General features: G+C 40.6%; 6 protein-coding genes across 14 annotated transcripts in view; 4 read left to right on the top strand and 2 right to left on the bottom strand.

The window, feature by feature from the left end:
- Positions 1-14,070: 14,070 nt before the first annotated feature.
- PPTC7 (protein phosphatase targeting COQ7) lies at positions 14,071-52,910 on the top strand. 2 transcript variants are annotated; one of them, XM_019950373.2, is made up of 6 exons: positions 14,071-14,570; positions 37,442-37,621; positions 42,681-42,879; positions 46,180-46,303; positions 47,836-47,965; positions 49,060-52,910. In XM_019950373.2, the coding sequence occupies exons 1-6, from the start codon at positions 14,348-14,350 to the stop codon at positions 49,116-49,118; spliced, it is 915 nt and encodes a 304-aa protein (XP_019805932.1). In that variant the 5' UTR covers positions 14,071-14,347; the 3' UTR covers positions 49,119-52,910. The 2 variants fall into 2 exon arrangements, with proteins under 2 accessions (XP_019805932.1, XP_019805933.1); XM_019950374.2 differs by lacking the exon at positions 47,836-47,965.
- Positions 51,579-86,432, bottom strand: RAD9B (RAD9 checkpoint clamp component B). Of its 6 annotated transcripts, none has more exons than XM_019950372.3 (11): positions 86,266-86,432; positions 83,719-83,789; positions 82,690-82,839; positions 82,361-82,475; positions 71,763-71,862; positions 68,078-68,184; positions 64,440-64,546; positions 64,290-64,354; positions 63,621-63,743; positions 62,217-62,454; positions 51,579-55,114 (listed from the first exon to the last, which is right to left on the bottom strand). In XM_019950372.3, exons 1-11 carry the CDS (start codon positions 86,300-86,302, stop codon positions 54,986-54,988), a joined length of 1,242 nt encoding a protein of 413 aa, XP_019805931.1. In that variant the 5' UTR covers positions 86,303-86,432; the 3' UTR covers positions 51,579-54,985. The 6 variants fall into 6 exon arrangements, with proteins under 6 accessions (XP_019805931.1, XP_073646175.1, XP_033692773.1 ...); XM_073790074.1 differs by having other exon boundaries at positions 82,690-82,859; positions 86,266-86,312; XM_033836882.2 differs by lacking the exon at positions 83,719-83,789 and having other exon boundaries at positions 86,266-86,383.
- A 61-nt stretch (positions 86,433-86,493) lies between these two features.
- Positions 86,494-93,853, top strand: VPS29 (VPS29 retromer complex component). 2 transcript variants are annotated; one of them, XM_004310837.4, is made up of 5 exons: positions 86,581-86,598; positions 88,605-88,616; positions 90,903-91,094; positions 92,859-93,094; positions 93,347-93,853. In XM_004310837.4, the coding sequence occupies exons 1-5, from the start codon at positions 86,596-86,598 to the stop codon at positions 93,462-93,464; spliced, it is 561 nt and encodes a 186-aa protein (XP_004310885.1). In that variant the 5' UTR covers positions 86,581-86,595; the 3' UTR covers positions 93,465-93,853. The 2 variants fall into 2 exon arrangements, with proteins under 2 accessions (XP_004310886.1, XP_004310885.1); XM_004310838.4 differs by lacking the exon at positions 88,605-88,616 and having other exon boundaries at positions 86,494-86,598.
- FAM216A (family with sequence similarity 216 member A) lies at positions 93,400-103,162 on the bottom strand. 2 transcript variants are annotated; one of them, XM_019950508.3, is made up of 7 exons: positions 102,616-103,162; positions 101,214-101,248; positions 99,081-99,202; positions 97,720-97,849; positions 97,455-97,638; positions 96,815-96,897; positions 93,400-95,465 (listed from the first exon to the last, which is right to left on the bottom strand). In XM_019950508.3, exons 1-7 carry the CDS (start codon positions 102,705-102,707, stop codon positions 95,347-95,349), a joined length of 765 nt encoding a protein of 254 aa, XP_019806067.1. In that variant the 5' UTR covers positions 102,708-103,162; the 3' UTR covers positions 93,400-95,346. The 2 variants fall into 2 exon arrangements, with proteins under 2 accessions (XP_019806067.1, XP_019806066.1); XM_019950507.3 differs by having other exon boundaries at positions 101,208-101,248; positions 102,616-103,160.
- Positions 103,163-103,348: 186 nt separating this feature from the next.
- Positions 103,349-116,116, top strand: GPN3 (GPN-loop GTPase 3). Its single transcript, XM_004310839.4, has 8 exons — positions 103,349-103,503; positions 106,353-106,461; positions 111,438-111,605; positions 113,304-113,428; positions 114,018-114,133; positions 114,283-114,379; positions 114,911-115,039; positions 115,488-116,116. The coding sequence occupies exons 1-8, from the start codon at positions 103,456-103,458 to the stop codon at positions 115,548-115,550; spliced, it is 855 nt and encodes a 284-aa protein (XP_004310887.4). The 5' UTR covers positions 103,349-103,455; the 3' UTR covers positions 115,551-116,116.
- Positions 116,117-118,246: 2,130 nt separating this feature from the next.
- Positions 118,247-124,883, top strand: part of ARPC3 (actin related protein 2/3 complex subunit 3) — a 9,878-nt gene continuing 3,241 nt past the window's right edge. The window contains exons 1-3 of the mRNA XM_033836881.2: positions 118,247-118,396; positions 120,592-120,691; positions 124,005-124,081. Of these exons, the coding sequence (XP_033692772.1) occupies positions 118,391-118,396; positions 120,592-120,691; positions 124,005-124,081 (183 nt within the window). The 5' untranslated portion in view covers positions 118,247-118,390. The remainder of the gene's footprint in view (positions 118,397-120,591; positions 120,692-124,004; positions 124,082-124,883) is intronic.

Below are 124,883 nucleotides of genomic sequence, written 5' to 3'. Positions count from 1 at the left end.
GTCCTGGCCTCCTCAAATAGACATTTTTTTTTTTTCTTAGCCATGAGGCTTGTGGGATCTTAGTTCCCCAACCAGGGATCAAACCTGTGCCCGCTGCAATGGAAGCACGCAGTCCTAACCACTGGACCACCAGGGAATTCCCTCAAATTGACTTTTTAAAGCAAGCCCCACACTGAGGTATTATGGACTGAATGCTGTGTCCCTCAAAATTCATATGTTGAAGCCCTAACCCCCAGTGGGACTGAAATTAGTGATAAGGCTTTGGGGAAGTAACTGAAATTAAAGTCATAAGGGTGGGACTCTAATCCAATAGGACTGTGGCCTTATAAGAAGAGGAAGCCACGTGAAGGCACTATGAGAAGGTGGCCATCTGCAAGCCAGGAAGAGAACTCTCATCAGAACCCAAGTATGCTGGCACCCTGTTCTCAGACTTCCAGCTTCCAGAACTGTGAGAAAATAATTTCTATTCTTTAAGCCATCAAGTCTGTGGTATTTTGTTATGGCAACCTGGGCTGACTGAGACATCGCCAAACTTATTCCAGCCCAGGACATTTGCATTTGCTCTTCCCTCTGCCTGGAATGCCCTTCCTCCAGAACTTTATTTATTTATTTATTTATTTGGCTGCACCAGGTCTTAGTTGCGGCACACGGCATCTTCGTTGCCATGTGCAGGATCTTCCTTGCAGCATGTGGGATTCTTTAGTTGCGGCATGCAGGCTCTTAGTTGTGGCATGTGGGATCTAGTTCCCCAACCAGGGATCAAACCCGGGCCCCCTGCATTGTGAGTTCAGAGTCTTCACCGCTGGACAGCCAGGGAAGTCCCCCTCCAAAACTCTGTACGGATGGCTGTTTTGCTCAAATTTTCACTTAGATCTCAGTTCAAATAACACCTATTCAGAGAGGCTTTCTCTGCCCACTGTAATTTAGCCTCCCCATTCCAGTCATCTCCCTGATTACTAATGAAATTGGGTCTCTCTTCATATGTCTACTGGGTTTTCTCTTCTGAAATGCCTCTTGTTAAAAGATAAACTGAGGCAAATCAAAAATTTTAATAAAACTAACACAATATTGTAAATTAACTATACTTCAATTTTTAAAAAGAAAAAAAATTTAAGAGTTTACTTGAGCAAAAATTAATTTGAATAGGGCAATGCCAAACCAGAAGTGGTTGGGTGTGCTTCACTGACAGGAGCTAGGGGCAAGACTTTTATTGAGAAGATGCAGAAGCAAAGCAAGGAAATTATTTGATTGGCTGTACTTAAGCCGTTGCCTTATTTGGGAAAGACTATTTGGCTGTTTGTGATTGGTTGTCTTTAGGTTTCGATTTCTTAACCTTGAGGCACTTTTCGGCTGGCTTATGCAGGCTGCTAAGGCCTTAGAACCACCTCAATCTAATGGCCTCCTTGTTTAATTAATTTAACATACTGTTGAGCATTTTTTATATTTTTCTACTTTTCTATTGAGTTATTTCTTTTTCTTTACTAATGTGAAGGAGTTCTTGATGTACTCTGGATACTAATCCTTTTTTGGTTTTATGCATCACAAATACTTTCTCTCAGGCTGTGGCTTATCGTTTTTCTTTAAGTATTTTTTTAATGGTGACTTTTGTTATGCAGAAGCTCTAACCTTTTAAAAAATGTTAACTATGGTAAAACATGCATGACATGAAATTTAAGACAGCATTTCTTTCTTAACATCTTTATTGGAGTATAATTGCTTTATAATGGTGTGTTAGTTTCTGCTTTATAACAAAGTGAATCAGCTATACATATACATATATCCCCATATCTCCTCCCTCTTGCGTCTCCCTATCCCACCCTCCCTATCCCTCCCCTCTAGGTGGTCACAAAGCAACGCTGAGCTGATCTCCCTGTGCTATGAGGCTGCTTCCCACTAGCTATCTATTTTACATTTGGTAGTGTATATATGTCCATGCCATTCTCTCACTTTGTCCCAGCTTACCCTTCCCCCACTCCCCATGTCCTCAAGTCCATTCTCTACGTCTGTATCTTTATTCCTGTCCAGCCCCTAGGTTCTTCAAAAACTTTTTTTTTTTTTAGATTCCATATTATGTGTTAGCATACGGTATTTGTTTTTCTCTTTCTGACTTACTTCACTGTGTATGACAAGACTCTAGGTCCATCCACCTCACCACAAATAACTCAATTTCGTTTCTTTTTATGGCTGAGTAATATTCCATTGTATATATGTGCCACATCTTCTTTATCCATTCATCTGTCGATGGACACTTAGGTTGCTTCCATGTCCTGGCTATTGTAAATAGAGCTGCAATGAACATTGGGGTACATGACTCTTTTTGAATTATGGTTTTCTCAGGGTATATGCCCAGTAGTGGGATTGCTGGGTCACATGGCGGTTCTATTTTTAGTTTTTTAAGGAACTTCCATACTGTTCTTCACAGTGGCTGTATCAATTTACATTCCCACCAACAGTGCAGGAGGATTCCCTTTTCTCCACACCCTCTCCAGCAGTTATTGTTTGTAGATTTTTTGATGATGGCCATTCTGACTGGTGTGAGGTGATACCTCATTGTAGTTTTGATTTGCATTTCTCTAATGATTAGTGACGTTGAGCATTCTTTCATGTGTTTGTTGGCAATCTGTATATCTTCTTTGGAGAAATAAGACAGCATTTTAAAATGTATGGTTCAGTGGCATTAAGTACATTCACATTGTTCTGCAATCATCACAACCATCCATCTCCAGAACTGTTTTCATCTTGCAAAACTGAAACTCTGTACACATTAAACAATAACTCCCTGTTCTCTCTGCCCTCCAGCTCCTGGCAATCACCATTCTACTTTCTGTCTCTATGAATTTGATTCCTCTAGCTACCTCATAAAAGCAGAAACATATAGTGTTTGTCTTTTTTGTGTCTGGCTTATTTCACTTACCATAATGCCCTCAAAATTCATCCATGTTGTAACATGTATCAGGATTTCCTTCCTTCTTAAGAAAGAATAATATTCCATCATATGTATATATCACATTTTGTTTATCAGGTCACCCATCAATGGACACTTGGGTTGCTTCCACCTTTTGACTATTGTGAATTATGCTGTTAGGAACATGGGTATACAAATATCTGCTTGAGGAACTTCCCTGGTGGTGCAGTGGTTAAGAATCTGCCTGCCAAAAAAAAAAAAGAATCTGCCTGCCAACACAGGGGACACAGGTTCAAGCCCTGGCCCGGGAAGATCCCACATGCTGCGGAGCAGCTAAACCCGTGCGCCACAACTACTGAGCCTGCGCTCTAGAGCCCACGAGCCACAACTATTGAAGCCCACGCACCTAGAGCCTGTGCTCCGCAGCAAGAGAAGCCACCGCAATGAGAAGCCCGCCCACTGCAACGAAGAGTAGCCCCCGCTCACCGCAACTAGGGAAAGCCAGGGTGCAGCAACGAAGACCCAATGCAGCCAAAAAAAAAATCTGCTTGAGTCCCAGCTTTCAATTCTTTCAGGTATATACCCAAAAGTGGAATTGCTCTATCATATGGTAATTCTGTTTCATTTTTGAGGAACAGAGTCTGCACCATTTTACACAAAAGAGCTCCACCAACAGTGCACAAGAGCTCCATTTTTCCTACAGCCTTGATAACATTTCTTTATTATCTGGGTTTTGTGTTTTTTAAATAGTAACCATCTTAATGTGTGTGAGGGGGTATCTCTTTGTGATTTTGATTTGCATTTCCCTGGCAATTAGTGATTGCATCTTTTCCTATGCTTATTGGCCATTTGTTTACCTTCTTTGGAGAAATGTCTATTCAAGTCCTTTCTCTTTTTTTTTGGCTGTGTTGGGTCTTCGTTGCTGCGAGCCGGTTTTCTCTACTTGCAGCGAGCGCTGGCTACTCTTCGTTGTGGTGGTGTGCGGGCCTCTCATTGCGGTGGATTCTCTTGTTGCGGAGCACAGGCTCTAGGCACGCGGGCTTCAGTAGTTGTGGCTCACAGGCTCTAGAGCGCAGGTTCAGTAGTTGTGGCACACAGGCTTAGTTGCCCCGCGGCATGTGGGATCTTCCCGGACCAGGGCTTGAACCCATGTCCCCTGCATTGGCAGGCAGGTTCTTAACCACTGCGCCACCAGGGAAGCCCCTGCTTTTACTTTTGACCTCTGGAATTTACTCTTGTATATGTTGTGAGTTAGGGATCCAGTTTAATTTCTTTTTCCCCCAGAGGGATTATCAATGTCCTCCCACCACTTTTAAAATAATATCTTCCCACAAATCTGTAATTTTACCTCTATTTCCTCTCGTTTCCACAGAGGTATGAATCTATTCACCCTCTTAATATCTACCTAGCTGAGCCTTCAAAAACTCATTTCCCGGGAATTCCCTGGCAGTCCAGTGGTTAGGACTCCACGCTTCCATTCTGGGGCCGGGTTCGATACCTGGTCGGGGAACTAAGATCCCGCAAGCCTCGGGGCGTGGCCAAAGGGAAAGAAAAAAATTTTTTAAGTATAATTTAAAAAAACCAAACTCATTTCCCTTTCATATCTGTCTGGTCTGTCTACTAAGATCACAGTTTTAGCTTTAAAAAATCTCTGCCCTGCTGAGGAGAGTAATCATTGTGAAGATGGGAGCAAGCTGGAAGCAAAGACTTTTGAGACCACAGAGGAAAAGCATCCCACAGGGCACAGAAAACCTGGGTGAAGTCAATTATACCCACATTGAAAGAAAATTCCAAGCAAAAAAGAGCAGTTTAAGGAGTGCAAACATCCCCCCATTCTCCTCCCTGAACCAAGGATTCATGCCCCACAGGGGGCAACAGATGGGAGAAGACAGAAATCTGCTGTTACCTCTGCCAGTCTCACTTCCAGATCTATGTGTCTGTTTCTCTTTAGCATGATTAAAAATATTGTAAATTAAAAAAAAAATCCCTGCCTTCCTCCAGTTTAGTCAGTCATTTTTCTTTTATTTGCCTTTCACTCTTCCACTGGTTCTGTTCTGGTGGCATGACAGAAGCTGTTTTTAAAAACTTATATTTGGGGTGTATTTGACATATAACATTATACTAGTTTAAAAATAATTTGATATTTGTATATATTGCAAAATGATCACTACAGTAATTCTAGTTAACATCCATCACCATACATGGTTACAAAAAAAAATGTTTTTTCTTGTGATGAAGACTTTTTAGATCCACTCTCAGCAACTTTCAAATATGCATGACAGAATCTTTTTTTTTTTTTTTTTTTTTTTTTTTTTTTTGTGGTACGTGGGCTTCTCACTGTTGTGGCCTCTTCCGTTGCGGAGCACAGGCTCCGGACGTGCAGGCTCAGAGGCCATGGCTCATGGGCCCAGCCGCTCCGCGGCATGTGGGATCTTCCCGTACCGGGGCACGAACCCGCGTCCCCTGCATCGGCAGGCAGACTCTCAACCACTGCGCCACCAGGGAAGCCCCAGAATCATATTTTTTAAAACAACCTAGTTCTTCCTTGATTGCCTGAACAAACCTGTTTCCCAGAGACAAAGTCTTTTAGGCATAAGCTTCATTAACTGCCTTCTTAGCTTTTGGATTTTCATTAGCTTTCTCTACCTCAACCCCAGAAGAAGCATATCTCCTATATAAGGGTCCTGTTCTATTCATTTGTTTTCACTAACAAAATATGCCCCCATTCTGCAGGTGAACTCAGGGTCTTGGCTCCCCAGATCCAAAGTCATGATCAAGGCTTATGCAATTAACAAATCAGAGCAAACCTCGATCCCAGTAGTGGGGTGAACCTTACCAGCATGTGACAAGCCAAATGGAATCAAGAGATCAGCCCCTTCACAGGTTCTGCTCATGACCCTGAATGAAGCTCAGAACGACCTACAGAAGAACAGATTTGCAGCATCCACCTACTATTCCCTGTGTTCATGCTGTAAAAAGGCTACGATCTCACAGACAAGATCTCTGTTGGCTCCAGAATTTAGTTGTCTTTGCTGCTTAAAATCCATCCTGAAGCTTTGCTGAAATACCTAATACAAGAAGCAAAAATCTTCTACCCATCAGAGCCTAAATGTTTGTAAGCTAAAGCTTTGCCCTCTTTAAGGTAAGCCTTCCCTGGGACAGAAAGGCTTTTTTCCCAATAACGTAATCCCTGTCCCAGCTGCCTGCTGAGGTCAAAGCTGTACTCTCATGGGTTAGGTCAAGGCCTGCCCCAGAGGCCCTCGTACTCAGGCCCTTGCCAGTTAAAATCTTACCGAACAACTGTAGCTGTCACAAACTGCTCAGGTCAAGAATCCACTTAACCCACAATTACCTTTCAGCCTAGAGCCCTGACTACACCAGAAACCTGATCCCATGTGTTATTTTAGCCCCCAAATGTCAGCCTTCGTGCCCATCTCTGAGGTTTTCTGAAGAGAAAATTAACATGTTTGAGGTTCATGGAGTGATAATTAATTACCCCTTCTTGACCCTTCCAAATTCTAAACCCACTGAGATGTAGATGCATGAATCAGGCAGCTGGGGCTCCAAGTATCAGCTTTATTGATGAGCCTGATTGGAGAATATGGCTTTGTTGTGCACACAATCTACATCTGGATTACACTGAGTTATCTGGTCACAGACTGCAGGCCTCCTCCAGAGGGACAGGCTCCCCATGGCAGAGGAGGAAACAAGTATCCAAAGGACAGACCACAGCAAGAAAGAATAAAGAGAAAGGACTGGGCAACATGCTCATTGAAACCCAGTCCCCCTAAAACTGAGTTCCCCTGCCACCTTTATGATTAACCTCTCTATCCTACACTTTATACCCTTTCTTGTCCCACCCCTGTTCCGCTCAGGATTGAGCAGTATCAAAGAAAAGGTGGGACTGAAACTGAGCAGGACCCTGCAGGGCCTTCCCAGGTACAAGCCCCTCCGTGTACCCCACTTCCTATTTGGCCTTCCCCAAGTTTCAAAAAGCAGACTAAAGCAGTTAATGACTAGAACAGTAGAGTCACAGAATTCCTAGTTCCTCCCAAAGGGATATAGACAACAATCTGACACATATCTTTGAAGTGTTCTGCAGAAATTAAGACCCTCCCCCCAAGGTGGAGGATGGTGACAACATGCTGACCACAAACACGAAGACCCCAGACTGGTTGGAACCAGAAGGCTGATGAAGATTCCCGAAACATCACCCTGTTACCTCACAACCAACAAATCAGAAAAATGTTCACGAGCTGATCATGCACCCTGCAACCCTCACTCCCAATGTTGCCTTTAAAAACCCTTGCCTGGGGGCTTCCCTGGTGGTGCAGTGGTTAAGAATCCGCCTGCCAATGCAGGGGACATGGGTTCCAGCCCTGGTCCAGGAAGATCCCACATGCTGCAGAGCAACTAAGCCTGTGTGCCACAACTACTGAGCCTGCACTCTAGAGCCTGCAAGCCACAACTACTGAGCCTGCGTGCTATTACTTAAGCCCGCGTGCCTACAGCCCATGCTCCTCAACAAGAGAAGCCACTGCAATGAGAAGCCTGTGCACCACAATAAAGAGTAGCCCCCGCTCGCCACAAATAGAGAAAGCCTGCATGCAGCAACGAAGACCCGATGCAGCCAAAAAAAAAAAAAAAAAAAAAAATTCTTTGGTTCATCAAAGGACACAATGTTAAGAGGTGAAAAAAATAAGCCACAAATAGAGAGAAAAAACAAAAAACAGAAAACCCTTGCCTGAAAGCCATTGGGGAGTTTTGGTCTTTTGAGCACTAGCTGTCTGTTCTCCTTGCTTGGTGCCCTGCAAATAAATGCTGTACTTTTCTTTACCACAACCTGGCTTCAGTAGATTGGCTTTGCTGAGCATCAGGCAAGTGGACCCGAGTTCAGTTCAGTAACGTCAGCATCTTTTTCTGAATCCACCAATCAGACCCTATCCTCATCTCATGGAGGTAGTAAAGAAAGAGAGCAGAAGTTTTGCTTCAGCAGTTTTTCTACTGAGAAGTGGCAGTTCCCTCTCCTCTATGTAAACTGGCGGAGGATAAGTTTCCTTCTAAAAGCTGCCTTTGGTTTGGTGACTTATTCTTTTTTTTTTTAATTAATTTATTTGTTATTTATTTTTGGTTGCATTGGGTCTTTGTTGCTGTGCATGGGCTTTCTCTAGTTGAGGCAAGCGGGGGCTGCTCTTCGTTGTGGTGCACAATCTTCTCATTGTGGTGGCTTCTCTTGTTGCAGAGTATGGGCTCTAGGTACGTGCACGGGCTCTAGGTACGTGGACTTCAGTAGTTGTAGCACGTGGGCTCAGTAGCTGTGGCTCATGGGCTCTAGAGCGCAGGCTCAGTAGTTGTGGCACACAGGCTTAGTTGCTCCACGGTACCTGGGATCTTCCTGGACCAGGGCTCGAACCCATGTCCCTTGCACTGGCAGGCGGGTTCTTAACCACTGTGCCACCAGGGAAGCCCCTGGTGACTTATTCTTGATTCAGTAATTATAGTCATGCTATGAGGATCATATGATGTGTTTGTCAGGATTCACTTCCTTGCAAGCCAAACTCAAAGTGGCTTAAGCAAATCAGGGAATTAATATGAGTAGAGGGATTGATCTTTCTTCAGGCAAAGCTGAATTCAGGGGTTTAATCGTTGTCACGAAGCCTGTTTCCTACCATCTCTAGACTCTGCTTCTCTCTGAATTCCCTTCATTCTCAGGCTAGCTCTTCCCAAGCAGTGGCAAAAATGGCCATCAGCAGCTCCAAGCTTTCACTCTACCAGCTTAGAAACCGTGTGAGAATGTCTCCTTAATGCTTTCAGCAAAATCCCATGATGGAGTTTCACTCATCTAGCTTGAGTCATGTGCCCTCCTACTGGACCAATCGTGACCAAGAGAATGCAGTGCACTGATTGGTCAGACCTGGGTCATGTGTCTCTCTGCCATCTATTTCCACACAAACCACATGAACCAACATGGATTATTCCTCCAAGGAATCAAAATACTATTTTCAGAGAATGGGGGGAATGGATATTAGGTGGGAGAAACATGACCATCACACACAATGCAAAGAAAGGTAAGTTCAATGGAGAGAACAGCTTGTGGCTAGTGCCTTCAAAGGGGCTTTGCAGGGCAGGCACCAAGAGTCTCCTGGATACCTCTCCAGTTGGCCCAGCTCCACCCATTAAATTCCTATGGAAGGAACATGTTATTTGCCCCCCTTTCCTCAGCTGTAAAACAAGTTGCTTGTTCTATGTGACCTCTAAGGTTCTCTTAATCAACAACATTCACTTCTTACGTATTTATTCAGTACCTATTGTATGCTAGTCAGTGTTCTGGACCCTTGAGATAAAGTAGTGAATAAAATACACAAAATCCCCTGCTCCTTTGGAACGTACATTTTAGTCAGGAAGGAAACAAACAATAAACAAAATAAGTCCTGTGTGAAATGCAGACGGGACTGTTGGGTGTTTTCATGTGTAAATAGGTGGTCAGTGCAGACCATGCAGGTAAGGCACATAGGAATTGCTCAAGCCATGGTATCTATTGCTCTCACTTTCATTACTATTCTTGTTTTATTATTTTATTATAATATTATTTATTATTTTATTATTATTACTAGCATATTAAAAGCATTTGGTGACTCCTTGGTGTCTCCAGCATTAAGTACCTTCAGCTTAACATATAAGGCCCTCTGCAGTAGGTCCTATTTTTTTTAATTGAGGTATTCACATATCATAACATTCACTCTTTTAAAGTGTACAGTTCATTGTTTTTTAGTATATATATAAGATTATGCAACCGTTACTACTAATTCCAGAACATTTTCATTACCCCAAAGAGGAACCCCAAACCCATTAGCAATCATTTCCCATTCTCCCTCCTCCCAGCCTCTGGCAATTATTAATCTGCTTTCTGTCTCTATGGGTTTGCCTATTCTGGACATTTCATATAAATAGCATCATACAATGTGTGGTCTAGATCCTGCATGCCACAACTAAGAGTTCACATGCTGCAACTAAAAGATCCCGTGTGCCACAACTAAGACCCGACGCAGCCAAATAAATAAGTAAATAAATATTAAAAATAAAAAAGTATAATGTTTTCAAGGTTCCTCTATGTTGAGGCATGTATCAGCACTTCATTCCTTTTTATGGCTAAATAGTTCCTAAACTATTTTCCTAGCTCCATTTCTTATTATTCCTCATTCAAACCCTAAGGTTGAGCTGCACTAGACTACTTGTTGTTCTCCAATCATTCTGCATTCGCTGAGTTTCCATTTCTTTCACTTGGATTGGTTATACCCCCTCCTCAGACTTCTGTCCATGTAGGCCTCTCACAAATGTCACCCTCTGTGAGGTGCCCTGAGTGTTCTCCCACCCCAATGGGTCCTCTTTCTCCTCCTCACACTCCTTTATTTCAACAAGTGGTGTTTATTTTCTCTCTAAATTTACTTAATTTTAACCCTCTGTGTCAATACTGTGACTGCCATGAAGGCACCAACGTTTTTTATCCTTAGCCCAGAGCCTCAGACTTAACAAGTGCTCCCCAAATATTTGTTCACTTGCAAGGCATCAGTATAACCCAGTGGTTCTAAATTGGGGGTGATTTTGCTTGCCCCCAGCCCGAGGGGCATTTGGCAATATCTGGAGACTCTGGAAACATTTTTGGTTGTCCCAACTAGGGGGTGAGGTGTTCTATTGGCATCTAGTAGGTACAAGTCAGGGATGCTGCCAAACCCCCTTCAATGTGTAGGACAGCCCCCTACAATAAAGAATTATCTGGCCCCAAATGTCAATAGTACCAAGGATGAGAAACTAATTAATTCTCATTTTGAATAGGTTAGCAGAAAGAAATCAGACAAGATCAGTGTACCAGTGTGGCAGAAAATCTCATTAGGGAATTCATGCCTTTTTTTTTTCTTTTTTTAGGTGCTGGGGGTGAGTCCAGTGCAAAGCTCTTTCCTAATGCCATTAGAGGTGCTCTGGGAACACAGATAGTATTTTCACCACTTGCTCGCTTCTGAGAGTGACAAGTGACCTCCCAGGAATCCTTGAAGTGCTAGGAATGTAACTCTGTTAAGGAAGAAAACTCTTAGGGCTTTTTAAGTCTAGCAAAATGTCACAAGTGAATTGTGCTCCTGCGGGAGGGCAGGGGAAGACGGTTTTCTTTTTCTTTTCAAAGTACCCTCTCCTGGCTTCCCCACATAGTGAAACTTTTTAGAACTGGCTCTGGAATAAATGATTCAAGGGAACATGAGGCCCTGTCTCCTCTCCTTTCCGAAAAGGTGCAAAGGATCTTCGAGAAAGGATTCTGTTCACATTGTGCTCTGAAGAGCAACTCATTTGCAGAAAACTCATTTGCAGGAAACTCAAGGCACTCGTATCATTTAACTGTGAAAACAGTCACCCCAACAGAGCAGAGGTTACCAGCGTCAGAGTCACATCTTATGTTGCTGCTCATCTCATCCAACCGGTTCTTGTGAGTGACATGGAAATCAGGTAATATATGCCCTGAAAATGAAAGGTAGGAGCAGTCTAATTGAGGCAAGGAACAGGGGTTGACGTGCTATTTTAAAAAGTTTGTCCTTGGGGTAGAATTACCTGACATCCTGGCTGGGATTTGGTAGTGGTGTGTGCTTAAAAGAACAACCTTTAGCACAGCTGGCACAGACATAAATGCCAAGCAGAGGATCCACAAAGCTCCACCCCCTCATTCTGGGCGCTCTCCAATTCTTGTGGGCCATAAAAAATAGCAAGGTGTAACTGCATTCCTAGGATCGCTATATCTTTTAACCAGTAAATGAACTTTTTTTTGTCTACACCTTTGACAAAATGCCACTCATTATGTGAAGTGGTTTGTTCAGTCCAATTTTGATGAAAACCCTTAAGGACAGAAACATATAGAGTACTTAGCACACTGTGAATCACAAAAGTGTTTAATGATGACAGTAATTGGGATAACGGAATGTGCTTTGAGTGGATGGTTTACAGGTCTTTAGATGAATTTAAAAAGGTATAAAAGAGATTCATTTATAGAATGAGATGGGAATCCCCAGAGGAACTACAGTTCTATCAAAAGTGAACTAGAAAAGGACAAGTGCTTCTCGGTGATATACATTTATGTTTCAATAAAACCAAAAAGTATTCCAAATTAGATCACTTGCCTCAAATCTCAGTTTTCTTTTATTCCTGAATCCATTCATACAGTCATTCCTTTATTCAACAAATACTATTTTTATATTATTTATGCTTCCTATTCAATTATCCCCTCTTTTATTCAACATTTACACATTGCCCGTTAGTTGTAATAATACAATGGCAAATGATCCTTGCCTTTGGGGTGCTTAGGATATAGTGAAATATTCATTCATTCTTTCATTCATTCATTTATTTATTTATTTATTTATTTATTTATTTATTTTTGCGGTACGCGGGCCTCTCACTGCTGTGCCCTCTCCCGTTGCGGAGCACAGGCTCCGGACGCGCAGGCTCAGCGGCCATGGCTCACGGGCCCAGCCGCTCCGCGGCATGTGGGATTTTCCCGGACCGGGGCACGAACCCACGTTCCCTGCATCAGCAGGCGGACTCTCAACCACTGCGCCACCAGGGAAGCCCCATTCTTTCATTTATTTACTGAAGTATTTACTGTGTGCCCATATGTTCTGGGGATACAGTAAGAAAGAGGACAGGACCCTCATGTAATGGAATTACATTCTAGTGGGTGGAAGGAAGAGCAAAAGCAAAGGCCCTGAGGCAGCTGTGAGCATGACTAGAGCCCAGTTAGTGAAGGGGGCACAGGACCAAATGCGGTGGAGAGGTATGCAGGGGCTAGATCATGTACAGTCCCACCAGCATGGTATGTAATTTGAATGTACATTCATACACATATACAAACATATTACACACATTTGGTGAGCTAATCTTCACATTACATTACAAACTCCCCATTAAATTTAGTTATTTTTCAACCTAAATATTTTCAGAAGAAGGTTGCTTAGTCAAAATCTGGAGAAGGCTACTGTGATGTCTTTGTTAAGGGTGGGCTGAGAGCTTAAAAAAAAAAAGTAGGGGAGCTGCCTTTCTTTTTTTTTTTTTTTTTTTTTGCCTTTCTTGCTAAGAGTTGTCCTTCTTTTTTTTTTTTTGTGGTACGCGGGCCTCTCCCGTTGCGGAGCACAGGCTCCGGACACGCTGGCTCAGCGGCCATGGCTCACCGGCCCAGCCGCTCTGTGGCATGTGGGGTCTTCCCAGACCGGGGCACGAACCCGTGTCCCCGGCATCGGCAGGCGGACTCTCAACCACTGCGCCACCAGGGAAGCCCCAAGAGTTGTCCTTCTGATGAAAAGAAGTGGCAGCTGTGGGAGTAGAGAGGCAGGGCCCTCATCTTTGCAAGTCTTTGCAAGTCTTTGACCTCTCTGAGCACCCAAGTCAGAGGTGGGAAGAAGACCTGTTTAGCTAGGTGGACCTTCAAGAAAATTAAGATTTGAGGCAAAGAAATTTGGGGCCTAGAAGTTTTTATTCCCCACTTGGCAGAACCGTCTGAAAGTCTGAAACACTTCTGTATGACATGGCTGCAGTGGCCGTGCCTGAATCTCCATCACTAACCCTCCATCCTCACCCAACCGTCTAATAAGAACATATAGTATTTTCTCGAATTTTCCTAAACATTATGCAAAACGGCTCTTCTTTCCAAACAGATTGCCTCCCCTAAACCCTTCCGATATATAAGTTCTGGAGGTGTCACTAGATTAGTGTACTTCAGTTTCTTAATATATATACTACAGAATAATGATATGTGACCCGATACTTTCTTCCAGGTTTTTCTTTAAAGGAATAGTGGCGTTATTTAAAACAATAGCTTTTAAAAGATATGGTTAAAGCAGGGGAGAAAACAGCCCACCTGTAATTCTCGGTATTTTAACTTAGGTCCCGCGTCTGGGGAATCCTCCTATGTCCTTGAAGCTAGGCAGTGAAGTAAAAAAGCGACTACAACTCTTGGACTACAACTCCCAAGAGACATTGTGTCCACATCCTCTGCGCACGCTCGACCTCTGTGGCTGCGTAGGGCACCGAGCCGAGGAGGCGGGGCTTGGGCCTAAGCAGCGGGCCGTGGGCGGGGCTAGAGGTGTGGCCACAAAGGGGGCGGTGCTGCCGGCGAGGCCCGGAACACGCTAGCGGAGTGGAAGATGGCGGCGGCAGCGGTGGCTGCAGCCGGGACCCCAGTCGGGCTGAGGCGGAGGAGCCGCCGGTTCTGACCTCGCTCTGGCTCCAGTGCGCGCGGCGGGACGTGTGCGAGGCCCCGCGCGTCGGGAAGGGGCGGCGGCGACTGCGCGCCGCCTTGAGGAGCGTCCCGGCGGCGGCGCGGCTGCGGCTGAGGAGAGAGCCGGCTCCGGGCCTCCGCGTCCTTCTGCTCCCCGGGCCCCCCGCCTCCTCGGGGGGGCGGCGGCGGCGATGTTCTCGGTCCTCTCGTACGGGCGACTGGTGGCCCGCGCCGTGCTCGGCGGCCTCTCGCAGACCGACCCCAGGGCCGGCGGCAGCGGCGGCGGCGACTACGGGCTCGTGACGGCCGGCTGCGGCTTCGGCAAGGACTTCCGTAAGGGCCTCCTTAAGAAGGGCGCGTGCTACGGAGACGATGCGTGCTTCGTAGCCCGGCACCGCTCGGCAGACGTGCTCGGTGAGTGCCCGGCCAGGTCCCCCCTTCCCAGCCCGGGATCCGCCTCCTGGGGACTCCCCTGCTCGGGGCTTTCCTCGCTCCTCCGGGCGGTAAGAGGAGCCCGAGAGCCAGTAGTAGCTCATTTGTACGGAGCGCTTACTATGTGCCAGGCGCCTTGCCAAGCGATCCAAGGTGCGTTTTCCGCTTGAACAACCCCCATTTTAGAGATGAGGAAATTGAGGCGCAAAGCGGGCGAGCCACACGCTCAAGGTCACACAGCCTGAGAATGTGACCAGTTTGCCCGAGTCCGGAACCGCACTGTTAGTCACTTGGTAGTGCCAGCCCCGGACGATCTCGTCCCCTCCCCCGGCGACACCTGCAGTCTCCGAACCTCGCTCTGGCTCCCGCCCTCTCTCCTCTCTCCTCCCTCTGCGTGCCCCGGGGATCCCTGCTTCTTCACGCTCCTGACGCCACAGTCCGGCCGCGGGCAGCGGGATCCCGAGCCGACTGGCTGTCGTGAGCCCCACACAGCCCAGCCGCATTCTTTCGTCGTCTCGATCGAGACCAGATCTACATCCTTTTGGAAGTCTCGCAGCGGAGGCCGCTGGCCTGGTGAAAAATCACTCGCAGTGCATTCTTCCAAACTGATCTTGCCCACTTGAGGTCACTTGGGGTGTAAGAGAGTCTCCTTGACCCAAAATAGAATGGTCAAACCCTCTTCTAGACTGCGGCCAAGAAAGCCTTGAGAATTGGTTAAAGCCTTTAAAGGCCACAGGTGCTTCCAATGGCCCATTCCAGTTACACCTTAGGGTTTGGGAGTCTAGAGTTAGAGCTTGCAGAAATGGCTAAATATAATTCACAAGCGATCAGAAACTTTACCATATTGTATGTCTTTGGAGGCAGTGCGTATGCCATAGAATCCTATGCCGTTAAATCTCTTTTAATAAATAAAGCACTTCCTTTGTAATTGAAGGACATGTTGTCATTGAACTTAGGTTCAAATGTCGCTTTGGTTTCACTTCTCAGGTGAGATTATTTTGATTACTTTAAATTTCATATTCTGAGGCAAAGTTAGGCATTGGAACAAATGGACCTGTAACTTTATGACCATAATTATTTTTTAATTTGGTCTTAGAATAACTGCTTATTATCTTTGCTTCTACTCATGTACTCTTTGTGAACATAGAACTAGAAAAGTGGTTATCAGTTTAATTCATGAAAATCTCCATTACCTGGGTTGAAAAAAATCAGTTGGTATTTAGGCAACACTTAAGACTCCTCAGAAGGGAACTTGCAAATTTGTTTTCTAATTTTTATTGGAGTATAGTTGATTGACAGTGTTGCGTTAGTGTCTGCTCTACAGCAAAGTGAATCAGTTATACATATACCGATTCTTTTTTAGATTCTTTTCCCATATAGGTCATTACAGAGTATTGAGTAAAGTTCCCTGTGGGAACTTGCAAACTGAAGTCCTACAAATCCACTCTAAAGTCAGCTTGACCCTGACTCGGTATCTTTTTTAAAGGTCTGTCAGTGGCTGTCGCTTTTCATTACAGTTGAGGCACTTCACAATTAGAAGCTTGTGACCTGTGCTGCTTTTTCAAGTCGCACTTATAGTGCAACAGGATAGGGGATATTGAGCCACTAAGGTTCTGCCTTATAAGTCTGTTATGTGCTGGCTTATTTGAAAGATTTGTGATTTGATTTATGATTTGGATATTTTAATGTGTCAAATTTCTAGGCTGAAGCTTGATTTAAAATTTTTTGAAGGCTACCTTCTTAATGGAGTGGGGTATTCATAAGGAAAATTTTGGTCAAAACCATTCTGAAAAAAGTATAAACATACCATCCTGGCAGAAACCTGGCCTGGTTTGGTGCTCAGCTTTGCCACTCTGTGATCTGTGGTTTTGGATAAGAGCCTCTCAGCTCATTTTCCTCATCTAGACTAGAGGATGAAGGGAGTGGAATACCTGACCCTCAAGAACTTCCGACCATCATATCATATTTTCTTTTTGTTTTGAAAAGACAGCACCCTTTGTTATTTTGCATCTCAAATAATGGGCATTACTTCCTGTCTTATTTACATGGGCACCGTCAGGAGATTTGTTCTGTTTTACATCTGTCTCTAAACCACCAGTAGTTCTTAACTTTCCTTGGTTCACAGCCTCTTGGTTTACTGCCCAAGGGCTCTTTTGCCCCCAAAATGTGCAGAGAGACAAAAGTTTGCATAGGTCCTTGGGGACTTCACTGACCCCGTGAAGTCCATCCATGTGCCACCTAGAGGTCCATGAAGGGGTACTAGATTAAGAACTACAGCTCTGTACCCCTCTTGAAAGGAATGTTGCTAGGCATAACCAGACAGATGATTGCTTATGTGGTCTGTGGCCATATTTGACAAAGAGCCATTTTAAGAGAGAGAGTTGCATGCAAATTAGGGAACACAGGTTCTCTAGCTAGGACTGTTTTGGAGGAGTTCTTCCAGAAAGCCTTCTTGGGAGCCACCTGATACAACTTCTGAGTTGGCCTCATTTGATCTTTGGTTTCCACAATCCAGTCCGTATGATGGTGACTTCTGTTTTATTGACACCATCCCATCCCAGGCAGGTCTGATTATCTCTTGCCGTGAAAGAGGTGATGAGTCTCAGTGAGTTTTTTTTTTTTTTTTTTGCGGTATGCGGGCCTCTCACTGTTGTGGCCTCTCCGGTTGCGGAGCACAGGCTCTGGATGCGCAGGCTCAGCGGCCATGGCTCACGGGTCCAGCCGCTCCGCGGCATGTGGGATCTTCCCGGACCGGGACACGAACCCGTGTCCCCTGCATCGGCAGGCGGACCTCTCAACCACTGTGCCACCAGGGAAGCCCTCAGTGAGTTTTTAATACTACTTTTTACTCTGGAAGTTAGAGTGGTAAACTGAATTTCATTAAAGGGCTATGTGGAGGGAGTTCCCTGGTGGCCTAGTGGTTAGGATTTGGTGCTGTCACTGCCGTGACCTGTGTTCCATCACTGGTCGGGGAACTGCGATCACACAAGCTGTGCGGAGGAGCCAAAAAAAAAAAAAAGGCTATGTCGAATAATAATGTTATGTTGAACCTCAGTGCTTTGAACCTTCTAGTTCTGTAGATAATTCATTTTCTTTGGGTTGACACTGTGTTTATTGCTAAGTTATCTGTGCAACTCACTGTGGTCATCTAGGACTCTTTGTTTGGAATGAAAGCTGTTTATTTCTTTTGTATTAGAAAGAGAAAGCTGATTTATTTCTTTAATTTAGAATTGGTCTGTTGTATTAGTCATGCAGTGACTAAAAGTACTTGGTGCTTTACAACATTTTTGTAGAGTCCCACTGGATTTCTTTTAGGAAAAACCAACTATGGTGGGTGTGGTGAGACATAAGAACTACTCCTATCCCCTGGAAAATTGGCAAAGGTGCTTTCTCTTTATTAGGTCCAACAGGAGTAAACCAGTACCAGCAGGAGCTATGCGCACTTTTTCCTTCTTCCCTGTGACTAATACTGAGTTCTCTTATTACTCTATATGGCATGGTTGCCTAAGTACGTAAAAATATGAGAACTGCCTAGCGTGTAACTGCTGGGCCTCCCACAGCCCTATGCCAATTAACAATAGAATCAAAGACTGTTGAGAGTTGTAAGACTTAGGAACCTTGCAATCCAATTCTTTCATTTTACTGAAGACACAACAGAGGGTCAAATCACTCTGCTAAGGTTACTCCACTAGTTAAGGGCAGAATTAGGACTAGCACCAAGATTCCCCATTCCAGTCCTCTTTCCGCTACACCACCGGTTACGTTTTCTTGACAAGATAGGTGAATTCAAAACCCATCTGTCTTCTGGTACTGTTAAAGCGTTCTGGTAATGCTTTTCTTGCTCAAGGGTATGGGGATGTGTGTGTGTGCACAACTTCTTTATTCACTCTATGACTCACTACAGTGCAAAAAAACTCCTCTGCATACTAAACAACAGTTTATTGGAAAAAAGACAGCATGGTGTATGCCATGTAAGTTCTGACTTCTCAATACTGACTTGTAAAGTAATTCTTTTAAAACTGCACAGTGTTTATTTAAGCTTGATTAAATTGAAACCTTAAAAAGAAATGAAAAATTCTAGCCTTTAGATATAATTTTGATTGTGGCCAGGAATTTGAAGTGTATTTGTGAGTAATACAGTCTTAAAAGTAGTTGTCTTGGGAATTCCCTGGCGGTCTAGTGTTTAAGACTCCGTGCTTCCACTGCTAGGGGTACAGGTTCAATCCCTGCTCAGGGAACTAAGATCCTGCAAGCCACGAGGCATGGCCAAAAGAAAAGAAAAAAGTAGTTGTCTTAAGGTATGAGGATTACACAAACAATATAAAGATAAAAATTTTATTTAGGAAGTGAATTGATTAGGCAGAATTTGATGTTTTCCAACAGTCATGGTAATTTTAATGTATTTGGTGGAACCTCTATATCTGAAAGTGAGTTGTCCTTTTAACAAAGTACTAGTCACCTTGGGAGAGTGTGTGTGCGTGCCAATTTCAACCTTTCAAGAAGCCCTCTTTCGAATTTTCCTCATCTAGATTTCAAGCTGTGTCAGGAAACTAGTCTCATTATATAGTCATAATTTTCTGAAGGTCAAAATTCAGTCTGATCCACCTGTTGACAGCAGACATAACCCTGACTGAATTTTTTTCACCTGCCATAACATTTACCTTTTAAAGTGAAAAATTCAGTAGCACAACATTCACAAGGTTGTGCAGCCACCACCACTAACTAGAACGTATTCATCACCCCAAAAGAAAACTCCTACCTGTTAGCAGTCACTTCCCAACTCCCCTCCCTCAATCCCTGGCAACAGAAAGTAGATTCTGACTCTACAGATTGCCTATTCTGGACATTTCATATAAATGGAATCATATAATATGCTGTCTTTTGTGTCTGGCTTTTTTCACTTAGCATAAGATTTTCAAGATTTACCCACATTGTAGCATGTATCAGTACTTCATTCCTTTTTATGGCTGAATAATATTCCATTGTATGGGTATACCACGTTAAAAAAAATTGATCTATTAATGGACATTGGGTTGTTTCCACTTTTTTGGCTGTTGTGAATAGTGCTGCTGTGACACATTTATGTGTAGGCTTTTTTGTGAACATATGTATTCTCTTGGGTATATACCTAGAAATGGAATCATTGGGTCATATTGTAACTTTGCAACTTTATGAGCAATATAGTTGTTTTTTATATATTTTATATCATTAATATATAATATTTATATATCATTAATATAATTAATAGAGGGGGAAATCTTTTTTAAATGTCAGCAATCAGATATGTAAGTTCTGAGATCAATCAGTACTTTAAATATGCTGGATTTCATAATTGTGTGCTTTCAAGAGAAAATTGTGGAATGTTAAGGAAGTGTGAGAGTTGTGGGTTCAGTAAAAGAGCCTTCTAGGACTCAGAAACATCAGGGTTTAAGAAGCTACTGACAAAAAAATAGCCACTGACTAGTCCTCTGACTCTTCTGAGTATTCTGTCATTCTGTAATAAATAGATTATAGGGTTGATGGATAGAGGAATTTTGCTGTTTGTTTCTTAAACTCCTGCTCCCCAATATTTTTCTCATTTTGCTATATATTGTACTTTTCATAAGGTTCTTATAAGGCACATTATTTTTAAAGTCATTTCCTCATTTGTTATACTGTCAGAACTACTTTTCCTTTGTTCAGTCTTTAATCTAGAAATTCTTGAGCTTAGTTTTAAATTTTCCTAACTTCCAGCTTCTCTCTCAATTTGTTAATAATCTCCTAAAGGAATCTGGATAAATCTTTTTTTTATAGAGCAAGTAATTGCATTTTAAAAGCATGACTGTTTATACTTTTTTAGAAAATATACTTTTGTTAAAAGATTTTAAATTGTAGCAGAAGATAAGATGTCGATGTTAACTGGTTGTGCTGTGGGGTTTTTTTGGGGGGGGGGCAGGGTGTTGAGGGAGTTGGGGGAACCTGGATTGGAGGAGGCTGTTCCTGAACTTTAGCACTGCTTTCTGGAACTGGGCAATACATAACCTGAATGGTTGCAACAGTATCCAAATGGAGTTTGTACTTGTGTGTGACTCAAGAAGTACTACACCAGGTCAGAGTATTTGACCTACAACCATGTCCTTTGAATAAATGCCTATGTCAGGTTTGAATAAACGTTTATGTCAACTTCAAACTAAATGGCAAATTCATTTTATATAGGTCCCCGTGCCTTTTAGAGAGGCCTTACCTGGGGCTTTAGGTTCAGAATTTTTAGGGAAATGCTTTGGAAAGGTAAGTTGACAGTTTCTTTCTAAAGAAATTTTACTTTTCTAGTCAGTTGAAAAATGGTGTGCCTTGTGGGTTTGCCTTTCAAAATTAGTGATAACTTTTGGTCTCATTTTAAGAACTGGTTACCTAGATCCTAATTTTTATCATTAGTAATAAAATTCAGTGATCTATCTTGTTTGAGAGTTGTCAAATATTTTAAAAATCTGATAGTTTTCTATCTCTCTGAGGTCTAAAATCATTTGTTTCCTGTTATTAAACAATTCACAGTTTACAGAATTGCATCATAAATCAAAACTTTTTTGCAAAAGCTGACCAACTGCAGGAGGCATTGGGCTGATAACACACTTACTCATTTAAACTTAAGTTGACAAGTGGCACGGATCTTTCAGTTTAAAATTTTAAAGAAGATGCTAAATACTTTTGAATGGGATCCCAAACAGGATTTCGGTGGATGGGGTGGGGGTGAGGGAGCAGAACCTTTTCTTTAAAGAGTGGGAAATACTTCACTCTGTTTTCTCCTAAACATTTATTCAATATCTGACACAAAATATGGTTCAACTTACCAGTGTTTTATACATATACAGTGCTTTAGATTTTACTTATTTTTTTTGGCTGCGTTGGGTCTTCGTTGCTGCGCGAGGGCTTTTCTCTAGTTGCAGACAGCGGGGGCTACTCTTCGTTGCTGTGGGCGGGCTTCTCATTGCGGTGGCTTCTCTTGTTGCGGAGCATGGGCTCTAGGCTTGCGGGCTTTAGTAGTTGTGGCTCTTGGGCTTAGTTGCTCCGTGGCATGTGGAATCTTCCGGGATCAGGGCTCGAACCTGTGTCCCCTGCGTTGGCAGGTGGATTCTTAACCACTGCACCACCAGGGAAGTCCCTAGATTTTACAGTATATTTTTATATTTTACCTCATTTAATCTTTTAACTATGAAATAGTTGCTCTTATTTCTGCTTAATCTGCATCTATTTCCTCATCTGTGAGGCTGACTCATCAGTAAGGTTAGTATCAAAGCTGGGACTTGAACCTAAGTTTTCTCTTGCGCATCTAGTGCTTTTAAATAAATGGTTTTGTTTTGCGCTTATAAAAGTAATACATGGGGCTTCCCTGGTGGCGCAGTGGTTAAGAATCCGCCTGCCAATGCAGGGGACATGGGTTCGAGCCCTGGTCCGGGAAGATCCCACATGCCACGGAGTAACTAAGCCCGTGCGCCACTACTAATGAGCCTGTGCTCTAGAGCCCACGAGCCACAACTACTGAGCCCGTGTGCCGCAACTACTGAAGCCTGCGCGCCTAGAGCCCGTGCTCTGCAACAAGAGAAGCCACTGCAATGAGAAGCCCATGCACCAGAACAAAGAGCAACCCCCGCTCAACACAACTAGAGAAAGCCCACGCGCAGCAACGAAGCCCCAACGGAGCCAAAAATAAATAAATAAATAATAATAAAAAAAAAAGTAATACATGTTCACAAAAGCACAGTGTAAAATACCTGTAACTCATAACTCAATTATAGTCAGTATGGTTTCTTCTAGCCTTTGTGTATATACAATTGTATGTATACATATTAGTAAATAAGATTGGGTTAGTGTGTATTCTGCTCTGTAATGTTATTGTTATGTAATGTAGCTTGAGCATACTTCCGTAATAAGCATAGCTATCATATTTTACTGTGTATATAGTACATGAAGCCCTCTATTTTTATTTATTTAGATTATTTCCAATTTTCTGTTACAAGTAACACTAGAGTGAATACCTCTACATGTAAGTATTTCCTTAGGATAAATTCCTTGAAGAGGAGATCCTGAGTCAAAGGCTGTGAACTTTTGAAAGGTTTCTGATTTAAATATTAGTGTAGCTCCCTCCAGAAAGGTTATACTAATTTATACGTTTCCATTTGCTATGAAATTACTCTCATCAGTAAGCTTATTGTTGATCTTGAGTCTGTCACATTTAACAATTTATAAGTTTACTAGGTTCTTAAACAGTTGTTTTTGAGGTGAGTAAGTTTGTAGCTGGTGAATAGTTCTAGGACGGATTGAATTGTTGGTATGAATCCCAAGGGTTACAAAATGACTGCAAAAACTTTGCCAGAGACTGCAAAAGTCACTTACTACAAAGAGTGCTTTCTGTTGAGGGACCGAGTACTATTTTGACTCAAGCTAGTTCCAACACATTTTTGCACTGATTTTTCTTTTACTCATTTCTTTTTACTCATTCCCTCATGAAGAGGAAACTTCTTTCTTTTTGTACTACTGTGACTGTACATTTCGATCTTTCAAGGATGCCATCTCCAGTAGGTTTTTTGACTTATCAAAATTTGTCTGTGCTGTCATTTGAGGTAGATGCAAAAGGTTAGCTGTGCTGAATGAAGCCAACAAAAAATGCTTCTGTTTTCACATCAATGTTTGGATAGCAGTTTTGAATAAGAAAATAGATTTGAGCTATTTACATTAGAGCTGGAAAACTGTTCCTGGCCTCTAGTTTGAATACTAATTGGTAATATGGTCATCAGTGTTTCTATGAAATGAGAAAGTCTAAACAGAGGTGTCATTTATGCATGTATTGTTTTTAAAAATTCACTTCTCTTGGTTCTTGAGCTGCAACGTTGATCTTATTTTCTTGTTCATGTACCCTGAATTCACTGAACAATCAATGGTCTTTGGTGTGTTTTGTGAATACATTCTATACATACATATTAAATAATTTACAGATCGTCTGAATTCAGTGAAGCCAATTAATCTATAACTATCTTTTATTCTTTCATCAGAATTTCAAATTGAGAAATGGTTGGCCTGCCTTTTTGTCAGTGGCCTGAAGGAGAAAAAAACTTTTCCAACATTCTAGTCTGGTGGTTAAAACTGAAGTAAAAGGGCATGGGGCAGTGTTTTTACCCTCTGGATCATTATCAAAACTTCTCTGAAAACATACATAAGGTGGTGTACTAAGGGGAAAGGATAAATTGAGAAGCCTGAAATGGAGCCTTTGTTTCAAAACTAGTTCATGCAGTAAATGCACTATTGTATATGAAAAGTAAAATATAGCTGTATCTGTTAGCTTTTATTTTATAAAGAGTTTCTAAAACAGGCTCCCTTTTCTTGCAATGTGACTTAGAATCACAGAATCTTATATCTTAGAAAAAGGAACTCTCGAGAGAATTTGTCCTCCTGCCCTTTCTTTCACAGATGAGAAAACTAAAGTTTAGAGAAGTTATTTGGCCAGTGTCCTACAGCCAGTTAGTGGCAAAGAAAGCTGGGAGCTGTGTCATCTCCAAGACTCCTTTTCCAGGCTCTTTCCATCCAGCCTTATTTTAACAGTCTGTGAGAAGAGGGCACAACACCTTGTGCAACTCCAGGATGCGATAATGGTTCATTCTCTCTCTCTCTCTCTCTCTTTTTTTTTTTTTAATTTTTATTGGGGTATAGTTGATTTACAATGTTATGTTAGTTTCAGGTATACAGCAAAGTGAATGTTATACATGTATCCACTCTTTGTTTAGATTCCTTTCCCATATAGGCCATTACAGAGTGTTGAGTAGAGTTCCCTGTGCTACGCAGTAGGTTCTTAATAGTTAATCTGTTTTATATATAGTAATGTATATATGTCAATCCCAATCTCCCAGTTTATCCCTGCCCCCCCCCTTATCCCCAGTGGGTTCATTCTCTTTTTGTAGTTCTCAGATGAAAGTTGCTTTATCAGAATGTTGGTATTCTAACTTATCAGTACAGTCAACTGAATTCATTGTTTACTGGTTGTTTCCTGTTAGTCCTTGACAGGTGCTGGGGAAAAGACCACGAACAAAATAGACTTTAGCCTTGCAGTTTCACGGTCTGGGGGAGAAGGTACACATATGCACAGGAACAGAAACGTTAGATATTGTGGAAGCATGGAGTCAGGCCCCGAGAGATGGGTTTTTCAATAAACTGAGGCAAGTGAGGAGAAGATTGGCAAGGCTCTCCAGATTGAGGGATCAGCAAATGCACAGTAGAAGACTTCCCAAACTACAGCTGTTTTGTAGCTAGAGCGTAGTTTGGGCTGGCGGGGTGGCATTGGGAGGATGGTTGAGAATTGATGTTAGAAAACAGGTTATGACCAGATTGTCAAAGGTCACAGTTGCCATATTGGGTGTTGTTCCGTTTTTTGGTTTTGGTAGAAGCTATAGGAGGTGTTTTTGCTTTTGTTGTTTTGGGTTTAGTTTGTTTTTTTGTGAAGAAGCAGCACATTTAGATGGTACAAAATTGAAAAGGTATTCAAAATTCAAAAGGGTGCATAAAGTCTCCCTCTCACCCATGTCTCCTAGCTGCAAAAGTTCCTCTCCCAAAAGAAACCAGTGTTATCAGTTTCTTGTATATTCTTCTAGAGAATGTTCTTAGAAATACAAGTAAATAAGTGTATATACATGGAAGGTATTTGACTAGAAGTGTAATATGGACATAGCAATCTTGTTTAAAAAAAAAATAAAGAGGGTGTAATGGGAGAACAGGAGGCAAAAGATCAATTAGGAAGCTACTGAAATAGTCTGAGCTAGAATGGGCTTTAACTTAGGGTACTGGAAAGTAATTGGGCTTAAGGCACATTGCAGACAAAGAATCAACAGGACTTAGTGATAACTGGACGAAGAGGGTGAAGGAGAAAGAGAAATTGGAGTTGATTTTGAGGTTTTGCTTCTGGAAGCTTCTTTAAGGTTTCTAGCCTGGAAGTGTGGGGTGGTTTGGGCTGCCATTAATCAGGTTAGGAAATGCAAGAGAAGAATCAAAAGTTTGGGAATTGAAAACAGGGTAGCAGAGACATTTCAGAGGTAGAATTATCTGGTTCGTGGCATGCTTGGATCCAGCTGGTCTTTATTGAGTCCTTAGTGCTCTGACAGTGAGTCTCATTAGAATCACCTGTATAGTTTGGATTTGTGTGCTTTGTTACAAGGCCCAGGCCTACCCTGGGCACACTGGCTCAGGAGGTAGGGCTTGGGTTCCACAGGTAATCTCAATGTGCAGCAAGAATTGAGAACTGTTGTGCCAGGAACCAGACTAACACTCCAGAATGAAAGACGTTACCAGTATGAAAAAGACTCAGCCCTGAAGGGGGGATCACATTACGGAGTGGGAGAAAGGAGACAGGAAAGTCATGATACAGGCGCTGCTGTTATTGTAGTGACCTAGGGAGAGGGTTAGGCCCACTAGCATTTCTGTGTTGGTTGTCATTATAAGATTTCCCGTTTAAAATGAGAAATTTCTAAGTCTGAACCCTGGCACACAGTAGGCAGCAGGCACTTAAGAGGTATTTGTTAAATAAGGTTACTTCAGTCAGTTCTGGAAAATAATTTATTTTTTCAAGGTGTAGATGAATCTTTTTTTCTTCGTTTATTTTTTTGGAGACAAATATAGATTTGTCCCTTAGTGCTTGAAAATGTTGCTGTTTAAATGTTTAATGGAATATTGAATGGTGGTGGATGTGTGACCAGAAAAGCTGAGTGGACCACTCATCTTTTTTTTCTTTTGCGGTACGCGGGCCTCTCACTGTTGTGGCCTCTCCCGTTGTGGAGCGCAGACTCTGGACGCGCAGGCTCAGCGGCCATGGCTCACGTGCCCAGCCGCTCCACGGCATGTGGGATCTTCCCGGACCGGGGCACGAACCCATGTCCCCTGTATTGGCAGGCAGACTCTCAACCACTGCGCCACCAGGGAAGCCCTCATCTTTTAAACATTATATATGAGTGGGAATTGTCTTTTGATTGTGACCATAGACCAGTGTTTGTAGAGCTTGCAGCCAATACTGATCAAAGACTTTTTTTCTGATTGCTACAGGGCAGACTGGTCTATATACTGTTATTTGGCCTTTTTTTTTTAAAATTTATCTTTGGCTGCATTGGGTCTTCGTTGCTGCGTGCAGGCTTTCTCTAGTTGCGGCAGGCGGGGCCTACTCTTCATTGCAGTGCAGGGGCTTATTGTGGTGGCTTCTCTCGTTGCAGAGCATGGGCTCTAGGCACACAGGCTTCAGTAATTGTGGCACGTGGGCTCAGTAGTTGTGGCACACAAGCTTAGTTGCTCCATGGCATGTGGGATCTTCCCAGACCAGGGCTCGAACCAGTGTCCCTTGCATTGGCAGGTAGATTCTTAACCACTGTGCCACCAGGGAAGCCCTGGCCTTAAGAGAGACATAACTCTCATTTATTGCATGTTGGCCATGAGCTGAGCACTGTGACGAGGCACTCTTTAACACCATTATCCGTGTTCCTCACACCAGCACTGTGATGTTCATGATTTTATTCCCATTTACAGGTGAACATAATGAGGCTCAGAGAGCTACCCAAGACACCTTTAGTACACCTCATCCTAATCCTGGAGCTGGAATTTGAACCCAGATCTGACTCCAAAGCCTTGCCCAGTGTGTGTACACTGCCTTTTAAGTCAGAAATGATCATTTAAAACTTCGTTTTACTGGGTCTTTGCTGGGTCTGAGTACTATTTAGTTATAACTATTCCTAGGCTAATAATTGAGCAAAGCCCCTTAATTAAAGCAGATAAAGGCCTTAGCGAGCCTGTTGAACTAGTCAGTAGGCCACAGGAACTTTGGTGGCCTCAGGCCAGCCCTTTGCTTCTGGGGGACCTCCTAAATACCTTAACTCCTGCAGTGCATTGTTTTGGCTAATTGCTGGTGAGAGGTTTGTGGCAGGGGTGTGATAGGCATTTACCTAGAGGTGAGGTTTCTCTGCTCTTAGAGCTGTAACCTCCGCCTTTATTACTTGTACTTTATCCATATTAGTCGAAATCGCAGGGAACTGCCCAAAATGCCTCTCTCCTCAGCCTCCTCCTCCCCCACAACTCGGTATTTTCATCCTTCCAGGCTCAAATCAGACACTTCTCCATGAATGCTTTTCTAATTCCTTTAGCTAGATGTAATCTGATCTTCCTTGCTTTTGGCTTTAGTGGTACATGTTTATTTTGTTTTATTATAGCCATTTATCTTAAGCTGCTCCAATTCCCTGCACTACCACTTGATTTTAAGTTCCTCTGGGTGGGAAATCTTTTATTGTATGTAAATCCCTTTGGCTCCCTTTCACCACATGTCTTGCATATAGGAGATGTTCAATAAAATGTGTTGACTAACTTTAATATTGAATGTAAGTGTAAAATGCAATTCTTAACTGAATTCATATAGTTTATCATCTCTCCCATAAAGGCAACATGTACTCATTACTGGAAAAATGGGGAAGTATGGAAAATAAAAAGAAGAAAAGGACTTCCCTGGTGGCGCAGTGGTTAAGAATACGCCTGCCAACTCAGGGGACCTGGGTTTGAGACCTGGTCCGGGAAGATCCCACATGCCGCAAAGAAACTAAGCCTGTGGGCCACAACTACTGAGCCTGTGCTCTAGGGCCCGCAAGCCACAACTACTGAGCCTGCATGCCACAACTGCTGAAGCCGGCGCGCCTAGAACCCGTGCTCCGCAACAAGAGAAGCCACCGCAATGAGAAGCCCACGCACCACAACGAAGAGTAGCCCCCATTGCCGCATCTAGAGAAAGCTGGCACACAGCAACAAAGACCCAACTCAGCCAAATAAATAAATAAATCTTAAAAAAAAAAAAAAGATTACTTGTTCTACCCCCTCAAAGGTCATTACTTAGTTGAACAATATATAGGGGAAATATAATTAATTTTCAGAAATTAAGGGTCAGTTCTTGGCAAGCTTTTTTATTTTTAAAATTTATTTATTTTTGGCTGTGTTGGGTCTTCATTGCTGCACGCGGGCTTTCTCTAGTTGCAGTGAGTGGGGGCTACTCTTCGTTGCGGCGCGCGGGCTTCTCATTGCGGTGGCTTCTCGTTGCGGAGCACAGGCTCTAGGCGCACGGGCTCAGTAGTGTGGCTCACAGGCTCTAGAGCACAGGATCAGTAGTTGTGGCGCACGGGCTTAGTTGCTCCGTGGCATGTGGGATCTTCCCGGACCAGGGATCGAACCCATGTCCCCTGCATTGGCAGGCGGATTCTCAACCACTGTGCCACCAGGGAAGACGTTAACTTGGCAGGCTTATTGAAAAGAATTATGTTCTCACTTTTTTTAAAAAAGCGTTTGTGCCAGGGTTGCATGTGACTCGACCTCTCCCAGAGGGTGGTATTTTAGTAAAAAGCAGCTCTTATTTTTATAGAGGGGTGGAGAAAGCAGGGGGTAAAATAGTATCCTCTTTAGGGTTAGGTCAGGGTATATGGCTTAATTGTTGTAAATATTAGGTTAACCTTTAAGACCGAAATTCTAGATCTAATCTTATAAATAGAAGGAAAAATTTTCTCTTAGCCTACAGGGCCAGTACAAGTAGACACACATCAGATAGCTGGACTTTAATTGCTGTTACTTTCTTATTTAAACGTTAAATTATTAGGCATTGTGTAACATTTTCTAATATCTAAAAACTAACAGAAGCCTCAGCTTTAATAGAAGGCCTTAATTCTGTAACACACTAAGGTCCCTGTCTCTACTGTTCATATCTTAAAATAAGTGTGAGCCCCCCAGATGATTTGTCTGTTGCTTCCTCCTGTCTAGAAAGCATTGCTGACAGCATTTAGCATTTGAGGAAGATACTGTTGCAGCTCAGAAAGGAGTGAAGTGACCTTTATCTGTGACTTAACCTTCAACTTTATAAGATACCCAAGGTCCTCAGCCACAGTTAAGTCAAAACATATCATTCCACATTAAATATTTGGTATTTAAACAGAAGAGCTAGAGGAAGTTAGAGGAAGACCATTTTTCTTTTAAAAAGGTTGACTTTGAGTTTCTTTGCCTTCACACTATCATTTCCTAATCGTCTTCTACCACCCAGAGTAGTCTGGAGATTACCGTCTCTAATTAATGAAATATTCTGGACAATGGGTTTAAATGTGTATATGTATGTGTGTGCATTTTAATTTGATTAATTATTAAGTAGTTTCAGGTTTACTAAGCTAGAAAGGAATAGTTATTTTGTTTAGCATTCTAAAACATAAAATAGAACATTTATTCCTGCTTTGAGTCCGTATTTGAGTTTTATTAACTGTCCTGGACAGTACTATTTCTTTTATTTATTTATTTTTGGATGCGTTGAGTCTTTGTTGCTGCACGCCGTCTTTCTGTAGTTGCGGTGAGCGGGGACTGCTCTTCGTTTTGGCTCATGGGCTTCTCATTGCAGTGGCTTCTCTTGTTGCGGAGCACGGGCTCTAGGCGCATGGGCTTTGGTAGTTGCAGCACGTGGGCTCAGTAGTTGTGGCGTGTGGGCTCTAGAGCGCAGGCTCAGTAGTTGTGGCTCACGGGCTTAGTTGCTCTGCGGCATGTGGGATCTTCCCGGGCCAGGGCTTGAACCCGTGTCCCCTGTATTGGCAGGCGGATTCTTAACCACTGCACCACCAGGGAAGCCCTGGACAGTACTATTTCTTGAGCAGGATTTGAGTTTTGCTTATAAGTGTCCCTTTTTATACATTTTGTCATAGGGTTGAACCTTTCTTCCTTCCATCCTTTCAGCTTTATTGCCTCAGCTTTGAGTTAGCTGTTCTGCTTAGAGATCTTGAGTTCTTTTTTTAATGTTTATTTTATTTATTTATTTTTGGCTGCATTGTGTCTTTGTTGCTGTGCACGGGCTTTCCCTAGTTGCGGTGAGTGGGGACTACTCTTCTTTGCGGTGGGTGGGCTTCTCATTGTGGTGGCTTCTCTTGTTGCAGAGCACGGGCTCTAGGCACGCAGGCTTCAGTAGTTGTGGCTCACAGGCTCTAGAGCGCAGGCTCAGCAGTTGTGGCGCATGGGCTTTGTTGCTCTGTGGCATGTGGGATCTTCCCGGACCAGGGCTCGAACCCATGTCCCCCGCATCGGCAGGCGGATTCCAAACCACTGCACCACCAGGGAAGCCCAAGATCTTGAGTTCTTGACGTAGACTTGGTATCTGGAGAATTAGAAGATGCAGGTTTCATTGGGAGTAATGCGTAGTGGTTATTTTGGGGAAACTTATTGCAAAGGGAATATATCACTTGTTAAAGCAGGAAGAACGTGATAATCTATATAATTTCACCTCTAGAGAACTGAAAGGAGTGTTAATCAAAGCAAATTGTACTTTTCTGAATAAATCAACTTTTGAATACATTTTTCCAGTAATCCTTCTTTTTGTTCCCTTTGGGATAATTGTTTGCAGAAGGATTTCACAGTCCTGAATCACAGGGGAGTGTTTTTAATGCCCAAATAGTTGAGGCTTCAGAATTGTTGATACAAGTGTGATCTGTTCCATTTGATAGAAATTGAGTTTATACTCTGATCTCATTTTTCTCTAGTTATAATGCTTCATGTTGTGATGCCCCTAGACAAATAAGGTTGGCTTTGAGACCACTAGACTATAGTATTTGAAGAAGAGCCTTGGCATCTGGAAAGAAGCCGGCTGTAGCACTGCAATAGATACTGCCTAACCAGTTCCCTGTCAGATGAGTGCTTGCTGCAGAAAGTGTAAAACCAGATATCCTTATCCCTTGAGTACAGAGGGTCTCCTGCTGCTTTTATTATTCAACTCTTGTGATCCAGCCAGATTCTTACTCAATTTCTCCTCTGGAGTTTCAGTTCACTATCAGGTACCCATCCTAGTAGATAGGAGATGTGTTTCACTGATGGAAAAACAATCCCTGTAGAACCATCTTACTTCATTAGGGAGAGTATGAGGCTCAATGTAAAATGCCTCGAGATCATCAAAGATGCAAGGAATAAAGCTCTATATTACCTTTGGGTACTACTTAGTATTTGAAATTCTGCCAGAGCTATTGGATAAAATCAAATTACCTGTTTTTCTTCACTGATGCTTATATTAAAATTGAAATTTAGTATTTATTTTTTGGGTATCACTTTCTTCTGGAAAATGTCTTGTAACTAATTGCATGTCAATCTGAAGATGAGTGTAGTAAGAAGAGTTTAAGAAGAACGGCAGCCTCATGCTGATGGCTGATAATGGATAATGATGGAGAGACTCAAGCTGATGATCGCTTAGTTCAAAATCTTTTTCAAGGTGAGCCTTTTGCCAGCTACACAGTTAGGTGGCCAAATGCAGTTGGAAGGAGGATTTTTAAGCTTCCACAATTTCAGCTTACTTACCAAATCTTTTTTCCTTGAATTTTCTGGTTAGAATAAAGCTGTTAAGTAAAATTCTGCATTAATAACAAGTTAAGTGATTTTTTTTCAAGTACATCAAAGTTTTGTTTTTATATGATTATAACTAAGGCAAAGACAAAAAAGTATTAATCAGAAAAATGAAAATTGTTACTTTAAGAATTTTCTTCCTATAAAAAAATATATTTAAATGATGGGAGATAACACCAGAATTACTCTTTCTCCTTCTCTCTTTACTTTAGAAAAGCAATCTACAGAAAACTTAGCAAAATATTTTATAAAAATCATAAATATAAATATTTTCTAGTTGGCTATTTCCCACTTCATAAAACTTGACATTTTCAGTTGTAAACGGTACAACTAAAGGAATTTTCTGTGCCCTATAGTCTCTTCTCAGCTTTTTGCTCAGCTATTTCAGATATGTAACCATTATCTTAATCTAATAATGGTTTTAATTGGATTTTAGGTCAAAGGAAACACTTAAGCTAGACGTGCGCTGACAGAATGTTATTAATGGAGACATAAGGTGATTACAGTGAGTTAACTGAAATAGCTTCTATATTGGTGCAAACTCTTTATCTTGGCATTCAAAGCCTTTCCAGTTCAGTCCACCTTTTCAACTTCACCTCTCTTTACCGCTAAAGAAATTATATCATTCTGACAAATTGGATTACTTGGCTGTTTCCTAAACTTAATCAGTTATATCTGTGTTTGTAATTTGATGCCTGAAGTAAGATGCAAATCGCAAGTGAGCTGTTTGGCCAGGAATTCTCGTTCCTAAGATAAGATCCCCCTTAAGTCCTTAAACTTTTTACTCTATACTCCCTGAGCATCCAGTCCATTCTGTGGTGTCAGTACTGGACCTTTGTCAAAGAACTGGCCCTGATTGCCTTCCCCAGTGCAGACTCTTAGTTCCTGACTTCATACAGAACATTTCCACAAAAATGCCCTACCGGTGCCTGAAACTCAGCATACCTGAGACAGAAGTCAGTATCTTCTAAAGGCATTTTCACCCCCTCCTAACTGGGGAATCATCTAATCAATATTCATTCCTGAAATCCAGAAACCTATTGATATAAAATGTATTGATGGAGAGCCGTCTTGTCTTTATGTCCTTTGTATTTCCAGTGGTTGTCTATTCTACTTTTCTCATTACCTCTAACCTAAAATCTTGCAGCTGATGCCTGACCTCTTACCTCTCTGAACCCGTTCTGTCCACTGCTGTCAGGATTTTTTCTAAAATATAGATTGGATTATATCACTTGTACCCAGAAACCTTGTGACTTTTTATTGTCTAGAGCAGTGCTCTTCAGTAGAAATATACTGTAAACTATATATGTAATCTTAAATTTTCTAGTAGCCACATTTAAAAAAGTAAAATGAAACAGATGGTGTTAATTTCAATTAACATATTTATTTAACCCAGTATATCTAAAATGTATGTTCAACATGAAACTAAGACATTTTACAATCTCGGGGGTACTACGTTTTTGGAATCCAGAGTGTATTTTACATTTAACAGCACATCTCAATCCATGCTAGCCACATTTCAAACTGAATAGCCACATGTGGGTAGTGGCTCCTATATTGGACAACACAGGTCTATAGCATAAAGCTTAAAGTTCTTGGACTGCAATTTTGGGCACCCCACAGCTTCAGCCCCTGCCCTGCGTATTTCAACTTCTCCCCACTCACCCAAGCCCCACCCACACCTAATTTGCCATTCTTTTCCTTTAATTACTCTTCCCTGCCTGAGGAAATCTGACTTACCTTCTAGGGCCAGATCTGAATGCCACTTCCTAGTGAAAGCTTGCTCCATTCTCGCAGTGCCCCATAAGCATTAACCACTTGCTCTTGACTCTTCTGTAGCAGCATTTGTGAGAGCCGTTTGTCTAGATCCCATGAGTGAGTAGTCTAGCTGCCCACTAGAAGGTGAGCTTCCCGGAGGCAGGATATGTCTCCCTCAGCTTCTGTTTCCTAGTATTCACTGTAGCCTCCATTTGTTCTTAGGGATATTCTTATCCATTGTTGTTTGATATCTTCAAGATCTGAAGCAATCTCTCCTTTAACAGTTGTTTTCTTTACCTCTGAATGAAATTTCCCTTTATATCTGGATCAGTTCCACGGTTCCACTGTGGATTGAAGCTTTTGCTTATGCAAGAGAGGAAATATTCATTTTCTTATAGAAATAACTGCCTAATAGGAATTAAACTAGGTTTCAAATGTAGGTTATTCTGGTTTTAGCCTGGTTCTAATCCCAAATATAACTCTTCCTGTTATATAACTTGTTCTTTGTAAGTAAATTATGTATGTATACTAAGACTTTTTTCACACAGCTTTATTGAAAAGTTTATATGCTTTTTGAATCTCTTTTTCCCCCTAAAGAGTCTTGGCCAATGGAGTTTTGCCTGTGTTCTTTTTCCCATATAAGAGCAAACAGGTGCCTGAAAGGTTACCTCTATTCTGGGAGAAATCTGATTAATGTTGAAGGGCTGTGCCAGGTCAGACTCTATAACCTGCTGACAGATTATTTAGTGAGTGCCGGGATCAACTCTCAACATTATCTCAGGTTTTAATGGTTTTCTTATGAAGGGCATTTGTAGATGAAACCAGTTTGTATTTAAAGTTAATTGTGGCTCTTAGATCAGAAACTGGTTAAGAAATTCTTCCCTCAAGCAAACAGTAGTTTGAGAAGAATGAATGATTCATCAGATGGAGTTGCAAGGACTATAATTGCATTCTGTGTTTTTAACACAAATTGTTGCATTTAAATCATGGTAAAATCTTATCCCTGGTGACGTAAGAATTCCTCAAAAGAAGTTCCTATTGAACTACCTTAAATTTTTGTAAGAATTTCTAGATATCCTTACAGCTGCTTGAAAAGCACCAAAAAATGATACTCTTCCTGGGAGGGTAGACCTCAGTCATCCCTGATGCTTCTCTTTCCCCCACCCTCACTGTACCCCATTCAGTGTACCTGTGAGTCTTTTTGTTTCACTGGATCCCAAATCCCTGCACTCTAACTGCACTGCCACCATTTCACAACTGGGCTACTGAGACAGTCTCCTGATTTATTCCCTTTTCTGCTTTTGCTCTCCACACAGCAGGCAGAAGGATCTTTCTTCTTATCATTATTACTATTTAAATTTTATATAATGGAAAATTTCAAATATACATCAAGGTAGAGGGATGAATGTACCTCTCATTATTCAACTTCAGTTATCCATTCATGGCCAGTCTTGTTTCATCTACTCTTTTGTCACCCCTCCCCCAATATTTTGAAACAAATCGCAGACATCATATCATCTAACCAACTAATTTGGAATTGCCCTAAAGTGAAATTTTGCCTTGGGACTTCCCTGGCGGTCCAGTGGTTAAGACTCTGAGCTTCCACTGCAGGGGGCATGGGTTCAGTCCCTGGTCTGGGAACTAAGATCCCACATGCCGCATGCGCGCAGCATGGCCAAAAAAAAAAGGGAAATTTTGCCCATTGGTTGGTCACAAAAGGTGAGGAAAGTTGCTTCTCCAATAGTGGTAAGTTATTTGTCAACCTCTTTACTGTCTTCCAATTCTGTTTCTTATTATTTTTTCAGGATGTTTTCCATTTCTGCTTGATAAGTGCCATCACCAGAAAAATAGTTTAATGTGTTAATTTCATGTTAAGCCAGTTTTTCAGGGATACATATAAGCACTTTCCTACTGTTGCACCAAATATGCTCTTTGAAGTGTGTGTGAAAGTTGAATGTACAAAAAATGTAAATATAGGTCAATTATACTTAAAAACAAACTCATAGAAAAAGAAATCAGGTTTGTGGTTACCAGAGGCAGGAATACAGGAAGGGAATTGGATGAAGGCAGTCAAAAGAAACAAACTTCCAGTTATAAGACAAATAAGTACTAGGAATGTGATGTACAACATGATAAATGTAATTAACACTGCTGTGTGTTATATATGAAAGTTGTTGAGAGCAAATCCTAAGAGTTCTCATCACAAGGAAAAAAATATTTTTCTATTTAATTTTGTGTCTACATGAGATGATAGATGTTCACTAAACTTACTGTGGTATCACTTCATGATGTATGTAAGTCAAATCATTATGCTGTACACCTTAAACTTTTACAGTGCTGTAGGTCAATTATATCTCAATAAAACTGGAAGAAAAAATGTAAATGTGTATGTGGGGAGGATGTTTCATGCTCAGATAGCCTTAAAAATAATATTTTTATCATAAAATCAATACATGCTCATTATAAAAATAAAATTTTAATAATAGAGAACAGTATGAAATAAAAAGCTTAACTCTCCCATTTGTTCACGGATCTTTTATTTTGAAAACAACTATAGTTGTCATTCCAGAAAGCTTCATTTGTGGTCACTTAAAATTTTAATAATGTATATATCTGACATTTTAGTTTGAATTTCAAATAAACAACCTCACAGTTTTTGAATTTAGTAGACTGTTGAATTTAGAAATTGATTTTAATGTTGAACAACTAGCTTGGTGTTGCAAGGGATTGAATAGGAGATGGTATGGTGTTGACTTTGATGTCTAATTTTTCTTGAGCACTGGTTTCCTCTCGATAAAGAAGTCTTAGGCAGACTGTGAACTCATCAGCAGCTCTATGGACCCGTGAAAAATCTCTATACCAGTGCTGTTTAATAGAAATATAATGTGAGCCACACATGTCATTTTAAATTTCCTAATATTCACATTAATTAAAAATAAAAAGAAACAGGTCACATTAATTTTAATAATGTATTCTCTTTAGCACATTATATCCAAAATATTAGTTCAACATGTAATTAGTATAAAAATTAATGAGCTATTTTACCCTTTTTTTCATGCTAACAAGTTTTCAAAAATCCAGTGTGTGTTTTATACTTAGAGCACTTCTCAGTTTGCATCAGCCCCATTTCTAGTGCCTGCTAGCCACGTGTGGTAGTGGCTGTTATACTGGGCAGTGCGGCCCTGTACAGGATAGAGGTTGTCTCAGAGGGAGGAGGAAAGGGGGTGGGATGTATTCTTAATCTTGTTCTCTCTTTCACAGTTATTGACCAATATTTGAAGTTAAAAGTTTGCTGCTTTTGGTATTCTTAATGATGGACAGCTCTGGCTCAGTTGTATTCTCACTAGCATCAGCACTTTTTTAAAAAAATCCATTTTCATTCCTATAAAATACAACAGAGATTAATGACACAAATACTTCTGTACAAAGATGAAAATCCTGCTGAAATCGAACTCTTGGCTGGGAGGCAATGCCACCCTGTGGTAGCTCACGTGTTTATTCATCAGTATATGAAAGATCAGATTCTAAGTAGAGAATGTGGCTTAGGAGTATTAGTGTTTAATACATTAAACCTGAGCACTTTTTATTCTGAATTTCAGGGTAAATAGATGTGCTAGTATGTAGTAAAATTAGTATTAGGAAAACGGGGGTAAGAGTTCCTGAGACGTTGGTAAGAATATCCTTTGAATGTAAATTTCTTTTTTTAGGGGTCGCAGATGGTGTAGGAGGATGGAGAGACTATGGAGTTGATCCGTCTCAGTTCTCAGGGACTTTAATGCGGACATGTGAACGGTTAGTAAAAGAAGGACGGTTCGTCCCAAGTAATCCCATTGGAATCCTCACCACAAGCTACTGTGAGTTGCTGCAAAATAAAGTACCTTTGCTTGGTAAGTAGATATCCTATGCGTTTTCCTCTCTAAAGAAGCCCAGGAGATGGTTAACAAAAAAACCAAGAAAATCACTTACCAACCCAGCTCTTTTTCTGAGGCTCTTCCTATTAAGCAATTTGATGGAGAAGCTGTGGGCAACACCAGAATACATAATACTGCTTGAAATAGATACAACCACTTTGGAAAACAATTTAGAATTACAGAATAAAGTTCCACTTCTGGGTCTTTACCCTAGACTAGAGAAACTCTTGCACATCTGTGTATCAAAACATAGGTACAAGAATGTTCATAGTAACATTATTTATAATAGCAGAAAACTGGGAACAACCTAAAAGCCCATTTATAGTAGAAAAACGCATTTTGAAAAGGAACGAGTTAAGGTTGCATGCAGTACTCAGGAACATGTTGTTGAGGGAAAAGAGGACATTGCAGAATATCACCTAACAGTCTGATTCCATATATTTCAAATTCAGAAACATAAACAAGTAAAACTGTATTGTTTAGGGATTCTAAAATATGATAAAAGAAGAAAGAAAAGCAAGTGGTTGTATAATTGGGATAGTGATTCTCTCCCAGGGAGGAAAAGAGGGGATAGGTCCAGCATGTAAAACTCAGTTGATTACCTGTGAGGAGTTCAGGTTGCAAATTGGCTCCCCAGCTACTAGCAGTTAACATTTAGTCTGTGTAGATCCCTGTTAATCTTGTATTAGAAAATTTACAAATACCCAGTGTTTGTTTTCTGGTATGCTAATGGAGCATCCTTTGGCTAAGCTTCTACATTTGTTTGTTAAGTGGTTTCTTGGGAACTTACCCAAGCCTTCTAAGCAGGCTCTCAGAAAGGGTGTTATTAAGTTTCTGCTAACTGCCAGCATCTTTCTGGTTACTAGAAGGCCTCCCTCCCAATCACCATGCACATTTAAAATCAGCCCTCAGTGTTCAATGTTAACAGAGATCTCCATGTTGTAGAATTTTGCCTTCAATTTAAAACCTTTGCAAGAAGGGGTACTTTTCATCATGCTACCATCTTCTGTCTTCTCTGTGCTGTGATTAACTAGCTTGTTCTCCTTCTAACTGAAGAGAAAGCTTGTCTAGAAGTTTCAATATACTGGTTTGTCTTAATTTGCTGTTTTGGGCATGCAATCTTGAGCTTGCCTGATACCGTGAAACATCCTAGATTCTATTTCATCTCTGTAAACTTGCCGTATGACTTTGGGCAAACCACTTAGCCTCTGACCCCTTATTTCATATGTTAACTGGATAAATCTTTTTTATGAAAAGCAATGACTTAAAGCTTCTTGCAATACTCAGAAACATGTTGAGGGAAAAGAGAACATTGCAGGGTGCCATCTAACAAAAGAACCTGTAGACAGGGATACCAGGGGCCTGAGTCTTCTGCCAACACCACCCCACCCTGCACCCCACAGTGCATTTACTAAATTACTGTGACTTGGAATAACCTGTTAAAACCTGTAACACCTATCCTGATTTTGTACTTTGAAAGCTTTGTTTTTTGCTGTATTTCTTCCTTGTTCCTACTTTTTCCCCTATTCACCTTCATGTAACTGGGAGAGCTTAATAAAATAAATTTAAGGACATATAAGAGTTTTTCTTGCACTGAATATTATGACTACCTCTTTCTCCTAAAAAACACGTTGAAATAATCCTTCGTTACCATGTTTGACACATATACACTTCTCTCTTACCTTATCTACACATCTCTAAGCTATTTGTAACTAAAACTCAAGCATATTTTGGCAAAGACAGGCTGCTGAGTTTTACTGAACCTCAGCTATAATTGCAAGTAATAATTTTATAAGATTAGGTGATCCTTTTTTTAAAAATTCTGCCATTGCTAAAAAGCCTATAACATAATTCCAATATAAAGGGCAAGCTGATAGCTGTAACCACTTATTTCCTGAGAATTTCTAGCTGCTTTTAGATCTGGGTTGGCATCACAGCCTAATTGTTGACATATTATTTCCTCAGAAACCCTTAAGTGGATTTAGGTCTTACGAAGCCAACATATCTTAAGAATTTGAGGGGTTAATCCCAGTAAGGCTATCCCTTTCTTTCTTTGCTGCACAAAAGGCTTAGTGGTAGTTTACAGAATAAGGGCCAGGTGATAAAAATACTTCCATGTTAGCGTGAGGGATTTGCTCAGGGACCTGTCTGGATTGCTCAGTCGTCAGAACATTGAACACTGTTGTTCTTAGCACTCTTTTCTTCTTTGCCAGTTTGTTCCTCTCCAAACACGTAAGAATGGTGAGCTCTTCTCCCAGTATTAGGCTACCAGGGCCTGAGCCGCTGTACGCATCAGTAATTTGAAGAGGCAGAGGAGTTTACACACTATGAGCCCAGATGATTCTGTAAGGCTGAGCTTCCCTTCGTTGGTGCTGCTTTGCATATTAAAGCTCTGTCTGTCACTCACGAGGACCATTTTGATTCTAACGCAGTGGGTTACTGCCACAAGGGTAGCAAAATGATAGCCTGGATTTGTCAGTGAGTAATAATGAGTCAATGTGAGTCCTTCCTGCAGCACAGTTTTCAAGGCTGTGCTACTCATCTGTCATTTTTTTGTTCTCAGTTAAATTAATTCCATCAGCTTTCAGAAGATCTTTTGTGTGGTGATTCTATTAATGACGTAAATGATTGGAGTTTCTGTGCATTGAGTTAGGAAGGAAGGGTAATTGGTGATTTTAGCTCTAATATAAGCTATGGAGTAGGTTCTCTGACAGCATGGCCAGTTAGTTACAATACCCATGTTTTTCTTTTCTTTGACAATTAATGGGTAGGGACTAGATAGCTTAGCATTAAAGTGTCAAGTTTATACACATGCGTATACTGTAGATAACAAGGAAACAGAATTTCTGAACATTACAGTGACACAAATGATTATATTTAAGTGTTTTTAAATTAAGTTACACATTTTCACTAAGGAAAAATTAATAACAAAAATTAAATTACCTATAATCCACTAAGAAAACTGTTAATTTTTTAGTGATTATACTCCCTGACTTTTTTTCTTTGCCCATAGAATAATAACAACAGGAATTGAATCTACTGTGTGCTCACAATAGCTTCAGTGAGGTAGATTTGTAGGCATTTTTGTTCCTCATTTTGTTAGGAAGAAACTGAGGCCTAGAGAGAATAAGTGGTTTGCCCACGGTCATGTCATGTGGCTAGAAAATCATAGAGCACTGGGATTTAACACAGCAGGTTCCACAACCTGTTTATTTTGTTTCTTTTTGCCTTTTTTTTTTTTTTTTTTTTTTTATGCGGTACACGGGCCTCTCACTGTTGTGGCCTCTCCCGTTGCGGAGCACAGGCTCCGGACGTGCAGGCTCAGCGGCCATGGCTCATGGGCCCATGGCCGCTGAGCTGAGATTCCCACGGCATGTGGGAATCTTCCCGGACCGGGGCACGAATCCGTGTCCCCTGCATCGGCAGGTGGACTCTCAATCACTGCGCCACCAGGGAAGCCCAATTTTATTATTTTAAATTTATTTATTTAATTTATTTATTTTTGGCTGCATTGGGTCTTCGTTGCTGCACACGGGCTTTCTCTAGTTGCGGCGAGCGGGGGCTACTCTTCGTTGTGGTGTGCGGGCTTCTCTTGTTGTGGAGCATGGGCTCTAGGCACGTGGGTTTCAGTAGTTGTGGCAGGCAGGCTCAGTAATTGTGGCTCACAGGCTGTAGAACGCAGGCTCAGTAGTTGTGGTGCACGGGCTTAGTTACTCTGCGGCATGTGGGATCTTCCCGGACCAGGGCTTTAACCCGTGTCCCCTGCATTGGCAGGCGGATTCTTAACCACCGTGCCACGAGGGAGGTCCCCAGTCCCTTAATTTTAGATGTTGAGGTTGTTACCAGTTCTTTGTGATCTTATGCAGTGTTTTTGTACTTAAGTCTTGTTTGCATCTCTAATTATTTTCTTATGATAAATCCTCACAGTAGAATTGCTAGATCAAAGGATATGCACATATTTCAGGGCAATATTGTCCTTTAGAAAGGTTATTTAGTTCTACTCTCTTACCACTGTGAAATGAGAGTGACCATGTTTCCTACACTAGTGCAGTGATCATTTTTTAGAAATATATTTACAGACCATTTACATTTATTTCTTGGTAAACTGCTCATTTTTCTATTTTGCCATTTTTCTGGCAAAATAGTCACTTGTTTCACTTAAATTATCTTTCATTTTCAGATATATTTCTCTCACACAATTTTAGTGGCTATCAAATAGCTAACACATTATTTTCTTATGATAAATCCTCACAGTGGAATTGCTAGATCAAAGGATATGCACATATTTCAGTGCATAGGTTGAAATTTTAGCACTTGAAAGCACTTTCACTAATTGTACTGTCAGCCTCAGTGTGGGGAAGGTCATGTGAGCTGTGTGCTGCAGAGGTACACAGAAGCTTCTGCTTGGAATGTGGTCTCTTCTCTCTGAACAGGTAGTCTCTGTAAAGTGAACAGGTTGATTCCACAAGCTACCTGGGAAAATTGGTCTTGTTACTTCATAGTGAGTCAGTCTTCAGTAAAAGTTCTTCATGACCTCAGCAGATGGAAATTCTGTTTAAAATTGTAGTTATGTGCCTTGTCTTAAATGTTAGTGAATTTCACAGAGAAGGCTTTCTGCCTATGACTAATGAGAAATGTCATGGAAACGTAACATGCTCCTTCTGGCATTTTAAGTATTAAAACTTAATATCTCAACAACATCCTTTTGAGCATTTGAGATAGATTATAGCACTATTGAAATAATGTGGTTAAATACCAGCCATTTTTATTGTTTCCTATCTCTGCAAGTGGAAGAATCCAAGTCATCACTGGCCCACTTAACTATGCATAGTATAAATCCCGTTTTCTTTCCCCGTCATGTTGATCCTCATCAGGTTACTGCGGACATTGATATGGAGCCATAACTAAGAAAGGTCCTGTTTAGGCAAAGGAGATTCAAATTATGGCATGTTGCTCTTTGGGGCGATATGATAAAAATGTGTATGCAGAGACAGCCTAGAAAGAGAAAATAAATGGAGATCATTTTTGTTTCTAGGTAGCAGTACTGCCTGCATCGTGGTGCTGGACAGAACTAGCCACCGCTTGCACACAGCAAACCTGGGCGACTCAGGCTTTCTGGTTGTCAGAGGTGGTGAAGTTGTGCACCGATCAGATGAACAGCAGCATTACTTCAACACTCCGTTCCAGCTCTCAATCGCACCCCCTGAAGCCGAGGGAGTCGTCTTGAGTGACAGGTAATCTCCCCATTCTCACCAACAGGTTCCTTCCCATTCCCCTTAACTACAGTGTTGGAGATAGGCATTTTCCATTCTCATGTGAGAAAAGAAGGCACACTGAGGACCTTTTAGTCTGACATCGAAAGATACTGTGCTTGAACTTGATATTTCAGCCAAGTTGAATTCTGATAAACACCTGATAATTTGACAAGACTATGAAAATACTATTTCAGGCTTACAGAATATTAGTTTTTCATACCAAGACCACATGGTACATACAGTTGTATTTGTTAAGTTGTGCTGGAGAAATGAGTCATTGTTTATCTGTGCCATTGCCTATACAAGATTTTGCATACGTTATTGGGGAAAAATGCAAACAGACATCTGCTTTATTTATCAGAATAACTTCCTGATTCTCGGGGCCTCCTATAATATGCATCAAATAGAACTTGCAGTCCCTGCAAAACTTGTCAGGCAAAGTTAACTTTCAGGAAATGGACTCAGAGGTGGTCTGATGGTGCTCTTGATGTGTTCTGTTCTTTTTTTCTTCTGATACCTTCTCTCAGTTCATTTTTAAATTGTCAAGAACTTTCCAGGAAAATCAGGACTTTTTTGAATCAACTTTTACAGTTTATCTTTTCTAAGATCAGAGTACAGAGTAACACTAAAACAGTCTCAGATTTCACTGCCTTTAACAGCCTTACAGGGCTTGACACAAACATTGTTGGCAATTCATAAATGTGGTTAAATGGGTAATGAACCTTTTGTAAAAGTAGAAGCATTCTAGCAAGTGCCTATTGTCTCTACTTAATAGTTCTTATTGGGCCAAATCTTAAGTCCAAACTAAGATAAAATGATGATTACTGCCATCTTTTAAACTGGAATGAGCATACTGTATAATTAAGTACAGTATTACCCATCTGAAGTCTATTGCTGACTCCTAGAGAGAGGGAAGCAGTTTTTTACTTTCAGATTAAGGCAGATTACCATAATTGGAAGAAAATTTGATTATAGGCCCTTCTTCAGTTGGCTGTAATGCACATCAATATTAGCCCTGTTGGAGTGGGGAGAACTCAGAACCCCAAGGCGTTCGTAGATGTCAAGTTCAGCTAACAGTTTTTGGAGAACAGTGCTTTGATTTTCCTTTACTTGATCCTTGTTGTTTTGGCCTCTGAGTGCTAGAGCGGCCCTGCTGTACCTCACACGCTATCTTTGGGACAGTCTGGTCAGGACAGCACTTGGCCTGGCCTGCCGGTGAGGTGGAGGTTGCTTCCCCTGGAGCCCAGAGGCAGCATGCTAGCATGTGATTTCAGCTCGTGTTTCAGTGCAGTCAAAAGTTTCCAGCAGCACAGTATGTTCAATCAAAATGGGCAAAACTGCAGCTGGCGGAACACCAAGCTCATGGGTGGGAGTGTTGGGAGAAGAGGACGATCTGTCCAATGGCAGCGAGTCTCTCACAGACAGAATAGCAAAGGACACTCCTGGGGAAAGAAAAACCTCAGCATAAAATAGAACTTCCGTGCCAACCTGGTCATTAATCTAAACTTCTAAAATCTGATTAGTTTCCAAAGACTGAGCAAATGTGAAATGTCTTGTATTGTTTCTCTTTATTCCACGGAAGAAATCGACCTGGTTTCTACCAGTTTTACAGTCTTTTTAAAATTTTCTTATTTTTTGGTCTTTTTTGTTTCCCAGCTGCATGTTATCTCCTTAGTTATTAGTCCCTCTTATCTATAAAATATTGTTTTAAGCTTAACTTACAGATTTCCTTTAGTAGCTGTTCTTACAAAATGTTTACTGTATAACTGTGTAAGCGAAAGCTAATTTGTTCCTTGCCAAAAGCCCGTCACAGAACTTCTAGATGTGCTGCTGCTTTCCTCAGTCAAGAGAAGACAAACTAGAAATTTCCTCAATGGGCTTTGCGTAAATCCCCAGCAGGCATGGGTGGGCTGTTTGTTTTTATGTTTTCTTTTTGCAAATTTTATAACATGTCACTTACACAAGTTTTTTCTTTGTTTTTTTTTGTTTTTAATCAAGCTTAGGGTGCTTTGGTTCTGTCTCCATATTCTGGGTCAGTGTATGAATTTTTTTCCTGGCTCTTGTTCCCTAATTACAAGTGAAGGTAGATTATCAGATATCTCACCTTTTCCTCACCTTGGAGGCTTGGAAGCAGTGGAGCTGGCCTTTGGAAATGGCTGAGAACCAGCCTCTGAGGGGACCATTAACTCTTTGAATATATTTTCTCTTCTTCCCACCTGTGGTTCCCCCCACCCCCCACTCTTATATCTGTTTTCTTATATCTTTTTAAAAGTTTTACACAAAAACATGTAGTGAAAAATCAAGCTTCTGTCCCTACCCCATCCACACATTCTGTCCTCAGAGGCAGCCACTGCCAGATTTATTCTCTGCATATAGAAGCGTCTCTCTCTCTCTCTCTCTCCCTCTCTCTCTCTCTCTCTCTCTCTCTCTCTCTCTCTCTCTCTCTCTCTCTCTCTCTCTCTCTCTCACACACACACACACACACACACACACACACACACAAAGTACCTTCTTCTCTTCATTAACAATATAGTAATGAGTTTTTCCCCAGTTTGGAGGGTCAGTTACTTTGTTTCTTCCATTCATTAGATATTACTTGAAGACCTACTGTGTGCCAGGCACACTAATAAATAAGTAACCTATACATGATGAGCACTTTGTAAACCCTGGGAGACACACAGTCCTTACTCTACCAGAGTAAGTATGACTTAGTAATACTAATTTGGTATTACTAGTAATATACTAGTAATTACTAGTATTATAGTAAGAAATACCATTGCAGGTATTTCATATGAATTAATTCTTATAGGATTTGCATGCTCTCCTCCATAGTGCTCAGTTATTCCACTATAACACAGCCTCCTGAGAGCCAAATTCAAGCCTGCAGGGAAACTGATGAGTGGAAAGTGAATAAGAGAGGATGGAATTTGGCTCTAAAGAATTAGGAAACAAAGACTCATTTCCACCAGGATTTTAGAGGCATTTTAGTGTCTGACTCAGAAAAGAACCCTTCCGCCTTTTAAACCACATGAGACTAATCATCAAACTCAGTTTTACTTGATAGTTTTAGTTAAGCTTTTGAAATATTTGTATCAGAGTTTTCAGTTAATTTTTTTCAAGGTTAGAAATTTCAGAATGGTGGTTTTTATTATTGACTGCTACTATATATTAGTTTTCCTTAAAGCCTCATTACATTGTAGCATCATTCCCATTGCAAACTTTTAACAGTTATCTCTAAAAGGCTCTGTTAACTTTGTCCCTATGCTGTCCTTGTCACAGCCCGGATGCCGCTGATAGCACATCTTTTGATGTCCAGTTAGGAGACATTATCCTGACGGCGACAGATGGACTCTTTGACAACATGCCTGATTATATGATCCTTCAGGAGCTAAAAAAGTTAAAGGTAATTAATTCAAAGGTTGGCCTTTGGAAACAGTGACCCTCTCTGGGCAGCTGATTTTTATTAATTCAATTGCATTATCTCTTTTTGTAGTTTTGGAAAGGACTCTTTTGTGAATTTAGGAAAATAAAAATGGTTCTAATCTTTGAAACAGTTGTATATAGAAATATTCACAGTTGGAGAACTTGAAGGGAAAAGAGGCTTCTCATCCAAGCCTTTATTTAGTAGGGTGGTAAAGGTAGGAAAAGTCCAGATGGGCCAGTTCTTGTTTGTGTTTTTAATGGTATTTTAATGGTGTTAGTTGCTGGTTGTCTTTTTCACTTTTTATTCTCCTAGCAAACTCAGCAGGTGTTCAGGCTGGGAAAGATAGGAAATCATCATACCAGAGCCAGCCAAGGCAGCAGCCAAGGGCAGCAGGCAACTAGGGGCCTTGATGTGATCTGAGCTGTCATCAGTAAAGAAACTGTTCAGATTTGGCCCATACAGAGAGTGGAAGGAAGTGAAAACCAGTCTGCATATTCTCCTGGCTTTGTAAAGTACTGACTCTGGGGAAAATTAGTCTTTTCTCATGTTTTTACCACTAACCAGTATGACTTTGAGTAAGTTTCTAAACTTTTTAAGCAGTATTTTCCTCACCTGTATAATGGTGGAGTGGTACAAAAGGCCTGTTTTGTAGGGTTTTGGTAAGGATAAACCAAGACCATGCATTAGAAACCCTTAGCACTACGCCTTGTCTGTGGGGCCTAGTAAAGGTCAGGCGCTTACACGTGCTGGCACTGTGCTCTGTGTGGTAACAGAATGACAAGCAGAAATGACACATTCCCTGCCCTTATGGAGCTTACATTCTAGTGGAGGAAGACAGATAATACAGAGAAAGAAAGAATAGCTATAATGGTGGTGGTAAATAAGAAGAAGAAAAATAAAGCAAGGTGAAGGAATACAGAATAGAGAGGGATTTTCAGTAGGGCAACTGGCAGCCCTTACTTGGAGAGCACACTGTGCTTGGCCAGGGGGGCATTCCCAAGCAAGGAAGCTTTTGAGGTCATCCCGAAGTGCTATCAAAATCCGCCCTTTCAACCCCATCCCATTTTAGCAAGAATGCCTTAAGAATTTCAAGTGGGAAAAAAAAAACAAATATGAAAATTCAAGGGACTTCCCTGGTGGTCCAGTGGTTAAGACTCCACTCTTCCACCGCACGGGGTGTGGGTTTGATCCCTGGTCAGGGAACCAAGATCCCACATGCCGCATGGCGCGGCCAAAAAAAAAAGAAAGAAAATTCAAACTTCAGGACCCAAGTCCATGCAAAGGACTTTCTAATTGACATCTTATGCAGGCAGCACTGGTGATCTCATTCATTTTAGTTGAGGTATAATGTTTCATTGTCTTCTCTAACTGGAATAAAACTTAAGTGGTGGAAACTATGATTAGATAAGTGTTACTGTCTTAAAAAGCGATGCTTGCAAGTGATGTTTACTGTGTGCAGAAATCATGTGAGGCATTATGGTAAAAATAACTCCCTCATGTTTTCATATTAGAATTCAAATTATGAGAGTATACAACAGACGGCAAGAAGCATTGCTGAGCAAGCTCATGAGCTGGCCTATGACCCAAATTATATGTCACCTTTTGCACAGTTTGCATGTGACAATGGATTGAATGTGAGAGGTAAGCATTCCTTAGGAAGGTCATAGGGACTAACTGGGGACATAGAGGATGGGAGCATTCTGGGCTGTGGGTGAGGCAAACTACAGCACTGGGGTGAGACTGCTGAGGTGCCCTCTCCCAGCTGTGAGCCCGTGGGAGCAAGGTCAGCAGGCTGTAACACTGAAGGACAGAGCAAGTGCATGTCATCATGTGTTCCCCACAGAGGTGCCCTTCAGAACTGAATTTAATTGGCTGCAGAGGCAGGTGGAACCTGAAGCCCTTTATTGCTGCCACTGCACTGCTTGGACCTGAGCCCCAAAAGCCTCCGAGCTCTGCCTGGACATTCCTAACAGTTTAAACATTCTGCCCTTCATGAGTCTGACATTTCACTTCTCCCTTCCTCTGGCTTTGTGGGACTCATTGACAGTATTTGCCTGCCAAATTGCCATGGCAGGTTTTGAAGATGGAAGTAATGTTAGACTGTCCTTGCCTAAAGAGTCTTCCTATCTACTGAGCGATATGTAACTTTGGGAGCAGGCCAAGTAGCTCAGTCTTGGAGCTCAGATGACATGTTGGTACTAGCATATCAGAACTAGCAGAGTTGGTCAGTTTCTTGCTGGTAGAATCTTATGATATGTAAAGCATTTCTTAGCTGTCCAGGAAATATTCAAATAGAAAAAAGCACATGCCATAGCTGATTGCCAGATTAGAATACAAGACTATTACTAGTTTCAAAACATTGGATATGTTTGTCCAAATTAGGATTGTGGGTATAACATGTAACTTTCTTGTCAGGCAGAATTAATCTTAGCCACATTTTGTCTTTATTATGATTGCTATAAACAGAGGATGTGGTGGTGGCCATTTTAACAGAGCTGTTGTAAAGGAGCAGGGAAGGTTTTTTTTAAAAGCTTCAATTAAATTACATGTAATTTCTTGGTGCATTTTAACTATTTATCAAATGGTTTTTTTCCTTTTTTCTGCCAGAGTATATTGACAAACCAAACCTGCCTGAGATACCAGTATTTGTTTCCTAGTACTTATTTATTTAGGCTTACATTTTTTATTGACTTTTCCTTTTAAAATATATAAATACGTTTTCATTTTCATTTTAGGTGGAAAGCCAGATGACATCACTGTCCTTCTCTCAATAGTGGCTGAGTATACAGACTGACTCACCTAGGTGTCAACTCCTGCCTCTCCTTTCATCATCCCAAATTCTCCCCTACCGTGTGTGCTGATCCTGCTGGCAGGACCATGTTTCTTTGCTACTGATCTCAGTGGCCAGTGATGTAAGCCTTTTGCCTGTCTTTTTGAGACCCCATTGAGATCTTTGTTGAGAACCACTACTGTCATTCACTAGCTCATATCTGCCAGCAACATTTGAAGAGAATCAAGATTTGAAGATTGGCCTTCACTTCACATTGTCCTTTCCATGATGGGATGGAGGTTTTCAAAGCCAAAATGTCTATTACTTTTCAAAAACAGTTGAAGTATTGAAAATGAGTAATATTGGTAAAGTGAATTCAAAATTAGAATGTGTTAAAGGGATTTTAAAAGTCTAACACAAATTGTATGTTATGGTACATCTACTAGAAACATACGTTATATATTATCAAAAGATATGTTACACGTGTACTATACAGTCTGTGTTATGATTGGGTGTGGCTTTATGTTTTCATTATAAACTCCTATTTTTCAGGGGCTTATAATCTTGCTCTAAAACATTGTTCTGGATTACAAAATCTTGATCCGGGGAGCTTTTTTTTGGTTACAAGTTGGAAGAAAAATTCAGTTTAGTTCTATGTATGCAAATGTTTCATGGTTTTTAAAAGATGATTAATTGTGCTCCTGTGATGAAAGTTTCAGCAGTTTATTGGTTACTGCATATCACAGGCTGGTGGCCTGATCTGCAGGGGGGTTTGGGGAGACTCCTTACCAAAAATTTTTAATGGAAATATTATTCAAGGTTATAAATTCCTCAAAGCCTACAAATTTAATGTTACAGCTGAAATTCCTCCCAGCTGTCTGATATGATGCCCCTGTGTGGGAGCTTTAGGCCCATAGGCCTGATGGGTTGAGAATGGAACAGCTCTAACTTTGAATTTTGTTGGCCTTTGATGGTCACGCTATACCCCTTTTCTCACTCTCAGACCTGTTGTTAGTAGCCTTGCTTTCTATAGAGCATGTACCAAATTCAGGGAGTCCATGTGGAAAGAACACTGTGGGCAGTGGCACAAGAGTCCACGAGGAAAACTCCTAGTGATGATATGACATTTGCATTTGCCCTACACAGAAATTTAGGGGTTTCTGAATCAAGCTTAATGTTTACAGTTTCCGAATAGCCATCTTGCAGTGTATAGTTTCCTTATAAAATTACCCCACATTCAGTTTTTCCATTATCTGCAAATTCAAACTTATTTTTAAGGTTTGTGTACAAGTCGACTGCTGTAAAGATATATATTTTTGGGTCAGTTTTTTTCCTTCATTAACTTCGTGGTAGAAAAATATATATACTTAGAAATCCTTAAATTAAAGCCATGTTTTATATATGTCAGGTAACATTGGTGTATAGATGAGAATGCAATTAAACCTAATGAGAATCTACTTGAGAATATAGAAAGTCTCTTTCTCTAAAGGAGATACTTACTCCCTGGTTTATTGCATTAAAACTTATGTTTGAGGTTACCTCAACTTGTTTTAAAAGATTTTGTTTTGTGAATTTGTACTGTATATTTGAGTAACTGTCAAGCTTTTGTTTTATTTAAAAATGTTTAACATGTACCATGTACATGTCATTACTATATTTCAATGCATCATGCTTGTAACAGGCATTTCATTTATAATAAGAATGAGTTATTCATTTGTAAGCCGTTCAGTAATTTATCTACTATTCCTAAATTGGCATAATGTTAGATATCTATTTTGAATCACCTTTAATTACATGTCAGAATGCCTTAACTACCCTAACCTGACAAAACAGAATTCTTTGGTAGAGGAGATGGGGGGTGGGGTGGGGGGTGGAGAGAGACTCTGTTTAAATAATGAGAATCCATCGTGCTGTGATAAAACACAGAAGCGTGAGTGGCAAGTGGCGGGGTATTTATTTTGCACAAACTATTTGCAGTCTCTGTGTATTTAAAAAGTAAAGAAAGTTGCATCCAGAAGGGTTTTGTTGGAAGGAATACATTTACACTTGGGCTGACAACTTCAGTTCTTTTGTTGGGTTTTTAATTATTTCTGGTCAGAGGTATGGAGCCTTATGATCTGGATATATTTTGTATTAATTTTCCAATGCATACATTTAATTCCACGTAAGAGCAGTGCTGGTCACATCACTGGCTTTCTCTGCACTCATCTAAACCCATCAAACACAGTCTTCATAAAGGTAGATTGATGGTGGTGTTTTACACAACTCATTTAATCAACTTAGTCTTTTTTGAGAAATGAGCGTTAGAAATTGACAATGTGTTTGTTCCAGGGATGTTGAAAATAGTGGGACAAGAATTGAGTTTCACAGGGGAACTGACTTTGGACCTGGCCTGTAGATTTGGGACACAAAATATTTTCTCTTTTTTTCCCCTGCCCTTTTTGTGTTATGCACTTAATTTTATGACTGTGGGGGTCTGTTGGAGTGCTGCTTAACAAGTAACTTTCCTTCCACTGTCAGTGGTCAGAGGCTGTGTAGTACCCATACTGGAATTTTCCATGTCACAGGACCCAAGTCTTTGTGGGGTGTGCCTGAGATATACCACTTGGTGGGTCTAATTCTGAACTTGATGTGTTAATTGTATTTTAAATCAAGCAGTATAAACACACATATTGATACATTTGCCTCACGTAGTGGACTTTTATAACAAAAGAGAATTTGGATTTCTAATTTACAAATGGCAAATTATTTATCCCTCTCTGGATGCACCAAAGACCAGTAAAGTTTATAGCTTTTCCATCTATATTTATAAAGCAATACTGTATTATAAAAATCAATATTTTTATCACATGCTTGAAATTTTTATTTTGTTCTGTTTTAAAGTGTGCACTCTAAACATATCAGAACCTTATTTCTTCCTGTGAACTTAAGCTGCCTGCGCACAAAAAGGAATTCACCGAATGGATACACAGTAGAGTCCATAGGCTCCTAAAAACTGAAAGAAGAAATGAGGTGGGGAAAACAAGTTACTTGTCCTGAATTACTGTACTGGCTTGACATGGTTGATGGGTACTAAATCACAAAAGAATCCATTCCAGGTGTGCATGTCTGGGAGTTGGGCTGTAACTAGATTAGAAACTAGATTTCGAGCTTTGCATGATGGGCGAGTGTCTTATCACATCGGTTGCATTCGTTCTGGATAGAATAGTAGCCTTCAGTACCGCCTTCAGTACCACCAACATACCACATCATGTAACAAGGCAGTAATTGTGGGATTCACTGAGTCAGTTTTGAGTGTTTTGGAGATTGTAAACAAGATAGGCTAGAACTGTAAATGTTTGTACTTCTGATTAAGTTCATGGTTCCTTGTCACCTTATACCAGCTATCTTTGGTAGAAGCTACAGCATCCAATTTTCCTGGAAACTATCACATTTTTGCATTTAACAAATTTTACAACATTAAAAAACCAAAATCTGCTTATAAAACAAAATGTGAAACAGAAAACATTTGGATTCTATTGTTTAAAAAAATTAAATTCTTTGCAAAATTGAAGTTCAACTAAAAATCGACAGTGTCCATGTCAAAATTTTAACTGTAAGCAGGTAGTTTGTGGCAAAGATGGCTAAATAATGAAGCAAGTCTGAATTTGTGTATACTAATGAGCTGCTTTTTTCTGTTGAGACTATCATTATTTGTCTTACCCAAGAGGCAGTGACCTGAATTGGATGTCTGAAGTATAACTTATGCAGGAATAGTTCTGTAAATACATTTAAATAAACTGTAAAGATATTTAATAAATATAGTATTTATACTAATCTGTGTACTCCTTTTAATTTGAGTAGTAACAAAATAAGACACTGGCCCTTGACATTGATTTTGTTGGTCCCTATCAGGTCCTCATTTCCAAGCCTCTTAGTCTAGCAGTGACTCCATACTTTGTAGCTATCATTTCTGCCTTTTACTAGTTTATTCACTAAGGCTCTTTTTCACCAGCTCATTTACTACATCAGTTTAGCTTCCTCAAAAATTCGTCAAACTGGATTAATAATTGAATGTAACATATAGATGGTTTCCCAGCTGAGAAGCCTTTTGCATCTTCTAAATGGTATGTGAAGTCAAACAAAAATCTGATGTCATTTAAATTTAGCATTCTGTATCCAAATTCTAAAATCCAAACTATATACAATTTGACAGTGTAACTGCCTTTTACAGACCAGTGCTGCATCTAGGTGATTACTGATGATGATGATGCCTTCACAGCCGAAACTGCCCTGGCCCATTTCAATGAGCGAACCAGAAACTTCATCCTCAGCAAGGAGACCTACAGTTACTCTCGGGTATAAATGTTCTCCATGTAGTCATCTGCATTTATTAGGAATATGTGAAATTCAGTGTTAGTCATCAGTGTAAGCAAAAGATACATAAATCTTTAGCCTACAATGTGAAATTATGTGGGCATTGCCAGTTTCCAAAAAAAGCTTGATGAAAGCCCAGTTTCATTCACTGAGGAACATTTTGGGATGAACTTGAGTTTTTATTAGGTTATTGTGGGTAGCTATGGCTCATTACCAAGCTACAAGAGCCAAACTCATTCTGGTTTTAGTTTGAACTCTGTTCACAGTTCTAAAGTTTACTAATCCACTCAGCCACCTTTGTCTTATTAATTCCTCACAAAATCTAAAGCACAATTGCTTGCCAATTAACATTTCCTTGTGATTTGATGGTTTCACAGGCTTAACAATTAAGGTGTTACAAAAGTCTAGTTTGTCAGGTTATAATTGACTCTAAACAGGTTTGGGAGAGGGAGAGGCACACATCATAAGATGTTATATAACAATATTTCTGTGCCAGATTTTTTATTCTGTGCAGGTAAGAAGCTAATTCTTAAAGAGGCAAAGAACAGAGACATTCATCTTCCATCTCATTCCCCTCCAAACCCAGGCTTTCTTGGCAGTGGAGGCTGCTGTTCTATATCAGATAATACAGAAATAATTTTTTGGCATCACTTCTTTTCTGCATCACACTGCAAAATTTTAAAGTCATATATTTTTACTTAAAATCTTAACAAAATATAGCAAGCAATAGACCAAAAATGTTATGGTATTACATACATAACTTTTTACTATGTCTGAAAGCACCAAAACTCAAATGTTTGCAATCAAACACAGAAGATACCTGAACTCTACAAGCCATATTGATGCACTCAAAATGGCTGCTAAAGAAAGTTTAAATACCTTTATAAAACTGGTAAAGAAAATGCTAAAAACTCTAGTGTGAATGTGTGCTGAATTGAAGAATTCTTTTTTATTTTTTTAAATTTTATTTATTTGGCTGTGTTGGGTTTTCATTGCTCCACGCATGCTTTCTCTAGTTGCGGTGAGCAGGGGCTACTCTTCGTTGTGGTGCACGGGCTTCTCATTGCAGTGGCTTCTCTTGTTGCGGAGCATGGCACGCAGGCTTCAGTAGTTGTGACTCACGGGCTCTAGAGTGCAGGCTCAGTAGTTGCGGCACACGGGCTTAGTTGCTCCACAGCATGTGGGATCTTCCCAGACCAGGGCTTGAACCCATGTCCCCTGCATTGACAGGCGGACTCTCAACCACTGCATCACCAGGGAAGTCCCTGAATTGAAGAATTCTAATGAGCTTTTTCCCTGCACAGAAAACTCTTCTCCCTCCCAAGAAGCATAATGGATTTAAAGCAAATTACATTTACTTGACAAGCAGCTATTTCTAGATATGGTTGTTGTATAAGAAGATGTTTAGAAAACTAGCAGCCCATTATCCATTTCAAGGAAGTCCAAGACAATATCTTCATAGGCTTAAGTGTGAAAATGTGTTTGAGGTGCAAGTGAGCCAGTAAATGGGTAGGGGGCCAGCTCAGCCATCATTGTTAGAATGTGGAAAAACTGCCATTATTCACGTCCTCTTCACTGTCACTTGCTGTTGCCAGACTGTGGAAAGGGTGGTTGAAGTGTTCTTGTTGGTCAGAAGAAACTGCTCCAAAGAACATGCGAGAAAACTGGAGGGGAAAAAAGTAACTGTACTGTTTATTCAAAGCAAATTAGCGCTCATCAAATACCCCTTTTCAGAAGCTCAGCCAAGGTGGTCTCCCTAACTTTAATAGTGATGGTTCATGAAATACCCAAAACCTTCTTGAGTGGCCCAAAACATCCTAAAATAAAACCCTTCCCTGGACTCCAAAGGCACACAGTGTGGAATCAGTGGTCTGCTTCTGACTACCCTGCCTGAGCCATTGAAACTAACACCAGGGACTTCCCTGGTGGTCCAGTGGCTAGGACTCCACGCTCCCAGTGTAGGAGGCCCAGGTTCAATCCCTGGTCGGGGAACTGGGTCCCACATGCAGCAAATGCAACTAAAGATCTCGCATCCCGCAACTAAGACCCGGCACAGCCAAATTAGTTAATTAATTAATTTTAAAAAGAAAGAAACTAACACTAAGGCTGTGGGAGACAGAGATAAAGGGAGACACTGTAGGCCATCCTGCTCGACTCCATCCATCTTCTCCCCTTTCCCTCCTGCTGCGACAGAAGCAGCTACTCCTGACTAGAGCCAGTCCTTCTCTCCCTGTCTCTGACTCCCAGCCCCTCCCATGCCTCTCCTCTACTGGATAAGAATGTCAGCATTTTAAAATAATCAAATGTCTCTCATTAAAATATATAAATAGCCTCATTCCCTTCCTCCCTCCATCCTTACCTCTGCTGTAGAGTTGTCTACACTTGCTTTCTCCATTTTCTCAATCTCCTATTCTTCCGTCCTATCTAAAAAAGCTCCTGACCCTCACACAGAAGCACTTCTCAAGATGGTCACCAAAAATTGCCAGATCCTTAAGCCAATGACCATTTTCAGTCTCCATCCCACTTGATAGTCACTCTGACACTTTCTTCTCAAACCTTCCTCATGCTGCATTCTCCTGGTTGCTCTCAGACTTTTCAGCTGGCTTGCCCTCTTCTACCCAGCCTTTGAATCAGGGTTTCTCAGCCGTAACACTACTGACATTTGAGGCCTGGTGCTTCTTTGTTGTGAGGGCTGTCCTGCTCATGGGAGGGTGTTGAGCAGCATCCCTTGCCTCTGCCCACTAGATGCCAGTAGCACCCTCCTTCCTGAATTGTGACATCCAGAATTGTCTCCAGACATTGCCCAACGTCCCCTGGCCCTGGTTAAGAACCACTGCTTTAAATGATGGCAGTACTCTCCCCTGCACTCTCTCCCTAGGAACTTTCTTTCACACTGCTGGCAGAAATTACTACATATGTATATGCCGGGGAGTCTCACAGAATTTGAACTTCGTATACCCTACTACCTATTTGATTTCTGCCACTTAACATGTCCAAAATAGAATTCATGATCTTAGTGAGCATTGAACCTGTTGCTCCAGACCTTGATACCTCCTTTTCCCTTAAGCCCCATAACCAATCCATCACAGAGTCCTGCTACTTCTACCTCCTCAATTAGCTGTCTACTTTGGCCACTTCTCTGCATTGCTACTGAATCACCATCTCTCAGATGCCACAACTGAACTTCCATTCTTGCCTCACTGCATCCCATTCTGCACATAGTAGCTGCAACTAAAGTTATCTTTCCAAAATTCAACTCTGGCAGCCCTCCCTGTTAAAATCCTTCAAATACTTTAAATGCCACAGTACTTTATATGGCCGTTTACATGGCTGTTTACATCTGGCATGAATCGGCACTCAGCAATTACTCTAGTTTCATTCACCCTGTGCCATTGTTTCACCCTGGCTATCTGCCTGCTAACCACACTGGTCATCCTCCAGTTCCTTAAAACCAGCACACTCCCTCCATCACAGGGGCTTTTGCACATGCCACACATCCACTTAACTCCCCCCTACTACCTTATCCTTTCCAGTTCAGCTCAAACACCAATTTCAAAGAAGACGTTCTGACCTCCTAGATTAGGTCAGTTCATACCTTAAATCCTCTCAAAGCACCTTAAACTTTTCCTTGATTGAACACAGGTTTTTAAAAATTATCAAATATTTAGTCATGTGACTATTTGTTTAATGTCTTTCTCCCTCCTAGTCTATAATCAAGTTTAGGAATGTTTCTTGTTTATTTTGCATACCATGGTATACCCCACATCTACAACACAAGGCCTTCAACAAATACGTGTGGGAGTTGCAGGGTAGGTAACAAGAATGAATAAGTGAATGATCCCTGTTCTTGGCTCATCCTCACACATCAGAAGGTGAAGATGCCCTCTGCATGGGGCAGTTCTGACAGCAGCTGTTGAACCCTTGCTCCAGATGAAACACCCCAAATTAGCTGTGATACAGTCTGTGGTAGGCAGAATGATGGCCTGCCCGCACCCCCAAAGATGTCCACATCTTAATCCCAGGAGCCTGTGAATATGTTATATCACATGGCAAAAGGGAATTAAGGTAGCAAATGGAATAAAGTTGCTAATCAGTGACCTGGACTATCCAGGTGGGCCCAGTGGACTCACAAGGATGCTTAAATGTGAAAAGCAGGGTTTCCCTGGTTGGCACAGTGGTTGAGAGTCTGCCTGCCGATGCAGGGGACACGGGTTCGTGCCCCGGTCCGGGAAGATCCCACATGCCACAGAGCGGCTGGGCCTGTGAGCCATGGCCATTGAGCCTGCGCATCCGGAGCCTGTGCTCCGCAATGGGAGAGGCCACAACAGTGAGAGGCCCACATACCGAAAAAAAAAAAAATGTGAAAAGCAGAGAAGAGTCAGCATCAGAGTGAAGCAATGTGAAAAGGACTTGACTGGCCGTTGCTGGTTTTAAAGCTGGAAGGAAACCACAGTCAAAGAATGCAGGTGATCTCAAGAAGATAGGAAAGGCAAGAAAGCAGATTCTTCCCTAGAGTCTCCGCAAAGGAACGCAGCCTTGCCAACACCTTGATTTTAGCTCAGTGAGACCCATTTTGGACTTCTGAACTGTAAGATAATTTGTGTTGTCTTAAGCCACTGAATTTGTGGTAATTTTTTATAGCAGCAATAGGAAACTAATACACTGGCTTTGATTTTAATTGGAGGCATAGTCTCAGTTGCTTCTGAAGAGTCTAGTGTTAACCAAGGTCAAGATCCAAAGGCTGGAATTGACCTAATGATAGCATCTGTGTCTCTTCAATGTATAATATCATGTGCAAATAGCTCTTCATAATGCTTACTGTGCTATATTAAACTAAAAACCTACTAGTTTACTTTGGACTTTGAGAGCTGCCCTGAATTTGCCACTGACTTAAGGTAAATGTCATTTGCTACCCCCTCTTTTCCCTACCTACTCTTTGGCCTTTAAATCTTTCATGGCTGGATGATCAAGCCTTTCCCTGGTATATAACAGTCTTCTAATGGAGAAAGTTTATGAATGGCCATACAACTTGGAATTAGTCCAAATCCTATACGAATTGGGTAAGAAGATAAATTATTATAAAAATTTTAAAATAATATTCATATTCTCTTAAAAATAGAACTACCATACAATCCAGCAATTCCTCTCCTGGCTATTTTTCAGAAAAAAACAAAAATGCTAATTCAAAAAGATATCTGCACCCCTATGTTCATTGCAGCCTTATTTATAATAGCCAAGATACAGAAGCAACCTAAGTGTCCACCAATAGAAGAATGGATAAAGAAGATGTGGTGTGTGTACACAGTGGAATATCACTCAGCCACAAAAAAGAATAAAATCTTGCCATTTGCAACAACGTCAATGGACCTAGAAGGTATTATGTTCAGTGAAATAAGTCAGAGAAAGACAAATACAGTGTGATTTCACTTATATACGGAATCTAAAAAGCAAAACAAATGAACAAACGTAACAAAACAGAAACAGACTCATAGATACAGAAAACAAACAGGTGGTTGCCAGAGGGGAGGGGTGTGGGGGGATGAGTGAAATAGGTGAGGGAGATTAAGAGGTACAAGCTTCCAGTTACAAAATAAATGAGTGATGGGGATGAAATGTACAGCATGGGGAATACAGTCAACAATATTATAATAACTTTGTATGGTGACTTTGGTCTTTGAAAACTGCCCTAAATTTGCTGTTGACTTATTGTGATCATTTTGTAATGTATAGAAATATCAAATCATTATGTTCTGTACCTAGAACTAACATAGTGTTGTAGGTCAATAATACTTCAATTAAAAATATAATAATATAGATATTTCCCCCATTTTGGTGCCCCTGAGAGCTGTGTATAACTTATTGAAAATCAACAATGGAAAAATGGTCATTTGAATATTAGAATATAGTAATACTCCTCTACAACAGTTTAATTTTGAAAATCCCCTTTCCCAAAGTAGAATACTACCATATTATTTATCTTTTTAAATAAGGTGAATTAAAATTGATTTCATTTTGGAATTTTGTGATACTACTTGAGGGATTTTAAAAACTTTCTTAGGCTATCCCAAACTGGGGCTGAAGGTTTGCCAACCACTGGCTGTGCACTAGGAATACAGAGATGAGTAAGACTCAGGCCTGCCCTTGATGAGCTCACAATCTACCTAGTGGAGTAACAAGCATATTTATTAAATTATTACATGACATTAAAAATGAATAAAGCAAACAAAATGATTTGATTAGAATGAGAAGACTTCAAAAAGAGACATATCACTTGAGCTGGGCTTTGAAGGGTGGGTAGGGGTTTGAACGGTGAAAAAAGGAATACTATCACCCCAGACTGTAGGAGCAATAGTATGAACAAAAGTAGGACACAAAAGCATTTGCTGAATGTTTCCACTAAGATGAGGAACTAAGCAAGCATGCCCACTCTCTCCACTGTTAATGTTGTACTAGAGATTATGTGCTAATACAACTGAACAAAAGAGTCAGTTGGAGAGATTAAAGAAGAAATGAAACTATCTCTATATAAAAATGACGTATAGCATGTCTGGAAACCCTGAGAGAATCAATGATAAAACTAATGGAAACAATAAAATAATTCAGCAGGGTAGTAGGATATAAAATTAACACAAAAAAAACCAGTAGCCTTCATATACGCAAACAATAGGCAGTCAGAAAACATAATGGTAGAGAAAACTATTTACAATAGCAGTATAAAAGGTTAAATTACTTAGGAATAAACTTAAATGTGTAAATGTATATGAGAAACATTTTAAGACACTCCTGAGAGACACAAAAGTAGACCTAACAAGTGGAAATATATTGCCTGTGTTTGGATAGAATGACTCAGCATCATAAAGGTGTCTCTTAACATCCCCAATTTAACAGAAATTTAAGGAAATCCCAATTAAAAAAATACCAACAGACTTTTTCTGGAGCTAGATAAGTTGATATTAAAGTTCAAGTAAAAAATACACATTCAGGAATAGCCAGGAAAAACTGACTAAATCTACAAAGGGGTACTAACTCTACCAGACATTAAAACATACTCTGAAGGGCTGGAACTGGACCTCACGGGAGGAAATGAGAAGATTTTATTAAATACCCTAGGGAAAGTCCCTGAATGCCATTCCAAGGGGTTTAGGTGAAATCCTATGGGCGAAGCAGAATGATCCAAGAGACAATAAAAGCAGGAGAGTGATGTATAACAATAACTAACATTTAATGAGCACTGACCATGTGCCAGCTCCATGTATTAGCCCAATTAATTTTCACAACAATTCAATTGGGTAGCATTATTATTATTCCCATTTTACTAACAGAAAGAAAACTGAAGCAAAGATAAGTAACTTATCCAAGTTACACAGCTAATAAGTGGCAAGACAGAGATTCCAACCCAGAAACTCTAGAGCCAGTGCTCTGGAGTCCTATACCTCATTGTAAATATAAGGTCTCAAAAGAATCTTCTGGTACACTGTGGAGGAAACCAGAGTGGAGGAGAATGGAGGCATGGAGGTCAATCAGAAGGCCCACCGTAGTTCATATAGAAGATGATAATGGTCTAAATTATTTACCCATAATGTAATTTCATTTTTGCAGGAGTTAAGGCAAATAATTCCCTTTAAAAATAGAACTTTCTTTTTAGAATTTAAGTGACATGATAGGAAATTTGAAGAAAAGAGTGCTGTAATGGTACTCATGGAGCTTACAGCTCTAAATGTCACTTTCCCTAGTGAGGAAATTGGCAATCTTAGTGAATTTCAGGGAAGTGAAGCAGCAGGAAAATGTATTCCTGTTGCTGCCTGCGAAAAAGTAAGCACAATATGTGTGACCAAAAAACAGGACGAGGAAAATGTTTCTGTATAATGAAAAGACAGATTTCAGTTTTCACTTTATGGCCAAGCTAGTAATTCACGAGAAGAGAAAATTGCCATAAGTGCCAGGCATATAACAGGTATTCAATAAACACTGTGGCATCAAACTGAATAATAAGTGGAGTTTACTATCCAATTTTACTAGACCTTTAGTCTTCATACAGTGTAAGTAGTGACTTTTAGTAACATTATTTCTCCTTAGAGTTATTTCTAACTCTAAGAAACTCATATTTCCAAACCAATAATAATAACAACAGCAAAACAAGCTTGAATAAAACATCAATATAAACATGTAAAACAGGGACTATCATTATTTGATACTTCTAATAAATTATGTTTATCTTCAGTGGATTTCTTAAGGTTTAACACTATAGCATTTTGTGAAGTTTATCATCCATCTAGTAAAATGTTGGTAACATAATAATGTTCTTAACTGGGACACCACTATGAAGGAATTTGTGATGTTTGTTGTGATGAAGTTTACATTTGTACTACCATGAATAAAGGATTTCCCAACCAAACTTGAAAAATAAAATTAGAAGGACATGTATTTTAGAAAGCAAAGTATATGACTTTAGCATATTATATTTTGTATTCAAAGATAAGTATGCTATAAGAAATCATAATTTATTCTTTAAAACAAGTGACTCAAATTTCTATTTGAATATACTTTGTTAGAATTACTCAATGAGCAATTTAACTATTTTGTATTGACATTCTGTAAATCAGCCTTTTCTCCATGTCAGACTGGTTTCACCTCTCCCCTAGCAAAAAATAATAAAATTAATTTCCCGGATATTGGGGGTGGGCTGAGGCAGGGAGATTGCAAAGGGAGACGGATGACGAGAGTTCTTGACTGAGATGCAGTTGTGTCTCAGTGTTTTTCTTTTACCTTCCTGAGATGTGAAGATCCTGGTACTTCCTCCGTGTCACTGACACTGCTTTCTGGTACTTCACTAATGTCTCTGTTCGCTCTTTCCGTTAATGGGCTGCCACGGTTTTCCGATGAAGAGACTTTCGTGCGAGTCTCAGAATAAAGCCTTTTGGGTACTGCTTTTCTCGAGATATACTCTGCATCCTTGCTGGTTACATTTTTACCAGCCTCTGAATTTGAATGTATCAGCTCTGACCTGAGGTATTAATAGAGATTAAATGAATGAACTGTTTACTTTGAAAGATATATTTTTATATAACTAATGGATCAATGTGGGATGACAATAACACTGGTTTAGGGAATATACTGAAATAACATTGAACTAATTGTTGAAAGTTAAGATTTACATACATGATTATTTAGAAATTCTCTTGACAGATTCAGATTTTTCAGTAAAACAACCCAATGTATATGAGACAATCTTGTGACACGGTAATAGGGCGAAGTTAGAAAAAAAGTCAAATAAATTACAGTATATCTGTATGATAAAATTGTATAGAGTCATTAAAAATCATGTTTCCAAGTTATTATCAACAATACTGGAAAATGTTCACAATATAATATTTTGTGGGAAAAAACAGAATACAAAACTACATATGCTATATGACCCAATCTTGTTTTAAAATGCAACTGTATGCAAAATTAGAAGTCTGAAAGAAAACACCGTGTGCCAAATATTAACAGTGGCTATCACTAGATGGTAAAATTGTCGGTGTTTTTTAATTTATTCTTTGTACTTTCCTGCATTTTCCAAATTTCCCATAGTAAGTTTATGTTACTTTTACAATGAAGCACCTTCCACCAAAAAAAAAGTTATTAAGAGACAAAAGGGGGAACTCCCTGGTGGTCCAGCAGTTAGGATCCGGTGCTTTCACTGCCGTGGCCCAGGTTCAATCCCTGGTTGGGGAACTGAGATCCCTCAAGCCACGCAGCGCAGCCGAAATTAAAAAAAAAAAAAAGAGAGAGAGACAAAAGGAACAAAAGAAAAGCAATGGCTGTTTCTCTCTCTAAGAAAGAGAGTTCTGGGTAGTGAATACAAACTTTCCTGTGAACCTTAACACTATATCACTCCTAAAAAACAACTACTGAAAATGGAAATGAGTTTTAGGTAACGACAAAGATAAACCAGGCAGTCCTGTTAAATTGTGATCATAAGAGAAAAAGCAAATATCTAGTGAAAGATGGGTGATATTTCTCTGTTACAGTTAGGTCTTCCTGGAGCTTTCCTGATTCAATTAAAATTTCTGACCTTCTAATGTTTTCATCCTCAATTGTTTCCTAAATGAATGCCATTGAATTATTTCAGAATAAGACTGCAATGGCTTTATCCCAACCAATAAAGACATTAAAACATGGCCTTACCTTTTTCGTTTTTGTGAAAGACACAGTGATTGTGGAGAAGATGCTCTACTTGGCTCATCAGCTAATGTAGCCAAAATAAAGTTGGCTTCCAATAACATATCGTCAATACTTAAAGCCATGGGTCTAAAAAAGGCAAAGTAAGAGCAAACATCACACTCACACTCATTTTCTGATGGACATTGGGAAAACATTAAAAAATGATAATTTTGGAGTAAAAAGAAACAGTAAAAGTCTTGTCTTTTCACAAATCGAGACAGTCCTAAGAACTAAAAGTGTCCTTAGAAATCATCACATCCAATTTCATAAAACACATTCATCCTAGCCCAATCTCTCTGAAATTTTAGTTCTGAAATATCATATAAAGTACCATAGTTTCATAGAGATTTAACTTGTTTAAGCCATGTATAATTTTCTAATTTGGCAATTTATTCAGTATGTCAAGTTTATAAATGTTTTTACTCTTCAGAATAATATATCTTTCTAAATCAAGTTACCAATAAAAAGAACTCTAGGTTATGACATCTTTCAAAATTTTAGTTTGATAAGTGTTGCTAGTAAAGTTAAGGAATTCCTGAGGTGTGAATTAATTTCAAAGTGAACCAAAGGGTTTTATTATTAATGTATGACAAAAGAAAAAGAAACAAACTCAGAAATTTCCCAAGGACCTACTTCCCAGGAAAATCAAAATGAATGGCTATAGGAGCATGTGTAGCTTCTGAAAATGTCAGCATTCCCTGAAAGGAAAAAAAGGGGGAAAATGTGAAATCTTTATTTTAAATTGCCATTGATAATTTTAATTGGACACAAATTTTGGTTTACCTTCAGTTCTTTGAAGCAAAATGTTATTTCAGTGTTGACTCCAATTTGATAGAAGTCAAACTCATCTGGCCCAACAAACATCTCACTGTATACAGAATTGGTCAAATCTGCTCAATGTTATAGGAAAGTAAAAAATAAAATTAGTTCCAGTGGTATTTGTTAAATTTTGATAAGAAAATAAAGCATAAATGATAAGTTAAAAATAGCCACAAATTCTCTGACATTCCTTCATTGAGAGGTGGGGTATATGTCTATGTCCCCTCCCCTTGAATCTGGGGTGAGTGGGCTCTTCATCTGCTCTCACCAATAGGATATGGTGGAGTGACCTGGTGCTAGTTTCTGGTCTGGGCCCAGGCCTTAAGAGACTGGCAGCCTCCACTTCTTCAATCCCACAAGCCACACAGGGCAGCCAAAAAAAAAAAAGTAAAAATCAACTTAGAATGGGAGAAAATATTTGAAATCATATATATGAAAAGGGGAGAAAAATAAAAAGACAAATAACTCAAGTGAAAAATAAGGGATGTGAACAGACATTTCTCCAAAGAAGATATACAAATAAGCAATAAGAACACAAAAAAAGATACTCAACATCATTAGTTGCTAGAGAAATGAAAATCAAAACCACAATAAGACAACACTTCACACCCACTAGGATGGCTATCGTCCAAAAGACAGACAGTAACAGAGGTGTTGAATTTTTTCCCCCAAAGGTGTTGAATTTTGTTCTCTAATATTTTATTAAACTTTTATGTGCATTTTTTAAAATGAAAATATGATGATACTATGCATACCATTTTATAATCTATTCAATAATGTATCCTGACTATTTTTCCATGTCAATAAGTACATTTTCCTAATTATTTATGTGTGTTGGTGTTTTGTGTTTTCCACTACAAAATTAACTTCAATAAACATCTTTGACATACACACCCAGAGAGAAAGAAATGTATATATACACACACACAAGACTTCTTTTTTTTTTTTTTGGCCACGCCACATGGCTTGCAGGATCTCAGTTTCCCGACCAGGGCTTGGACCCAGGCCACAGCAGCGAAAGCACCGGACCCTAACCATTAGGCCACCAGGGAACTCCCAAGACTACTTTTAATAGCTTCACAGTATTTCACTAGACCAATCTCCTGTTGTCAGATCTAAGGTATATAGAAAAAGATGAACCAAACTATTGAGTACTTGTCTCTAGACAGTGGGATTTCAGGTGACTTTATTAGTGCTTTTTATGTGTTTTTAATTTTCTTCAATGAACATGAATTATGTAAGTGTAAGAACAAAGGAGAAATGGTATATATATTTTAAAAGGACCAAACAATACCTTACAAATACCTTCATCTCAATCAAGAAGGCTCATGTCATGACTTGTGTTTGCTGGGGGCGGCGGGGTGGGGGGGTGTCACTGGATTGGGAGATTGGGACTAGAAGATGGAAACTATTATATAGAGAATGGATAAACAACAAGGTCCTACTGTATAGCACAGGGAACTATGTTCAGTATCCTGTAATAAACCATAATGGAAAAGAATATGAAACAGAATATTAAAAAAATTAATTTAAAAAAAAGAAGGCTCATGTCACTCCCAGTGTGCTGGCGTAGAGTAAGTTCAATAATAAAGTTAAACAATTGGGTCCCCAGTCAACCATAACTACTCATTAGAAAGCTTCTTACAAGGGACAGTGTCTGAATAAATGGCCATTTATTCAGAGATGGCATTATGAATATAAAACAGACCCTTTCACTAGCCAAGCATATATTTTCCAGATCATGCACCCCTGAGTGCCAAAACAGAATGCTAGATGGGACTTTGAGAGAAGCAATAAGAGCACAGTGGTAATGAGACTAAGCCCTGGAGCCTGACAGTCTATATTCAGATTATAATCCACCACTTATTAACTATGTGACAGCAGGCAAGCCACTTAGTTTCTCTGTGCTTCATATTCTTCATATAGAAAATGTATACTAATAGTACTTACATCACAGACTTGTTACAAAGATCAAATGGATTCAGAAATGTAAACCATTTAGAACAGAACCTGGCACAAACTAGACCCTGCAAAGTCGTCTGACCCAACTTAAGCCCTGGTTATACTGGTTTTTCACTTCAAAATAATGTTTCTTCCTTTGTATTCTTTCTTTACTGCTATCACCAAAAAAAAAAAAAAAAAAAATCCAAGGTCAAAGAGTCTCAGACAAGTGGTGCCCATAATACCCTAGTAAATTTCCTTAATAGCAAAACTCCTGACTTAATCATGCTTTAGTTTCCCCATTCCATCTGTATAACTCTTAGAAGAGCTGACTTAATATTCACGTTGGGGCTTCCCTGGTGGTGCAGTGGTTAAGAATCCCCCTGCCAATGCAGAGGACACGGGTTTGAGCCCTGGTCCAGGAAGGTCCCACATGCTGCAGATCAACTAAGCCTGTGCACCACAACTACTGAGCCCACGTGCCACAACTACTGAAGCCCACGCACCTAGAGCCCGCGCTCCACAACAAGAGAAGCCACAGCAATGAGAAGCCCATGCATTGCGAGGAAGAGTAGCCCCCACTCACCACAACTAGAGAAAGCCCGCGCACAGCAACAAAGACCCAACGCAGCCAAAAATAAAACAAATAAATTTATAAAAAATAATATTTCATTCATTAAGAAATATTCATATTTTCTGTCCTATATATTTGCCATCTGGAATATCTTACATTTCTAACTTAAAGTTACTTTTCCTTTTTTTTTTTTTTTTTTTTTTGCGGTACGCGGGCCTCTCACTGTTGTGGCCTCTTGCGTTGTGGAGCACAGGCTCCGGACGCGCAGGCTCAGCGGCCATGGCTCATGGGCCCAGCCGCTCCGCGGCATGTGGGATCTTCCCGAACCGGGGCTCGAACCCGTGTCCCCTGCATCGGCAGGCGGACTCTCAACCCCTGCACCACCAGGGAAGCCCTACTTTTCCTTTTTATGTGGTCAAAGATCATCTCAACTGGATTGCTGGCCTCTTAATTTTTCTTTATGCTAAATACAAAGGATGAGAAATAGACCTTAAAACTTTAACTGAAAAAATATTTTTCTCGGTAACCATTCTAATTTTATTTTTTTAATACATTTATTTATTTATTTATTTTTGGCTGTGTTGGGTCTTCATTGCTGCGTGCAGGCTTTCTCTAGTTGCGGAGAGCAGGGGCTACTGTTCCTCACGGTGCACAGGTTTCTCATTGCGGTGGCTTCTCTTTGTTGCGGAGCACAGGCTCTAGGCATGCGGGCTTCAGTAGTTGTGGCACTCGGGCTCAGTAGTTGTGGCTCATGAGTTAGTTGCTCTGCGGCATGTGGGATCTTCCCGGACCAGGGCTTGAACCTGTGTCCCCTGCATTGGCCCAGTGGTTCTTAACCACTGTGTAACCAGAGAAGTCCCATTCTCCTAATTATAAAACAATCTGAATTTCAAAGTCAAGTATTTTAATTACTGATTGTGACAAATTTCTCAGGTTTCTTAAAAATTTTAATGATCTTTCTACATTTTACTGCCTTTTAGACGAGAAAAAGTATTATGTCACTAATATTTACTGTATAACCGTACAGTTATCAGGAAAGCCAGGAAGTAATATTCCATCAAAGCACAGTGACAGATATAATCCTTACCCATTGATTCCTCATTAGAACTCTTAATGCAAACGTTCAGTGGAGTAACAGCAAGAGTAACTTCCTCTTGACTCGATGTAAAAAGAACAGTTGCCTCAGCAAGCACTCTATAAAATGTAAGGAACAGTAGTACATTATTTGAAGAACAAACAAAGAAATTATCATATTAAATGGGACTCATCTTTAACCTGGAAATAAATAGGTTAATTGTCCTGGATTTAGAAAAATCTACCCAAAAGACCTATCTTCATTCTTCTATATGAGCTGGTATATTTTTAGTATATCTTAAAATTACAACATTAGGAATCCCCTGGCGGTCCAGTGGTTAGGACCCGGCACTTTCACTGATGGGGGCTGGGATCAATCCTTGGTCAGGGAACTAAGATTCTGAAAGCCGCTCGGCTGCAGCCAAAAAAAAAGAAAGAATTACAACATCATTTGAAGGCCAAGAGAATAGCAAAATATAGTCTAAGTAAAACATGTGAAAACTGCAGAATAAACCAAACACTAGAATAAAATATCTTTAATGCTATGCTTTCACATCCCCAATACATTTTTTAACAAAAATGACCTGGGATCATACTCCTAAGGGAGATAGTAGAAAATGGAGATGTTCAAACAGAACTGGGGTGAACTATGCTGGAGACGCAGTCGAGGGGTAGAGGTTTACAAGCAGTCTGCTGCCTGTATTCTCTTTCCCTTTGTCACTTGTCCTAGATTATTAACTATTTCTTTCAAGGTTGTCCTGACATCCCAAATGTCCTTTCATCCTGGGCTCCCTTTTTTTTTTTTTTTTTTTTGCAGTACGCGGGCCTCTCACTGTTGTGGCCTCTCCCGTTGTGGAGCACAGGCTGCGGACTCGCTGGCTCAGCGGCCATGGCTCACGGGCCAGCCGCTCCGCGGCATGTGGGATCTGCCCGCACCGGGGCACAAACCCGTCTCCCATGCATCGGCAGACGGACTCTCAACCACTGCGCCACCAGGGAAGCCCTGGGCTCGCTTTTTAAAAACACCTTTATTGAGATATAACTCACGTTCTACACAATTCACAGATTTAAAATTGTTTGATTTGCATTTCCCTAACAACAAATGGTGTTGATCATCCTTTTCATGTACTTGTTGGCCATTTGCATACATTCTTTGGAAAAATGTCCATTCAAATCCTTTGCCCATTTTTTAGTTAGGTTACTTATTATCTTTTTATTATTGCATTAAAAGTTCTGGCCTATTTTTTGTTTATTTTGTTTTGTTCTTCATTGCTGCGCACAGGCTTTCTCTAGTTGCGCCGAGCCAGGGCTACTCTTCGTTGTGGTGCGCGGGCTTCTCATTGTGGTGGCTTATCTTGTTGCGAAAGCACGGGCTCTAGGCACGTGGGCTTCAGTAGTTGTGGCACGTGGGCTCGGTGGTTGTGGCTCACGGTCTCTAGAACGCAGGCTCAGTAGCTGTGTTACAGGGGCTTAGCTGCTCCACAGCATGTGGGATCTTCCCGGACCAGGGCTCAAACCCATGTCCCCTGCACTGGCAGGCGGATTCTTAACCATTGTGCCACCAGGGAAGCCCTGGCCTATTTTTTAAATTGAGGTGAGGTCAGATAAAAATGAGATTCTTACAATTTCTGTAATGTTAGTGTTAACCTGCTAATAGACATTAGATTAGCAGAGTTTCTCAATGCCAAAATGTCAGGAACACCTACCAAATTAATCTGGAAACTTTTCCAGTGTTAAGGGAGAGGTGTTGTACAAGATACTAAACAACCTGATACCAGAAATGACAATATGAATGTGCAATTCAAAAAGGAAGAAAAATACAAATTGCTAATAAATATATGAAAAGATGCTCAAACTCCCTAGTAATAAAATAAACACCAAAAAATGACTTTTTTTATATTAAAAAAAAAGACTATGTCTTCCATAATAGGAGTTTCCTTCTCTCTTTCTCTCTCTCTCTCTCTCTCCCTCTCTCTCTCTCTCTCTCTCTCTCTCTCTCTCTCTCTCCCCCTCTCTCCCTCTCTCCCTCTCTCCCTCTCTCCCTCTCTCTCTCTCTCTCTCTCTCTCTCTCCTCTCTCTCTCTCTCTCTCTCTCTCTCTCTCTCTCTCTCTCGTTACCAGGTACCATGTTGTGAGGACAATCGGCCAGCCTACAAAGAGGCCTGCATGGTGAGGAACTGAGGTCTACCAGCAACCACATGGGTGAGCTTAGAAGCTGACTTTCTGAGGCCTCCCACAGTCATGTCAGTGAGCTTGGGAGTGAAATTCTCCAAGTTCAGCCTTCAGATGAGACCACAGCCCTGGCCGATGGCTTGACTTCAACCTCATGAGAAACCTTGAGCCAAAAGCACCCAGCTAAGTCACACTTATTATTTTGAAGTAATAAATGTCTGGGTTTTTTTAAAGCTTTAAGTTATGGGGAAATTTGCTTCACAGAAATAGGTAACTAATACACTATCTTATGCACTACTAGCAGCATTGTTTGTGATGGCAAAAAGTCGGAAACAACCAACTTTTTCACAAATAGGGTAATGTGTAACTAAATTATGGTTCACTCATACAAGTAAAAATTATGCAATCATTAAAAAGAATAAAATTGATTTAACTAGGGCTTCCCTGGTGGCGCAGTGGTTGAGAGTCCGCCTGCCGATGCAGGGGACACGGGTTCGTGCCCTGGTCCGGGAAGATCCCACATGCCGCGGAGCGGCTGGGCCTGTGAGCCATGGCCGCTGAGCCTGCGCATCCGGAGCCTGTGCTCCGCAACGGGAGGGGCCACAGCAGCGAGAGGCCCGCGTACCGCAAAAAAAAAAAAAAAAAAAATTGATTTAAACTGACATAGACACTAAAAAAGGAAGTTGCCAAACAATAAGGATAGTAGGACATTTTCTTTTAAAAAACTATGTATGTGTCTAGTAGGTGATATAAATTTGAGAGAGAAGGAGAAAAAGAGAGAAAGAAAGATATCCATAGCTATAGGGAAAAAGAAAGTTATAGAAAGACTGGCTATAAATAGAAGATGATATAGAAGGATTACACCAAATTGTTAATAGATGTTAAACCCCTGCCAAGTGGGATATATGTGGCAAGTAGAGGAGAAAGACTTCCATTTTTCATCTCTGCACTCTTCTATAAATTTTAGATGTATTGCAAGGAGCATGTATTTCTTTTGTAATTTAAAAAACAATAAGGATAAAATATCTTTTGGCTTACAAAGTAATTAATGTTTAAGCTACAGCTTAACTGAAAAATTGAGTACCTTTCACTGACAAATATGTCCCACTCATTCTCTAGAAAAAACAAACAAACAAACAAACACTTAGGGATAAAATCAGCTCATGTAAAAAGTGTTAAAATTTCCTCATGCTGTGTGTGTTAAGACTCAGATAGAAGGAACCATATAAATGCAAAGTATTATTAGATAATATATTTTTCTCTTAATACCACTTGACGTAGAAAGCCACTGATGGGATACTTCTAGAACATTTTGGCCACTAAATTATTATTTCTACCATTAGGCAGTTATTATTATCTACTTTTACCTTTCTCAAGGTTTCCTCTTGATCCTTTAAGGTGATTTCTACAAGTCCAGTGTTAGCTTAAAAAAATGTAACTGATTTAAAAGCTCTAGGCTATTAATTCTTTACTCTGTGACCATAATATATTCAGAAAAATAAAAATAAACAACAGAGAACTCATTACCTTGGTTGAATCACTAGTGTATTAGAACACATATTCTTTTCAAAAATAACTTGCAAAGGCTGACTTTCTTGAAAACACAAATTATGAATCCTTTTAATACCTTAAAAATAATAAAGCAACCCGTTAATAATTTTAAGTGCAAAATTAACAGATTTTTTAAAGTCTTTAAGTTTCAGAGCCAGATTAAAATAATAAAATTAAAGTAATATTTAATATCTGACAGGTGCACAAAGCTTACAAGAAGCACTATCCCTTAATGCATGTGTTTATCGCTCCCTAGTGGACACCATGTAACATGTCACACCCTCCAACCAATTAGGCAGTAGAGTTCCCACATTCTTTTGAAATACAGGTAATTTCTTAAATTGTGTGTAAAATAGTAATTGCCCACTACAGATCATATGTCTATGATTCTTTTTCAGTATTTTTCATCCAAACTAATATTTTTGGATGGGAACTTTAAAAGTAAAACGTGAGCATCCGGTCTGTGAATTCTTTCCCTCTGAGAGGAGGAGAGGAGTGTGGAGCAATAATGGCTACGGCCCAATGTACCGGCAACTGCAGGATATGTTGTACGTACATTACCTCTGATCCTCACAATATGCCTATGGGATAGGTACTTGATCTCAGAAGAGGAAAGTATAGCTCTAGCTCTGTTAAATGACTTCAAGGCTATGCTGTTTTAACAAGTATAGCTAGAATTTGAATCTAAGTTTGCTTTATCTCTCTTTTTTTTTTCTGAATCTGAGTTTGAATATGGAGCCCGTGTAATAAAATCCAGGTGGGCTATAACTTTCTACAGCATAATAATGTTATAATAAGAATCAAAAGGATTCACTATAAACATTTCTGAACTTATTTTTTAACTGAATTAATAACAACAGCAATATTTATTATTTTCATAAATATTTACTGAGCTCTTACTATGTACAAGGCTGATCAGTTTTTCTTTTCTTTTGTTTTGTTGGGTTTTTTTTTTGACCGCACAGTGAGGCATGTGTGACCTTCGTGACCAGGGATCGAAACTGTGCCCCCTGCATTGGGAGTGCAGAGTCTTAACCACTGGACCACCAGGGAAGTCCCTGACCACTTAGTTTTTTTTTTTTTTTTAATTAATTAATTATTTTTTTGGCTGTGTTGGGTCTTTGTTGCTGCATGCGGTCTTTCTCTAGTTGCGGCGAGTGGGGGCTACTCTTCATTGTGGTGCGCGGGTTTCTCCTTGCAGTGGCTTCTCTTGTTGCAGAGCATGGGCTCTAGGTGTGCAGGCTTCAGTAGTTGTGGCACACGGGCTCAGTAGTTGTGGCTCACGGGCTTAGTTGCTCCGCGGCATGTGGGATCTTCCCGGACCAGGGCTCTAATCTGTGTCCCCTGCATTGGCAGGCGGATTCTTAACCACTGCGCCATCAAGGAATTCCTGATCAGTTGGTTTTTAATGGATAACAAACCACAAAATTTAATCAGAAATTTAGTGGCTCAAAATAACAAACATTTGTTATTTCTAACAATTCAGCTGAGCGGCTCCTCTGGTTTGGGTTGGCTTAGCTGTGGCTGGATCATTTTGAATGGCCTCATATTCATATCTGGGGCCTCACAGTTGGGACAACAGGGACAGCCGGGATGGCTGGGGCCTCTCACCACATGGTCTCCTATCTTCCAGGAGTCTTCGCTGGGCTGTGCTTATTCTCATGCTGATGAAAATGTTCTTAGTTTAACAGTGGAAGCTGACAGGCCTCTTGAGGCCTAGGCTCGGAACTCACACAACATCACTTCTAGTGCATTCTATTGATATAAAAGCAACTCCAAGGCCAGCTGAGATTCAAAGTAGGGAAACACACAGGGATGAATTTGGGAGCTGTGGACTAGCAAAGAACAACTCAGACAAAAATTTCTGACCTCACAGAGCTTACATTCTAGCGAAGGGAGGCAAACAATAAGAAAATCAAAAGCAGTACTTCCCTGGTGGTCCAGTTGTTAAGACTGCGCTTTCACTGCAGGGGGCACAGGTTTGCTCCCTGGTTGGGGAACTAAGATCCTGCATGCCGTGCGGTGCAGCCAAAAAAAGAAAAAGTAAAATAATTGGTCTGTCACATAGTGATAAGTAGCACAGGAAAAAAGGAAAGCTGAAAGGGGGCTGGGGAGTGCCGGTGGTGGTGGGCAGCAATTTCAAATAAGGAGGTCAAGAAAGACCTCATGGAAAAAATGCCATTTGAGCAAGACTGAAGGAGGTCTTTGAAAGAGCCAGCCATGTGCTATCTGGAGGAGCTTGCTAGGCAGAGGGAACAGGGACCCAGCCTGGGACTCCCAGATCATGTGGTATCTTACTGGCCATTGTAAGATCTTCGGCTTTTACCTTGGGTAAAATGGTGAGCTTTTTGAGAGTTTTAAGCACTGGAGTAACATAATCTGACCTATTTTAAAGGGATTACTGTGGCTACTATTTTGGGAAGACACAAAGCTCAAAAGTTTATCTTACCTTACAAAAGCATATCTTACCTATTTTAAAAAATATTTTCAAGTTACTTTTAGATGGATAGGTAATAGAAGGTAATAGATGTACATGGTATAAAATTCAAAAGATACCAAAGAATAGACAGTGAAAATAAGTCACCCTCCACCTCTGACTCCTGCCACCCCAGTACCCTACTCAGAGGTAACTACGGTTACCAGTTTCTTAGGTATTCTTCAGAAATAGCCCATGCATATACAAGCACAATCATATCTCTATAACAAATACCTGACTTGGGTGAATGTTCTATTGGCATTGCCGAGGATGTCCAAGCTGAGAAATGCCTTATTTCTTTGTCATCCCTGATGCTTTTTTTCTTGCTACTTGCTTCCTTCCCCTTTTTCCTTAACACACGCTAAACACACGCTAAACACACGCTAAACACTTGCTTAACACACGCTAAACACTTTCCTTAACACACGCTAAACACTTCCTTCCCCTTTTTCCTTAACACACACTAAACACTTGCAGTCTATACCTTTGACCACACTGCTCCCTCATCATAGAATGCCTTCCCATTTCTGACTATTAGAAATTTAGCCCAGGACCAGATGCCTTCACAGGCAAATTCTGTCAAACATTTAGAGAAGAGCTAACACCTATCCTTCTCAAACTCTTCCAAAATATAGCAGAGGGAGGAACACTCCCAAACTCATTCTACGAGGCCACCATCACCCTGATACCAAAACCAGACAAAGGTGTCACTAGGAAAGAAAACTACAGGCCAATATCACTGATGAACATAGATGCAAAAATCCTCAACAAAATACTAGCAAACAGAATCCAACAGCACATTAAACGGATCATACACCATGATTGAGTGGGGTTTATCCCAGGAATGCAAGGATTCTTTAATATATGCAAATAAATCAATGTGATACACCATATTAGCAAATTGAAGGAGAAAAACCATATGGTCATCTCAATAGATGCAGAGAAAGCTTTTGACAAAATTCAACACATTTATGATAAAAACCCTCCAGAAAGTACGCATAGAAGGAACTCACCTCAACATAATAAAGGCCATACATGACAAACCCACAGCCAACATTGTTCTCAATGGTGAAAAACTGAAACCATTTCCACTAAGATCAGGAACAAGACAAGGTTGCCCACTCTCACCACTATTATTCAACATAGTTTTGTAAGTTTTAGCCACAGCAATCAGAGAAGAAAAAGAAATAAAAGGAATCCAAATCAGAAAAGAAGAAGTAAAGCTGTCACTGTTTGCAGATAACATGATATTATATAGAGAGAATCCTAAAGATGCTACCAGAAAACTACTAGAGCTAATCAATGAATCTGGTAAAGCAGCAGGATACAAAATTAATGCACAGAAATCTCTTGCATTCCTATACACTAATGATGAAAAACCTGAAAGAGAAATTAAGGAAACACTCCCATTTACCATTGCAACAAAAAGAATAAAATACCTAGGAATAAACCTACCTAAGGAGACAAAAGACCTGTATGCAGAAAACTATAAGACACTGATGAAAGAAATTAAAGATGATACCAACAGATGGAGAGATATATCATGTTCTTGGATTGGAAGAATCAACACTGTGAAAATGACTATACTACCCAAAGCAATCTACAGATTCAATGCAATCCCTATTAAACTACCAATGGCATTTTTCACAGAACTAGAACAAAAAATTTCACAATTTGTATGGAAACGCAAAAGACCCCGAATAGCCAAGCAATCTTTTTTTTTTTTTTTTGGCAGTACGCGGGCCTCTCAGTGTTGTGGCCTCTCCCGTTGCGGAGCACAGACTCTGGACGCACAGGCTCAGCAGCCATAGCTCACGGGCCCAGCCACTCCGCGGCATGTGGGATCTTCCCGGACCAGGGCACAAACCTGTGTCCCCTGCATCGGCAGGCGGACTCTCAACCACTGCGCCACCAGGGAAGCCCTAGCCAAGCAATCTTAAGAAAGAAAAGTCAAGTCAAGGAATCAGGCTCCTTGACTTCAGACTATACTACAAAGCTGCAGTAATCAAGACAGTATGGTACTGGCACAAAAACAGAAATATAGATCAATGGAACAGGATAGAAAGCCCAGAGATAAACCCACACACATATGGTCACCTTATTTTTGATTTGAAGGCAAAAACATACAATGAAGAAAAGACAGCCTCTTCAATAAGTGGTGCTGGGAAAACTGGACAGCTACATGTAAAAGAATGAAATTAGAATGCTCCCTAACACCATATACAAAAATAAACTCAAAATGGATTAAAGACCTAAATGTAAGGCCAGACACTATAAAACTCTTAGAGGAAAACATAGGCAGAACACTCTATGACATAAATCACAGCAAGATCCTTTTTGACCCACCTCCTAGAGAAATGGAAATAAAAACAAAAATAAACAAATGGGACCTAATGAAACTTAAAACCTTTTGCACAGCAAAGGAAACCATAAACAAGACGAAAAGACAATTCTCAGAATGGGAGAAAATATTTGCAAATGAAGAAAATATTTGCAAACGACAAAGGATTAATCTCCAAAATTTACAAGCAGCTCATGCAGCTCAATATCAAAAAAACAAACAACCCAATCCAAAAATAGACAGAAGACCTAAATAGACATTTCTCCAAAGAAGATATACAGATAGCCAACAAACATGTGAAAGAATGCTCAATATCACTAATCATTAGAGAAATGCAAATCAAAACTACAATGAGGTATCACCTCACACCAGTCAGAATGGCCATCATCAAAAAATCTACAAACAATAAATGCTGGAGAGGGTGTGGAGAAAAGGAAACCCTCTTGCACTGTCAGTGGGAATGTAAGTAGATACACCCACTATGGAGAACAGTATGGAGGTTCCTTAAAAAACTAAAAACAGAACAACCATACGACCCAGCAATCCCACTACTGGGCATACACCCTGAGAAAACCGTAATTCAAAAAGAGTCATGTACCACAGTGTTCATTGCAGCATTATTTACAATAGCCAGGACATGGGACCAACCTAAATGTCCATCGACAGATGAATGGATAAAGAAGATGTGGCACATATATACAATGGCATATTACTCAGTCATAAAAAGAAACGAAATTGAGTTATTTGTAGTGAGGTGGATGGACCTAGAGTCTGTCATACAGAGTGAAGTAAGTTAGAAAGAGAAAAACAAATACTGTATGCTAACACATATATATGGAATCTAAAAAAAAAAAATGGTTATGAAGAACCTAGGGGCAGGGCAGGAATAAAGACGCAGATGTAGAGAATGGACTTGAGGACACGGGCAGGGGAAGGGTAAGCTGGGACGAAGTGAGAGAATGGCATGGACTTATATATACTACTAATTATAAAATAGATAGCTAGTGGGAAGCAGCCGCATAGCACAGGGAGATCAACTGGGTGCTTTGTAACCACCTAGAGGGGTGGGATATGGAGGGGGGAGGGAGACGCAAGAGGGAGGAGATATGGGGATATATGTATATGTATAGCTGATTCACTTTGTTATAAAAGCAGAAACTAACACACCATTGTAAAGCAGTTATACTCCAATAAAGACGTTTAAAAAAAAAAGAAATTTACCCACATGTGATGCTACCACCTAGATAGCCCTTCCTCTTCACCTTTCTCTCCTATGAATCTGTTGCCCCAAGTACATCCATTGTGCTCTTTTTTGTTTGTTTTTTGTTTTTGTTTTCTGCAGCACGCGGGCCTCTCACTGTTGTGGCCCCTCCCGCCGCGGAGCACAGGCTCCGGACGCGCAGGCCCAGCGGCCATGGCTCACGGGCCCAGCCGCTCCGAGGCACGCGGTGTCCTCCCGGACCGGGGCACGAGCCCACTGTGCTCTTTCTAAAGCAGCTTGGCTTGGTGTACCTCTTCATTGTGGTTTTTCTAGTCTTCCAGCTTAATAATAATTTTCCTTGATAGAATGCAAACAGGATAAAAATTTAGAAGTCCTGTTTCCTCTGTATCATTATTGATTTTATCTAATGCTGCACAAAGTATTGGACTATAAGAGACAAGGAATTTTCACCAGAATCTCTTCCTTCATTGAGAAATCTCACTATTGAAACAAAAACAAAACAGCTGAACTAAAGAGAATGCCTAGTAATGTGGTTGACTTAAATTCTGACATAAGCTCCTTATCTTCTCACAGACCAGTAACAGACAATTTGAGGTCCAGCAGCCAGTCCATGGACGGCTTGAGGAGCACTGCCTTATGCCATCAGCTGCCAGCCATGGCATACCTGATGCTATGATAGAATTCTGCTTGCCGTTTCATAGCTCAATTTGCAACTTCCCTCAGTGGCTCCAGAGAACTCTTTCAAACTTAAAGAGGTACAGCTAAGGAACAAGCATTATTTTGGAGATGTTCCATTTGTGGGGTTTGGAATTTCAGAGGTTAGTGATACTTATAAGTTGGCAAATGTTTCCCAATCCCTTTAAGTTCACTGTTATGCAAGTTTAAAGTCATTAGCATATCTGTAGAATGCCCTTTTACAAAACCTTAAAACCGAGAAGTGGAAATTCTGCCCTCTTGACACCATGTCATTAATATACATGTATGAATCAGGGTTTTATTTTCACTCAATAGCCAGTGCACCGCTCGTATGGAAGCCCCTCTCTGTCGGAGATCTGTCTTCTTGAGCAGGACAGAACTTATTAGCAGGTGCCTTAGATCAGAGCATGTTCTTCAGGGACAATTCACTGACTCATTTTTAGCCACTCTGGGGCCAGTGCCAATGACAATACAGAGAATTGATAGAATTATTATTAGGCAGGTAAATATTTCATATGAACCTTGGTTCTTGATGACATAAATCACTTTTTTTTTTTCCTATTAGCAGATGCTAAATAACCTAAGAAATCACCGTTCTGGAAACCATTTATGGTTAGATTCAGAGAGGTTAGTCTTTTTTAGTGGCTCATGCCTTTGCAATTGTTTTCTATCAATAAGAGAGCCAAATTTACTTCACTGTCTTTAATTTCTTCCCAGTTCCAAATATGTATTTCTAGCAGTTTATTGGATATCTCTGCCCAGGTGATTTTTCTCAACTAAATTTGACCGATGTTTCTCCACCAGATTATAAAAATAAAATTGCAAACATAATTTCCTGGGTACATACAGTTTTGGAAAGTATAACTATTTACCCCAATTACTGGGTATCAGCATCTATCCCCTACTTCCCCCTTCCTTCCTGAGCCATCCTTCCCTGTTATGTAGCAGCCATGAGGTTTGGGTGGGACTGACTTCACTTCCAGTATCACTTGTGGGCCCTCATTGGTATAAATCAATTGATGTAATCTTATCCCCCTTGCAATTGAATTTGGTCCACATATGGCAATAAGCCAAGGCAATTAGAGAATGGAGTTCCCCTGGCTCCCCAGGATTAGTTTAGGTTGGTCCAATCAGAGCAAAGTCAAGCACTTTTGTTCAGTGCATGTATGAAGTATGGCTCTCACTCCCCCAGATGTGAAAGAGCAAGCATGTAGCCCCAGCTGCTGCTGCTGCTAGAAGTCACCTCATTATTAAAAATTTATAAGAGGAGGGAGACGTCAAGAGGGAGGAGATATGGGGATATATGTATATGCATAGCTGATTCACTGTGTCATACAGCAGAAACTAACACACCACTGTAAAGCAATTATACTCCAATAAAGATGTTAAAAAAAAAAAGTTTATAAGAGAAGCTGGTCTTACTATAAATCACATAGAGGAATGCAGACCTGAGAGAATTTTAAAAAGAAGCAGCAGCAGCTGCTGCAGCCTGGATCAAAACACACCTATGACCTAATTTTGAACTTTTAGTTTACATGAGCCAAAATTCCTCCTTATTGTTTAAGTCAGTTTGAGTTGGATTTTCTGGGTGGTTTTTTCTTTTCCCTGTTATTTGTAACTTAAAGCAGGGGTCCCCATCCCCCCCCACCCCCACCTCCTGGGCCGCACAGCAGGAGGTGAGTGGCAGCTGAGCCCCATTGCTACCCATCGCTGGCTTTACTGCCTGAACCATCCCAATCCCCCCAGCCCCGTCTGTGGAAAAATTGTCTTCCACGAAACCGGTCCCTGGTGCCAAAAATGTTGGGGACCACTGACATAGCATCCTAACTCATACAACTTCCCTACAAAAGCTATTAAAAATCAACCAGTCACAAATATGTATTGGACATTAATCAAGCCACTTGAGACATACTTAAGAAGCTGAAAAGTTGGTTGTTTAAAATCTAGCTGGGGAATTCCCTGGTGGTCCAGTGGTTAGGACTCCATGCTGTCACTGCCAAGGACCCAGGTTCAATCCCCAGTCAGGGAACTAAGATCCTGAAAGCTGCGCGGTGCAGCCGAAAAAAAAATTTTTTTAATAAAAAATTAAAAAATAAAATCTAGCTGGAAATAAGGGATGAGTATAATTGTAATAACATCAGTCACTGACTATTCAGTACTGCCTCTGTGTCAGGCACCACACTAAGTGCTTTACACATGTGATCTCACTTCATCCTCACAACAACCCCAGAATCTGAGGGTAGGTAAGATTATCCCCATTCTAGAGAAAAGAAAATGAAGGTTCAGAGAGCTTATGTACTGTCACAAAGGTAATAAGAATTATAGAAGAATCCACATCCAAATCTGTGAGATGTCAGAGCTTGCGGTGCTTTGTGTGTGTGTGTGTGTGTGCTTTTTTTTTTTAATTTTTACTGAAATATAGTTGATTTACAATGTGTTAGTTTCAGGTGTACAGCAAAGTGATTCAGTTATACATATATATATATATTATTCTTTTTTACATTCTTTTCTATTATAGCTTATTACAAGATATTGAGTATAGTTCCCTGTGCTATACAGTAGGTCCTTGTTGTTTATCTATTTTATATATAGTAGTGTGTATATTTTAATCCCAAACTCCTAATTTATCCCTCCCCCTACCTTTGCTGGGCTTTTAATCATGCTCTTTACATGATTCTGCTATAACATGAACTGAAGCTCAAAGAAGGAAAACATAATGTTAAAAATTGATATTTTGCAGGGGAAAAATTAAGGAATATAATATAAATAAGATCTGAAATAAAAATATTAAGATAAATGTAAGATAAAATTAAGAAATATAAGATAAATCGTAACACTAATATAACCTTCCAGAAGACCATTCCACTATAAAAAGATTTGGACCAATACCACAAATACAAGATTTTTTAAAACATACACTCCTAACTGGTAACTTCAAATAAAATAGCAGCCATCATTATAAATATTACTAGCGCTAACTCTTAGAAAATATGCCAGGTATTTCTTTAAACACTTTAGAACTATAACTTCCTGTAACTCATTGAATCTTCACAAAAACCCTAGAAGGCTGGTACTACCATTGTCCCCATTTTACATATAGGGAAACTGAGGCACAAAGATGTAAAATAATTCGCCCAATGTCTCAGCAAGGAAGAGGCAGAGCAGGATTCCACCCCAGACCTTGTTGACCTCCAGAGTCCATGCACTTTACCACCATGCTATACATATTTAACCATGTAAAATCCTATATGACTACAACATTTGAATATCTACCATGCAAGGCTGGGAGGCAGGAAATCTCTTGGTGTAGCAGCGAGAATGAATGAAGGTTTTGGCTCCTACTATTGTGGGGCTGGACTCAAATCCAGGCTCTGTGACTTACTAGTTCTGTGACCTTGGGCCAGTTACCATGCTTCTTTCAGCCCCAGATAAAATACTATTTACCTCCTGGAGCATTTTTAATACAGGTAGGCGTTATTCTTTTCTGTTCATTCCAAGGAACACTGTTACAAAGGCAGTCTTACAGAATATCATCAAGCAGCTAGTTAATTTTAGAATAATCAATTGTTAGAATTCAGATGGATATTTAAAAAATTGGTCTGTGTGCAGGCAAAGCTTGTGCCACTGACAAGCCAAAAAAGGAAATAATTAATACCAATCAACTCACAGTACTTCTACAGAGACAAGCAAGATAATATTTATAACCGCCCTACCACAAAACTATACAAATTCTAAGCAATAGTGCAATGGGAAGTCTTGATATGCAGTTTGAATATTCTAAACATGAAAAATATTAACAAAACACACACATACTTTAAACTGGATTTAATTATACCTACCATGTCTGCAGAAGAATTGAATAACTACTTTGCACTTATCAGATCTGGTAAATATTTTGCATTTCTCTACATTTCTTTCGAGGGAATTCAGACATCTAAAGATAGGCAGAATTGACTGTAACACAAACACATTATAGAAGAGCACATACTTAATATGGTTGCTTCATTAGTTTAAAAACAACCTAACAAAAGAAGAGTAAGTATATTCGTAAATGAACAGACTGTCCTGCATGCCATTTAAACCAAGTATTAAGTACAGAATAGGTGTTATGCCCTATATAATGAATATTTCTACAATGCAAGAGAAAACCATGCCCACTTACTCTTACCTTCATTCCCAATTTGCAATTTAAATTAGATATTGTGTCACCATCATTCATTTTCACCGAGGTTGACCATTGATAATGTTGAAAAAACACAGGCGAGAAGAGGACACATCCATATGCTGACCGACAAGAATTCATAGATCTTAAAGCAAGCTAGAAAAATAAAATAATAGCTATACAGGAAAAAAATCAACTTTAATGATTAATTTAAAAATTTTTAAATTTAAATTTTAATTTAATTTAATTTTAATTTAAAAAATTCTATTATGTTTAACATCGCATTGAAGTATGTCCGAGTAAGGCTATGGGATGTGAACTGCATGATATGGACTACATTATACACATAAGTTATAGTACTGATGTAATATGGACTGCATTATACAGTGTGCATTTAATTTTCATATGTACACACATCTAAACGGAATATATTATATATAGGTATTAAGTCTAAAATCCTGCATGCTGAAATTGTATTTTTCTTTGTTTGTTTTTGGTAACAAGAACATATTTATAATTGTAAAAATGTAAATGCCCACAGGGGCCTTAACTTTAAAGCACAAAGTGGCAGAAGGCAATATAAAAGGGAGTAAAAAGATTGCAGCAAAATTTTCCCTCGCCTAAAGGGAGAAACTGTTAGTCAGCCAACTACTTCCACTTGGGAATGCAGGCCCCAAACTATCAGATCTTCTGAGTTTTCAACAGAATCAGGAAATTCAGATTTTTATGTGGACTCTCCCAATTACTGTTAGAATATTATTTCATTTTTTTAAAAAAACATAGTGCAGGCCCCACAAAACATTTCTGCAAGCCATGTCTAGCCTCTTGACCACCAGTTTGTTTCTTCTGGCTTAAATCAACTGTGTATGATTTTTAAGTTTACCACGCTCTAAATGTATTTAGATATGTAAAATAAAGATGAACAGTGAAAGGGCTGATTAGAATTTCTGGATTTCCTAGTTAACATTCAATCTGGACTGGGATTTATAAACATCTTCTTTTTTCCTTAATCTATTAGTTAAATTTCTTACTTACACCTTTTTCAGAAGGGTCTACCCACAGCTCATCACTAATTCGTGAGAGTGCTTGGATCGCTTTCCCAAATACTATGGAGAAAAAGAAAGGTGCCTTTTACATTCTTTTTCTCAAACAATAAAATCATAGGACTACTTTAGCATTCACAGGACTCAAGATAAATTCATAAAGAACAGTGTTTTATAGACTAATGCTACAAATTGTTTTAAGAAATATGGTATAATACCCTTGGCAAAATGCCAGACACATAGTAAGTGCTCAATAAATTAACAGAATGAGGGATTTCCCTGGTGGTCTAGTGCCTAAGACTCTGCCCTCCCAATGCAGGGGGCCTGGGTTAGATCCCCAGTCAGGGAACTAGATCCCGGGAACTAGATCTAGATCCTGCATGCTGCAACTAAGACCCAGCGCAGCCAAATATATAAGTAAATATTTAAAAAAATAATAAATTCACAGAGTGAGTGTGTGAAATAATAAAATGCAACAAAATTCTTCCTTTCTATATGTTCACAGTGTTGCATGGAACTATTGTGGCAAGCCAGTTTCCATACTAATGCATTTTTAAACTTGGTTTAAATAAATGTATACCCCCACCCCCCAAAAGTGTGAAAACAGAGCATATAGGAGATGGTTTGAAGGGTTTTAATAACTTCACAGGCAGCAAAGTCAAAACAAGTCATGAGAGAGAAATTAGAGGAATTCAAGATGTATCTCTGATGTTCGAGCACAGAACATGCCAGATCTTCCCAGAAAACACAGTTAGATGCCCTGTCAGAAAGAGAGGCCAGGGCTGGATGAAATATTGGTCTTATCTGGTATGACACCATTTGTGTTCTTATAAATTATAAGTAAAAAATATGGCAAACAGATATGGGATACTATGATGCAATAAAAATGGATGGCCATATCAATCCATGGAAAAGTAGAAAAAAGGAAAAATAATTTCAGAACATAAAATCAGATTATCATGCTTAAGAATCAGAGTTGGCTGGCTTCCCTGGTGGCGCAGTGATTAAGAATCCGCCTGCCAATGCAGGGGACACAGGTTCGAGCCCTGGTCCGGGAAGATGCCACATGCCGTGGAGCAACAACTACTGAGCCTGCGCTCTACAGCCCGTGAGCCACAACTACTGAGCCCACGTGCCACAACTACTGAATCCCACGCACCTAAAACCCATGCTCCACAACAAGAGAAGCCACCGCAATGAGAAGCGTGCGCACCGCAACGAAGAATAGCCCCCGCTCGCTGCAACTAGAGAAAGCCCGCGCGCAGCAACGAAGACCCAACGCAGCCAAAAATAAATAGATAAATAAATTAAAAAAAGAATCAGAGTTGGGGAAATTCCCTGGTGGTCTGGTGGTTAGGACGCCGCAATTCCACTGCCAAGGGCCCAGGTTCAATCCCTGGTGGGGGAACTAAGATCCCGCAAGCTGCACGGCACAGCCGGAAGTGGGGGTGCAGGCCTCAAACTGAGAAAGAGAGGATGACTAGGGGGAGAAAAAGAGGCGTTTGTCCCTTTTTACCACTTCACATTCACCACTTCTTCCTGGAGCTAGCTAATGAAGACCTTTCATTCATTCAATGAATATTTATTGAGCACCTAGTATGTTCCAAGGACGGTACAAGCCAAGGTAATGCGGGTATAGCAATGAACAAGACGGGTTTACAGCTCCTGCCCTCACAGGGCTTAGAGTTACGGAGGAAAAACAAATTTAAACAATCATACAAATTATCACTTATTGAGAACTAAGGTACACACTGCAAGAAAGAACTTTCTAGAACTCTGAGAACATGCAACAATGGGGGGTCTTGTGCTTCCCTTTCCTGTTCATTAATACTGTTCCATAGAGGTTGTCAACACAGGGGAAGCCGGCTGCAACACAAGATGCCTTTCAATAATCACTTTCAGGTTATGATCTGTATGACCATTACTTTTCTAAATAGAGACTTTCTGGAGTAACTTACATGTTTAAAGTACCATTTACAATAAACAATAGTTCTCATACATTCCCATTCATTACTGAGCTCTTTACCTGCATTTTATTCCTACAATAAACCCTATAATGAAGATGCTGTTAATATTCTCATTTTACAAATAAGAAAACTGAGCCCGGAAGTGATTCCGTGGCTTGTCCCAGGTCATACATTAAAAATGCTAGAATTTGGTGAAAAAAAACAGGTTTATGCTTTTTTCTCATGGCACTAAAATACTTCTACTGTCCAAGCACTGTTTTTCCCAACTTCCCACACAGTCCTATCGTCCCGAGTTTGAAGCTGCCCTTCCAATATTTGTCCAGATAGTGCAACTTCATTTTATGGACACCTATGAATATAAATATTATGCATAAATAAAAGCAGATGGGCCGTCATTCGCCCCTCAGAAGCTAACAGGACCCTGGGTGGGTGGGTGCCGGCTGTGGCCAGGCCTTGTGTCCTCAGCACCTAGGCAGAAAGGCAAAGATCAAGAAACTAGACGATGGTGGAAACTTCCCCATGAACCCTAGGCTTTCCCTTTTCTACACAGAAAGTCAAAAAGGCCTCTGCACCTTTCACCTGACTGCCGCTCATCCCGCACTTCAGCATGACTGCAATCCCTAAAAATGTCAGTCACTCTGCGCGCCTCAGCTCGAGGGCCCCAGGCGCCCGGATGTTGCCCGCACTTTTGGAAACTTCGCGATCTTGGCCACCGCCCCACCACAATTTCCCAAAGAACAACTTCGCTTTACGGCGGCGAAGAGCCTAAGCGGGCCTCCGTAGAGCTGTCTCTCGCCGACTTCTCTTCTCATTGGTTGTGAGCGAGGTGGGCGGGTTGTCGAGGCGTCTGAGGAAGAGAGGGCGGCGGCGGTTGTGGTGACTGAGCGGAGCCCAGTGACAGGATGGTGAGGGCGGCAGCTGCGGCGACAGAGGCCTGCCTCTCGGTTGGGGTGCTGCGTCGTTGGGAGACGCTGGGAGTCTCTGGGCGAGGGCTTAAACGATCCCGGAGGCCGTGGCGGGCGCGGCCGGGGCCCGGGCCTGGGGAAAGACAAGGGAGGAAAGAGCGGCCACCTCTGGGTGCGGCCAGCCCTGGCCTCGCAGCCCAGCCCCAGGAGCCACAGGACGTCCAAGGGGGGAAAGGGTCCCTTTCAGCTGCTGCTTCTGTCACGAGCCCCTCACGCCCGAGCCGGGGAAGGCCTTTGGGCCTGTGCCTCGAGCGTCCCAGAGAAAGGAGCACGGGAACTCCGCTGCTTCCAGACGTTTCCTTGCTCCTTTCGCGCAAAAAGCCCCTCCCGCTAGTAGGTAACCCACCGGTTACCACCCCCATGTGGCGAAAGCTGGCTTCTCGGAGGCAAAACGGGAAGAAGCAAACTACCATTTAGTTTGCTGTCTAGAGAAAGTGGATAAGAGCTGTCCCCTTCGCCCCTGAAATACCGTGCAGCTGCCGTTGAAATGTGGCAGTGGGCCCTGAAAAGGACTGGATTTAGCTTTTAGGGTTGCTGGAACTACTTCCTCAGGCTGCTGCGACCCTTTAGAGCAGGATTCCTTAATGGTTTTCGAACTCCTTGAAATGGTTTGAAATACGTTTTGGAACGTTTTTCTGGTGAAAGGGTCATTGTTGGCAGCAAGGAGTAGTTTGGGAAGCTTTACCTCATTCGTCCATCAGATTGACCCAGATCATCCCCTCACCCCCAGGAGGTCGGTACCCCAAGGCCTGCGTACGTGAAAACTCGGGAACTGCTGCCAGAGAGGGCTAATAGCGGTAATCAGATTTTCAAAGTGCCCTTGACCCCCTACAAAGTGAAGAACGGTTTTAAAAGGATTTCTCATGATCTTGGTATTTGTGTTGCTGAAAAGAGACTTCTCTCTCTGATGAACATCTATTGCATTTTTAAGATGATCGTGATTCTATGACCAGCAGCCTTTAAGGTGCCTTATAGACGTGACAGCCAAAGATTCATGGTCTCTGGTTCTTTAGCTTCTTTATGTATGTTAGAGACTTTAATCCCACTTTTGATTTTTGCTTCTAAACAGACTCCAGATTAGAGTAGTCCAGTTTACAGTAATTTTGAGACAGTTATCCCTGGGAGAAGATGAAATTACCTGACATGATTTCTATATTAATGTTTCTGAAGTTTTTTTGAGAGGTGAACACTTTTTCATGGTAGTTGTACTGAAATATCACTTTTCATGTGAAATAGAACTGGGCAAAATTTAGAGTTAGTCAATTCTTTTACAATTAAAAGCATTTTATTTGGCAAAAGAGACCAGAAATGTTCAATATACAGTAGTATCCAGAGTCTATGGGCAGCAAATTCAAGTGTGGGGAAAGTCCAGATTTAGCTGGAGGAAGGTGTCTGCTTTTATCATCCAGTACATCCAATACTTGATAATGTATTCACAGTGCTGTGTTAGATCTTCTGTACAAAATGACCTAGCTGCAGCATAATTTTCCAACTACTAGAATTTTAAACATAGGAGGATTAAAATCAATATACTTGAAGAATAATTAGTCCTAAAGGATCCAGAAAATGTTAGCTTTCATTTAAGCTATTGCTGATGAATTTTCCAAATAAAATTCTAAACAGAACAGGAAACAAAACGGATGGGAGTCAAAGTGGCGAATGAGATTAGGAAAAGTCGAAAAAATTTTAAGTGTGTGTGTGTGAGAGAGAGAGATATCTAATAGTACAGCAAATGGTTCTTTTGGTAATGTTTTGAGCAAAGCTGATTTTTAACATTTTCTTTCATAACACTCAGAAATCATTAACAGTTGTTTGCATATTCATTCGATGAGTTTTTTGTTCTTTTTTTGGTTTGTTTCTTTTCGTTGCTTTCTTTTAACATTGGTCATGTTTCACCCTTTTTTTTTCATTCCCCTGTCTGCAATCAACTTCTTCATTCCACTAAGGCTGGGCACAGAGTAAGTTTCTTCTCTTAGCTCCTACTAACAATGGTGGTTGGGTGCTGTTACTGGGATTTCACCCTTTTATGTCTATCAAATAGGAAGTAACCAAATTCCTATGCTTTGATTAGGTTGGTTCTTTATTTGAATTTAACAAGACTGCCATTTCCAGGATCTTTTGCTGTCTTAAAAGACTCTGTAATCTATGTCTAACCTGAACTGTCCAAAGTGTGGAATTTGGGCAAAGACACTGCTCAAAGTATGGTATTTGTTATGTGACACTATTCCCCCTATAACTTAAAAAGCTGCAGGAAATCAAAGTCCTAGTAAGGATCCTTACTAATTTGAAATAGTTTCTGTGTGGCCATTCATAGTTATATCTTTAGACTGCTAATAGTCTAGGTACACTTGGGCATAATCCTCAGTACATTATAGAATTTAGCTCATAGATCATTATAAAGTATCATGTCTTACTAATGTTCGTTCTACCACATTCAGATTGAACAGCTCATTCATTATTAGGCCCAAACATTTTCAACCTGTTATAGACATATACCCTTAATTTATGAGTTTGAGGTTCTTTTTTTTTTAATATAGAAATCTATTTTTTTACCTTTTTCTCAAATGCCAGCTTCCCACATTAACTATGTACTTCAATTCATATCTGAAGGGATCCCCCTCTAAAGATGAAGATTGTTCTATCTCCAGGTACTTTTGTATTGATTATCACTGAGGGTGGAAATTATGTGGTGGTTTTTAGTTTCATAGATGTTTTGTCCACTAAGATTTGGATTGAAACAATATGTCATTGAGCAAATACCAGCTGAAACTACTCTTTGTAAAGAAGCTTATTTAATAATTTCTTTTAAAGTGAGCTAGTTTTGTAACCTTGTGTTACCTCAGTTACTTTATATCCTGATAACATTTCCTTTCCTTTGTAATCATTTTGATATTTGTTGCAAGATGAATCAAGCTTATTGTGGTAATAATTTTAATTTTACACATTTTGGTTTTGATTAATTTCAACTTACAAAGTCTGTAGTGGCCAAACTTTGCTGTTTATCCTGTTTTAGATATTTAATGTTTGGTAATATTAAAGAATAGTAATGCGTTCTTTAGAACCAGTTAAAGGGCATGTACATTTATGGATGGGATATCTGTGTGGGAAAGCATCCTGTCATAGAATGAAGGTGCTTATACTGTCTGCAGCCATACCACCCTGAACGCGCCAGATCTCGTCTGAAGGTGCTTATACCAATGGACATGGAGAAATTGATTCTCTTGTCCTTTGGAGGGCGAATACTATTTTTTTTGTTTGTTTGTTTTGTTTTGTTTTGTTTTTTGCGAATACTATTTTTAAATGATCTTTTTGACATTATTGTGTTAAGTGGTGTATATATGTCAAATCTTGAAATTTTAAAATTAAAAATCTGCAGGATTGAGGTTTTTTAATTCTTTTATATTTATATGCAGAATTTGGTTTTGTCGTCTGAGATTGTTCCAACTCTAAACCACCTCCTGCTGAATTCATCACTTATTTAGCTGATCTCTCTCTTTTTTTAATGCTCTAATGCACATGAAAGATTGATATGTTATTTTAAGTTTGGGAACTAAACTGAAGATACATAGACAGTTTGATCTAAACAAAAATATGACAGTCAGGATGTCTAATGATGAAGGAAAGAGAAGATAACAAAATTATAGTTCAGAAGCACATGTTTGCCCTATTGAAACTCTTTGCAACATAGGCTGTTTTTATTCCTCTGCAATGTATAGTTAATATTTTAAGTAACAAATATTGTAAATTTTGGCTACTGTTCCTCCAAATAGTTGTCAGTCTAGTAAATTATAGAGTTAACTTTTTTTCCTCTATAATTTTAACCATTCTTTTTATTAACATCCCTGGAATCAATATATGATGTTTTACATTAAAACTGCAGAAATATGAATTACCATATCAAATTCCATAGGGCCTGGTAGTATATTTTTCATTTTTCAATTTTTTTTGAGTGTAATTTATAGGTCTCTGAATGAATCGCTTTAGAAAGCTTGATTTTATTCTTGATAAATAGAATGATTACCTGTATTGTGTGCACGCCTATTTATGACCCAAATAAACGAAGATTGATTTAGAATCATATGTGTGTTTAAGTGGTCATGATAGGAACTATGTGAGTAACTTCTGCTCTTTTGGGTTTTGGAATCTCTGATTAGTTTAATTTAAAAGAGGACTTATGGGAGGAGAATATCTTGTTTTGAAATCATGTTTAACATTACACCTTTTCTCACCTTGAAACTTTAAAGTTGGTGTTGGTATTAGGAGACCTGCACATCCCACACCGGTGCAACAGTTTGCCAGCTAAATTCAAAAAACTGCTGGTGCCAGGAAAGATTCAGCACATTCTCTGCACTGGAAACCTTTGCACCAAAGAGAGTTATGACTATCTCAAGACTCTGGCTGGTGATGTTCATATTGTGAGAGGAGACTTCGATGAGGTGATGTACTTCCCTTTCCCTTCCCAAATATTCCCTTTCCTTTTTTTTTCCTGTTGTGTTGATTATATATTAATTAAAGATTTCCTTTTCTTGATTTTTATATATAAGGTTTATTTTTGAGACCAGAGTTTCTCAACTGTTAAGGTTTGTTTTGCTTTTTTTTTTTTTTTTTTTAGTTTTCCAATGTAAAATTATTACACATACCCCTCCCTTACAGTTTGAAAATCACTGATTTTAGACTACTTAATAAACATATTACATACTTGTTCTAATTAAATTGATATGGTTTTGTCAATATTTTTTGTAGTACTATCATTTAGTTTAAAAAGTTTTTGTCAGGAACTTACCCCGCCACCACCTCTGCTACCCTGTTCCAAGCTACTTATCACTTTACTGTGTTCCAGCTTCCTGACTCTATCCTTGCTCCCTCCACAGTTTATTCTCCACGTAGCAACCAGAGTGATCCTTTTTAGGTGAAGATTACATCACTTCTCTGCTGAAAACCCTGCCATGGCTCCCTATCTCAAAGGTTAACTATAAACAGGCATGAGGGAGTTTTGAGAAGGGGATAGACTTTTCTATATCTTACTGTGGCAGTGCTTACACAACTGTATGCATTTGTCAAAACTCCTTGAATTGTATACCAAAAAGGGTAATTTTCCTGTACGTAAATTTTACCTCAATAAACCTAACTTTAAAGGAAAAATAAGGAGTTCTGGAGTTCCAACTTTGCCCATTAATTAATAATGAGATTTTAGGCAAGTTACATCCTCTTTCTTAGTTCCCTACTATGTAAATATGATTGGAATAGATGATTTTTAAGACCCATGACAGTGCTAACATTGTATGACATAGCTTAATAAACCTGATTCTAGTATGAAAATTTTATTTTTTATTCCTAGGAATATAAGCTTTTTCATAAACTATTTAAATTCATTGGTGCTTTTTTTTTTTGGTTTTAAGTTTGAATAAACTAGAGGTGGCATGAAAGTGAAAAGTGGGGTGGGGGGATGAGAAGGGAAGGGGCAGACATCTTGTCAATAATTCGAGTATATGTTTGCCATTTGTTAAAAATATATTAGGGGTTCTGTTTATGATATGCTAAAGATAGTTTCAGTAGCAAGAATTAAATTTTTTGCTTGACCCTGGAGCCATACTACCAGGGTTTGGATCTTGGCTCACACACTTAATAACGTGTGCTCCTAGGCAAGTTATTTTAACCTCTCTGTGCCTCAGTTTCCTCATCCATAAAATGGGAGTCATAATAGAATCTACCTCTTAGGATTGTTTGTAATTATTACATAGGTTGATATTTATAAACTTCTTAGAATAGTGCCTGGTTCATACTAAGTGCTACATAAGTTTAACTATCATTATTATTTTAAGCCATCTATGTAACTATTAAAACCTGGGATATAATTTGAACATATCCTAGCTTACAGGTCATATTCCTTGGATTCTTAGATAAAGGAAACATAAATTTGGGGGAATTATCCTTTACAGAAAGCCGAAAAGAACTCATTCTATAAAAAAAAAACTCAACAAAGGGATTGCATGATAAGTTCCAGTGTACCTAAAGTAAATTATGTTTTGAGCACCGTTGCAGCCTTAGAGATTGAGAAGAAATCAAATATTTAACAAATATGTTGGTTGTGGAGCACTGTAGTAAAACACCCATATGAGATTGAATATTTAAGAAGGTTATTTTTTAAACCTCTATGTCTCTAAAATATTTGTTTTTCTTATGTCTATTTCATATTTTAGAATCTGAATTATCCAGAACAGAAAGTTGTAACTGTTGGGCAGTTCAAAATTGGTTTGATCCATGGACATCAAGTTATTCCATGGGGAGATATGGCCAGCTTAGCCCTGTTGCAGAGGCAGTTTGATGTGGATATTCTTATTTCAGGACACACACATAAATTTGAAGCATTTGAGCATGAAAATAAATTCTACATTAATCCAGGTTCTGCCACTGGAGCATATAATGCCTTGGAAACGTAAGTAGTATGCAATTTGGGAATTTGGGGGTTTCATAAAGTTAATAATTGTACAAGTGACATTTCATAAAAGAGAAATGTGATTATTTAAATAATTATAGCCTTTTTGGCAATCTTCTGTTGGTGATTATTCTTTTTAATATGTCTAACAACCAGATTTCTCCTTGAATCCAAATTGTCATCCTAAATTGAAATTTATAGTGCTACTGCTTTTTAGTACAAAACACTGACATTATTTATATTTTCTTCCAGAAACATTATTCCTTCATTTGTGTTGATGGATATCCAAGCTTCTACAGTTGTCACTTATGTGTATCAGCTAATTGGAGACGACGTGAAAGTAGAACGAATTGAATACAAAAAATCTTAAAGCGAGGCGTGTCCTGATGATATTTCTGTTGGGCTTTTTTTTTTTTCCATTCCGCTGTTCAACTCAAGTAATTAAATGTTTAAGAGCCACAAAATTGTATCACTTTTATAATATTTTGCAGTAAAATGTAATCTCGTCTTCTGTTAATACAATGTTCTAAGCTTCTTGTAAACTATAAGATTATATTTAGTTTAAGTATATGATTTCTATGAAAAAACATCCACCACACAGTAAATGGTCACATGTTAAGAAAAATTTATCCTTGTAAATATCTTCATAGTTGATATTTGGAACTTTACTACCAAAGTAGTGCATGAGGAGAAAGAATCTAGATTTTCTTGTATACATTCTTCTCTTCTCCAGTAATAAACAGTTACCTTTCATTTATACTTTCTTGATAAACTGTGTTTTAATTTTTAAAACTTATGAAAATAAGAGGCCAAATGAAACTGCAGACAAGTGTTACAGTGATAAGGTAGATGAGATGACCTTTCAGAGCTCTTTCTTAAAACGTTCTAGGTCATAATGTTGGACTCAGATTTTATTAACTAAATAGAATACCATATTGACATAGTAAATCATCAGTGATTCTTCAGACTGTTGCTTTTAAGTGCCCTATTCTTTACGTTTTAACAAAAAAATTTTTTTAAACACTACTGTGTAATTTGAAAAGATACGTGCACTCCAGTGTTCATAGCAACATTATTTACAATTGCCAAGATATGAAAACAACCTAAGGGTCCATCAACAGAAGAGTGGATAAAGACGATGTGGTGTGTATGTGTGTGTGTGTATGTACACACGTACATACGTACATACACATTGTAATATTAGTCATAAAAAAGTGAAATTTTGCCATTTGCAACAATATGGATGGACTTGGAGGGTATTATGCTAAGTGAAATAAGTCAGATAGAGCAAGACAAATTACTGTATGATATCACTTATATGTGGAATCTAAAAAATAAACTAGTGAATATAACGAAAAGGAAACACAGATGTAGAGAACAAACTAGTGGTTACCAGTGGGGAGAGGGAACTGGGGAGAGGCAAGATAGGGTAGAGGATCAAGAGGTACAAACTATTATGTATAAATAAATAAGCTACAAGGATATATTATACATCACAAAGAATATAGCCAATATTTTACAATAACTATAAATGGAGTATAGCCTTTAAAAATTGTGAATCACTATGTTGTACACCTGCAACTTACATAATATTGTATATCAACTATACCTCAAAAAGTTAAATTTAAAAAAATAAAAATTTAAAACACTAATGTTCTAAAACATTTAGAAGGCAGGCACACTAGAGCAAAAATGTAATGTGAACAATGCTTTCATTAATACAACTATTCCCAACTTAAATCTAGTTTAAGAGTCCAAGTGTTTGGCAATTTTCATAAAATAGGGCAAATTGATATTTCCATTTTTAACTTGTGTTCAAGCAGATAATATTTATTGAGCAAGCCAGGATGTTACCTCTATCAAATGCTATTCTATATCAGGATATTCAGAGTTTTCCTCAGCCTGATTTGGAAAATATTTCCAGGATATTCTAATGTTGCTATTTTAGGACTTACTGTAAACAGAGAATTATACAATGTATTTTTCAGATTTAAAGAAGAAGAATTCAGTTTTAGGTGACAAGAATTTTAATTGTACCTAGCTAGGACTACACGCATATATTTCACACAAATTTTATTACACAAAATATTCGTACATGGAACTACATCAAACCATTTACATGGTAGTAAAAGTTTCTGAACAAACTAAAATTACTTAATGACTTAGTGGTGAATAACAATACTGAATGTAGAGAGGACACGATTCACAATCCCTTCCCCCCACCTTTGGCACATCACCAATACTCAAGATTGTCAAGTTAGCATCAGATGTTCTCCGTGTTCTTCAATTGACATTGATTGCATACACTTATTTAGCAAATCATCTTCCTTTTTTTCTTCATTCATGTATGATTCAGAATCATTTGTGGAAACTGAAGGAAAAAATAAGAGTTTATAATGTCTGTTTTGGAAATAAAGTATTTCATCCTGAAAATTGAGATTTGTATACAAGAACAACCTTCAAAATGACCTACTTTTTTAATAAGCCTTCGGCAAAAACAAATTGCAATTTTCAAAATTTGATTATCTCCCCCTCCCCCTAAATCTCTTATTTTTTAAAATAAGATGCCCAGTACTGTATTCTAGCCAAGTTATTGTATAGCAAATTCTCTGTTACTAAGTCCTATTTTCCCATTGCTTTTCAAAATCTTTTGACTGGGGGAAGTTATAGCTTCAGTATTCTCTGTTTTCCTTAAGTTCCTTCTCATTTCTCTTGGGGGACCATGGGGACTTTTCCTCTATCTGTGGTTTCCTCCAGCTGTTCTTTTTGGAACCAGACTTACCTTCTCCCCTGCCATTTCCCTCATTTCTTGGATAGGCATGGTATGGTACTTACAGCAGAGCTGAGTGGTGCTATCATACAGCAGTAGGATATGGGTTCAGAAGGCCTAAGTTCCCTGTTTCCTACCAACTTCCCTACTCACTGTGGTAGTAACTAGGAAATTATTTAACTTCCACTTAATCCTTTCCACTTTATCAATTCTGAGGAATATTTCTGAGCATTCAGTCTTTCTCTTGCCTTTTTCATTTTGTGATATTCTGTAGTTGTGGTAGAAGGATCCTTTATGCTGATCCTTCCCAAATGTGGATTTGTCTGAGTTGCTCTGTAAAATTTTGATAATAATAATTGGTTTGTTTCCACTGGTTTGAATATTAAACAAAATGGTATAGGTGATATAGCCCTTTGTTAACTATTTGATTCTATACAAAATATTGCTGTCTGGGGACTTCCCTGGTGGTCCATAGGTTACGATTCTGTGCTTCCACTGCAGGGGCAATGAGTTCGATCCCTGATCGGGGAAATAAGATCCTGCATGCAGGAGTCCCTGAGCAGTGTGTTCTTTTAAATGAAAGCAGAAATCGATTTCATGTTTAGTTTTTGTTTGTTTTTTTTGCGGTACGCGGGCCTCTCACTGTTGTGGCCTCTCTCGTTGCGGAGCACAGGCTCCGGACGCGCATGGCTCACGGGCCTAGCCGCTCCGCGGCATGTGGGATCTTACCGGACCGGGGCATGAACCCATGTCCCCTGCATCGGCAGGCGGACTCTCAACCACTGCGCCACCAGGGAAGCCCTCATGTTTAGTTTTGTTTGGAGCAATATAAGCAAGTCACATTCTAAATTTTTTTAATGTCTTCTCTAATAGAAATGGAACTATATTGGGTTTAATATTTTTTAGCATGACATCTTTAAAAATGCATATATTAAGAATTCCACATTTACCTGATTGCATGAACAGTCTGCCTGGTTTTCTAAAAATCTTCAGTGACTTACATCTTGTTTTAGATGCATATCCAGTTTTTAAACTGTAAGAAAGAGAAGCATCTTAATTGGAACCAGCACAGTGAACAGCTGCCAAATGCATGTGGAAGACCATATATGTTCTTTTTATTAAGCTGCCGGCATCACCAAAGAGACCCTTTCAGACCCTGAATTCTCCCGTGACATACTAACCCTGAGATGCAAAGCTAACGATTGTAGCGCAGGTTGAATAATCAGGCATCTTAATCTCTTTTTTCCTTTTTCCTTTTTTGTTTATAGTATTCCCCTGTGCATAAGCCACCATATGCTTCTCCTTTTGAAAGTGTTTGTATTATTTTAAATTTGAGTGGGAATCATTTAAAAGGGCAGTCTTCCATATCTTTAGCTGATCGAAATTTTTACAATTCCACAAAGTTCTAAAAACAGTAACATATCCCAGGCAGCTCAGTAAAGAGACTATAAGATAGCATTCTTTTGTGCTTTTTGTCCAACCTATTCTGAATTTAATAAAGTGAACATATTAGGGAACACAAGATTTAATGTCATTTAGCTCAAATAAAATTGAGGGGTACATTTTTCTCTTAAAGAGTAGGAAACAAACCTTTCTTTGTTTCTCACTGGTCGCCAAAGGGAATGCTGTATGATCATCTCAGGTGCAGATGCAGCTGCAATGTTAGAAGGCCCCGAGTCCTCTCTCTCCAGCTGGTGTCGCCATGTAGTGCAGGGGTAATGCTGCTTCTGTGAGTAACGAGAACTGAGGTGGCTCCTGTGATGAGTGAGGACACCTGTCGCACAAATCACCTCTGTTAGAACACCCTCTTGTTTCTTGTGAGAACTAGTGAGAAACTACCTGGAGGTGCACCTGCCTGGTTTTTGTGAGCTGTGCTGGGTCACATGCATGTACTGCCTCTTCATTAACGTCCTCAGATAGTTTGCATTATAGATCTTAGCAATGCTGCACAGGTAACGCTTCTGGCCTAAGGTGAGGTCTGGATGCTAGAAGACAAAACAAGATTTATAGGCTGCATTGTAGAACAGAGGTTGGCAATATTCCATATCTGAAAGGATAGAATGTTCATTTGGCCAAAAAATTAAGAGAGAAAGAAATGGCCATTTAAATAGTACAAGTGACTCTGTTTGCCATTTCCACTCAAGTGATTCAGATGCCCACTGGGTTTGAGAAACACTGCCCTAGAAGAATAAGGAAAGTGTGAATCTGCTGTCTGTCAATGAGTCTTAGTTCCCATGTGCCTCTCAGTGAGTGTAGGCATCTTGCCTTCTGAATATGATGTTTGAGGTGGTACCTCAAAAGTGGTACCTAAAAGAAACACAATTACTCTAGTCTTAGAAACAGTCTTTTCTAGCACCAGAAGAATAACTCTCGGTGTTGGACAGACTGAGGGTAGTCTGTTGGTCTCTTATATAGGTAATTTTTTTTTTTTTTGGCCGTGCCTAGTGGCATGTGGGATATTAGTTCCTGACCTGGGATCAAACCTGTGCCCCCTGCAGTGGAAGTATGGCGTCTTAATCACTGGACCACCAGGGAAGTCCCAGTCATATAAGTAATTTTGACTAAGATTTTCACTGTACTAGCTGATTTTAGAAGTTAACGCTCACCTAAAATGCAAGACTCCACTATATATGCATGTGTATATACATACAAACACAAGATTTACTGAACTGAATAGATAATAAATACAGAGAAAATATTAAATGTTGGTCAGAAATAACTTATCAGTTTGCACAGATCTTTAGTAACCCTAATTTATATTGCTCTAGAGAGGGTACTTCTGCCAGCTATGATCTTTAATGGGTAATACGGGTCAACAGTTATGAAGTGTTTATTGCCATTTTCTTTACTTACTTGCTTTTAATTTTGTGGTCCTTGAGCAAAATCTTTATGAGGTTGGGTTTCTGTCTCTAGAGTGGAACTTTCCTCAAGCATCTTTGTGCTTGGCACTGAGCTTCCTGAGTAAAGGTACATTAGATCCAAAGTATCATAAAACCCTGAAAGAACTCTTATGATAGGGAATCTATAATGATAAAATCCTTGCATTCACTCATGAGTTTACCCAGCAGATATTTATGGACTCCTAGACAATGTGCTGAGTGTACTTGTCTTCTACAGTGCCTTACCCTCTAACTAGCTTATCTTCAATAAAAAGTTCAGCTCTGAATACAAAGACTATCGGTATTTAAATAAAGTATTGGTATTTGGTTAGCATACCTTTAGAAAGGATGTCTCTGTCATTGACTTAGGGATGTGAATTGTTTGAACTTGAGGCGTTTTCCATAACTCTTGCAGCATGGCTATGTGTGAGTTCATTTTGTGTCCATCTTTGAATCTATCTGTAGGCAAGGACATTATTATGTGAATTTCATAAGCAAAGATAAGTTTAACAAATTAATTATTAAGATCCATCTATTTACATGTGTCATTGATTATCCTGGAATACCAGTATGAGTCAGACTGTTAAATCTGAAGAGACATTATGATATGCCATTTGGTTTTAGAGCACACAAAAATCTAAGATATTTATAAATATTTACTATATATAATGATATATAATCATTACATATGGACAAAATTATTTTGAACTCAGCTGAGATGCAAAATGTTGACAGTAACTTATTTCTTTAGTTTATTGTATGTCAGACCATACTAAACAGGAATATACATGCAGGATTTGTGCTTTAAAGATTTTCAAAAATATTTTATCATTCATTTGCCTTCAGTATATAGTTTCGAAATTCTATTCTGCATTAGACTCAAGATAGAATAACACACATTTTATCCCTTTAATGAGGCAGTGTTAAAATGAAGAGCTTTAGGGACTTCCCTGTTGGCGCAGTGGTTAAGAATCCACCTGCCAATGCAGGGGACACGGGTTCAATCCTTGGTCCGGCATGATTCCACATGCCGTGGAGCAGCTAAGCCCATGCGCCACAACTACTGAGCCTGCGCGCCTAGAGCCTGTGCTCCGCAACAAGAGAAGCCATAGCAGTGAGAAGCCCACGCATGGCAGGAAAGAGTAACCCCCACTCGCTGCAACTAGAGAAAGCCCGCGCGCAGCAACAAAGACCCAACACAGCCATAAATTAATTAATTAATAATAATTTAGGGCTTCCCTGGTGGCGCAGTGGTTGAGAGGCCGCCTGCCAATGCAGGGGACGCGGGTCCGTGCCCTGGTCCGGGAAAATCCCACATGCCGCGGAGCGGCTGGGCCCGTGAGCCATGGCCGTTGAGCCTGCGCGTCCGGAGCCTGTGCTCCGCAACGGGAGAGGCCACAACAGTGAGAGGCCCGCGTACCGCAAAAAAAAAAAAATAATAATAATAATTTTTTTAAAAAGAGAAACTGCCATCAAGGGGGTTTCATCTTCTAAAAAATATAAAAAATAAAACAATAATAATAATAGTTAAACGCAACAAACAACCCAATTGAAAATTGGCAAAGGGCTTGAATAGACTTTGGATGTCTCCAAAGAAGATATACAAATGGCTAATATACACATGAAAAGATGCTCACTACCACTAATGATTAGGGAAATGCAAATAAAAATCACAGTGAGATATCACTTAATACCCATAAGGATGACTATCATCAAAAAAACAGAAAACAAGTGTTAGCTGGGATATGGAGAAATTGGAGCCCTGCGCACTGCTGGTGGGAATATATTGAATAAAATGATGCAGCTGCTGTGGAAACAGTATGGCGGTTCCTCAAAAAAAGCAAACAGAATTGCTATATGATTCAGCAATTCCATTTTAAAACAACCACATGTATATAAAATAAATAGTGATATATATGTATATACACGCAGATATGTGTGTGTTTTTCCTAGGTAACTGTTAGGACTATAAATTTTCCAAGGAAAAGCAAAGTGAATTCAGGTTTATATATCACTGAATTGAAATTGCTCCCCTCAAAAAATTAGTGAGAGGTCTTGGGGGCCTGTCTTAACCTCTTACCTCCAGCAGCTCTATCCTTTACTTCAAGTGAGAGGAAAATAGCAGCATTGAGAAATATTTTATGTTCTTTGAAGTTGAACAATTTAGAATTTTCTCCTTCAACCTGTGTATAAACCCCAGGTTGCGTTCTGTCCTTTTCAACCAACATCGGTTATAAACACAGTTCTTTTCAGATTCATTGCAATTTTGAAGTACTCTTTTGATGTGAGATATCTTAACAGGAGACAAAGAACCTGCTGGATTGTTGTTTGAAAATCTTAAAGAGTTTACCAAGGATGCTAATGAAGACTTTTTAAAATTCCATTGTGTGAGTAGTTATAGCAAAACTGGCTTCTCTGAGCCATATTACTGATACATATTATCTGCTTTATATGCTCTACTCACCAATACCTTTGGAATTCTGGTAATAAGAATATCCAGCTGATCTGTTTAAAAAAAAAAGGGATGTAAATAATATGTAATAATTGACAGCTTTATAAGCATTAAAGAAAGTATTTTAAATGAAAAAAGGACAGTATTGCAGATGCTTTTTACTTTTCATGTTTCCATCAGATAATAATGTCTTGCAAATCTTCTCCTGTAATTCTGGTTATATTCTAATGACTCCAGGCTTCTTCAAAGTGGGTTATCTGAGATTTTTACCATTCTGTAAAGGATTTACTGTAAGCCAGATTTGGCTTTACTTTTATAGCCACCTAATCTAATTCCTACACCGAGCTCAATAAAGTTGTTTGGGCTTCTGTGCTATTCATGATATTTTCTTCCTTTATTTTTAATAAAGTAATTTATTGTATGTAATTTAAGGTGAACTGGAACTGATAAGTTAGTCTGGAATGTTGCTAATTTTGTACAAGTTCATTTTTTCTTTTCTCAAATTGACAAACACTCCCCTTTTCCTCTTCCTGCAATTTATTCAATGACCAAGAATTCATTGATCCCCTGAGATACTGGGATCCAGAACTTTGCCAAGCACTGTGACAAACAGAAAAGAAACACACAACCCCATCCTATCTTTAGAAATCCTAAATCCACAAATACATTTATTTTTTTAAAAAAACATGGCCATGGGTGCAGCAGGAGCCATGACGGTGGGCTTCAGAGGAACACCGGGCAATTCTCACTTTTAGGGAATAACTCATGCAAGGGATAAGGAGGTACTGCCCACAGCAGTAACTTCAGCAACTAATTGTCTTCAGCATCCAGGAAATAATAGTAAAAACCTGCTCAAAATGAAATGGATTTATGAAAAAGGAACTACTGAGTGAAGAAAATGTTAAAATCAAGGTGTCTCTAAGATTCAGAGTCATCTGTCTCATTACAGATTATGAATCCCAATTTGACATAAAGGTGGCTAATGTCACACACAGGGAAATGATTTGACTTGTAAGCGCTTCTTTGAACCTCTGTTCCCTTGGTGCCCCCCAACCCCCCAACCCCACCCCGCCAACCCCTTTTTTGTAGAAGTACGTTGACCAGACCGCAAAATTGCCAGCAGATTTCGTAGCGCCCCCTGGGGCAGAAGAGGCACCCAGGCGACTGTCGCAGTCACCGCGTTTAGTCAGTCATTGCACCAACCCTCTTCCTAAGCTTCCCTCTGAAGCCCTTCCCCTAAACTGAGTCGGCTTCCATATTTCCCATCGCGGCCACAACAAAGGTTCTCTCTTCCTCTCACTTCAGTACATTGGGGACCAGTCTACTGGAGCAGCCTGCTCCTACCCACTCCTCTACCCGGGGATCACGACCCGGGGCTGATCGCCATCTTCCCAAACCCCTCAGGGCCCCGCAGCCTCACCCGCCGCCGCCACCCTCGGCCCTGGCCCCTGTGGGCGGCTCTGTGGAAGAACTGCACTCCGTCCACTCGGACACTGGACCCTGGCCGGGCATCTCCTCCCGTGTGCCCTGACCGCGAGCTATGTGCGGGAGAAGCTTTCCCCTTTCCCCTCCCCTGTCAGCACGCGTGCGTCAAGCTGGGCAATACTGGGGGTGAAGAGGCAGACGCCGGATTCCAGCCCCCTCCGATGAAGTCCGGACACTGCCCGAACAGCTTCGGGAGAGCGGGGAGGGCAGATCCACGATCCTGGAGTTAAGTTGGGGGAGGGGCGGGAGTCCTTTAGTTGATTGAGCGTTTGTACGTTTGCATCTTTTTGTGGAAGGGATGCGTCACGGAAAGGAAGTATACCTTCCCTCTAAAACGGAAGGTGCCTTCCACCTCAGTATCCAGATCCTCTGCAAATTTGTAAATCTCGAGGGTCACCATATAGGTCAAACATCAGTACGCAAATAAAGGACCAAAGCACGCGGCTGAGGGATGCAGAGTGTTACGGTTGTCCGTTATCACCAGGGCAACCAGACCTCGCCAGAATCCCAACCTTCTTTTTCAGCCAACTACTTCTGCGCACGCGCAAACCCTCCTCGGGCTTTTCGCAAAACGCGTTTCACATGGGATTTGGCCTTCCGGACACCCCGTAGTCAGAGGCGCGGCAGAACTGAAGACGCAAAAGGAATTTGGACTGCGATTGGTTTGTAGTCGTGTTCCGGGAACTCAGTGGGCGTCGCGCGAAGGCTGAAGGGAGCGTCGTGGTCGCGTTCTGGGTCTCGGCGGCGGGAGGTGTCAGGAACCGCGGGAGCAAGCATGCCTCGGTATGCGCAGCTGGTCATGGGCCCCGCAGGCAGCGGGAAGGTGAGGCTTTGGCGGAAGAAGGAGAGAAATGTCGAAGTTTGTGGGAGGCTGGGAGGTTCAGGTCCTGAGGGAGGAGCTGGCGGTTGTGTGTATTGGGGACCTTGAGACCCTGGGCAGCTCGCTTCTGCAGTCTGGGCTTCAGTGTTCCTTTTGTTGTTGTTTTGAAAGGAGATTGATGATAGTTGCTAATATTTATTGCGTACTTAAGCCCCAGATACTGCCCCAAGTTATAGCGTACTTAAGCCCCAGATCCTTTCCTGTTAAGGAAAAACAACTTACTTCCTTAAAAATCCTGTGAGTTAAGTCCTGTTACTCCCATTTTGCCGGTAAGGAAAATGAGACACAGAAAGGTTAAGTTTTTGCTCAGGGTGACACACCTAGTAAATGATGGCTGGAATTTGAATCCAGTTTTGTCTAACTCCAGAATTTGTCCCCAGTCTTTAACCCAGGAGGTTAAAGTGGGGTCTCGTTAATCACTGCTTCTCAGAGATTGAGACGTGGACTTATGGAATTTGAGGAGACTTTAGGAGGTACATGGGCCTGACATTAATGAGCATTGAATCGTGTATTGAGAAAGTTGCTCCCTTTTCAGTTTTCTTTCGGTTTGCATTGAGGTGAAATCATCAGTTTGGTGCTAGCGTATCTTCAACACTTCTTTAATTCTCAAGTCTTTTTGGAGAGCAGATTTTAGACTCAGAGGTTTTGACAGGCAACTATATTCAGCTAGAACTGAAAGAATTTTGTTAAAGTTGCATATAATTTTATGATTACCTTCACGTTATGGAAATTATAACTGGTTTTCTGGTTAGAGATACAGTTTTTTCTTGTAAACAACTATTAAGGGAATCCTATTAGGGGCACTCAAATATGGTAGAAATTGTGACGATATTGATCAAGTAACAGGAGTGTGGGAAACACTGGAGTCTGTGGAGGTGTTGTGTGGCTTCAGTTTTTTGTTTTTTTTTTATAAATTTATTTTATTTATTTTTGTCTGTGTTGGGTCTTCGCTGCTGTGCGCAGGCTTTCTCTAGTTGTGGCAAGCAGGGGCTACTCTTTGTTGTGGTGCGCGGGCTTCTCATTGCGGTGGCTTCTCTTGTTGCGGAGCACGGGCTCTAGGCACACGGGCTTCAGTAGCTGTGGCTCGCGGGCTCTAGAGCGCAGGCTTAGTAGTTGTGGCACACGGGGTTAGTTGCTCTGCGGCATGTGGGATCTTCCCGGACCAGGGCTCGAACCTGTGTTCCCTGCATTGGCAGGCGGAGTCTTAACCACTGCGCCACCGGGGAAGCCCTGGCTTCAGTTTTTAAATTGACAAACACGTTGCTCTGATGCTTGGCCTATTCTGGGTGCAGGAGATACACATGCGACTATGATATGGCCCTTGCTTACCCGAAGCCAGTAGTCTATTTGGGAATACTTAGATTAGTTACTTAAAATACAGTGTGATGTATAGAGAGGACCTCCTAGGCAGAGAGAACAGTGTGTGTAAAGTCACTGAGGAGAAAGATAAAAGCATGATAGAGATTATTTCTATATTCTAGATTAATTTTCAGACAGATTGTGTTAGATAAGTATCTTTCTATAAACTTTTGATGCCTGCTACCAGAAATACTCACTGGGCATGTTCTTTGTGCCAAGCATTGTTCTGGGCCCTGGGGATTGTGTAGTGACTAAAACACACACACAAAGTCCTGTGCACTTGTGGAGTTTATTCAAACATATGAGTCAATTAGAAATAATTATCAAGCATTTATTATGTACCAGGTATTGTTATAGTCCCTGGGCGTATACAACTGAATAAGACACATCCCTGTCTTTATTTATTTACTTACTTTATGGCCTTGCTGTGTGATTTGCTGGATCTTAGTTCCCTGACCAGGGATCAAACCTGGGCCTTGGCAGTGAAGGTGCCAAATCCTAACCACTGGACAGCCAGGGAATTCCCAACACATTCCCACCTTTATTTTTTTATCTTTTATTTTTTAAAAAAGTATTTATTTGTTTATTTGGCTGTGCCGGGTCTTAGTTGCAGCACGTGGGATCTTTGTTGAGGCGAGTGGGATCTTTAGTTGCAGCATGCAGGCTCTTAGTTGCTACATGTGGGATCTAGTTCCCTCAACAGGGATTGAACCCAGACCCCCTGCATTGGGAGTATGGAGTCTTAGCCACTGGACCACCAGGAAAGTTCCCACATCCCTGCCTTTAAATAGAGGGTGGGAGAGACAGACAAGTAGCCTAGAGATTTTAACATAGTACATGAGGGATAAAAAATTTTCTAAACCCAAAGTTGTAAACTGATAGTGCACTTCCAGGCTATTTACTGGCCTGATATTCTCTCATCTTGGAATGTTACTCCCCTGGCTTGGCAAGCACACTGCTGTCTCTCAGCTCAGATATTCCCTTCTCAGAGACATCGTCCCTGAGCACCCCACCTAAAGCTTTGTTTGGACTGTACCAATCCTAGTGGAGACACCTTGTGTCAGGTGCTGCAATGTGCAATCAGAAATCTTCCCTTTAAATTCCACTTGTTGCATGTTAGAGCAGTAAGGAGCCTTGGTGATCATGGAGGCCATTCCAGTTAGAGACAAGAAAATTGAGGGACAGATTGGAAAAGCACCCTTCCCAGGGTTACCCATGAGTCCGAGCCAGGTCTGGATCTGCAGCCCAGTCAGGTGTCCTGACTCCCAGCCCAGTGCCTTTTCCCTCTTTTCAGTCAGCTTCTTGGTCAATGAAGGAATAGTTTTGGCCTTAGTAGACACAGCTCAAGGGGTGTGGAGAGTCCTTCTGGAGGTGTAGAGGGTAAGCACTGCACTGCTTGTTGCTCTAACCCCTCATGCTTTGTGACATTACAGAGCACCTATTGTGCCACCATTGTCCAGCACTGTGAAGCCCTCAATCGGTCTGTCCAAGTTGTGAACCTAGATCCTGCAGCAGAACGTTTCAACTACTCCGTGATGGCTGGTAAGTCCTGAGCAGAGCCTTGCCCCTCCTTCAGGAAAAATAGGGGAGTAGGGAGGCAGTGAGCACTGGCTGCTCAACACAGAAGCTGAAAATTAATACAGTCTGGTCCCCTGGTTTTGTGGTGAACAACATGAGGCTGAATGTCATTTGGTGACATCAGCTCATGTTGATGTATGTGACAGTATCCTTTCTTAGTCTCTGAAGTAAGAATTAAAAATGAGTAGACTCCTCCCTCACCACCCTTCCCTTTTGTTTCTTTCATGTTTGATCGTGTTTGGTAAACCTGTTTTACTGCTGATCATACTATAAGTGAACAACCTAAATGTTTTGTTTTGTCTTTTAAGTCTTTTAATTTATTCATTCAATTGTGTGTTGAACACCTACTTTATGCCAGGCACCAGGGTTATAGCAGAGGACAAGACAGATACTATCCCTACCTTTGTGGACCTTTTAGCAAGGGAGATAAGCAAAATGATAAACATGTTACAGATTGTGGTAAGGACTGCTTTAGGCTGATGAGAAGGAATAACTGGGAGAGGTTGCTTTAGGGATGACGTCTCTGAGAAGGAGCTCTTTGGGCCTAGACCTGAAGATGGTAATGTGCTCACCAAGTTGGAAGAATATCAAGGTCACTATATAAGGGAGAGATGGGAAAGGGCTTGGTGTGTTCCAGAAAAAGCGAAGATGCTGATAAGCTGGGGCATAAGGAGTGAAGGAAAGAGATGGGTAGGAGCTAGTAGGACATGAGAAGTATGGATTTTTTCCTGTTTTTTACCCTGTTTAGTCTGTTTGGGCCGCTGTAACAAAATACCAGACTGGGTGGCTTATAAACAACAGAAATGGATTTCTTACAGTTCAGGAGGCCGGAAGTCCAATATTAGGGTGCTGCCAGCATGGTCAGATTCTGGCGAAGGCCCTCTTCCCAGTTGTAGACTGCTGACTTCTCACTGTGTCCTCACATGATGGAAGGGGGAGAGGGACCTCTTTTATAAAAGCACTAATCCCATTCACCTCCCCAAAGCCCCACCTACTAGTATCATCATCCTGGGCGTTAGGTTTTCAACATATGAGTTTTAGAGGGACACAAATACTCAATTTATAAGGGACTTCGCTGGCAGTCCAGTAGGTAGGACTCCACGCTTCCATTGCAGGGGGCATGGGTTCAATCCCTGGTCGGGGAACTAAGATCCCGCAAGCTGTGTGCGGCACAGCCACCCCCCTCAAAAAAAAAAATCCTCAATTTACAGCACCTTTCAACAGTGGAATGTCATTAGAGGGTTTCCAGCAGGGGGAGAGGATTGACATCTGATTTACGGTTTTCTTTTGTTATTTTTTTGGTGAGGGGTTATTTGTTTTTTTAATATTTATTTATTTATTTGGTTGTGGCGAGTCTTAGTTGCGGCAGGTGGGCTCCTTAGTTACGGCAAGAGGGCTCCTTAGTTGCGGCTTGTGAGCTCCTTAGTTGCGGCTCGCTGGCTTCTTGGTTGTGGCACATGGATTCCTTAGTTGCGGCTTGAGGGCTCCTTAGTTGTGGCATGCTAACTCTCACTTACAGCATGCATGTGGGATCTAGTTCCCAGACCAGGGATCAAATCCGGGCCCCCTGCATTGGGAGCATGAAGTCTTAACCACTGTGCCACCAGGGAAGTCCCTGATTTATGTTTTTAATCTTTTTTTTTTTTTTTTTTTTTTTTTTTTTTTGCAGTACGTGGGTCTCTCACTGTTGTGACCTCTCCCGCCGCGGAGCACAGGCTCCGGACGTGCAGGCCCAGTGGCCATGGCTTACGGGCCCAGCCGCCCTGCGGCACGTGGGATCCCCCCGGACCGGGGCACGAACCCGCGTCCCCTGCATCGGCAGGCGGACTCCCAACAACTGCGCCACCAGGGAAGCCCCCTGATTTATGTTTTTAAAAATAACTGGCTCTCAGATGAAAAATGGACTCCAGAGGGTCAAGAGTCGAAGCAGGGACCAGCAGTGAGGCTATTACAGTTGTTTAGGTGGCTTGGACTAGGGTGATCATGGTGGAGATACAAAGGAGCAGGCAGATATGGTATATATTTTGCAAGTAGAATTAGCAGCATTTTGTGGGAGATTGAACTAGAAGGGTGTAGGAAAGGGAGAGATCAGGGTCACTCTTAGGTTTCTGACTTGAGCTGTTGAGTGCATGATATTGTTTACTGAGGAGGAAGACAAATCGGTTTAAGTTTGAGGCAGTTCTCTTTGCACTTGCTAAGTTTGAGATGTCTGATAGCTATCTAAGAGGTTATACCAAGAAGGCATTCGGGGACTTCCCTGGTGGCGCAGTGGTTGGGAATCCGCCTGCCAACGCAGGGGACACGGGTTCAAGCCGTGGTCCGGGAAGATCCCACATACCGTGGAACAACTAAGCCCCTGCGCCACAACTACTGAGCCTGCGCTCTAGAGCCCGTGAGCCACAACTACTGAGCCCGCGTGCTGCAACTACTGAAGCCCACAAGCCTTGAAGGTGTCTCATCTTCAGGGGTCTGGTAGAGGAGGTGGGGTCAGTGAGGTAGGAAAAAAGTCAGGAAAATGTAGCATCAAAGAAGCCAGGAGGGGACTTCCCTGGTGGCGCAGTGGTTAAGAATCCACCTGCCAGTGCAGGGGACACGGGTTCAAACCCTGGTCCAGGAAGATCCCACATGCTGTGGAGCAACTGAGCTTGTGCACCACAACTACTGAGCCTGCACTCTAGAGCCCGTGCTCCGCAACAAGAGAAGCCACTGCAATGAGAAGCCTGCGCACCGCAATGAAGAGTAGCCTCCGCTCACCACAAGTAGAGAAAGCCTGCACGCAAGCAACGAAGACCCAACACAGCCAAAAATAAATAAGTAAATCTATTTAAAAAAAGCCAGGAGAAGAGACTGTTTCACTAAAGAGCTGGTGCCTGGTTATGTCAGATGCAGCTGGGAAGTTGTACAAGAAGACAGAGGAGTGACTGTGAGATTTGGGAATGTGGAAGTGTTGGCGACTTTGGTGATTTCAGTGGGATGGTAGGGATGGAGGCCAGGTTGCAGTGGTTTGAAGAGTGAACTGAGGTGATGCCGTGTAGATGCTGAGCAGAGATGACTTGCTGAGGAAGTTTTGCTGTGAAAGAAGCAGAGAAGTGGGACTATAACTGGTGGGGTATGTGAGGGTCAAGGGAGGTTTTAAGGTTGAAGATGGTAACTGGAACAGAGTTGTATGCTGAAGAGAATGATCCAATAAAAAGAAAGAAACTGAAGATACCAGAGAGGGGCAATGACTGTAAGGTTGACTGCGAGAGTGAGAAAGGGGAGGGGCTCCCAAACAGGTGGAGGGTTTTGCCTTTGCCAAGAGTTGGGGAGTTCTTCCATTGTAGCCGGAAGGAAGCCAAGGTGGAAGGCACCATGTAATATTGGTGGTGGGAATGTGGGAAATTCTCTTTTGTTGACTTCTGGTTTCTGTGAATGTCATGTGTGGTCATCAGCTGAGGGTGGCTAGAAGTGGGTGTGGGTAGGGTGAGGGAGGCAGGTTGAAAAGAGAGGAAGAGGTATGAAACAGTCATCTTCCTTGAGAAAAAGCATTTCATTGCTTTGGGATCATTTGGTTGCTTCCAACAGAGAGCACTCAAGCTAGCCTATATAAAAGGAGGATTTTTTAGAAGGAATTGGGGGACTTCTCACAAAACCCAAGAGCAAGCAAGGCTTTATGAGAGACTAGAACCCAAAACATAAAAACTAACGGGAATCTAGGCTGGCTTTCTGTCTCTTTTTGTCTGTCTTACAGACCAGCTTCTCTGCTTCGGGATGCACATGGCAGCCAACAAAAATCCCCCCACCTCTAGTTCACATCACTTTCTGGTACAAGTGCCTTACTGACTAATGTCCTTGAGTCATCCTTTTAGAAGGCCCTAACTTTGAGCAGATGTTTATCCCTGGGAAAGTGCATAGGAAGACATTATCCATATAAATGTGGCTGTGAGTGAACTGAGATTGTAGGTTTGAACACAAGAGTACTGATTTCCAATACTTTGTAATAGAAGAGAACCATGTGTATACCAGAATGTTTAAGCTCCTGCTATAGGTGATTTAGCTACATTATCTCATGTAGTCCTCATCCTTCTACCCCAGGATATATGATTTGTCCCCACTCTTATACATAAGGAAAGTGAGGCACAGGGAGGTTAAGTAGCTTCCCTAGGGTGATGATATTAAGAAACGGTAATTGGTTTTCTTGGTATGGTTTTGTTTTACTTGCTTAAGAATAGGTGGTGTATATTCACATTGTTCAAATTGCAAAAGGTACAGAAGAGTAAGTATGCAGGAAACCGTCTTCCTCCCAGCTCTGTGTCCTGGCAGGTGGCTACCCTCCCTTGAGGCAGCCAGTGTTGCTAGTTTCTGGGATATCTTTCCAAAGTCTATGCATGTAAAATAAAATATGTATATTTGTATATATAGTAAATTTTTGTCTTTTTTTTTTTTTTTTAACACAAATGACGGCATTCTAACACAGAGTTCTGCACCTTGCAATTTTCAGTGAATAGTATACCTGGAAGATTATATCACCTCAGTTCTTAAAGAGCTTCTCCTTTATTTTATTTTTTTTGTGGTACGCGGGCCTCTCACCGCTGTGGCCTCTCCCGTTGCAGAGCACAGGCTCCCGACGCACAGGCTCAGCGGCCATGGCTCACGGGCCTAGCCGCTCCGCGGCATGTGGGATCCTCCCGCACCGGGGCACGAACCTGTGTCCCCTGCATCGGCAGGCGGACTCTCAACCACTGTGCTACCAGGGAAGCCCAAGAGCTTCTCCTTTTTATGGTTGGATAGGATTTCATTGTCTGGCTGTACAAAAATGTATTTAATTTGTTACTATGGACACTGCTACAGTGAATAACCATGTACAGAAGTAATTTCATGCATGTGAGTTTTTATATATTTGTTAATTATCACCAGTGAGGATAATGCTCTTGTATTGTGGTCCCTCTCTGTGGTTTCAGACATCCGGGAATTGATTGAGGTGGATGACGTGATGGAGGACAATACTCTGCAGTTCGGTCCCAATGGAGGATTGGTATTTTGCATGGAATACTTTGCCAATAATTTCGATTGGCTAGAGGACTGTCTCGGCCATGTAGAGGATGACTACATCCTTTTTGACTGTCCAGGTAAGTCAGCTATCTGAATGTATCATTTTCCCTGAAGTCGTGCTCATTCTGTCCTCAGTGGAGAAAGTGGAGTGAGCATTCGTAGCTCTAAACCCTGCTGCGGTAAGGTACAACTCGCTTACTTATTGGCTTATATTAATTCATTGAGTTTACTGAGTGCTTATTTTGTACCCTGGAAATACCTAGAAAGCAAGGTACCCATGGTCTCTGCCCTCATGGAGTCCACAGGCAAGTGGTAGTGCTAGGCAGTATAAACAAAAATCACCCAAATGGACTTCCCTGGTGGCACAGTGGTTAAGAATCTGCCTGCCAATGCAGGGTACATGGGTTCAATCCCTGGTCCGGGAAGATCCCTCCCACATGCCGCAGAGCAGCTAAGCCCATGTGCCACAACTACTAAACCTGTGCTCTAGAACTTGCGAGCCACAACTACTGAGCCCACGTGCCACAACTACTGAGCCCGCGTGCCTATAGCCCGTGCTGTGCAACAAGAGAAGCCACTGCAATGAGAAGTCCACACACCACAACAAAGAGTAGCCCCCGCTCGCCGCAACTAGAGAAAGCCCGTGCACAGCAGCGACGACCCAGTGCAGCCGTAAATAAATAAATAAACAAACAAATAAATAAATAATCACCCAAATGATTATTTAATATATTTCTGACAGGCACTCCACAGGAGTAGCACAGACCATCACACAGCAAGGAGGTTGGGGAGGCTTCTCATCAAGTAGCATGTAAGCCAGACCTTAGGGTAAGGTGAGGGAGACTGTGCTGCAGGCAAAGGGCACAGCATGTTGAAGGCCTTGAGGCAGGAAGGAATGAGCTGTGTTTGAGGCACCAAAAAGGCCCTTGTGGCTGGAGCACAGTAAACAAAGGGAAGTGTCCTGAGGTGAGACTGGTAGGGGACAGATGATCACATGACTTCTCAAGCCAAATTATGAATTTAAGACTTAAGCCTAACCTAGTTTTGATCGTTTGTGGCTCTCACATTTTTTCCCCTTTTTTTAAAAATAAATTTACTTATTTATTTATTTATTTTTAGCTGCGTTGGGTCTTCATTGCTGCGCGCGGGCTTTCTCTAGTTGCGGCGAGCGGAGGCTACTCTTCCTTGTCATGTGCAGGCTTCTCATTGTGGTGGCTTCTCGTTGCGGAGCACAGGCTCTAGGCGTGCGGGCTTCAGTAGTTGTGGCACGTGGGCTCTATAGCGCAGGCTCAGTTGTTGTGGTGCACGGGCTTAGTTGCTCCGCGGCATGTGGGATCTTCCCGGACCAGGGCTCGAACCTGTGTCCCCTCCACTGGCAGGCAGATTCTTAACCACTGCACCACCAGGGAAGTCCCTCCCCTTTGTTTTTAACTGAACATACACACACCCACAGAAAACTGCAGAGGTCATAAGTGTACAGCTTGATGAAGATTCCCAAACCTAACACACCTTTGTAGCATTCACTTTTGATCAGCAAAAACGGAAGTGTGAAGAACCTCACTTTCTACATAAAACTGCATAGTTTCCTTGGGATTCTCGTGGTATTGTGATTGCTTCAAGAGCCTGTAAGACCCCTTGAAAATTGAATATGTTACCACCAGAGGTTGACTTCGTTTTTTTTTTTCCTCAGCTGTCTTATAGGAAATTGTTTTCCTGTAATTTGGTAATTTAACATATATCCTGATTGTAATAGTCTCATAATGTTCTTCATGTAGGTCAGATTGAATTGTACACTCACCTGCCCGTGATGAAACAGCTGGTCCAGCAACTAGAACAGTGGGAGTTTCGAGTCTGTGGAGTTTTTCTTGTTGATTCTCAGTTCATGGTGGAGTCGTTCAAGGTTCGAGGATAAATCTGTTGTCGATTTTTCAGTCATGGGTACAAGCAGATGGCAGTCTCCTTTAATTGTTGCATGATTTCTGGATGTTTCACAAACTATACTCCAGAATTATTTAATATCCCGTAATATTGAATTATTATAATAATGTATTCTTAACTCAAATGATAAATTGTGATACTGTATATAGATTTGGGGGAACTACTTACCAAGAAAAATTAGGCAGATGTGTATCTTCATATAAGTCTTTTTCTGATGATGTTTTATCTAGTTTATGAACTATCTAAAACAAACATTATTTCCCATTAGTAGCCCCTAAGGAATATTTGATGGAAAAGATTAAAGGTGTCATCTAAATTGAGATTTGTGATCACCATGGATTAAATCTACATTTTCCCTCCTTATCCTCACCCTTGGAAACCAGGGGTCAAGAATCTGATTAGTGGACTGTCTTCTTTTACTTTACTTTAGCCTTTCTTTTACTTAGGCCAGTTTTGTTCAGAGAGAAGCAGGAGCCTCTCTTTTATGTGGAGACCAGGGAACTTTTTTGGCACCAGTTGATTCATCTTCCCTTTTCTGTTTCCTCCTTCAGTTTATTTCTGGCATCTTATCAGCCCTGAGTGCTATGATCTCTCTAGAAATTCCTCAAGTTAACGTCATGACGAAAATGGATCTGCTGAGTAAGAAAGCTAAAAAGGAAATTGAGAAGTGAGTTTGCTTCTTCCATATCATCATATGTCAGCTGCAGAGATGAACCTTCTAAGCTTTATTTCGATGTGAGGTTCTGTCAGTCTATAAATCTAGTGTCCTGATTTATTCTTCCTTTTATTCATCAGTCTTCTTTCTCACTTTTAAAGGTTTCTAGATCCAGACATGTATTCTTTATTAGATGACCCTACAAGCGACTTAAGAAGCAAAAAATTCAAAAAATTGACTAACGCTATATGTGGACTGGTAAGCTTTCAAAATTGTTGGATTTTATTTTTAATGACCTGGTCAGGTGTGTATTGGCATCCATTCAGTGGCCACCATTTTGGAAAACATGGCCCAACCCTATTGCCTTGCCAAAGGAGGAGGGTGGGAGTCTGTGGGCTGGCTGGTCAGCAGTTTAATTTAGAAGCAATTATTGTCAGTAGCCAGTAAGTTAACTGATGTGTCTATTATTCCAAGCTGTTTTGGGAGCTCAGACTTGTCTTTGCCTTTTGGAATTTCCAGTGGTGGTTGAGTTCAGGTAAATGCCTATGAAACAGTGTCTGGTTCAGTAACAAGTTAGCAAGTATTCTAGTTGGTCATAAGCCAGAAAAATCAGTATTGATTTGCTGTTGTCCTGTCTCTGTCTGTCCTTCCTCCCCACAACACACACACATACACACACACACAAATGGTTTTAACCAGAAGTGTAAATGGTTATAAAACTCAAATATAATTTGAAAATTAAGTATTTTGTACTTCAGAATGACCCTTTCTGAAATCCCCAACTTGTAGATTGACGACTACAGCATGGTTCGATTTTTGCCTTACGATCAGTCAGATGAAGAAAGCATGAACATCGTATTACAGCATATTGATTTTGCCATTCAGTATGGAGAAGACTTGGAATTTAAAGAACCGAAGGTACTTTCTGGTTTGGGGTGTTTATTGCCTTTTGGTAAAAACGTTTACCAGCACTCACTGGCCTCCTGCATAATCCCATGGAGTTAAGCTCTTTGTCCTCAGAGCTTGGGCATACATGGAAAGAGGAGGTGAAATGCAACTGGGCTCGGGCTGCCCTCACGTATGTCAGTGAGGCCCTGTCACAGCACATTAGCTGAGAATTGGCATGAATATAAACTCGAGGAAGAGTTTACTTCTAAATGAGATATAAGCCCTTTAATTTACCACATGTCTGGAAACATTCTGTCAGTCATTCCTTTTGTTATTAACGATCACTGTGAGCAACACCTGGAGCTGATGCTGGGCGTTAGCTCCTTATAGAGCATTACCTGAAAAACATGTAAGCATATACTAGGTCTAACTGAGGGGAAGTGGATGTATTTTCTATCTTGTGTTTCCTTTGTGTCAGGAACATGAAGATGAGTCATCTTCCGTGTTTGACGAATATTTTCAAGAACACCAGAATGAATGAAGAGTTTGTTAAAAAGTAACCAAATGTGTGAGGAGCTTGTGGCTGAACTGGCAGAACCTTCTTCTCTTCGAAAGATGGAACACTAGAAAGCTACTTACTTTAATGAAAAAAAATAATACTTGACTCTTTATCAGCAATCAGGAACATGCCTGAATCAAGTTCTTAGTTATTCTGAAACTGCTGCTGTTTAAAGTGGCATCTTTTAGTATTATTGGAACAGCATAATTTAGATTTTAAAAGTCGAAATTGAAATGAATGTAGATAGATTTGTGTATATAATATAAATTAGCACCTGTGATACAGTTAAGACCAGTCTACTTTTAGTTTTACTGTTTGATTTTTGTTATTTTTGAAGTTTTTTTGGAGGGACAGGAATTATTGTAACAAAATATGCATATATGTGTCCAAAGAAAAAAAAATCTGGAAGAATATAGATAAGACCATTGCTTACCTGTATCTCCCAGTTTTCCTACATTGAAAATGTATTATTTGTATAATTTAAAAATGAAAAGTAACTGTGTTTTAAGATATATATGTATATAAATAAAAGAAACAGGAAAATAGTACTAACTTTTTATTACACTCTTGTTTTCCAGTCAGAATTTGAAATATTCAGCCAGGGCAATTTGTTTTTTGGTTTTTTTCCAAAGTTTTGAATGAGTAAATTTCCCCAAGTGTCCAAATGTAGGCAGTGCCTTTTTTTTTTTAAGTGTGATTTGTAGTCTCTGAGCACTTAAAAATGTGTACTTTACTTGAATAACAAATGCACACAAAAATGCAAAAGATAATTTTTTCTTTTTAACTTCTTGACACATTGAATTATTTTCAGTATTTATAAGTTCATTTGTGATAGGCCCTGGGGAATGGCTAGTCAGTCAACAGATACTTCTCTAGCACCCACTAAAGGAAAGCAGAATCTCTTTTATTGAGTTCTGCCAGGCATTGTGCTAAGAAGAAGCATTTTGCATAATCTCTTTCATTTAATCCTCACAGCAGGTCTGGTCTCCATTGGTGCTGGATCTTCCTGCAGTTGCAGATTAAGTCCTTGTAGAAAACCTGTAACTTGGGTTAAATTTTTAATCATTCTTGGGCCTAGATAGCAGAAGTACACCTGCAGTGTCAAATTTGATCCATTTTCATTAAAGATGCAAAGTGTGAGGGGCCATAGCTATCAGTGGTAACTTGTGCCTAGCGGCCCAGGCTGGGGGCAGGAGTTGGGTATTTGCACCATGGTCCGCTGGTGTGAGCTATTCTCACAGGGCACTCAGGAGAGCATGATGAGTGGACAACATGAGGACGTGCTGGGCTGCTCGGGGACTTTTTCTGTGGCCCTTGAGGATGCAAAGGTCAAAAACACCCTGATCTCCCAGTGTTGCTAAATTTTAGAAATGTTATTGTCATGTGAGAGGGGAAGAAAGAAAAGACAGCTTTTCATTCGCCCTCTTCATTACTCCTTGAGCTATACCTCCCTACTTTAGCTTCTGGAGAGTCTGGTGTGTGCCTGTGGGGAAGAGGTGAAGGGTCAGATTCCATTTCCTTCCCCTCTCGACACTGGAGTTTAAAAGATGAATATGACAGTTCCAGTCCTGAAGGATTTCACTGTCTTGTAGGAGAGCCTGACGTGATTCTTCAGACAAATTTACTAGTGGGTGCCAGGCACTGGGGCTAAAATGGGACTGCCTAGGGCAAACACGACCTTACTGTCATGCGATGATATGCTGGGCCCTTAAGACTAACCATAAACAAGGAAACCTCTGATAAGGAATGTGAAGAAAAGAAAACAGTAATGAAATGGAGAGTGACTGTGGGGCTACTTTGCATGCCCGTCAAATAAGTCTCCCCCTAAAAGGTGCAATTTGGCCAGAGATGTAAATAACAAATCAGTTGTGGGAACATGGGACAAAGTAATCTAGTTTGAGGCACTGGCAGAAGAAATGGCCAGAAGCAGCAATGACCTTGGCTTTTAACCAGAGGCATAATAGGTTAAGAATTCCTGAGCTTTTAGTATGTTCTGGGCGTGTAATTTCAAAGCACTTTACATGCAATTCGTTTCATCCTCAGAAAACTGAGGTAAGTACTGTTATCTCCATTTTCAGACAAAGAACTGAGGCACAGAGAAGTTAACTTGCCCGGAGTTACACAGCCAATAAATCTTGGAGCTGCATTCAAACCCAAGGTCCATTTTCTCAACTATTACACAAAGAATTGCAGCACATAATCACACGAGTAATACACAAATCCCTTCTCACTGTGATCCTTTCTCCGTTTTTAAAATCAGTGGATTGAGTTCATTCTTTCACTCAACAAGTAGTATTGATGCTTACCATGTACCATCACTGTTATCGGTGTAGTGACATAGCAGTGAACAAAACAATCCTTGTCGACGTTCACATGGAGAGAGGGAGACAAAACACAGAAGTAAACTAAAAAGAATCAGAACTAAGGAAGAAAAGAGAGAAAGGGGAGTGAAGTGGGACTGAATTTAAAATAGTGTGCCCCAAGGAGTGCTTCACTGAAAAGGTGATCTTTAAGGAAAAACAAAGGAAGTGGTGATTTATCACTGGGATTCAGTACCCCCAGATCCATCTCCACTTTTGCCCACACCTCACGCATGCCCGACACTCAGAGCCCATGCCTAAGGCTCGGGCGCCCCCTGATGCCCCTGCGTATCCGCGCAGCCGCAACAGCTAGCCGCGAACAGCAAGGCCGGAAGCGCGGCGTCCTGCCCTCGCCCTCCCCTTCCGGCTCACTTCCGCCTACCCCGCCCGGGCTGCCAGACCGGAAGCGCCGCGCTCTAACCCGATCCTCCTCATCGCGGTTGAAACCCGGGCGCCTCCAAGATGCCGGTAAAGGGGCCGAGCTGGGGGTGTTGGGAGAAGGCGGGGATTTGGGAAAGTGGCGAGAAGTCGTGGGTGCGCTGAGAAAAGCGGGCCGAGGGGGGCAGAGAGAAAGCAGGGGCCTGAGAAGGGGAGAGGCGAGAGGAGCGGGCCGGCCCCTGTAGGATTCGGGCGGCCCGGGGCTGTAGACCGGGCTTGGAGGACCGGGGCGCGGCAGAGTGGGCCGGAGATACCGGGCGTGCTGAGGAGACTGCCTCAGTTCTTCTGCCCTCTCCTCTCCAATCCCGACCCCTTTTCTCGCCCTTTCTGCCTTCCCCCGACTCCAGCAGGGTTCCCAAAGCCTCACTAGAGCCGCGAAGGCCAGGGCTGCCCTTTTAATTTTTCATATCTCAAGTCTAGAGTTAGCTTCTCCTTTTTTTCCTGCAGGCCCACTTCCTCCTCCGCCTCTGGGGGCGGGTCTCTTAAGCTGCTTGTCATTTGTGAGACCCCACTTCCCGGACTCCTCCCCTGTCACCCGGGTAGTGGCGGCCACCCCTGCGCCGCTGGGTTTAGGGCTCTCAGAGCAGACGCAAGGTCCGCGCCCGGTTTCCAGATGTTTCTGTTTTCGCGTGCATCAGAGTGGGAGTAAAAATTGATGGTGGTTTGGTTGCTCTTAAGTTCTGACAGCCAGTCTCTGGGGTAGATTTATCACCATCATGGTCTCCATTTTGCAGATGAGGAAAAAAGAGGTTCAATAACATGTGATTATTCATAGGACAAACATTACTGAGCACCTGCTGCATGCCAAGCACTGTGACAGCAGTGAATAAGGCCAACAAATCACTGTTCTTAAGGAGTTTACATTCTAATGGGGAGACCGACAATAAACATGTAAATACAAATAAAATAAAGAAGATTGTTTCAGATAATGACAAATGCCATGAAGGAAATAGATGGGTAACAAGACAGTATAGCTGGTGAAGGGGAGGGTAGAGGCTTGTTTAGATGAAGCATATCTGTAATAAAAGAGCAAACCATAGTTATCGGTACGTATTTTTACGGATCTCATAGCTACCATTTGACTCCTGATGTATGCCAGGCAGGCCCTGAGCTACACACTTTATATAAATTATCCCATTTAATCCTCACAGTGACTCTATCAAGTAGATATGTTATTGTTTTCTCATTTTGCAGAGGAGGAAACAGAGGCTCAGAGAAGTTAAGTAACTTGCCCAAGGCTGCACACTATTAAATCTTGATAAAGCCTGATTTTACCAGAACACTAAAGCCTTGTACTCATCATTCCAGTTGCACCTAGAGCACCTGGGCTTCCCCTGTGCGGGTGCTCTTAAGAAGACAGACTTAATGTCTGTCTTCTCCATTCACCTGAAAATTCTTCAAGGACAGAGCCCATACTAGCCTTGCATGCCATTGGATCCGCATGCCTTGCACACAGAAGGTGCTTAGGAATCTTTTGATGAATGAATGAATGAATAAATGAATGGGGCCCATGTCTTACAAAAAGCCAGACATCTTGTAAAAAGCAGAACTAGAAATCAGCCTATAAATTGCTCTCATAAATATGATTTTCCCCCCTCCTCCTTTAACTCCCATCCACCCACTGAAAGCAAGTATGTATCTCTTCATTTTACAAATTTGGAAATAGGCTAAGAGAAGAAAAGTGATGTCTTGGTCAAAAGGCATAAAGCCAGGAAGTGGCAGAGCTGAAGAGCCAGTGCTTGGGTTGTGGTTTAACAACAGCTGGGGGCTGGGTACCCCTGATTTATATGGTGTTTGCCTATTTCTATAGTGTAAATACTCCACCAGTTACCAATGTGGTGTCACTGAATGTGGAACTGGAAGAGATGCACATTAGCACCTCATTATATAGTATTTACACCATAAAGATACAAAAGATATAAATAAGCTTAAGATCATATTAAAAATAAATTTTTTAAATAGGAAGTAATAAATTTCAAGTATTTATTACCTTTGTTTTTAATATAATTTACATAATTGTAAATTTATATAATTTCATTTTTAATAATGGCTGTGTTCAGCAACCAGCTTGCCTCAAATTTTCTCAAAATTTAATAGTCAGTTTTCATGAGCCAGTTAATCTTGGATGAGTTAGTCTTTTTTTCCTTTAGGGAAATGTACTTGTTTGCCCTGCTGACATTTGCTCTCTTTCTGCTTTTGTGTTCTTACCTGGCTTGCCACTACAGGCTTACCACTCTTCCCTCATGGACCCTGACACGAAACTCATTGGAAACATGGCACTGTTGCCTATCAGAAGTCAGTTCAAAGGACCCGCCCCTAGAGAGAGTAAGTCGAAACTCCATTATTTTCAGATTTTGGTATGAAACCCTCTGACGTCAAATCAAGGAAATTCTGTCTCAGGTTGCTCTTGTATTTTCTATTTGCTTGGGGGATATTGTGCTCTAGACCTTTTCAGATCGTGGGTATATGTTGCATTTAACAAGAAACTGTATTATTGCTGCCAATTTCTCCAGGATATTTTGTTGAGAGGGAAGAGGAAATGTGCTTAATTCTCAACACTCTTCCTATCATCACTATCATTTCTTAAAAACTAATGCTGCTACTTCTGTAGAACGCCATGTCTCCCTCCTTTCTCTGTCATCAAGCTGGAAAAAACAAAATGTATTTTAACCTCTTCTTTATTTAAATCTACTTTCTTTGTCCATTCTTCAGGATCTCAGTTTTCAGCAATACCTCAATCTTAAGTATCCTGTATAATATTACTAATTTCTTCTCTTGCTTCTTGAACATTATATCTTTACTTTCTTTCTTGGTACTCTTTTTTTTTTTTTTTTTTTTTTTTGGAGGGTGAGCCATTTTCTTTACTGTTCAGAAAGCTTCATTCATTTCAGATGCTATCTGAGACTCTTCTGACACATTCTGAGATGTTCTGCCAACAGTGTAATTTGTATTATATTAGACACCTTTTCCGCCTGCACTGAGTTCCATTCATGGTTTCCAAGACCATAGTTTGGATTACCAATTTTGTACTGACCCTGTCTCCATTCTTCTGCCAGATTATTTGACTTGACTTCCTCTTAATTTTGTTTTCAACACCATTTGAAAGCTCAGTAAACTTAATAAATTTGGTGAGTCACCACACTGTTTACTTGTTCTGAGATGAAAAAAAAGGAACAGTGGGAAAAAGCAGACCAAAAAGAGAAAAAATAATGTAAAAGAATTACAGTGCAAAAGAAGAATAAGAGTCAGTGTTGGCCCAGAGCTCTTCTCAGATCGTTACAAAATACCATATTATATATCAGAAGATGCAGTTGACCAAGGATGGAGTAAATCTAATTACCACCTTTGCAATTCTTGGGCCCTTGAGGGAGAATGGGACCCCAAGAAACCGGAACTCTGATTTCTGTAGATAAGGAGTGACTTCTTAACTCTTCCCTGGGGGCTGGATTAGGACTGAATTGGAATTATGGAGAAGTATAAGCCTGTGCTGTAGACTAAGTAACTGTTAACATTAATCTAATTACTTACATCCAACAAATATCTTTTGTGTGTGTGTGTGTGTGCGCGCGCGCTCGCGGTACGCGGGCCTCTCACCGCTGCGGCCTCTCCCGTTGCGGGCTGTGGCCTCTCCCGTTGCGGAGCACAGGCTCCGGACGCGTAGGCCCAGCGGCCATGGCTCACAGGCCCAGCCATTCCGCGGCACGTGGGATTCTCCCGGACCAGGGCATGAACCCGTGTCCCCTGCATCGGCAGGCGGACTCTCAATCACTGCACCACCAGGGAAGCCCTCAACAAATATCTTTTGAACACCTTTTATATACCAAACACTCTTCTAGGTTCTAAATCCTATTGTCTAGCTACCTCCCCCTCCCTGCAATGTGACATTTAGAACTAGCTGGCTCTTGTAAGCGCTGTTTGGATCATCTGAGGAAGTTTCCTTTTTGCGGATAAGAAAATAGATTGCAGGGAACACAAGTCTAGAGTTAGAATTCTGTTGCAGACTTCCCTGGTGGTCCAGTGGTTAAGATTCTGTGCTTCCACTAGAGGGGGAATGGGTTTGATCCCTGGTTGGGGAACTAAGATCCCATGGGCTGTGCAGCGAAGCTAAAAAATTTTTTTAAAAAAGGAAGGGAAAAAAAAAAAGAATTCTGTTGAAATTCTTCAGAGTACCAAAACTTCAGAATTGTTTTGCATTTCTGCTGTGCGAGAGGGATAGAAGTCAGGGACGAGAAATATAAGTAACCATTTCTGCATTGCAGAAACCAGCTGTTGGATATCAAGATCCTGGGATTTTGACCTTTTTAAAATGAAAAAAAAAAAAAAGGAAAACCCAAAAAAAAGGCAAAGAAATTTTGTAATGAGATCTGTCTTTGTTACAACAGTACTTCTGGCTTTTCTCAGTCTCTAGCCATCTGAACAGCTTGTACAAATATATTTGAAGTCAGTTTTCGTAAAAAGAAAGATGTACTTGTGAATCCCAGTGTGTTCCTAAATGACAGTTAAGAGTTTTTTACCTAAAGCTATAGTATGTAAGGTCAAATAAAATTATATTGAGTACTTTGTATTTTTTAAAAAGCATTTTATTAAAGTTAGTCTATGTTTCAGTCTTTTTTTTTAAATTTATTTATTTGGCTGCTCCAGGTCTTAGTTGCAGCACGCAGGATCTTTAGTTGTGGCATGCATGTGAGATCTAGTTCCCTGACCAGGGATCAAATCCAGGCCCCCTGCATTGGGAGCATGGAGTCTTAGCCACTGGACTACCAGGGAAGTCCCTGTCTCAGTCTTTTTTTTTTTTTTTTTAATGTATTTATTTATTTATTTATACAGCAGGTTCTTATTACTTATCTATTTTATACATATTAGTGTATATATGTCAATCCCAATCGCCTGTCTCAGTCTATTTTTATAAATGTATTGAGAAATGTCTGGAGTGATGTTCACCAAATGTTGAGAGCAGTTATTTCTGGGTAGTGAGATTAGGGTGACAGTTAAGTTTTTTTTCTGTGTTGATTAATTTGTTTCTCTAATGGGCATGTATAATTTTTGTAAAACAATAAAGCTATAAGAATAAATCATGTGCTTATTTTTCTAGAAATTGTTTCTAAAGACATTATATTTCAGTACCCTCATCTTATTTTATAAAACTCCAAAACCCTTGACCGTTGAGCTTGGATATTTTTTTCTTGATAGCTTTTTAATTTTTATTTATTTATTTATACATTTATTTTATTATTTTTTGGCTGTGTTGGGCCTTCGTTGCTGTGCGCAGGCTTTCTCTAGTTGCGGCGAGCGGGGGCTACTCTTCGTTGAGGTGCGAGGGCTTCTCATTGTGATGGCTTCTCTTGTTGCGGAGCTCAGGCTCTAGGCGTGCAGGCTTCAGTAGTTGTGACACGTGGGCTTCAGTAGTTGTGGCTCGCGGGCCCTAGAGCGCAGGCTCAGTAGTTGTGGCACACGTGCTTAGTAGCTCCGCAGGATGTGGGGTCTTCCTGGACCAGGGCTCGAACCCATGTCCCCTGTGTTGGCAGGTGGATTCTTAACCACTGCGCCACCAGGGAAGCCCCTCTTTTTACCTTTTTTAGATGTTATGTTTTACATTTGGCTAATGTTTTCTGCCTTACTCCCCTTGTGTCCTGCTTAGCAAAAGATACAGATATTGTGGATGAAGCTATCTATTACTTCAAGGCCAATGTCTTCTTCAAAAACTATGAAATTAAGGTAAAGTACAGAGCTTTTACTCTTTTTTTTTTTAATTTTTCTTGTAGTATAGGTGATTTACAATGTTGTATAGAGCTTTTACTCTTTAATTTAGTTTTCTTATGGGGATGGTATCAACCTGGCAGTCAGGGTTGATGTAAGGAATAAATTAAATGAAATGAGATTGTGTGATTTTAAAAATCCAGAACAGTGCCTAATTCTGTAACAATGTTAGTTCCTCGTTTTTCCTCCAAGGTCTACACCATGGGTTGGCAAACTACAGCCTGAGGGCCAAATCTGGCCCACCACTTCTTTTTGTAAACAAACTTTTATTGGAACATAGCCACGTGCATTTGTTTATATATCATCTGTGACTGCTTACATGCCACAATAGCTGAGTTGAGTAGTTGTGACAGAGACTATGGCCCACAAAGCTTACAATACTTGCTATCTGGTCCTGTACAGAGGAAATTTACCAGCCCATGGTCTAGACACTTATTTATATTTATTCAACAGTATTAAGCGCCTACTGTATGAAGTCCCAAACCAAAAAATTCTGCATGCTATGTTACTTTTTTAATATACTTCTATGTCCTGGACCTAAGATGGAGAGATAAAGAAAATTCAGTGACCTGGACCCTTCCCTCAACCTCCATTTCTTCCCTTCTGCTTTTAGTTCTTGTGAGCTCAGGAGGAAGGCAGAAGTGGGGTGGGGGCAGAAAAGGAGGGGGGGAAATGGAAAATGAAGTTCTCTGAGATGCTGCTATGAGCAAGTTACAAGGAATGTCAATAAATCTTCTTGATAATGTTCTAGAATATGGAA

The sequence above is a fragment of the Tursiops truncatus genome, chromosome 13, assembly GCF_011762595.2.
Source record: "Tursiops truncatus isolate mTurTru1 chromosome 13, mTurTru1.mat.Y, whole genome shotgun sequence".
NCBI classification, from domain to species: Eukaryota; Metazoa; Chordata; class Mammalia; order Artiodactyla; family Delphinidae; genus Tursiops; species Tursiops truncatus.
This window is presented reverse-complemented; position numbering and strand designations above follow the sequence as displayed.

Bases quoted from the DNA above. Each gene is read 5' to 3' on its own strand.
- GPN3 (XM_004310839.4), top strand. From the start codon at position 103,456: ATGCCTCGGTATGCGCAGCTGGTCATGGGCCCCGCAGGCAGCGGGAAG. The intron at 103,504-106,352 runs GTGAGGCTTTGG...GTGACATTACAG, and splicing joins GCCCCGCAGGCAGCGGGAAG to AGCACCTATTGTGCCACCAT. The intron at 106,462-111,437 runs GTAAGTCCTGAG...CTGTGGTTTCAG, and splicing joins CAACTACTCCGTGATGGCTG to ACATCCGGGAATTGATTGAG.
- FAM216A (XM_019950507.3), bottom strand. From the start codon at position 102,707: ATGCCCGGCCAGGGTCCAGTGTCCGAGTGGACGGAGTGCAGTTCTTCC. The intron at 99,203-101,207 runs GTGAGTAGAGCA...CCTTGCCTACAG, and splicing joins CCAGAATTCCAAAGGTATTG to ATAGATTCAAAGATGGACAC. The intron at 97,639-97,719 runs GCAGGTGCACCT...TTTGTGCGACAG, and splicing joins GCACAGCTCACAAAAACCAG to GTGTCCTCACTCATCACAGG.
- VPS29 (XM_004310837.4), top strand. The intron at 91,095-92,858 runs GTGATGTACTTC...TTCATATTTTAG, and splicing joins TGAGAGGAGACTTCGATGAG to AATCTGAATTATCCAGAACA. The intron at 93,095-93,346 runs GTAAGTAGTATG...ATTTTCTTCCAG, and splicing joins GCATATAATGCCTTGGAAAC to AAACATTATTCCTTCATTTG.
- RAD9B (XM_019950372.3), bottom strand. From the start codon at position 86,302: ATGCTGAAGTGCGGGATGAGCGGCAGTCAGGTGAAAG. The intron at 71,863-82,360 runs GTAGGTATAATT...ATTATTTTTAAG, and splicing joins TCAATTCTTCTGCAGACATG to GTATTAAAAGGATTCATAAT. The intron at 62,455-63,620 runs GTAAGGCCATGT...TTAATACCTCAG, and splicing joins CTTTCACAAAAACGAAAAAG to GTCAGAGCTGATACATTCAA.
- PPTC7 (XM_019950373.2), top strand. From the start codon at position 14,348: ATGTTCTCGGTCCTCTCGTACGGGCGACTGGTGGCCCGCGCCGTGCTC. The intron at 42,880-46,179 runs GTAATCTCCCCA...TCCTTGTCACAG, and splicing joins GGAGTCGTCTTGAGTGACAG to CCCGGATGCCGCTGATAGCA. The intron at 46,304-47,835 runs GTAATTAATTCA...TTTTCATATTAG, and splicing joins AGGAGCTAAAAAAGTTAAAG to AATTCAAATTATGAGAGTAT.